The sequence below is a fragment of the Pempheris klunzingeri genome, chromosome 1 (assembly GCF_042242105.1).
Source record: "Pempheris klunzingeri isolate RE-2024b chromosome 1, fPemKlu1.hap1, whole genome shotgun sequence".
NCBI lineage: Eukaryota > Metazoa > Chordata > Actinopteri > Acropomatiformes > Pempheridae > Pempheris > Pempheris klunzingeri.
Genome location: NC_092012.1, coordinates 4,393,005 through 4,505,469, shown reverse-complemented (window position 1 = coordinate 4,505,469; position 112,465 = coordinate 4,393,005). Strand labels below are relative to the sequence as shown.

At 41.5% G+C, this 112,465-nt stretch overlaps 3 protein-coding genes and 1 long non-coding RNA gene across 5 annotated transcripts; all 4 read right to left on the bottom strand.

Moving 5' to 3' along the window:
* Positions 1-23,143: 23,143 nt before the first annotated feature.
* slc6a5 (solute carrier family 6 member 5) lies at positions 23,144-41,451 on the bottom strand. The gene is made up of 15 exons (XM_070834585.1): positions 40,963-41,451; positions 39,377-39,524; positions 38,786-38,917; positions 38,478-38,651; positions 36,991-37,141; positions 36,234-36,366; positions 34,510-34,644; positions 34,314-34,417; positions 33,446-33,570; positions 33,151-33,263; positions 29,345-29,476; positions 29,111-29,210; positions 26,872-26,972; positions 24,553-24,720; positions 23,144-23,299 (listed from the first exon to the last, which is right to left on the bottom strand). Exons 1-15 carry the CDS (start codon positions 41,449-41,451, stop codon positions 23,144-23,146), a joined length of 2,361 nt encoding a protein of 786 aa, XP_070690686.1.
* A 5,112-nt stretch (positions 41,452-46,563) lies between these two features.
* prmt3 (protein arginine methyltransferase 3) lies at positions 46,564-99,508 on the bottom strand. Of its 2 annotated transcripts, none has more exons than XM_070834748.1 (16): positions 99,473-99,508; positions 99,047-99,179; positions 98,226-98,308; positions 98,087-98,136; positions 97,725-97,830; positions 96,336-96,501; positions 95,668-95,809; positions 93,290-93,355; positions 91,784-91,905; positions 88,812-88,911; positions 75,211-75,289; positions 66,842-67,029; positions 64,616-64,702; positions 56,158-56,208; positions 55,328-55,415; positions 46,564-46,772 (listed from the first exon to the last, which is right to left on the bottom strand). In XM_070834748.1, the coding sequence occupies exons 1-16, from the start codon at positions 99,492-99,494 to the stop codon at positions 46,663-46,665; spliced, it is 1,593 nt and encodes a 530-aa protein (XP_070690849.1). In that variant the 5' UTR covers positions 99,495-99,508; the 3' UTR covers positions 46,564-46,662. The 2 variants fall into 2 exon arrangements, with proteins under 2 accessions (XP_070690849.1, XP_070690770.1); XM_070834669.1 differs by having other exon boundaries at positions 99,047-99,185; positions 99,473-99,496.
* A 2,183-nt stretch (positions 99,509-101,691) lies between these two features.
* Positions 101,692-102,254, bottom strand: LOC139216224 (uncharacterized). Its single transcript, XR_011585568.1, has 3 exons — positions 102,182-102,254; positions 102,027-102,088; positions 101,692-101,928 (listed from the first exon to the last, which is right to left on the bottom strand). It is a non-coding gene; the product is annotated as an uncharacterized lncRNA (long non-coding RNA).
* A 1,510-nt stretch (positions 102,255-103,764) lies between these two features.
* Positions 103,765-108,724, bottom strand: htatip2 (HIV-1 Tat interactive protein 2). The gene is made up of 7 exons (XM_070830940.1): positions 108,378-108,724; positions 107,568-107,757; positions 107,380-107,487; positions 106,482-106,619; positions 106,307-106,368; positions 105,128-105,367; positions 103,765-104,251 (listed from the first exon to the last, which is right to left on the bottom strand). The coding sequence occupies exons 1-6, from the start codon at positions 108,491-108,493 to the stop codon at positions 105,151-105,153; spliced, it is 831 nt and encodes a 276-aa protein (XP_070687041.1). The 5' UTR covers positions 108,494-108,724; the 3' UTR covers positions 103,765-104,251; positions 105,128-105,150.
* Positions 108,725-112,465: the final 3,741 nt, after the last annotated feature.

Genomic DNA, 112,465 nt, shown 5'->3' with positions numbered 1-112,465 from the left:
ACCACGACAGGCAGTTTGAAGCATGACAATGGCCCACATGCGCAATGGCACTGATCAACCTCCAGCACAGGAAGAGACACCAAATGGATGTCTCCATCCAAGCCTGATAATACATCAGCAGATCTCATGAATAAAATAATAGTGCTAGAATGGGACTCGGAGGATCAGCCACATGGATATCAGAAGAAAGAACGTGGTCCTGCACACGGCAAGTTCAAATACACATAATGCCTGATGGCTGTTGATCATGATGATAATTAATTATTTCATCTGACAGAATAATCTAGTAAACATGGTGGAAAGATTGGGATTTTGTGTGATAACGGAGCTCCCTGCATTCATGAGTAAATTGATTTTAGATGGCAACATGCTCTCCCTTCCTAAGATGGCAGAACACCCCTCCAGTATTTTGTGAAATATAATTGCGTACACAATGACATTGACGAAATTGCTTTCCATCTTACAACACTGTGGCTTGTATGATTAGATTAATATACAAGTGTATCAGCTGCTCTCTCTTGCCTGAAGATGCGCATCAGTCCCAGACGGAGGAGTCAGAGCATCTCTGTTCTGAGGAGCTCCTCCAGGCCTCCGCCTGTTACCATCACGCTGCGGTTGCTGGTTTGTGAGCTGAACACAGTCAAAGATTGTGCTGCTGGTGGGCTGCAGCAGCAACAACCCACTCCACAACAACTGGCACACGAATTCAAAGCAGAAGGAGCGATTGTAGTGAAGGCCAAGAAACTGGAGCCCACATTTTACTGTGAGAGCCATACCTCTAAACAGTCTAGATTGTAATGTTTATACATATGCCTAAATAAAAATCTCTTGTTAGTTTTACTTGTTATATGGCTTTGTTGAATACTCAATTGTAGTAGGTCAATTAAGGCATTGTATGGTCTTTTATTTCATTATAGAAGACAGCTGCTATGTAGGCAGTTCTTATTGTGGAAGCAATACAATTATTTCAGAAAAATCTATATTTTGTGTCAAGTTATTTGTTTCTTTAGTAAGCAGTTGTGTAGTAAGTGGGATAATATACAGCGAGTCGGTCATATTTTGCAAAACAACCCCCTCTGGGTGATTCATCCCGCCTGGGTTTCTTTCACAGTAATGGTCAGCTTGCTGCACGTTATCGATTACTTGTTATACTGGACTGGTAGAATGACAATACATTGAGTTGGAATTCAACACACAATATGCACAGTAGGCAGAAACCAAACCTAAAAGCAAAATTAATTATTTTTTTCCCCCTGTGCTGTGAAGAATAATCAATCCCAAACAAAACACCTATACAGAATGATACGGCTACATTGATACACAACTGCAAGACCAAGATGTGTGAAATTAAGAAAAAGTTGACACTTTTGATTCAGAGGATCTTTCCAACTGGTCCCCCCTCTCCTCTCCTCTCGATGCCTTCAACATTCACCTCCAACGTTTCCAGTTGTTGATGCAACTCTGCTAGAATTTACATGTTCATACAATTTGCATGTTTATCAACACAAAAAAGGTGGAAATGTTGTAAAGTGACAAATCTAGCAAGTCTCAAAAATGTTAATACTGAATCTATCAGTAAAATGTTCACCAGTGAAATATCTCCTCTCAACACCTGCAGCATTATTAAACGTTTTAATGGCGAAGTAAAAGCACTTGATTAAAGTTAGGGAAAGACTGTGGGCTTGGTTTAAAACTGAAAAAGTCCTCACTGACTTGAAGCATAAAACATGGTGTATTTATTAATATTTAACCGAGACCACACACTTTTCCAAACCTTAATCAAAGTGTGCTGGGAGCCCAAATCTAACCACATGTGGGACCCTGTCTCTGATGTCAAAGTCCTCTGCTGTGTTTGTTGTCCCACAAGCACATGAGCGTCCAAGCTTTGTGCCTCTCTCTCATCTCCTTAGTTTCTTTGCTGGACCATCAGCCACCCTGGGACCACTCTCACCCCCCGGCTGTCGGAGCCTCTCGTCCTCTCGTCCCTCCCTTGTGTGCATTTTGTCCCCGTGCCGAGCTTTCCCTTGTGTTTCTGTGTGGTCTGCACTCCTTCCAGCTCTCCGCGGTGGAAGAGGAAGTCGTGTAGCTCAGGTCCGATCAGTTTGGAGACACCTGAAGAGGCTCGACGGCCCCCAGGATGATTTACTAGTCATCTATAATTTTGTCATACTGACTGCCCATACTGTCATTCTGTTCTGTACACACGACATAAAGCCCCCTTGAGGCAAATTTGTGATTTGTGATATTGAGCTGTATGAATAAAACTGACTGTGTGTCCACCATCCACCCAAAGCACCTACCTGTGACTCTAGGGCAGTAGATAAATCTAATCTATTGCTACTGCACCAGTGAAATATGGTATTGTTTACAGAGGCTTTAGATTTAGACTATTGCAGCAGCAATGGTGAAATAAGGAAAAAGAATAAAATAGTACAGCAAAATTGAACTTGAGTACAGCACAGTACGTAGTTACATTCTACCACCACACATACACACCCCTATTTGGCTCACTTTTTTTAAACATGGTTAGTTTATTCAGTCATGCAAGAGGAGAAATCATTAGTGTCAAAGCGTACTGTACTGAACACACAACAGTAAGGTTTATGTCACATAAAGTTCTCCAAACATGGATAACAAGTTTTTATGCAAGTTGCTCTCTGATATCCTTTAATATTTCAGATTGTTGTTCTGAGTTGTGACCGTTAGGGTTATGATATTTCTTTCCACACCACATTTCCAGTAGATACTCTCATCTTTGGGCAACATCCCTCTCTCAGTATGATTCCTATTGCACATAATAACACTATTTGCTCGCAGAGGAAGTGGTTTTCACATTTGGTGCCCATCATTTTGTGGTGCACTGGTTTCCACTGACCACATTCGAGTTCGATAACAGCTTTCGCCCGCACAGAAAACTAACCACAAATATGGATACGTGGACTATGTGGAAACACCCACAGTGATGTTGAAAAATTACTTGGAATTAATGAAAATAATGAATATAAGCTGCTGTCGTGATTACAAGAAAAGGTCATCCTTAATAGCTCCTTCAACAGCTTCAGTTTTATGTTTGGAAAGTTTCTCTATTAGGTTCAGAATACCTACAGCAAATTATCTGACTTACTTTAAAATCAGCTATAAACATTTTTCTCTATAAAGAATTGTTGTTTCAAGAAATAACTAGAACCGCTCAGGATCTATAAACAGTCAGGCTGCATTTTAGCACTTTGTCGTCACTGTTCATGTTTCATGTTTTCTTTCTCCAGGTTTCATAGGACAGGAGGGAAAATCTACTGCTGCAGTGACACTGCAGCCACAGATGCCCATTCATCTGGCCTTTTGTTTGTCCTAGTGAAAGTCCCCGTCATTGGATCACAGCCTGAGTCATTTGTTACTGTAGCGTTTGCCGTGTGAAACCACGAGGCGTGACAGCCCATCTGGACGCGGGCACAAATCAAAGAGCCCATAATACAGCAGACAGATGTTGTCCGCTAACACGCCGTTCTCTGCTGATGCAGACAAATATTGGATGCCATTCACACATTCAGTCTGGGATGGCTAGAAATAATGTTCCAAGACAAGGTTACAAATTACGGTGTAATTAGCACATTTCACACAGTACGGTCACAGCCCATAGTGTTGATTTCTTCAATTTCCCTTCAGAGATACAGCGATCAAATTACATTCATCCATAAACAAACTCTATTATAAAATCCCTCCATAAACTGTGTTTGAGCAGCGGATTCTACATCAACGCTACAGCTTGGCCATTTTAACTCTTATCGGTACATTTTTTGACTGGGAGCTGGTTATTTTTCAATTTGATGGGTTTGTGTTTTGACAGCTACTTTTAGAAGTAGCGCTCAAGTTACACAGTGTGATGGCCCACACATGATGGGGTAAAGACAAGGCAGTTTGTGTCACAGCTTCCGTCTCATTTCAAGAGCTGTTGTATGTCCTTTAGCTATGAAGTCTAATGTGCCAGCCGCCGTTTTTTCTTTCTAGCAAGTGTCAAGACTGTTTAAGTATGGCTGAACTAAAACAGAGCAGGCAAACATAGAGCTGACATTTTAAACCAACTTGCTCTGACGGCTTTCTGCTTTACATTCTTGATAGTGCTTACACCAGAGCAGCGCGTCTGTTAAGGGCTTTTCTGAGCCTAACGTGATGTTTATGGGCTCTGACTGATATGGGAGACAGTGGATCCCTCTTGTTAGTTTTCGTTAAACCATGTTTTTCCAGAACCGAATCTGCATGCAGTTCCTCACCTTGGCTGATGATTTCGAAAAGCAAGTTCAGTTAGGAGCAATTATACCACATCAGACTACTTGCTGCTACTGACAACGTTGAAGCACTTAACACTCACATCGCAGCCTTAATTAGAAAAGTGCAATCAGCAATTTAAACTTGTAAACTCATCTGCCGAACTTCCTCTACAATATTTTATGTTGTGATTTATCTTTAATTGCTATTTGGACCATAATATGGTGATTATAATTTTTTTTGTTCAGTATGTTGTATACTAAGCAATCACCCTGATTGAAGTTAAGCTTTACTTTGTATTAAAGGAAAGTTCAACAACTCCCAAAGCTATCCATTTGCCCATTTCATTTCCCGGTCACTGGGTGTTTTTCGCATTATGTTCACTTGTGCTTCCTCGTGTTCACTCTCCTGCCACGACTTGGAAAATGCATGGAGGATATCCCAATCCCTTAACTGCACCTCGAGGAGATGAGGAGCAAAGACAAAAAAGAGGCTTCTGGGGGAGCTTAGAGCAAGAAAAGAAATGTACAACCTTCAGCTCCTCCATCCTCTCTCCTTCCACATCCTGGGAGGAGCTAAGACGTGAGGTAGGGAATATGAAAATCACACCAATCTTCTCATCTGACTCTCAGTAAGAAAGCAAATAAGCAACAACAAAGATTTCCTTTAACCCCGACTGTAACGACCAAGTCAGACAATTTGCGCCACCACTGCAAAACCTCTTTCAAGTCCGATTCTAATATGATGATTTTAGCACATAATTAGTAAAGAGTTATCACAAGACATCTGCAAATTAAAAAATTAAATGGATAATGGAGAGCAGTGGTCTCTGTAGTCAGCAGTTTGAAAGATACGAGTGTCTCTTTGGTGCATGTTCTCTTATCACACAGGGAAAGTCACTTGTACAATTAAACCCTTTTAGTATCCATCATTTCATGTGACCAGAGAATCCATTTATGCAAGCTGCAGGCCACTACAGCCAGCTTTCCTTAGGCTGATAGACAAAGTAAACCTCCCAAGGCACAGGCCACAGAGGGCTTCAGACTGAATCAATACATTTATGCCCACCTAAAGCCTCTATGGAATACAAGGAAGAAAGCACGAGTAACCACATAGACGGTCTCAATTTGTTTCATTTTTCCCCAGATAAAATCTTTAGAATTAACAGAAAGATGCTGTAATCTCAAAGGAGATGTCATTACAACGTTGGAATGATATGCAAATGAACAACTGACTTAACAGTAAGATTACAGCGATGATTTTTATCATTAAGTCAGTTACACTATCAAACAATAGCCACAGAGTCAGCTAACGTCCTCTGGGATGACGCAGAGCGCGAGGAGCTCTGATGCAGACAACACTGAGGAAAGTTAAAACATCCTCGTGCTGATTCAAAGCCGGTTGCAAAAAGGCATCATGCGTGTCCACGTTTGTGTCTCTGAAAGTAAAAATCCTGACGCCAGCGTTTTTGAAAAAATGTATTACAAATCATTGTGTGGTCATAATTACATTACCTGACCTTTCGCTGTAAAGCTTGTGCTGTCAGAAAAGGGCATCAGTGCAAGACCATGTAACCCCGGGTTCACGAGCGTGCCGTGCCCTAACCAGGTCTCCTAGAAAACCAGCTGGAGCCATTCAGAGCCACAGCTGTAATTCCACTTGATCCACTTCTGTGATCTGATGAATGCCCTCACTCACCCACTTCTTTCATGAGGGCAAGGTCATCGATTTCTCTTGCTCTGTTGTTGCTGCTCAGTACCGGACCATAATACACAGGTGCTAATTCTAAAGGAAGGCACACTTACACACACACACACACACTTGAGTAAAGCCCCAGGCCTGAGGGAATTGGATATTGGATGTTATCTCCCTCGGTCCTGGACCACAGTGTGACAAATGAAGGCTTTCACTCTGCTATAACCATAAAGCCAGGTGTTATATAGCTTCCATCAAGACACATGTATCTGTAACTATTTCTCCAATAATCAACAGGAGTAAAAATAGTTTCTTAGCTGCAGTAACTCTCACCAAATGGCAAACCTAATTATTTCTTAATCCACTGGAGTGTCAGTTTCACAGGTTGGACAGTGTTTTTCATACTGGCACATGTGAGGAAATGCGAGGAAGCTGATGAAGAAGTCTAACAACAAAGGAAGAAAAGCTGATACAAACAGAAAACAACTTTGTTTTCCAGTGATTTTCTACCAAGAGGTTAATGGTGTGTAGCACAAAGTGAAGTAATGACCTCGTTCTGGTTAATTAGTTTCTTACACGCTTTCCTAACAGTTTCCCAGCTCATCTGTCAGTGAATCCTCTCATTGACTGCTGTAGAGACGCGCACACATTCATGCATGCGCACACATGCGATTCTTAATTCATGTGGATGCAATTCAATGAGTGACTTTACACCAACATTAGTCTCCTGGTTGTGATTATTAGGTTTGCTGAGTGTCAGGGTTGTGTTTGTGCATGTAAATGATAATACATAATCCTGTCTGAGGCTGAGATGTGAGAAATCAAGACTAAAACTGATACTGCTGAATCATGTTAACGGGAATGTAAATAACCAGATCCTTCATGGTGCATGTTAACATATTCCGAATAAGGTCAAAACCAGGATACTAATGTGTTTGCAAACACACACGATGCTACAACCCAGTTAGACCAGAGATCCTTAGCTTACATCTGCTCGGGGGGGGAAACTGGCAAACATTTCAGGGTGATTTTACACAAAACATGCATCTTGTCCAGTTCATGCTTTGAAGTTTGTTCAAGGCCACTGTAAAAATGCACTCTCTAATCAGACATTTCACATTGCTAACTTAAGTAAAGACCAGCTCAGTTTGCTTTCAATCAATACTGCTTTTCATTAAAAAAAGAAAAACAACAAAACAGCAACACGGGTGAAACATATTTAACATACTGAACATCTGAAAGCCCAAACACTTATGTGCTTGCTTCTAGACCTGTCCAGATTCAAGATGGTGGCACCGTAATATAAAAAGGCCCTTGGACGCAGCATCAAAGAAATGTTCTGTTGAGGCCTATTTGTGAAGGGGAACAGTGGTTTGAATTTTTATACGATTCCCAGTGCTAATATTATGGTTATCTCCGTATTTCCTGCTAGGTCTAATGATATACAAAATAAAACATAGCGAATTAGATTTTTCCCTAAATAACTGAATAGATTTTGACCTGAAGTATTAAATAAATTATAATGAATTATTTGTTTGCCTCAACACTCAACCGCTCCTGCAGCATTTAAATAGTCGATCCACTGTCATCATTAAGTCATTTCCTACCAACGATTCAGACCGCTGTGTATTAATTAACTGTTGTTTACTTTCAAATACAAGCACTCACATGCACGCTGCCAAGGCTTTTCAAGTACTGACAAAATTGCCACTTCCAGAGAGGAAACATTCTTGTTTTGCCAAAGTAATTTATTTTGAAAGACCCATTAAAGGATAACATTGTTATTTTCGCTGGCATATTTTTACCAAACACCCCTGGCTCGGCTCTACAACTATAAATCATCATTTCCTTGGAACAAGCACAGGAATTTACAGGATACAACCTGTCATTTGCAATATTCATGTTTTTTTTTTTAACTCGCAGATGGAGTAAAGACTTTTGGAAACATATCAGCATCATATTTATTGTTCTGTTTACAACATGAAAATGCTCGTGTAAAGAAAGAAGTTTTATTAAACGTTAAAAATATAGTAGAAGAAAAGCTCATTTGTTGGTGATAATATGCTGTAAGTCCTTGTTTCAAGCATTAAGACTAATTCTCATTACTACAATTCCAGCAAAAGACAAAAGCCTCAGATGGCACAACTTTTATTACTCCTGTTGTTTTACTGACAATATGATCAACACAGTTGAGATTAAGTTTGGAAAGTTCAAATTCTTCCTCTCAAACAAAATGACATTACATTATTAGTGGATACATCCTTTAAATGTAATGATGTACATTTTGCCACTTTTGCAGATGCCCGTTCTTGGCCTGTACCTACACGTATAAATCAAATAAAACCTCCCTACATTTAATGTCATCTTTAAACCAGAGATATGCCGACTGATCGCGCCACAGAAAGTAATAAGTTGCTTTTCAGAAATAACTTTTACGTCGACTAATTTCTTGGAGCAATAAATAAACATGACACGAATAAACACCTGAATAACTAATATCAATTTAATGAGATATCATTTTGATCCAATTAGCACATTTGGTTGCAAGCATAACGCGTTTTCACAGTTGTGCAGTAGTTCAGATGCCGTGCTGTGAATGAGGTTATGGAAGTGAAGTGTTATTGATATTTCAAAGACTGAGGCTATGGTGACACTGAACATCATTTTAATGCCAGAAGCACATTCTAAATATCCATCATATTTTTTTCACTCTAAAATACCTGAACTACTTCAGAAGTAATCATTCTAAACTAGTAAAAGTAAAAGTGTAAACTTAAGGTTCACCATCGCTGCCACTGATTGAAGCTCTGCCAGTCAATTTCAGGTTGGAAGGATGCCTCAGCTGGTATAATTTGGTTTTACTTGTTGGAAAACACATTGTATTTGAAACACAAGGACAACAATCTGTAACCCATGTAGCAACCCCTTAAATCAGCTCTGCTAAAATACGAGCACAGTTCCTGATTTACACTTAGATTGCAGCTCTAAATCACACTTTATTCAAAACACTGCACCCAATATTGTGGCACAAGCTTCATGACGAAAATCCTGTGTTCACATGGAACGCACAAACACCTCTGCCATTCAACACGCTGAAAATAAATTTCACACTATACACCCCCTCATATGGGCAAACAGATGTTGCACAGTTGTTCAATCAACAATCAGAGCTTTAGGAATAAAAAGGCTCTTCTGTTTTGGAGCAACAGATGTCAACATACTTCAGTACTGAGAGGCAAAGCTCTTGTGCCAGCTATGGAGGATGCATGTGCCAATATACTGTAGCTGTGCAGGGAGGCCACGGCCAGGGAGAGCAAGTCCAAACAGAAACGGTATACTGCATTACAGCATTTATACAGTGTTTGTTGGGATGCATACACTATTTAGGGGGAAAAAAAAACATTTGTGTTTATATTACAGTATATTTGCATGTTTTATTTTACATAAACTTAAATATATTTTACACACTACTGGATTATAAACGCTGAACATGCAACAGATGTCCTGGTGAGGTATTCACAGTAGAGTATTACAATAAGAACATCAGTGTTTAACTGGTTTTAATCTATTAATCTTCAAACTATCATATGATGGTTTGTGTCACCGGAACACAAAATGCCATTTGTGGAGTTTTGACATTCATGTGTTTGTTTTTGGATGTGTGTGTTGAGGATTTGGATTACGGATACCTTCTTCAACAGCTGGAAAGAACCAATAGATTAGTTACCAAGAAGCCCTGTGGACTAGTCTGATACTTCTGTAGCTGCCACACACTAAGATGCAGGAGTTTATCTTTATCTCTACACACAGTTGAGAAAAACAACAGCGTGAAGATAGCAGTGACCTCCATAACAGCTCGAACACGGCATGCCGAGATGGGCACATCTGCACACTCTGTCCTTATTACTAAAGCAGACTCTATTTGAGATTTAATATCCTCTTGTTGGCAGAGCAGGTGCAGTCTGTTGAAGGGCTGTATTACACACAGAGGAAGACCTCAGATGTCTGTTTTGCTCTATAGTTGGATCAGTAGCAAACATATTTTTAGATATCGAAGCTGCTCTGCTTTCTTTAGGTCTATTTAAGCAGCTCACAGGTGTAACAAAATATGGATGATGGAAGTCAGCCCTAAGGGTATTTTGAAACGTTCAACTGCTTGCCTGCATTAGTCGTCACACTATTTTCGATCCAAAGAACACAATGTAATGCAGCTTTAATACTCATTTCCGTCTTTACGGCTCACTGTCTGCACATTTCTCCACTTATATGACTGTCATATTGAGTGGTCCTGTCAATAATGAGCGCAAAAATGAATTACCATCTCATGAATTTCATCAGACTCTGAAAATACACATTTGAGTTGAAAAAGGGAAGGTTAATCCTGCAGCAGTCAGGTCTCAGTGTCAAGTGCACTACAGAAATACCAGAGCGAACGGATAGGTACTACAAAGCTTTAGTGAGTACAACCATCTAAAATTTAACAGATCAAGAACAAATTCAACATGAATGTCAGACTGAAATAAAACATCATACCGCAGAAAATCAATTATATCTATTAAGTTTATAGTTTAGTTTATAGTTCATACATATATAAGTATACGGTGAGATATGCGTCAATAGAAAATGAATTTGAATCATTTATATTAGAATTAAGGGACTTGAATAATTGCATTTGAATCACATTATTTATATTTAGATCATTTACAAGCTGTTAACATGTCAGAGTTTATTTGAAGATCTTTAACTTAAACCACATTGTTATTCCAGCTGATATTTTTAAATTACTTATTTATCTTGTGTTTCTCTTATTCTTATCATTTTCATGAGCATTTCTATATCCAGTGTAATAAATAAATTGTGTTATCATTCTGGGCACTAAGTAAATAATGGCATATCATACAAGTTGCATCCATCTTCCAGGTATTATGGCTTTCATTGCAGCATTTCTGTGCAGTGGTTGTTTGTCATTCTGGTGATCTTAAACTTTTAGGTTTTTGTACTTTTGAGTATATTGAAAGATCAAATATGTAAAATATGTAACATTCCTTAAAGTTATCTTGGAAAATATGCAGAGAAAGATGAATGAAGAAAGATCCACACCAAGGCCAAACAACATTATTGCACTGAGAAAATCTCACTGACATTTGTAATAATGAGATGACTAAAACTCCAGATGTACAAAATATTCTTGCACTCTGTGCGTCATGTTGTTTATTCTATTGGTCTAGACAGGAGTCATAAAAACTATCTATTCGATGTTTAATAATCACTAGCACCACCAGTTTACCCGAATGAGGCAGTCGAGTGGCTCTATCAAGTTCAGACGTGGCTTTAATGACCGGGAGGACGAGTAGTGAAGACTCTTTTTAGACAGAAGACATCATTGCTACAAAGTTAGAGGGATATTAGCAGAGAACATGTGGGCAGATAATAGGGATAAGGGAGAAACCACAAAAGAAGTTTTACACATGCTGCCACTCTGATTAAAACTCATGGTAGCTTCTGATACTCACTTATCTTAGAATATGAATATTAAAACTCAAGAACATGCTTCACCTTTTAAGAAAGGCCAGCTGAAAGAAGAAAACACGACCAGTTACAGAAGCTAGTGAAACAGCAGCCAACCTGCAAGTAGCATCATGACTTTGGCTCTACATTTCAAGTTGAAAGCAACATAAATGTGATCCTGGGGGGGGGATGTGAGATGTAAAGATGCAATGAATTATAGTGAACCACCAGTACTATGGTAACACTACGCCTGGGCCACACTGTCCCTTAAACAGGTGAACAGTAAAGGGATGAAGTATGAAGAGTCACTCATGTTCACTCCTGTGTTAAGTGAGGGAGGGAAGCACAATCCACCTACCAGAGGCATTACCAAACAGAACAGAGTTTTTTTAGCCATCATAATAAAGTCTTGTTAACAAATGCAGGAATTCACTAAATACCAAGCAGCTTTTAATTTGAAACCAGTACATGAACTGTTAATGCAGTATATACATACATACATCCACTTGTGACATATTCTAATTAATGAACGGTGTAATGTTGCTGGTATGATGTCAATGTAGCTATAAACAGATGATTTTCACTGTCTAATTATTCTGTAAAAAATAAAGCAGAGCAGCTGAGCCGCGCTGCTCACACGGTCTCTGTGGATGCTTTAAGCTGTAAACATGGACACAGACATAAAAACAGGTTTATACGTTACCTCAGCATGATGGCTGATGACCACAGGTTGGGTGCACAGTGTTGGAAACACAGTTGGGACTTGGCCTCCTGCTCCTCCATCATGCAGGACTCCCTTCAGTCAACTGGCTGCTTAAGTGACAAGAAAAGCTTGGTAGAGATTTGGCAAAACTCAGAGAGACACTGGAAAAGTCTGCACTTTGTCCTACCAACACATTCCAGCACAAGACCTTTGTCAGGGTGCTTCACAGGACAGGTGAAAGGAGCCCCTATTTACACAACAAGATGGCCGCCTGTTTGTCAATTATCCAATCAGGAGTAAGCACATAGATAGGCTCCACCTCCAGCAGAAATTTCAAAATAAAAGCTTTCAATAAAGTGTTAAAATTATAATAATACAACCTGACATGTACAGACTTTAAGCTTAAAAAGAAGGAAAATACTAAATGAAGTATGAAATATTAAGTAGAACCAGATTGTGTAGCTGTATAGAGTCAAACAGTGAAGACATTTGCCATGGTTCAATAAATACTTTTCCAATAATGCTGCTTATCTATGAAAACACAAAAAAAATGCAATTTTAATTTAAGAGAATGTTCTTTCGATTTAGTCTGACCACATCAGTGTCTCAGTTTGTTTCCCGACATTGCGTGTGAAGTTGCACTTGAATGATGAATCACTTAAACAGTGTGGTCTTTTTATGGTCAAAGCCTACTTATCTTTTTGGGAAGGAAACATCATATGGGGATTTCCATTTGTATCACAGCGCGGCTCCTACACAATATCACTGCCTTTGTATTTAAACTTAGACAGCCTCTCTTTCATCTCACTGACATAAGAAGAAAAATCTCCTGTCAGATACTCTTACCATGTGCAGATTGTGATGTTCACTGGATTCCAGGTTTTATCTTGTTGTTTTGTAAGCGTTTCTATTCACTGCTCTCATGCCCACTTTTCTTCAATCTACGCTGTCCACTTATACTTCAGTGGTGATTTCTCTCATGCTGCCTGGGTATATTGCATTCAGATGGAGGACATTCAAACTTGCTCCCTTTTTAGTGCAACTTCTGTATAGTTGCATTCTTGGGCTCTATATTGGGGTTTTAGGCTAGGCTCCTTTGGTCCAATTAGAGAAAATCTTAATCCTACAGCATTTTAGAGTTTGATGTGGAACATTAACCCCATTCAACACCTTTAGGAGCTGGAGCACCGACTGCATGTGAAGTTTTACCTCCCAACTTTAGTGCCTGACCTCAGGACTTGTGTCTAAAATCCCTGCAGCCAGACTCCAAAATCTTGTTTAAAATGGTTTGGGGGTGCAACGTGTTATCCACACACTTCTGGCTCTGGAGTGGAAAATATCCGATATACCGACGGGGCAACTTGCCATTGCAAATGTCTCCTCCCTGAAATACATGAGTTCAAGGCATGTACTTATGCTTTGAAAAAGCAATGGAAATCGGTCGGCACTTTACTTTGGTTTTTCCCTTTAGCTCCCTAAAGGCGAGGGAGACTGTCAGGAAGGTGTAGCTGACCAGAAAGAGACAGTCTTTTGACCTTTTGATCTTTGATCCTGAGTTTATCTTTAGCATCCCTATTTAAGGATTATTTATTTATTGTTTCTGAGTTTTGCTGACATTGTTAAATAGGGCTTTATTTTGAAAAAAGTATTTATATCTTATTTTTTCTCTGTGGACATTTGTCTTTTGGAGGTGTGGAGTCAGACACTTCTGCTCAGCCACCACAGTGGTTATATAAGCACAGGAATAACCACTACTGCCAGTATTATGTTGAATTATATGAATACACTACATAATGAATACATATATACAATATTGTGCAATTACTATACTATACTATATTAATTTATACTAATTACCCATCCAGGTTCAGGATAGTGGTTAGATGTAGATTGAGCCTCCGCAATTTTTGATTATTTGAAGTCAAAAAAACTCCCAAAGTCAGGGGAACTAAATATCTTTTTTTGTTTCCATCCCCCCAAAAAAGTGTGAAAAGTCTGCAGTGCAAAAGTTACTGAAATGTTAATTTAAAGTTCAGGTCCAGTTTTCATTCGTAGTTAGCCCCTATTAGCTCCCTTTGGAAAAATATTACATATTCCTAGAGACTTTAATAAGTCTTCTGATGATGTAAAATGCTAAGATAGAATTAATAGAAACTGCAGTAATTCAAGGTTGTTTATTTATTTTTTTTTTTTATTTTTTAGTGGCTCAGCCTTGGGTGGTTCAAATATTGCCCGTTAGTGTGAACACATTTGTTTCAAGTCAAGGAACCAGAGATCAAAGACTTTTACATGAGTGAGAATATCAGACATATTTTGCCCAGTAAATCACCAAATCAACACTTCCTGGCTACCACAAAACATAGATAAAAACACACACCCCTGGCCTTCACATATAAGAGAGCATTTAGGAGCTACAAAGCCAGATATTTCCCCCAAGAGCTGGTGGTGACCAAAACAGAGCTTCATAATTCAAATGAATGCCAATCGTTGCTTCATGTCCGCTTGATGTGTAAATAAGTCACTGCCTGTCAACATGTCATATGAACTTTATATGTTAATATAAATAATAAATAATATGTCACTTTATACATGTTGCACTGCCAGCAAGAGGCTATAAGCAGTACATTTACACTGGTGTGGTAGTTATGCTATGGGGAATGTTTTTCGCTTGCAGATGACTGTTTAAATTGCACATTATATAATTCAATTCCCTTTCATCTGTTACTGGACACCATGTGGTGCATAATACCACTAAAGGCTTGCAACTCAAACAGCCAAACAAAAGAAAAAAAGGGAGGAAATGTTTGTGTGCCTGTTGTTGAATCTGACAGCAGTGCAAATTAGAGCAATGTTTCAAGTGTGTCTCTCATGGATGATGCCCTCGGGTCAAGGAGGAACAATTAACGCAGCGCTGGCTTTTAGATGTGGTAAGACAGGGCAGCATTTCCTAACTAATTGCTATTTAAAGAAGCACTGCACACTTAAACATGTTTTTTGCGCTGTAAACTAAATGATATGGCTCTAATGTAATGAAACACATAAATGCCGGTGTTATTATGGACATTTCTTATTAAATGTATAAAAATCTGCATTTCATGGGTTGAAAATGGTTCAGTTATCTACTGAAGATTGCAAGACCAATGGTGAACCCCTACAGAAGCTGATCACATTGAGCCTGGGTCTGTTCCAGGGTTCTTCCCATTAAAGGGGAGTTCTTCCTGCCACTGTTGATCAATATAATATCTGATGCTGCTCATGTGGGAATTCCTGAATCCTTAATTTTGAATTCCTGAATCGCTGGGTCTCTCTGTAATTAAAGAGTTTGGTCTAGACCTGCTCTTCATGTAAAGCGTCTTGAGATAACGCTGTTGTGAATTGGCGCTATATAAATAAAGATTGATTGATTGTCAATCGAGAGTCGAGAGGTTGGGACTTATGTCATGACCTTTACAAACACAGAAAGTTAAGACCCACCTCCATGAACCTGCGCTCATTTTCAAATATATGCTGATCAGGACTCATCATTCAAAGGAGTTTGTGCTGTTTAGAATTACTACTTAGAACATATGCTAGCATTAGCCTTCGAAATAACATTGTCAGGGTGTTCTGGTGCTTGAGCACCCACTGAAAAGGTTGAGTACCAACAGGGAAGGCCAATCAAGTAATAAATGAATCAATAAATAAGTACTTGCTTATCTGTTACACACATGTGTGACATATTGTTATGTTGTGGCCATCGTGTGTGTAAATACTGCCCTCTCAAGCCTGTGTGCCGGTATGGTGCAGCCTGTTATCTCTTCCACAGGAGCACGGTCGCATTTCGTTGCGGTTTATGTCTACGTCTGACAGATGAGAGGAGCCTCGGAGACATAACGGTAACTAATAAAACAAGTGCAAATAAAAGGGATTCTGTGGCAATCATCACTCAGGTGGTATTCACTTAAGTTTGGCAAAATAAAAACACAAAAATAAAACACACAAATTAAAGAGTAAGTGCATAAATGGCTACGACAGTGATAGGGGAAAGATCTCTAACAATTAAATGTCTTCTTTTTTATTGGTATCATGTTTGACAATGAGCCAAAATCAGATACTATGAATTTCCGCACTAATGAAAGCATTTTAGCAGAGTACACAATGAGAGGCAGGGAAATTAGATGCCCTTTAATCATGTCATTATGTGGGTGTCAATGGCATTTTTATTTGTAATCAGAGCCCAGATTGGGTCATTTTAAAATGTATAATCATGTTTTACTGCTGTTGTTAAGCGTTCTGCTCTTCAAGGTCAGCTCACTTCCTGCCTTATCTCATCAGCTGATGAAAGCTGATGAGATAAATCATGAAGGATTTTCTTGTCAGCTGAGTACAGGCAGGAAACTGTGGGCCGCGTCTTGAGTCTCCAGGCCGAGGGCTGGGCAACTTTTAACTGATGTGGAGTAAACAAACAGGCTGTCGGCAGGGAGCAGGCAAGACTGCCGCGGTCAGATTGATAAATGTCTGAATGTCACCACCTGCGAAAAGGAGACAAAGTGCTCTTGAACAAATTTAACTTTCTTTATCTCTCCTGCAGAGATCTTTGATATTGCATTGCAGGTTGAGAGGAGAAGGACAAAGCTGACAGTACAGATGGCAGCACTTTTCCTCAACAAAATGTTCACGTCTAAGTGCTTTCAACAGACGGTAAATGATGCTGCCTCTTAGAAAAAAATGGAATTTCCTCTTGGTTTGTAACAATTACAATTGTTTTCTGAATCTTGTGTGAAAATCCGCTGGGAAAATAAAGGAAATATTCCACCGCAAATTGTCAGCCGATAAATTTATTACCATGTTAATGTGAATTGCATTATTTAGGGTCATATTTTAGCAAAACTCTTGCATACTTAATTAATTGTTCAGCTTCTGGGTAGAACATCAAACAGACAACTCTAATTTCATCCTGAAGTGGAGAGAGAGCTCAGTGGAGAGAGAGATTCACTTCAAGTGAATACCACTTCAGAGAATCAGCTACGGTTACTACATTCAACCAAAACATCAAATGATAATCCATCCATCAATCCATCCATTGTCTACACTGCTTATCCTTAAGGGGCGCTTGAACAAATCCCTGCTGACGTTGGGAAAGAGGCAGGGTACACATTGGACTGGTCGCCAGCCAATCACAGGGCCAACACTTACAGACAGACGACCATTCACTCTATCAAGTGATAATTAGATGGATAAAACACCCGCACACGCAAAGAAATCCCATATCCGCATCGCTGATATGGAGGTTTTCTTTGCTCCTGTCGAGTGAATCTTATGAATTTCTGAAGCAAAGGATTGTCAGGCAGGAGAGCGCCAAATATAATGAGGTACATCTTAGATGTTTTCTGCTTGATGCTGGACTTCTGATGCTGCAGTCCGGCATTAAAGAAAATGTGATGGATTCTTGATGATATGCATGTGCAGTAAAATGTCGCCCTGGTGAGGAGGGTTTGGGAGGAGAGTCTTCAAGTGTTGACTGACGAGTGTGACATGTTTTTACAGGCGTGTGTGCAAAAGAGTCTGCAGAGTTTTATTTCAACCAAAGACAACACAAGGTGTCCTCACTGATCAGCTCGTCCAAAAAGCTCAGCTCTACCAAAAGGTAGAAACTTTTTTGGTAGAATTTATGTGTTTTGAAATGTCCGTTGCTGATTAAGACATTATTCGTGATTTTTCTAGCCATGTTAGACAAAAGCCTCTACGGCAATGTCTGTGTGTCCATCATTTGGTCCACAGTTTTGGTCTGTACAGACATCTTTGGCCCCCAAAGGATGACACCTACTGACTTTGATGATCATTTAGTCAGAATTTCCGTTTACTTTTGTTTATGACCACATAAAGAGACTGCAAAACAAAACTGCCGTGATCCTCAGCTCCTGTTTATGCCGAGTGCTGATCAGTAAATGCTAACATGCTAACAAGCTAAACTGAGAGGGTGAACCTAGTGAATATTACCTGCTAAACATCAGCGTGTAAGCATTCGCCTTAGTTTTGTTTTAAATGATGCAATCAAATGTGTGTGTAAAACTATCAAAAGAAATCTATTAAATAAGCAATTTAAAAGCAATTCTACATCATAAATACCAAATGTTTGTGCCAAGATTGGCAATATTGTATTGTATTATGTAGAATTAATGTATTTTACAAATCAATTGCACTTGCTTATTTTCCTGCCTTTTCATAATGAAACAACAATTGCACTGAATTCAACACATCTCTGCGGTCTTTCTGCTTCCCATCATTGTTAAGTCACTTCTTAGTGCTGTGTATGACATACTGTATTAACTGGCATACTGCGTGCAAATGGATTTAAATTGCAAAATAGTTAGACATGAAATATGCAAGCTTGTCTGCCACAGTCAGTGGTGTTCAGCAGCACATGGTATATACCAACAAACAACATGCCTGCAGGAGCATTCAAATTGTCTTTTTTTTCAATCTCCTCTTCTTTGATCACAATTTTCCAGTAAACAACAAACAGCTTGTAACATTCGCACAGCAGTGATGCCTTCAGTTATTTAGTAGCTGAATATAAAAGCTGATTGACACGTCGCAGAGAAGTACTGTCTTAACCTAATTTCACTGTCTTTATTGTTTAAAGCTCCGATTACACATTCAGGAGGACTGTATAGAGGAAGCCAGTGACAACAAAGAAAACAATAACATTTATTTATTGATTCATAGGTTATACATTTCATGATATAATAGCGATATATTATTATTGGCAAAGATAACTATAATCCAATTGCATTTCTATACATAAATACAAAATCTGAGGTAGGGCCTCAAAGATTGATGACATTGAAAATAAATAAATGCATTTCACATATATGATATATATTTTCTTTTTTTTTTTTACATCTCACACCAATTTTAAAACATATTTGTTATATATCTAGACTGTACTTTTAAATCAAAGGATGTCATGGGCTGTTGGAGGCACATATCTATATCCATAGGCAGCAGTACCTCACATTGAACACACAGAAATATATGACATTACTCAAGTAATTAGAAATTTTAGCCTATGCATTCATAGGTCAGACAATAAAGTGCCAAAAAGACACAACAGACATAACAATAGGAATACCGGTACCATATGAGACAGACGATAAGCTATTCTGTGGTGTTATTTTTGAAATACATACAATATTCTACCATTAGAGGACATCTATAAGGCCAATGGTTACCTGAAGATGTTTTGTAACGTATTGGCAAACATCAAGGAACACTACATGGGATATGGATGGCAGTATCTCAACCTCCTATACGCAGATGACACATTCCTTTTTTCTTCTAAAGTTTGTTTTCTGTTTTCACTACAACCCTAGTTAAAATACTCTCTCTTTGGTTACCTATACTGCCCAAAGTTGACTTGCAGGCAAAGCGAATTGACAGTTACTTTTTTTCTGTTTTTTTTTTTCTTTTCTTTTTTTCTTCTTCCTCCTCCTACGAAAGACAACAGCAACCCTTGGTTTCTTATACTTTTATGTAGAACAAAAAGCTCCCTAAAGTAAACATGCACAGACTTATACTGCTGAGAGAGAAAGGACAAGGATTACTATACATGGACATTGAGTTACAGCAACACAAACTGCACATGCAAGCTCTTCAGTGTTATATTTTGTGAATCAAAGTGATTTTTAATTTAACTGATTTTTGCCTCGAACCAAAAGCAGAGAAGCCCAGTAGAAATGGAAACACTTGGACACAAAATGACAAACTATAGCTAGTTATCTGTGGCCCTACAGGAAATCATTAAAATCTATCTCAGGGCATAAAAGGTTTTTGTCATTCAAGTCTTACTACAAAGAGCTTACTGTCCACTACACCCAACACATTATTTAAAATGCCAATCTGCTCCTTCAACCGTACCTGCTCTCAAGTGACTGGTTGTCATTGGATTTAATTTTTTTGCAGAGCATACCCATATTAAAAGTTTGTTTTACCCAGCTCAAGTTCACTGTTGGTGGTCTATGCTCCTCACTTCTGGCAAAAGAAGAGCGTCAGGCCGAGGCATTTTAGGGGGAAAACGTCCTGTAAATCTCCTCTCCTTCTTTCGGCGATCTACTCTGAGACTGGCCATGCAGACATCTGATTGAGAGTTAAGTGGAATTCAGTAAAACTAATACAGAGACAAACACACACACACACACACACACAAGCATAAACAGACATACATTATTATCACGATTGTTTGAACAAATAGAGCTAAATGCACTAAGTCTTAACAAAAGCAACATTGTGGAGCAAGCAAGCAAGCTATTTAACAGCAGGGCTTTTGTGCTCATTAATTGATTATGTTTTGTTTTCAAACATTACAACCTCTTAAAATCATATCTGTGCTATTTTTTTTGTCAAGATTTTATGAAAAGACATGGCTTAGAGAAATACTTAGGGAGACCCTTAAACCTCTGAGCAACTATTATTGCATCCATACCTGCAACCTCCATTTAAAACACTTAAGCCACTCAACAAGTAAGCGCCTGCAGTGCTAAAAGCATAACAAAGCCAATCAGGACTTTGTGTCAACATGAAAAAGCATATCCAACTGGTTAACATGTGGAAAGGGCTAATTGCTTCTGAGTGGATACACAGTGTTACTTGGTAGGTAATTGGCTGGCAGCCTACAAAGTAAAAGTTCCAACTGTTCAGGCTGCCTGTCGTGTCACATTTAAAGAGGCTGCAAAGCCAGTCGGACACCTGCTGAGCTGCACCATACTTACTTCAGGCTACTGTGGTGTAATATCTGGAGATGACTTTTACGCCACTACTGTTAACAGTCGCTAACGTGGGCTGATGATATCTTAACAGCTCAACTTAAAGCAAACATTTGTTAAAAATTACAGTAATTTGACAGATTCTGTTCAGACCGTAGTGTGAGCAAGGCAACAAGAAAGTCACTGACATTTCAAGTTGAGTACGAGGAATTGTTTTCTTCTAAGTGTTGTTTTCCATCTAACTTTGTTATGAACACGATGAAAAGCAGGATACTTAATTCAGCGCTGCACAAAGTTGGTCGAAACAGGTTACATCACTCGTACCTCCGTTACAATCATCACAAGGCGCATTTAAGCAACAGTTAGCAAAAAGTGAAGTGACGCTGCACCGAGGTCATCAGGAAGTAGTATTTTGATTCTGATCCTTTGCACACACACACACACTTCCAGACTGCTTCCAATATAGTGTAGCATTAGGATGGCTCTACTCTCTGTTTCCTATGCACTTAATGCTATTATTCCTACAACTACCGGGGTAGTCTGACGGAATCGAATATACCTGAGACCCTGTTTTCATGAGGACACACAGAGAAGCAAGAGGCGTAAGTCTGAAATGGCAAAGAGGTCTCCAGAGCTCTACCACAAACAACAAGAGACAAAGTACACTTCCAGGAAAGAAGGAGGCCATTTTCTAGTCTAATCTTCACCTACTCACACATAGCAGCTGCTCCTAACATTTTGAGGACGCGACAACACACACGCACACTTACGACTTGGAGAGGGTCTTTTTTTTTTTTTTTTAAGAAGTGTACACTTTGTACAAGATTATACACAAGCTAGCAAGAGAAACATGGAGTTCAGAGAGACATGAAAACACACACACAAGCACACATTCTCAATCTCTGTCCTGCTAGTTCTCTCCTCTGCTGGAGGCTATAATTGTATATATATATTTATGTATATGTATATGTATATATATATATATATTTATATATTCTATACCGTTAGTCTGATGATACCATGTACATTGTAAAGATGCTTTTCACAGATGGCGTAACAAGTTCACAACACATATAGCAATAAATGCACCATCTAAAAATTATGCACAGAGTGACTATCAGGTCCGATTTTGGAGATTTAAAAGGGTTAAATGGCCACATTAGTACCTACTAAAGGAAGGAGAGACTACTCTAGTGGATTGCTACATTAGGAATGTGCTACTTTACATTCTAGGATAATACAATAGAGGAAAATGGGAATATGATTTAATAAATAGTCAAAGAGATAGGGTATCACAAATTGTCCCTCAGATTCAGAGAGAAAAATAGACCCAAGCTTCTATCATACTGCAGAGTCATCCAGGCCGAAGTGAATCTACTGAAAGTGGTAATCAGGATGCATTCGCTACTCTCCTGGGACGTAGGAGGCACAAATTACAGATCTTGTAATCTATTTTTGACAAAGCAAGAGCGACTGAGCAATAGCTAGTGTGACTATACATATATACGAACAAAATGTGATATCAGTGCAGACTGTGTTTATTTTTCTTTTTTCTATCCGGAGGCAGTTGATATTATTTGTATTGCCGATGGAATTTTGTACACAGATGGAACAAAACACAGATCCCCGTCGAGCTCGTCGAGTCGCTGTTTCTCTGTCGCTCAATTTTCTTTTTGTTTTCCTGTGTCTGCTTGCACCATGATGATTCATTATCTCTACACACAAATATTATGGCACACGCACACACACACACACACACACACACACACACACACACAAACACACATACACACATACACACAGCTCCATAGGGAGCAGCTACGGTGAGTCTAATATTGCAAGTGCAGTCTCAGCTGTGTCACTTTATGACACAATTTTTCTCTTGGAATAAAGATCCCTGGGAAGGGTTCTGGAGTAATTAGTGGTCATGTGTGGGAGGCAATGATCGCCCATTAACCGAGTACAAAGCAGCAGCGGAGGAGTAGACTCCAGCTGGGCAGCCACTCCTCACTGAGAGAAGAGAGGAAGTGGTGAAGAAGAAGAGAGGGAAGAGCAAAGGGAGCTCGTTTCCACATCCACGGTACAGTGAGGAAGACAGGAAGCAAAGAGGGTGAAGTACGGACAGAAGAAAGAGAGAGGCGGAGGGAGAAGAAGGCATAGAGGTCGCCCCCCTCCAGGTTCCCCCCTGCAGGGTTTGGAGGTGGTGGGTGGGGTGCTGCCCGGGCGGCTGCTACTGGTAGGAGCCGAGCTGAAAGTCTTTGGGCGGCAGTTTGAGGCCCAGGGAGTTGGTTCCCAGAGGGTCGATCATGTTTTTGTAGCGTTCTCCACGATGCTTCATCAGGAAAGGACCCCAGTCGGGCTGAGGGGAGCAGACCAGCTTCAGACGCTGCAAGAGGAGATGCAACACACAGTGGGTTTATACGGGTTCATATCTGTAGTGGAGGGTGGGGCACAGAACTGGTTTCTCTAACGGTACCTTGCTTGTTACAGCTCCTGTGTGAAGAATCTTTAGCAGAGTGCATTTCTATATGCCACAGCATCTTTTTTGATACTACTACTAGTCATTAGAACTGAACTAAAGAGAGAGGAAGCAAAGGGAAGTCTAAAGAATACAAGACATTACACAATCATACATACAACGCAATCGTAAATTAAGATACAAGTGGATGACAACAGGAACGTTATAATTTGTGAGAAATACTTTGGTCAGACCAAGTTTTAGATCAGATTAGATCTTGAACACGTTGAAAAAACAGAAATATAAGTTAAGATAATATATATATTTGTTAGATGTGGGACTGCATTGATAGAGAGAGATATTGAAAGTGTGGCAACGATCAGCGGCTCAGTGTCTTTCTCAAGGACACCTGGACATGTGGACAAAAGGAGCAGGAGACTGAACTGCTAAGCCTGCGTCTCATGCAAGTATGTCTTTGTTTATGTGTATGTGTTTATGTGTAATACTGGACTGACCTCAGATATATGAGTTCAGTTTGTATGGCCGTCGCAAGAAAGGCATTCATTTATTGCAAGGTGGACCTTCAGTTAAGCATTAGCATTAAACCCATTATGATAACCCAGATGCTCTTATTGCCGAGACCATCACCTTAAATGGCAGCGTGAGAATCAATAAAAACCTTACATTGAAAAATGCAAAGAAAATCACAAGGCGATCCTTTTAGATTTTAAAAGATCATCAAAACATCTGGGGGTGTTTGAAGCTGTTGCAGCAGTATAATAGTTATATATAATAGTATCATGATTACGTATTCGTAATAGTCAAGCAAAGAAGCTGAAATATAAAGTTGGAGGAGGGTCTGTGATTGAGGCTGCTGTCAGAGCCGCTGAGGGAGCAGAGATGTGAGGAGTGAAAGCCCTGATCATCATCATCATCCATTAATCTGAGTATTTAAAAAGGACCTGCCGGACTCACTGAAAAAAGGTCCAAATTAATACTCAGCCAGCAGCCCGCCTCTTCCCGCTAATGACCAATGGATGAGACTATTGATTTCTCTGACAGCGTGTGTGGGTGTGTGAGCATGTGGGCCAGTGTGTGTGTGTGTGTGTGTGTGTGTGTGTGTGTGAAGCAGACAAAACATACGTGATAATGTCTTGTCACAGCTTTGTCTCAATAATCACCTCGATTAAAGTGCCGGGGGCTAGGTGCATCTTAATGACGAACATGATGGGGATCCAGATGACAGAGCAGGTGACCATGAGCCAGCCCATAACCATGGACCAGGTGGGGTAGGTGTAGTCCTCGTACGTCATCACCTTCCACTGGTACAGACTCAGTCCCAGGATGCCCTGCACAGACCACAGAATGCAGGAAATGCACGTTAAATCAGATCCCCCTCTGTTACCTTTGACAACTTCTGCCACAGTGTTCTTCAGCAAGTCACTTCGGCCTCACAAGCATAAAGCTACGGTCGCACTGGTTAGCTCCACGGGAATAAAAACAGCCACATGTAGCTGCGTTTGCAGCGTTTCACAGAAAAACATTTTTCAAAAGGAGTAGATCAATTATTGCTCGCAAAATGTGCTTCCTGCTGAAAGAGGACACGGTTCATCGCAGCTTAGAGTAAACACTGTTCTAATGACGAGTCGTGTGAGGCTGAACTTGACTTACAAGGCAAATGTGTGAAACAGTCTGTAAGGCAAAATACGGGCATGTTGTGTAAGTCTGCAACACAATCTGAAAATCGACGGTAGATGTTATGATTGCAGCTGTTCTTTAAGAGTTCCTATAGATTTTCCAAAGTGAAATTCGATGACTTTTCGAGCATTTTCAAGATACAATTTCAAGTTTTTCTGGCTCCTTACAGTTTTGGTAAACTACATACACTCTATACTCTGATCTATTAGGCTCTCTCTGACTTATATTACTTCAGACAGTGATTTGTTCAATCAATGCAATTAGAATTTCAAGCAATTCCAAGCACTTTCTTCAAAATCAGTGCCAAACCTTGAAAGCACCACATTAAAATACAAGTATTTTCGAGACTGTCCACCACCTGTACCAACGGTGACTTTTACACGTGCAGCTTGTCTGGTAGTTTCCTCCCACAGAAACATGTTGGAAGGTCGCTGTCAAGCTGCATAACAACCAAGATGAGGTCCAGCTGGGAAATCCAGCCTTCATGTTTTGCTTTTTAAATGTACAGCCTGGGTTTGCTAATTGGGTACACAACCGCAACCCTAAGTTGTGTTAGAACTTACATCTACATTTGGCACTTGTTTTATTCCTGCTAGTCTACTGTGAGTTAAAGACGACTCAGGTATCATCTGTGGGTATCTACAGTACAGATGGACACGGGTTCAGTTCAGTTTGTTTGTTTTTTGCTGCTTCATTTGAATGTTTCAAGGGCTGGATGAACATTTTTCCCTATACTAGTGGTACAGGTGGTGTGTGCTGTACATACTGGACACAGTACAATTTTACTAATTCACCACAAATAATGGCAGAAAAACTTAAAACCCCTCAGGGCAACAAACCACTCTACACATGATGCTAAACTATGAACATCTGAGTGATGACTTTATTACAAAACAACTGGAAATCTAAAACAACGGCCCACATTTTTAGACTGCTGTAGCCTGATGCTGCTGGAGTGTGTAATGTGTTTCTGCATTACACAGTGACTGTAAAGCAGATTTCTTCCCAATTAACTGCACTGAACCCAGGACACATAGCTAAAGCTGTTTCTACTGTTCCGTACAAAGAGGAGGGTGGAGGACAGTGAAAATGAGACCTTCCGTTTTACTACACTGTGTACAGTGAGCTGGAAAACGCTCTACCGCCTATCTATAAAGAAGAAGATGAAGAAGTGGAAAACAAACAAAAACGAGGGTAGACAGAAATAGATTAGCCGGAGCTCGTGCATCAATGAGCTCCTCCAGGAAATCTGATCTCCCTCAAGAGCAGCAGGACAACGAGCCGGCTGCTCCATTTGTCATCATCACCTCTGCTTTGCAGCTACAGCGGTTTCTGTTATAATTGCTAACATTAATGCTGGACAGTGTCCAACAATGACATGCTGGTAAACACTGTGCATTTAGAGCTCCTGTTGGACAGCATGTAATAAATAAGCGGACACTTTTACAGAGAGTGTGAAAGTGAAAGAGAGCGAGAATGAAATAAATAAATGTGTGTTTACAGCAGGTGAACTGACCTCACACTATTTGGCGGTTACTATTTTGGAAAGCACAAACAACTTAAGAGTTGACATGACTGGAGTTAGAGGGAAAAAATAATTTTCCATTTCATTGTAACAGGAGCAATTTCTCCCCAGTATCTTTTCCAATTGCAAATCAATGAACTTGAGATGTGGCAGCGAAAATGGAAACATTTTCAGTTGCACATGTCAGTGTGTGTGTGTGTGTGTGTGTCCGTGTGTGTGTGTGTGTGTGTGCGCATGTGTGTGTGAGAGAATGAGAGCGGAGCGAAAACAAACATACCGTCAGGATGGTCGGAGTCACAAAGGCCCAGCAGACTCTCCAGAATCGGTTTGGCTGGAAACCAATCATCATTTCAATGTCCTCGCAAAACCTCTGCAGACCTGCAGTGAGAGAAAAGAAGAAGAAAAAAAAAAAAAAAGAACAGACATAAAATAAAAGAAGAGAAATGGAAGAAAGTCAGAGAGAGGAGACACAGAGAGTGACCTGGGTTTAATAAGGCGCATTAAAGGAGGCCCAGCAAATTCAATACATCCTTATGAATGTGAGTGTGTGTGTGTGTGTGTGTGTGTGTGTGTGTGTGTGTGTGTGTGTGTGTGTGTGAGAGAGAGAGAGAGAGGCAGATAGCATCAGTTTCTCTCGTCCATGAGAAAAAGCCAGGGAGCAGATGGCTTCATCCCTCTGCCTCCATTGACGGATAACAGTGAGTGACATGAAGAGGCAGAGTCACACAATCATTTCAATATGTCACCTGTACTGATGCTCTGACAAACTGGTGGAAAGCTGTTTCCTTTACTTCTTGGTAACAGTGTTCTGATACACACCTGAGCCCTCTGCTTGTGTGTGTGTGTGTGTCTGTGTGTGTGTGTGTCTGTGACTTATACATTACAACAGAGACACCTAGTGGTCTTGGCTGGAACAACATTTTGAACACAGCAGACAAAGGGAGGTGAGAATTGTTGTCCTACGTGAGGAATGAAGGATGTTCGGCCCTTTTTATACATAGACGGAGTCAAGAAACCAAAACCAGCTGTTTTGACCCGTCTGTTCTACCAGTCTAAGGTGTTTCAGATGTTTCTGTATCAAAGCTGTTGCAGCTTAATATGCTGACATTCGGAAAAAAAAAAAGAAGAAAGAAAATAATTCCATGTTTTGTCCAGACTGTTTTTGTCTCAGAGGATAAAAGTCTCTGCAACAGTATTTAAATGAGACACTAAAAGTTTCCACTCAAAGCCTGACTGATTACTTTAGGTAAAGCAAATCACTGGAGGGTCACTCCACTGACTGTGCATGGTGAAGGCAGCTCACTAGTCATAAGGAGCATTATGCAGCCTTTGAAAACAGCAGCTCTGGAGGAGCTTTGTCCAGTCTGAGAAAATTACTCTAGTGACATCACTCTGGTATCTCTGTTTTGGGTTGGGGGATTAGAAAAAACAGAAAGCTGCAGCACCATGGCAGCCAAATGGTTAAAGTGCATGCAGCATGGTTGCAATTCTCACTGGCTTGATTCCAGCCAACAATCTTTGTTGCATGCTGCACCCTCCTCTCTCTCCCCACTTCCTGGCTCATTCTTTACTGTAACTATTCAATAAAACGATCTCTAAAAATCTTTAAAAAAAAAACAGAAAGCCTGCATCACAAATGTGGGTCATGGAGTTTTATCAGGCACTGAGGGTCTAAGAAAAGATGCTATCGAGCTGCAAAGGGGAAGTGTAGGATCCAGAGTTCATGACACCTGATGAAAGAGCTGCTTTTCAGTAGAATATCTGTCCTGTAAACAATGGAGTCTAAGATATGTCGACAAGAAACTAACAGGGTCACTTTCAGTTTGGTACGAACGTGCATGGTCCCCAGAGTATGAAGCGTAATGATTTTAGTGACCTCCTGAGTTTTCTTTCAGTGCCACCATCAGGCCAAAGTTTCCCTTTGAGCCAACAGGATCATGACAGAATCTTCAAAAGCAAATAACTTTCATTTTCCTTCCATGTGTTTAAGCTTGGTCGCAAACCAAATTTCTTTTGGGATCTTAATGATGATGTTGAAGTATATATTTCCTCCAATGTGTCCACATCAGAGCAAATAGTCAGGTTTACACATAAACTAAGAGGCAGACTAATGTGAAATCCAACGAGCCCATTCGTGCACCTCAGAGAAATAAAGAGTAACTTAAAACCATCTGACAAGCTTTGTTTCTACTGACTGCCAATGTTTTAACTTGACACTTGCTGCAGTGATGGACCCCTCAGCATCAGGTTAAAGTGGAAAAGCAGTGAACTTTATTGCTTTAACTTATCATCATATAGTGTTGATTGCACAGTGTAATACTAGAATAATGACACCATCTGCATTTAGATTGGTTGTTTTCATTATGCAACTCTGTCTTCCACCAGGTTTGATCTCCAAAGAAAATGAAGGCTCAGTTTATGACACAAAGGAAGTGGGTCAACCACTGTGTGACCAAACCACTACTCAGTCTTTCAGGTCAGAGGTCATGAAATGAAGCAGGATCAGCCTTACTCACCGTAGAGGTAGGAAATCCCCACCAGCTCGAAGATAGCGATGATGACCAAAGAGTAGGAGGCTGCGTATGTGTCCACCAACTGCAGCATGAACATCCCACTCTATCACAAACACACATAAAAAATATTGTCTTAATAAGATTTGACCTCTCTTGTTCCACAGGGGGAATGCTGAAGCGCCCCCGCAATGAGGCGTCAGTGTGTATGCAGATGTGTGTTTTGTGTCGGCGTCGTACCTCCGTGATCATGGGAAATCCCAGGACGAAGAAGCAGGCGCAGCAGCCCAGGGTGAAGAGTGGTTTGTGTTTCCTCAAGTATTTGGGGAACTCGTCTGACACAGAGGTTACGATGGTCTCAATGGTGGCAAACTGGGATTGAGACGAGCGGGAGGAAGAAAGGAAAAAGGAAATGAGCCAGAGAAAGAGTGAAGCATGTGAAGAGAGGGGAGAAAAGAGGGGATAAGGGAGGGAAACGTCTATTTTTATACGATGGAAGATATTTAATCAAGACAAATGTGAAAATAGAGAGAATAAATAGAATTCTGTTCAATTAAAGGTTATCAAAAAAACCTACATTTGAAAAAAACAAACTGTTTTAAAGGCAGTTTGAGGCTACATTCAGAAAACATGTCCCGATTGGGTGTCTCCACTACAGAATTAATGAAAATTGTCCAATCAGGCCAGTAAGCAGCAGCGTTTCAGCCGAAAGGCCCCAAGTCAGCAGATTTACCTCATTTGAATCCGAGCAGCTGCTGCTGTCAGCACTTCAGTATCCAGTGTTGGGAGGCGTTTGTCTTCAATTCATCCAATAAACACATTTTTACCGTAATTTCATTTATTCCCAAAACAAATAGAGAGCGCTATCCTAATCCTGAGCAGGAGAAGATTTGTAAACAAATCAGGATCAAGAATTCAGATTACAATGGAGAGACCTGACAGGTGGAGTCTGTCTGGAGATTAGCAAATGGAACATGAGGGTAAAAGGGACTCAGAACCCAGAGGGCAGCAGTGGATAAATACACAAACAGGCAAAATGAGAGAGGTTGGTCTAGTGTGCGTATGTGCCACACACACACACACACACACACACACACACACACACACATATACACATACAAACCCATTGGCACTGAACTATCTGCCACTTCTCTGCTCCTCTCCTTCCTCCTGAGCTCCCAAAACTAATTTCCCGTCAACATCCCAAGCCTATTACCGCCGAGCTGCTTTCTACAACAAAGCCACCAGCCCTCTCCTCGGAGCCGCTGCTGCCAAGCAATAGTAACATCATCATTTACTGTTACTGTTGACTTGTGTCTTAATGTGCTGCTGAGCCCTCTGCTCCTCTGCTCGGCTCAGGAGCATCACGGTGCACTTGGTATTTTAGGTGGGATTGTTTGCCCAGGTGCTCTGGACTTTGAAATCTTCCCGGAGACTCGAGTGTTTGTTGACCGAAGTTGCATGAGGAACGAATCAGCGCAGTGACTGACACATTATTATTTTTTTTTTAATTAGAAGTGTGGTAGTGCATGGGTTGTGCTGAAGATGGGTGCCTTTAAAGTATAACTCGGGTATTTTTGGGGGTGTTTTTCCAGCAGATCACCTCCACTAGCAGCCAAGAACAGGCAGCAAACAAGCTACAGTGGCTGTAATGTAATCCTTTGGTACGTCCTTTTGGTACGCCACTGACAGATTGTTGTTTGACATGTCTGACAACATTACAGAAGATCATTGCCCAATATAACGCTCGTTTCGTGTGTTATTGTGTGACTTTGGTGTTTTGAAGGAATTAGTTTGGATCTGATGGATGTAGATTCAATGTGATTCACTCTTGTTAGCTCCAAATCCGTCTCCACCAACTCCCGAGGGAAATATCTGGGCCTTTACCTGCTAAATGCTCCATGTTGTTCATTAGCTGATTGCTGACCTTGTCTGTTTGCAGGGCAGGTGGTGTACAGTTGATTTATCAGAGCTTTTCTGCTGAATACAGCCTGAATGCTGCTGAAATCAAGGTTGATGAAAGCAGCATTTGTGGTTAAACCTGATAGACACTGAAACAATCTGTGGAGCTGAAGGGAGCAGTAGAGCTGGGTAATCAATTTCTGTTGGTCTGAAGCCTTTTGTATTACGGATGAATATTGCAAATATAAAAATATTGATTAACGCAGCTTTAAAAGTGTATAAAATTGTGGTTTTCAATAGATTTTTCTGAGGCAAAATAATTCAAGGAGTAAACATGATTCAAATAGATCTCACTTTCGGCTGGATTTTGCTGTTAAAGATAATATTTAGTGTAAAAGTATGAAAATGGTATTCCAACCTGGTGAGAGGTGGTAATGTCACATCCTATATTTTATTCTGAATTTGTGGTTCGTCACTTTTAGAGTTTTATCAGGAATGAAGATCAACATGCTGAACAATCCTCCAAAAATGAGACGTCTACAGGGGATAGAATAAATTCTGGAGTGTGTCTCTGGAATAATTATAGACTTCTACAATGTTTAATTATAATGAATTGATCAATTTTAATTATTGCATCAACTGTAAATGTTAAAAGGTGAAAAGTTAAGTGCCAGATGGAAGATAACAGGCATAAATGGAACGAGAGAAGAATCGATTTCAAAATGTATTTTTCCATTTTTGATTCATTGTTTTTAAAAATACATTTGTCACTTTGAAGTTATTAGCAAATACTAATGTAATCAATGAGTTTCGATCAGCTTTAAACACTATTAAAGACCATAAATACTCTGGTGGGAGCTGGAACCACCACTGAAAAGTAATGCAATTTAATTGTACTTAATTTTACATTTGCTTCAGTGTTGTTCTTCCAAAATTTTGAGATCAACTTTATTTCACTCACTCCAATCACAGACCCCCCTCTGCTGAAGTACCTGGAGAGCTCGAGCACTGCAGCTGAAATCAGTCACAGTGGGTGTTGTGTGTGGGTAATTATGTTAATTGGGTCAATGTGTGCAGCCTGTATACGTCGCTGGGTGGCTCGACCACAGTTGAGTGTTCACTTTGGAGCAGTCAAGACTGCCGTTAGCGGCATGAAGACTGCTGATGATTCTTGGTATTGCAGCCACAGCAGAAACATTTCTCTCACAAACTGTCATCCCAAAAAATGACTGCTATTAGAAATACAAGCTGAGCACTGACAGTCATTTGTATTAATTCCCTTACTTTAATCTAAGACTGATCTAAACCATTCAACAAAAAAAATCCCACACTTTAGAGCTCCACTCTGAATATTTTTTTATACTAAACTTGAAACAAATGAGTATTTGCAGTGTCAAAGGGGTCGTTGGCGCTAAGAGACTCATAGACATCTATCACCAACCCACTTTTGTTTGTTTTTTATGAAACATTTACTGTTGGGCTCAGACTCAGTGCTCTTGTTATCCTTCAGCAGCAGGCAGCTGTTTTTAGCAAAAGATGCCCAGATAACCCCACAGTGCACCACTTGCACAGCACCACACAGCAGACTCCAGACGGGGTGGTGTGGAGCTCTTCTGCCCCCATGTGGCCAAAAAACTCACTATTCCACGACGCACGTTTGTCTTCCTGTCTTTCCTAGATTCAGATGAGAGGATTTCATCGGTGTGTCCACCCCATAAGTAAAAATACACCTCCCAAAAACTCTTCTGTTCTGTCTTAAATGTTGTTTGTTGGTGTGTTAACATGATGAGGGAAGACATTTTGGACTTAGCAAGGAATCTACTTTTCAGTTTCCCCCTGCCTCCAGTCCAAGTTTAGATGATCACATCCTGACGTTCTCATTTTCTCAACTTAATATGGCTAAAATGACAAATAGGTGTATTTGCAAAAATGTTGAATTTATGTGTAAGAGCTTAATTATCCTACATCTCAGATTGTGTCTTTGAATCGAACACTTCGAGTGCAGAAGTGAAGAATCATAAAATATTCCTACTCTAGAAGATTTTCCTCATCTTTAATATTAGGACATAATGTATGAGCCCTATATATATAGACACACAACACACACACACACACACACACACACACATTGGAGGAACAGTTACCATGGTATCCAGGCCAAGAGTCAAGAGCATGAGGAAGAAGATGAGCGCCCAGAAGGGAGACAGGGGAAGTCTGGTCAGAGCCTCTGGATACACCACGAACGCTATGCCTGGACCTGACACACACACACACACACACACACACACACACACACACACACACACACACACACACACATGTAAATGAGGATGCACACACACCATCTCCACTGCAGATAAAAAAAGCGTAAATTTGTTCAGGTGTGTTTCAGTGAGCAGTGCCGACCAACTGCTGCTGCCTGCTGGTTTGGTATCTTACCTTCATCTGCCACCTTCTCTATCGGCACTTTCAACTCATGTGCCATGAAACCAATGACTGAGAAGATGACAAAGCCAGCAAATATACTGGTGGCACTGTTTGTACAAGTCACAATGATAGTATCCCTGCAGGGGAGAGAGAGGAAAGAGAGAAACAGAGGCTAGGTATGCAGAAATCTGCTATAGTCACAGCAATACTCAAACAATACGAGATATAACGGGTGATACATGCCATGGTGACGCTCTTCTTATTTGAGCTGTGTACACTAAAGATAAGAGGTGCTGTGGCGCCCTCTAGTGGCAAGAACGACAAATAGTGGGCTCTAAAAAGCGTTGGCATTTGCAGAAGGTGTACACTGGGGGGTGTAGTGCAGCCTTCCAATGCAAACTAGTCCAACAAATGTGGATACTGTTGTATCAGGTGTATTATAGTTTGTTTTTTGTGTTGGTATTTGTAGAAAAATGTCCACACATAAACACAGAACAGTGACTGGGACTTTGTAAGGTTGTGGATTTTACAGGCGTACAAACCACAACAAGCTGCAGCTCTCTTTAAATGTATAATTATGCAGCGTATTTTCAAAATAATAAAATTTCACCACACAGGAGCCAAAAGATTTTGTGCATTCCAATAAAAAAATTAAAAAAAAACACCTTTATTTGTTTGTGATAAGTAATAATAATTTATCCGTACTTCACTGATTTTAAAGGAGGAATGCTTCTGGTGAGAGAAAGTGAAAGAAACACTGGAACTGCAAAGAATGTCATTTATTAGTCTTGACAGTTCTATCAGTCATACAGTGTCATGTGTCTGTGGTGACAGTTTGAATATGTTTGCTAGGAGAATAGTTTACCTTTTGTGTGTTTACCTGTAGCAGTTATTGTGGAACTTATTGTAGGAGGAGAGAGTGATGAGGCCTCCCCAAGCGGCCGACAGCGAGAAGAAGATCTGAGTGGCTGCGTCTTTCCACACCTGGCGGAGGGAGAGAGGAAGAGCTGCAGGTAAAAGAGCAGGAAAGGACGAAGCACAGCGCGCTGGAATCAAAGGAGCCGGCGTCAGGATACCTTTGCATCACTCAGTTTCTCCCACTTTGGTGTGATAAAGTAGAGGATGCCGTCGAAGGCACCGGGGAGGGTCACTCCTCTGATCAGCAGGATGACCAGCACCACGTAGGGAAACGTGGCCGTGAAATAAACCACCTGAGCAAAGAGGACACCGGAGAATGAGAGAGAGAAGAGGAAATAATGTGCTAACTAAGAAAGCAGAGGTTGTTCAAAAGAGACTTCTCTTCTTTAGAGTCTTTTTTTCTTTTATAATCTGTAATCGTAATTTGTATACACAATGGTTTTGTTGTACATGCAGCATCTTTTGGTGGTTTCTTCCATTTTTGTCCCAGTCAAAAGGTATTTTTGAGTTATCCGAGGGTCTAAGGACGCTGTAAACTGTACAGATTATAAAGCCTCATAAGGTAAATTGTGATTTTGGGCCAAATAAATAAACATTTTGCTTCTACTGACTTGATTTGACAAGCAATTTCTGACATATTCTTCTCTTACATTTAGTGTTTCTTTTTTTTGTCAACTCAAGCAATCTTCATTGCATCAAACCTAAACTTTATTGATCTAGCAGCCAACTGAATGTTAGCTTTCTTAGGAAGCACGTTTTGAGGGATTATTTCCTGTATGCCAGATGATTCACAGCAACTTTGTGATACAAAAAACAATAACGTTTATTTTCCCTCTCACAGAAGCAGCGTCTCACATGTATAGATGTGAGGTTCCACAGTGTCCTTAATGTGCAGACAAGGAAGAATAGTTGAAGTAAATCTAAGATAAGATAAATTAAGATGTTCCTTTATTAGTCCCACGACGGGGAAATTTACAACTACAGCTGCATTATGTATGTATGTGTATATTATAAAATATAGGAAAAGAAAAAACAAAGCATCTACTGCTGCAGTCTAAATATTCTAACTTCCAGACCTGAAGCTCTGAATGTTGTCACATGTACTTCACATTCATGTCCAGTAGAGGGCAGCATGATACAAGAATTCAGTCTGATTCCTCTCTAAATCCTCGGCACAGTCAGTACAATGTGAATTGTTTCCTTCTGCATGTTGCCTGTCCTCAATCTAAGATCTAAACAGACCTCCAGAATGTCCTCATGAAACCGTCTGCATTCAGTGCCAGGTTGTTTGCATGGCTGTACTGAGGACCAAAAGGAAAAAAAGGACTAAAACATTTGTAATTACGGAAACACCAGGGTTGGAGTCTGTTTGTAATTTATCAAACCTTCGTATTGAATCTATTATCAAACCTAATTGGGTATTTATTTTTGGGAGCGCCACAATTTCTTAGTTTAAGAGACTGTTCCCATTTAAGGAAAAAAATAAAACTTAAAAAAAGTTCATATCTAAAAGTCAACTTCTTAATTTATAAAGAATTGTTTCCATGCACTCAACAATTGAATGCCAAAAGATGTGAATAACTTTAGATGTAAGAACAAAAACTTAAAGGATATATAGAGAAATACAAATCGAGCTTCTCCTTCATATGTGAAGTAGATTGATGATGTGCGTTTTACTAACTTCGACCCAAAATGGAACCCAACTGCTGCTCAGGTGAAGAGTTGTTCCCTTGCTGAGAAACAGCAGAGCTCACTTCTTCTAAGTAACACATTTCATCAGGAGGCGGCAAATGAAAATTGAACGCACCCACAGTTTTTCTTCTGCAGCCGACCACAAGGTGCAAACAGCAGATTGGATGAAAGAGTCTGTGCCCTTTGTTACCTTTCCTGATGACTTGATTCCTTTGGCTAAAGAGGCGTAGACGATGAGCCAGGCCAGGAGCAGACAGCCTGCCAGAGGCCAGCGGATGTCTCCTGGATATTCAATTCCTTTAGAGATGTGCAACACATTGTACCTGCAGAGGAGATTCAGACGACAAAACTCAGCCGGAAAACAAACCTCACAACGCAGTTTGAACAGAATATAAATGTGCACACTGCAAATTCTTCATTTTATCAAGTCAATCAAGAAGATTATTGAGTCCTACAAGTCATAATTTTGCTGGTGAAAGGGCAGTAAGATTATTCCAGGGATTAGACCAAGACCAGAGGTTCGCTCTGGTCCCCATTTATCCAACTGAAACAAGTCGGAGTTGTATTACTTGTACTTTTTACGTGAAATTACCAGTAATAGTTTTACTGCTACTGCAGAATCCACAGTTGCTATTAGATATGTAGATTTTTTTTAAGCAAATGTAGTGGTCCAAAAAATTCAGACACAAAGGTTCTGAGAAACCTTTTCAAAGCAGATGTATGTAATGTAAAATATGAAGTTAAAACACATGATTATTATGTATCTGTATCATTATGTGGAGCCTGTCTGGCATCTGCATGAGAAGGGTAAAATACCTCATTCTAACTCTCACTAGTGTACTGTGCTGTACATGTACTGTGAAGAGGAGACCTGGAAACCAAACTGTGAAGGTGTAATCTGTGTTTCCACTAAACTGTGACTGGGATCAGCCGGAAGCTGCACTCACTTGAAGTACTCCTCGCTGGGGCTGACGTAGGTCTTGTTGCTGTCCACAGTCATGTTTATCAGTTTGGTCAGGTTTCCCACAGCGTTTGCGGACAGACAGAAACTGGAGTTCTTGATGGAGGTGATGTTTCTGTCCCGCAGGATGCACGTGTCTGTTCCAATCAGAAACCAACATACATCAACTGGGAGAGACTTGGCAGAGTGCTGCTGTGGGACGGAGCTCACTGTCTGCTCGGGGGTTTCATACTGAGAGCGAGCACATGGATCTGATCTGGAGACTGCAGTGTGAGAACTGGACATTTACACTTTTGTCCTTTGGAAAAGCACAAACTGACTGGACTGACTCTGTGCCTCCTCTCACACACTTTAGGAGAGGGAAGATAACAAAACCTGTTTCGTCTGTGACTGAACAATTTCTCGTGCACACAGAATTGCTTTTCATGCTTTTTTTGAAATCTTGCTTTTACTGCATATAACACGCAGACAAGCATTTACAGCATCGGTCAACCTGCTGACTGACACTCAGAGTCACTCTGTAACTATAAACGGGACGAGGCATTTAAAACTTAACTCCTACGTGTGCACATAAGATGTAAACATGTCACAGGTCACATAATTCATCACATATGTATTAACGCTCGCATCATATATGCACATGTAGACCATTACAATGTGAAACAGTAGCCCTGCAGAAAATAAAAAAAAAAAAGGGCTTATAATTTCCATATTTTAGGCCACAACATATTCCAGGTCACATAATTCACGTAAGGCGGATTACTAAACATGTATCAGTGTAATGATTTCACTGTGATGCCTCTGTTGTCTCCCTGCTGACTCTCCAGGAGACAGCGGTGCCTGGTGGCTCTGCAGTTCGCGCAGCCGCCGCTGGGGGTCAGTCTCGGGCTCACTGCAGCACTGCAGCAGCTCGGCTCGGTACAGTAAATTTGTCAAGCAAGCAGTTTTTGTGCTGAATTCACAGAATCGCTGAGGGCAAATATTAGAAGAAATGAACGGAATTTCGATGTTTATTCGACGCAGATCGACACCAAACAGCCCCGCGCGTTTTTCCCCACAGCTAAATCACGACGGTTTCATTAAAAAAAGAATAATAAGAAATGACAGGCTGCTTTGGCTGAATGCTGCAGCTTTAAAGCGTTAGATGACTCTAATCTGTCGTTATCACACAAAAGAAGAGTGGAACATATCTAAAAGGTTTGTTTTAAAGCAGAAACTGCCTCATGGAGGGCCTCCTTCCACACCACAGGCCTGCAGCAGTACAAATGGATCAGACAGATCAAGTGAAGTGGGGTTTTTTTTTTGGGGGGGGGGGGTGAAAACACCGCAGAGATCACAGGTCAGGATTCATTATACTGCAGGACACCTCAGCTGAGGGAGTCATGACGCATTGCGCATTGTGGAGAGAGAAGTGCTTTTGGTGTGTGTGTGTGTGTGTGTGTGTGTGTGTGTGTGTGAAGGTGTGTGTCTTACCTAACAGCAGCATGTCTTTGTCCTTACATTCCACCGTGTTCCACTCATTCCTACAGTTAGCCCATGGCAGTGAGCCCTTCAACGAAGCGAACAGGTAGTACAGTGTCCAGCACATTATAATATTATAGTATATGGCTATCAAGACAGATATTATCAACATGGCAATCCCGCAACCTAAAATAAATAAATGAGACGAAATATATAAATTACTCTTAAGAAAAGTAGAGAACTCGTGATGATAAGAAATGAGTTTTATTTTTGAATGTTTTTTTTTGTTGTTTTTTAGTTGGTTAGTTGTGGCAGTGTACCTTGCAGAGCTGGGATGCACTTCCACACTGACACGGGCCCCTGGCTGGCAAACTGGCCCAGAGACACCTCCAGCAAAAAGATTGGGATCCCGGCAATGCCCAACATTGTGAGGTAGGGGATCAAAAAAGCTCCTGCAAGGGAAATGACAGAGCAGGTGACTCTAAGACTGACAATTAATCATCAGTCATCACATTTATTAATTAGTAAAAACCATCATCTATCTGTGAAAGGCCCCAAGCATATTAATAATATTAATAATATTATTAATAATAATTAATATTAAATTAATAGCATTACTGTGAGTTTTCACAGCTTTCTTAATGTAAATACATTATTTTAGTGATTTTTATTTCCTTCTCTTATTGTTTTAATTCGTTTTTTTTTATTCAAATAATAACTGAACAAAAACTATAAGCTTTTCTTCTTTTTTATTTTATTTTTTAATTACAGTAACCTATGTCTTGCCTAGTTGAAGGCCTACAGAAATAACTGGAAGAACCGCCTCACTTGAAGCAATAAGAAATGATTCAGACTATTTCCTGAGTGCATGTTTCGTGGGTCTCTGTCTCGCAGTAACCCAGAACTCTTACCTCCACCATTTTGGAAGGCAAGATAAGGGAACCTCCACACGTTCCCCAGTCCCACCGCATAGCCAACCATGGACAGAATAAAATCCAGTTTATTGGACCAGTTTCCTCTGGCCTTATTCTCATCTCCACTCTCGTCATCATCGTCATCCTGAGAGGAAAAACAAGCATTCGTTCATTCTCGGAAAAAAAAAACCCTCCAGCTTTTACACAAGCCAAAGTTAACTATTATAATAATAATAATAATAATAATAATAATGATAATAATAATAATAACAGTAAAAGCAGCGAGTCTGGGCCTGAACAACGACAAAGTCAATAACCGCCAACAAAATGCATCACAAAGGAACCTTAATATATTTTCTTCAAGTAAAAAATAGAATCAACTCCAGAGAATAGAACATGTTTTTCTCATTAAATATTACTGGATTTCTCCCTAATGTTTCGTTTAAAGACAGAATTCAAGCCTGTGAGCAAAACGCATCTTCAAATGCACCCATAGGCCCATTCTTGTCCCCAGACTGCTTGAAATGACACCCTGAACCAAACCTTGTTAGTGGGCCACAAATAAAATGGCAGCAAATACTAAAAAAAAAAAAAAAAAGAGAGTAATTACAGCTGCACGGCAGGAACTGAGCAAATTCATAAGAGAAACTGCGTGAATGTTCACATATAAACACCACCATGCATGGGAATGTGTGTGTGTGTGTGTGTGTGTGTGTGAGAGGGGTGGGGGTTCCCTCGCGGGGATTGGAGACAATCCGCAGTCTCGTGTAATACAGTGGTGTCTATCAGCCGGATAACACCTGAGCTCCTGGGCCAAGAGTGTCTGCAGGAGACACCGACAATACCACTTTATCTGCCCTCGTGTTAAACTGTGAGATAATAATAATAAAAAATAATAATCAAACAAAACAAATCACCTGGAATCAGTTTATATCTAAAAAGACTAATAGTTCCTGCTCTGGTAGTTCTTCGTGGTGATCTGTGGATATTTAGCTGACATAAACTGGTTTGGAAGTTCTGGTGGTGCTTGAGATTTGGCGCAGAGCAGGGACGCCAAATAGCTCCGGGTGCACCCACACTGCTGCTGCTGCTCATCACAGGCAAGAATTTGGGGTTTCAGCTTTTACCCACTTTGGTCTACAGCCACATTTATTCAGCTGGTTGTGCTTAAAATCTTAAAACACTTCAGCCACTATCTTTTCTGATGTTTAAATATAATTATTTTCCATGCCGTGGCCTCGTAATGGACTTCTCCTTTTTCAGGCAAATGATCCGACTCTCAGGCCACAAGCGATTCATCTGTGCAGAGATAAACCCACAAAGCAGCGCCTGCAGACTCCCATTACAGCTGCGCCTCACGGAGCCTCTCCTCTGTCACTCCACCACACACCAGCAGCACTCATCTACTGGGGCTGTGAGAGCTCCCAGGGGTCTGCACCTTCCCTGTTTTACAGGCAAGCGGGGTTTAATCCAGGCAAGCTCTCTTATCAGCGCCACACGGAGACATCCACACACCTGCCTGCTTCCAAGCTCTCAGACCGGCCGCGCTCCAGTAAGGAAACGGATCATTTAAGCTGACTTACCCCCGCCACGGTGCCGGGCTGAACAGACGTGTTCCCATCTGTTCCCAGTATGATGGTGGTCTGGCTCATAGCCGTCCAGTTGCTCGCGGTGTTGTTCTGCTCCGTGGTGGCCCGGAGCGGGTCGCCGTACTGGGTGGACCCCCCACGGGCCGAACCGACCGAATCCTTCCTGAAGGCCGCGTTGACGGCCGCGGATCCAGGGACCGGAGGTGGGGTGTTTTTAAACGTCCCATAGGCTTTATTGCTGTCCAGATCTCCCGGTTTATTTTCCGCAGGACAAAAAGTTTTGCTCTCGTTGCACGGGGGCGGCGGCTGGGGCGCCGGGTGGTGGTGGTGGTGGGGGGCGGGCGGCGGGCACGCAGCCGCGGTGTCCGGTTTGTTTGTTGTAAGTCCCGCAGCTCCGTCGGGCTGCTGCGCCGGGATGTAGCCGGTAGGAGCGCTGGCCGGCTGTTTGGCCATGTCTCTCTGATCAGAGAAATCCTGGAACATGAGTGACAGATCAGCAAGACAAAAGGCAGCGGGGCGGCAGGAAGCATGGAGCTGTGAGGCTGCTGCAGCCCAGTCCTGCTCTGGGACTAAAACATGCTCAATTCTCTTTCTGCAACGTTTTTCTGCAGCATGTTCTGGCTCTGGCTGCTCAATAGTTTCAGCTCACAGTCTACCGAGTGGTGTGTGTGTGTGTGTGTTGATGTGTGTGTGTGTGTGTGTTGGAGGGAGGGGGGTTGCTTTGCTTCTCCAGTTCTCGCTTTTTGCAAGATTCTTTAATTTTACGCCCCATTTCCCCCTCATGTCATTCAGCCACACACATCCACTGATTTTTATGGGCAATAGACAAGCTGCTGCGGGTCTCTCGGTAGCTCGGCTCTCCCCGGCAGGCATGCAAGATCACCGGCGTTACAGCAGTGAACGGACCCGGGGCGGCGGAATTACAAATGACTCCCTAAAAATTTAGCTTTGATGGGGAGGCGGAAAAGCAAGCAGGAAAGCCTCCAGATTCTGAAAAGGGATGGGGGGGTTTATAAAAAATAATAAAAAAAAGAAAAACAGCACAAAAAAGCAGTTGATTGATTAATGCTTAGCTGTGTTGGTAATTAGTGGGAGAAATCACTACACTTGTGTGCAATCACCTTTGTTTAAATACAATAAACGAATAAATCTATAAAAATAGGGAAAAGATACGATGAACTAAAATTAAGCTTTGAGAAACACCTACACGTTTTAAAAGTTAGAGTGCATGATTCTGCAAGAGGAGGGAAAAAAAGGCTGATTAGTGACAGAATGAAGTGGGAAAAAAGTTTTTAATGCAGAGCCGCAGCTGCATTTCAGCACCACGGACAGCAGAAGTACCACAACGTGCCAAACTGCGTTTAAAAAAAGTGCCAAATTAACACAGAATCAGCTCAGAATAAGTTCACAAGACAGATGAAACTGCAGGTGCAAAAGTGCATAAAGTCTTTCTGGACACTTACCATTTTTTTGCAGAGCTCTGCTGGCAGGCTGGAAACTGTAAGCTGTAAAAAGAAGAGGAGAGGACTGGAAGCGGACTGGTTGGAGCCGCGCAAAGCACCAAGTGCAAAGCTTTTCTATAGCTCCGTGGGAAAGACCGGGGTTTGCGTCAGTGCAGAGCAAGGTGCCCTTCGCGTGACATTTTCTTGATAATAGGAGTTTGATAAATCATTGGCCTTGGATTCGGATTTTTAAAGGGACAACCGGAGCCAAGACGACGGGGGCGCATGTGTGCGTGCGTGAATTGTGTGCGTTCTGGTTACGCACGATGCATGCGTGAGCGCTGGATGGACTCCTTCAGAGCTGATTAATACACTTGTCTCTGGGGATGTGTACGCTTACACACATACACATACAGGGACGCATCCTATTAGGGCAAACACAGCTCTTTTGGGATAAAGGGTTTCCAGTTTTAGGTTGTTATTATTGGAGAAGATCTAATACATCAGAGTGCATTGGGGTCTAAATAATGTTTGTGCTGAGTTGGGTTTCTCTGGTACAGTTACAGTTACAGTAGCCACTCCTGGGAAACAGACATTTTCAGCCCACAAGCTTCGTGGTTTTATCGATAAACTTTGTTCTTTTCCGTCACTGCAAAAAGCAGAAACTCGTCTTTAAAAGCAAAGGGAGCGTATTTATGTATGTGTATACATCAAAGACAAGGTTGGCACTCTTAATAAATATCATCACACATTACCACACATAAGGCCACATGCATACATTTGATTTTGGAAAGTTGTAGAAGTAAGTAGACTTTTAAAGACTATGTGCTAAAAATGGTCTGAACTATAAATAGTTTTTCCACTTGGCGGGTTTTACGCACGGCGCGCTGCAGACTCCATACATTCCTTTGTGCGTCACCGATACGAGCATTGATCAATTCATTAAAAAAAAAAAAGAAAAGAAAAGAAAAAAAAAAAAGGTGGGCGAGGTCTTTATGAAGCTACTCATTTGTTAAAGTCTTACGCAAGCAGGAGGCCTCTTTTTCCCCCCCCCCCCTCAAATCACGTGTGTCAGGAGGAACCGGAGCCAACCACTGGAGCTTGGACTGGAAGCAGTGACAGCGGAGGAGGGAAAAAAAAAAAGGTGGTGAAGAATCTAAAACACTGCATTGCGCATAACACTGTCCAAGTCTCCCCTGAAACAGATATATATGTATATAGAGCCTGAGTCCTGCGCGTGAGGATTTGATCCAGAAGCTAGAAACACACAAGCGACCTCCTTTGTCACAGCAATTAAGGAGAACTAGTTAATAACAAACAGCTGCATCTTTAGGCCTCCATACAGCGAGTGGTGGAGACACACACACACACACACACACACACACACACACACACACACACACACACACACACACACACACACACACACACACACACACACACACACACACACAGGGTGGAAATTGATTTCTTTTTTTTGACACTTTGCAGCAACACTGAAATATCTTTTCGCACAGCCTCTCCTCTTACTGACTGAGCCACACTGGCTACACTGAGAGCTAATCTCTGACCTGACAGCCCAATTAGAAATTAGAATAACGAAAATAACCGGTAAGACAAATGCGTCGTTGCTTAGCAACCACGTTGTTTATCTAGCTATTGTTTGGAGACATGGGACAGATGTAGTAGGTCTAATATTAATAATAATAATAATAATAATAAAAATACGGTGTTAACTATTTAACTAATGTCTTCAGGTTAGTTTACTTAGGCTTGTATAAGGCAGGAGCATTTCCTATAATTTAAATAATCATCTTTCTAAAATATTTCTACCATATTGTTTTTTTTTTAACGCATTTACTCCCACAGGCCTGTGTTTTAATACACTAACAAACTCAGACAAAAAAAAATAAATGTTTCTCTACAGGCTCAACATAACGTTGCCTGTCCTGTTTCCTGTTTTTAACCTGCGCTGATTTCGCGACAGCTGAGGAGGTTTGAGGCAGCCTCCCCGCAGAGACCAGCGTGGACACGCCGGGACACGCAGACTCCCACTCGGGGCCGCTCTCTTATCATGCACCGTGCGCTCCTCCGCTTGTAAATCTCCGTCCGTTCCAGATAAGAGACTGGAGAGGGTGTATTAGCCGCCGCCTTGACTTTAATTACATTGTCAACAGAGAATAATTGTAATTGATTTCTGCTCGTCTCCCGGAGTCCACTGAACACACGGGCTGCCACTGACACACACACACACACACACACACACACATCATGCCAACACATCTAGTTTTGATTCTCGTGGGCATTTTAAATGTTTCATCCAAAGAATGGGTGGCTACTGTATCTTTGGTGTCTCCGTCTTGTGTCCTGATGGAGCAGCAGCCTCGCGGAGGGGCTTTCTTGGTGCCTCCTCGTGCTCGTTAATTACAGGAGCTGGTGTAATTAATTGATCGCTCCCACTGTGTCGCCTGAGTGATAAGACGTCGCATCCATCCGATGCGCCTGGAAAGTAGTGATTCAGCGGAGGGAGGTCACCCAGAGGCCCACGGCTCCCATCATCATCACCATCATCACCATCATCATCATCATCATCATCATCAGTCCTGGCTGACAGGGCTTCTGCTCTTCACAATTCAAGTTTGGCCGATTTGTGCATCTGCCTCAGAAAAAGCATTCAAAACATCTGGTACTTGAAGTAGTAAGGTCTGCTACTGAGTGCTGCCCGTTCAGTTCATGCTGCTGTTGTGTTCTAAACAAGAATACGAAGCAAATGTCTCACTGCTGGTGGGATTTTTCTCAATCTAGATGATAATTTGGCTCTCAAAAAGGTGCTCAGGGAGAAGCGGTCAATCCGGGCCACCCCAGAGAAACACCCTAAATAAATGTGGAGTAGATTTGGCCAATTACTGTAAAGACAAAGTGTCTGAATCTGTTGGGAAACAAGAATAAAGTTCAACAGAAGGTTGCAAATATTTTGACGTGATAAATACGTAATAATAATTTCCTTTATAATGAGTTTATAAACCTGATGGCTCATTTTAAAGTATAGTCTCTCACTATGACACTATTAACATAACTGATATCTGTACTGTAAACAGACAGCTTATTAAAAGCACGTATCAGATATCACAACGCTACAAAATCAACTGTTTCAGCTCTTTTTTTTCTTCAGGAAATGTCAAATGAGGAGTTGCTGCAGGAACTCGGCATGTCTGCAGATTCCTCTCCCTCGTCCAGGTAGTGTGACATCAGGTAGAAAGAGAAACTATTTAATGTACTGTGGCTGAAGAGTGCACAAAACACAAGTAGACTCTAAAGGACGGTTTCCTTTTCAACCCAAACTTCCAACGAGCACCTCTGTCCCTGCACAGAGGAGCCTGTAATTGTGAGTACATGCACTGTTTGCAGTCAGTGGGCAGAGCAGGCTGTATTAATATAATGGCAGAGAGGACAGAGAAGCAGTTGAAATACATCAAAAGAGGTGACTGTCAAATTACCTAAAAAGACAGCCAGGCTCATAGTCTGCTCCTCCTCCTCCTCCTCCTCCTCCTCCTCACACATGACTACACGTTCTCAGACTCCAGGATTCATCATCTGAGGCTGAGAAGGAAGGAAAAATCTTTAATTGTAAGCAGAGCTGCTCAATGAAGTATGTAAAGAGGCTTCAGTCAGCCTTTTTAAAGCTTAAATTCATTTCACATTGTCCCAGTAAACTCACAGAAGATGGATGGCGGCGCGGTGAGATCTCACGCAGCTCAAAGTAGGACAATAAGGAGGAGAATATGGAGGGAAATTAAGAGAAATGCTTGGCTCTTAAACAAAGAGCTTGCAGCCAGGTCCTCTTGTTGGTTTTTTTTTTGCTTTTGTTGGATATTTTGGTCAGACGGTGTGTAATGGTGCATGATGAGAACCTTCTGAACCATTCCTGCTATTTTCAGACATCCAGGTTACATATAATTGTTGTTCCAAAAGCATTTATGAGGCTGCATTTGGATGTGTAGCTGGGGCCTGCATTGAAATGCTCTGGAAACAAGGATTATAATAACCTAGACGCCGAAAACTGTTTATCATGTTCCCAGATTCTTAAAAAAAAAAAGAAGAAAACACTCAAAAAGAGAGAATCTTACTGTTATTTTGTTTTATTACAGGGCAAAGAAACAAGCCTGACATTTGAAACATCAAAGCTGAGAGTTTATGGTCAATAAAATAGCGGGCTGTGGTTGCTGGTTGTTGTACTATGTGATGTCTGATGCTACTGCAGGATGCAAGTCTGCGTCATGCCTCCGAGGTCAAGGGTGACCAACAGCGAGCGAGGGTCCTTCTTGTTTTTACGCACAGTGATCTTCCCCCGTAGCTCGTCCCCTAGAGATGAGGTCAAGTGGAGAGAAACACAAATATCAACTGACAGTTTGTTTCACTTTGGAGAAGCCCTTCACAGGAGAGACCCTCCCTCCTCCGTGTTTGTGGGAGTGATAATCACTGCACGCAGCTGCTGAGGGGTTAAGCTGGAATGAAAATCTGGACTTTTGGTGCACGGATGTGTCTGAATGTTTGAAGGAGAGGCAGGACATGCTGGGCTTAAAGTTAAAGATTATCTAAAAGTTCAGACTCACAACAAGGATTGTCGATCACATCCGACAATAAGACATTAACTCTTTGGACAGAAATGAAAATACAAAGAGTTGAGAGAGTAAAAAACAAGAGCGCAAATAAGATTGAGGTAGAATGCGGAGCAGAGAGAAGTTCTGGCTTTCTAACACAGGTGGGAAGCCCCAAAGCAGCAAACACCTCTTTGACAAGTAGAGGACATCCATGCATACGGTACAAATGACTAAAAATAGCAATGAAATTGAAAATACTGCATGTAGGCCACGTAAAGACATACTGTAGCTGTTTTCATGTCTCAGGATAAAACTACAACCTGACTATATGTGCTACGAACGCTTAAAAAGATGGGTAACACTAATATTAGTGTGCCTTCTTTACAGTTCAGTGGACAATGTTTAAGTAGGAGGTGAAGGGAATCTGCAGCAATACACACTAACACGTATTCATTATTTTGTCAAAGTGGAAGAGGCTCAGTTGATGCTACTTTGCAAAGGGTCATGATGTCCCAAAGATAAGGCCTACATTTTCCATATCAACAACAAACTTCATGAAAAGACCACTAACAAAAATGTCTTTGTTCATCTCTCAATACTTTGACTGTTCCAGCTTGTCTGAGGGTCACAAATGTGTAGTTTTATTTATTTATTTTATCTCAGTGTAATCAGCAACTGTGGGGGTCATTCATGTTAGTATAACTATAAACTTCATAAAACTATGTTTATTTGGTTAACTTTCTCTCCCAGCTACATTTGTTTTGTATGTATGGATGTCAGTAGAGTTACTCATGTTTGCTCCTGTGCACTATTTTTCCCAACAGGTTGTTTGAGAACAAGTGTGTGTTTTATCTTTTTGACTATATTTAAAGTTCAAGCAAATAAAAACATCCATCTGATTTCCCTGATAACCATCCCCACTATATCACGACCATTAACTCGTACGCTCGGAGAACACCAAAAGGCAGAAAACTATTTTACTCAGTCCTACATGCTGTCGATCAGTGTGTTCAGAATTAAACAGAGATGAATAACTGCTAATATGAGGAAACGTTCCTGACGCCCTGCAGCAGTACAGTGCTGCTGAGCTCAGGCCTCTGCAGGACGGATGGAGACACACTGGCGCTTATAGAAATGATGATGTGTGTAAAGGCCATGTGGTTTAATGTATGTTAATAAGTGTGTGTGTGTGTGTGTGTGTTTAAATGAATGCAGACCCGCTGAAGTCTCCAGATGGCCGTGAGAAGGAAGCGCATTTACAGTGAGACGCACAAGCGATCGTGAGGCCTGGAGAAGAGGCTGATGATTATGACGCATAATCACTCTGATTAACTTCACGTTTGACTGCTGGAGGTAAATGAATGTTTATCCACACGGCAAACAAGCATCCTCTCGCCCCCACACACACTACTACACCCCCCCCCACACCCCCCCACCCGTGCTATGTACTCTTCATTGCTGGAGGTTAGAGGAGGACAGGGAGAAAAAATGCTGACTTAGGCGCTTTCTCCAGTGAAGCGTCCGCCATCGCTACTGTCACGTCTAACTCGTTACCATGCCGACGCCGCTGTCACAGAGTCTTTGCTGCTGGCGCCGCACTCTGGGTCTGTCACTCCACTGCAGAGGGGGCCGACGGACGCGGCGTTTAGACCGTGGCTGCTGTTCTGCAAGCAGAGTGTACTAAAGGAACACGAGCTAAACTCTGTAGTTCCAAAGGAACATCAGCACATTTCAGATTAGGGTGCTGCACATAGAGTCAGATGACAGACTCCCTCTTAGTTGGAACAGCACATATATAAAAGCTTTACAGTTCATTAAACCTTTAGTAATAAAGCACCAGTAGAAGTAGTAATGGCTGTTTTTTAGATACATTTCATAAATGCTGAGAGCGACACAAAGTTAAAGGATCATTTTCTTTTTTTAAAACCTGGGCCATATTTGGGGATCAAAATGACTGGTAGCAACACAACGTTTTGGAATTGGTCCAATAGGTCTAGGCAGCATCCACAATGGCTATAATGAAAATCTTTTGGGAAGCTATTGAAACTGTCTCTTCAAAACCAGCAACCCCTGTGTTTTGTGAAGTAAAATTACTATTTTTGTCAGTGGAGTCTGGTGGCTTTGAGGCGAGCTACAGAACAGCTGCTTCTTGTTAAATCAAAAGGATCTTAAAAGTCAGCCTCTGTAAGGATCCTTTCTCCAATGTAGTCACACACTTCGAATAACAATCTAAGCCTGTCAGTGGCAAAAATCTTTTAGTGGACATGTGGTTGCCCCAAAATATTTCATTACAGTGACAGCTGAAGGGCTCTACTAGAACAATTCCAAATATAGGGCTAGGTTTAAAAATAGTGGAGTTATCCTTTATGGCCCCGATCAGACAGATTGGTTAGATTTCTGGTTTTGTTGTACAACTAGTAAAATACTGCCTGAGTCCAGCTTTTTACTGCAGGCCGACAAACTGAAATGTTGCAAGGCTGGAACGGATGTAGCCTGTAATAACAATCTAAAAGACACTGTCTGCCCCCCACTCCATCACCAACTTAATGAACTGGGTCAGTGGTTGACAATATGGCGCAAGACAACCCAACTGTAACAGACAAGGTCACTACCACACATGGCAGGTTTGTGTTTCTTCTGTGTGGCGTAACACTGGTGATATTTGTAAAAGGCTGATGTGTCATCTGTGTGTGTCTGACTTACAGGATGCTGACGGTATATTCACATCTAAGCAGCTCCTCTTTCTTCAGCTTATACCAGATTTCAAGTGGTGCTTAACCTCACCTCCTAAATACAAACAGCCATCTAAGTTGAATCAGTGTGACTGCACACACTACAGGTATTAGATTAAGGATATTCCAGCCCTGCACCATCTGGATCTATTTTCCCTTCAGCTGTCTATAAAAAAAAACAGGAACAAAACAAACAAATCATCTTTGCTTTCACTTATTTTAAAGGAAATGACACAACACAGAGCGTCAAATTCTGGTAACAGGGCCTGATGCTCATGGGAGGAAGCAGGCGGCAGCAATCAAACTCAAGTTGGAAAAAGGCCGATAAAGGTCAAAGGAATAATTGCTTGACCTTTGGTGACCTTCTGTTAAAACCCAACTGAAAGAAAGATGTGGGACCAGAGACTTTTGCCCTCAAAATAAAACTGCCCAGATGTCCAAAGTATTAAAAGATACAAAGCGAGCCACAAGCTGAATGTCTGTTCAGTCGTCGTGCGACTACAGCAGCTCTGCTGTAATCAGTCAGACCAAATTCCCATGGAAGAGGGCCTCAGTGCCTTCAGTAAACTGGCCACTCAGATGCTGGGAGAAAGAGTTAACCATGTGTGGAAATGAGTCGGGGAATGGAGCCGCGATGTCGTACATCAACATGCCAGTGTCATTAAGCACAACCGGGCCCAAAGAAACAGCCTCTCTCAGCCCAGCGCAGCCTCTCTCCATGAAATTACACTGGAAGTACATGGCTCACGTTAGTGATTCATTTAAACTGTTGTCATTTACATTTTAACAATTTAGCTCACACTCCTACAGTATCTGCAGCTTCATTCAGAGACGGCAACAGTAAACTGAGCTGAAATTCACTGTTACTGATTTGCACAGTAGAATAAAATAATGTTCTTTAATGGGACAGAGTGGTTTAAAACTGATTTTTATTCCACAGAAGGGGAATGCCAACAGTAATACATAGTAAATATTATTACTAAGAAATATTTCATTCCATGTGAAGTAAATATTACCTCAGGGTCTCCCTAAAGTCAGCAGTAGGAGTCCAACACGCAGAGCTGAATTAGCCTGATGGTGCATTTAACAAATCCTCCCAATGTCTCAAAAAGTACAGGGAAAAGAAATGCAAGCTGTCAGTAAGCAGAAAACCCAAAGGTGAACTCAGTGACAATGACTTTGCTCTTTGGGATCCTATCTGTCATCTAAATGTAAAAACATTTGGATGAGACTTGTGGATATACGGCAGACTTCAGCCCCCCTCCCTGACACTGCAGTGATGCTCATGGGTGATCTCTCTGGCACCCTCCCTCTTGCTCCAATCTACCTTCATTCAATCTGTTTCTTACTTGTCAGGCCTTCCCTGTTCAGAGCTGGTGGGCCGTACATCCCACACACCACTCTGTAGACACCAAACCAGCCCGTGTGTTGAATTACAGCCGTTAAGAACTTGAAGCTTGGCCCGGCCGCTGCTGTTCGACAGCTCAAGGACCTTCTGAGTTCAAACAAAAGGGTGGGTCGGGGGGGGACGGGTGGCTGAAGCTGAGCCTGGACAGGTGAGGGCGGGGGAAAGAGGGGATCAGGAAGAGCTACAGCACCACTCGGGAATGAGGAGGTGAGTCATGAAAGTGGGTGGGAACAAAGACCACCTGACTGTCCAATGAAAGCCCTGACAAGAACAAATGCCCACGTTCCAGCTGCTCTGAGTGGCCCTCTGTGCAGGTAACCAGGCCACCGCCTCACCTTGAGGATCATGGGACTTTCTTTTTTTTTGTAAAAAAAAAAAAAAAGAAAAAGGAAAAAAAGTGTGACCTCCTTTCTATGGTGAACATTAAGTAGGTAAAACTGTGAAGAAGGACCCTCCTCCTCAATACTCGAGCTACACAAACACACCAGAGCATGACAAATGATTCGCTGTTTAATTTATTACGCTGCCAGCCGGGAGGATTTGCAGGGATGTTTTGTTCCAGCCTGCTGCGTGCCTTTTCTCTCTTCCGCCGGCACCTCCCACAGAAGCGCAGTCTTAGAGTTAATTACTGCTGCACTCGTACAAACACATCAAATAGGATTCGGTCTCCGCTACGATAAATCACCACAGACAGAGTCGGTATTAAAACAAACCACTGGTAGTTTATGCCTGGCCCTCACTACAGCCGATCAGAGCTGAAGGTGCTTCTCAGTCAACGCCCAGGAGGAGAGGCCACTCTGTGTGTGTGTGTGTGTGTGTGTGTGTGTGTGTGTGTGTGTATAAGACAGTTTTGTCATCTTCAAGGTGACTTGAAGTTCTCTCTTATAGCCAGAGGGGAGTTTAGTGTAGAAGGATGCAAGTGCTCTTGTGAGTTTGAGTGTGTAAAGGAGCAGTGTGTGCGTATGTGTGTGTGTGTGTGTGTGTGTATGTGTGTTGTAAAGTACAACAAAAGGAGCCTACTAGCAGAAAGCTGGTGAATGCTGTTAAAAACTCAATTTCTGGTTTACGGCCCCTGTAGGAGGCTGGGGACTGTCAGGGTGCTGGGGTGGAGCGAGCACATCAATAACCTGCCGCTCACTCGCACACTCCCGACTGTATTTCGTTCTTCCTTTAAACTTTTCCTCCTAACTCGGCTCGGCTTACACATAAAAGCGCAGTCCCACATTGATGGATCTTTAGAGCTTCCCTGTCAGAGCAAGCCAGAACACAATTGTCTTGTTTCTGAGCTGAAGCTGTGTAAACATGTGTGTTTACATGTGCGTATGTTTGCTGATGCCATAACATGTCTCAACGGCAGAGTAACCAGGAGCCAAGATAGTCTGCTAGCTTTAATGTCAGGTAGGTTAAAAAAAAAAGAGAAAGAGAGAGAGAGAGAGAGAGAGAGAGAGAGATATGTGTGTGTGTGGTATTAATGATGCTTTAAGATTTGATTTGATTTGAAATCATTCATTCATTCATTCTCTATGCACACTCTGCAGGGTTACTGGGGACAGAAGCCTATGGCAGCACTCATTGGGCAAGAGGTGGGATACACCATGAGAGGTAACCACCAACCATCACTATCACCAGTCACACCAACACTCACACCTCCTGGCAATGTAGTGTTTCCAATTCATTCTAGCCTAAAGGTGGTTGGAGCGCAGGAGGAAAGTGGAGCACACGGAGGGAAGCCATAAAGACACAGTGAGAAAATGCAAACGGCACCAGCCTGTGGTTTTGAACCTTTGACATTCTGGCCTTAAGGTGGAGCTAATGGAGTGTTCAAACGGGAAAAGGGTTCATCTTCTCAGGTGTGCTAATGTGCTCGGTAAATGTCATGACAATCTGCACGTGATTCTAATATCTCTTTTGTTTAAATGGACATTTTGGCGTGATGTTGGCACAGGAGGTCAGTGGAGTGATCAAAGCATGGATGGATGGTTCATCCAGTCGGGACCATTTACTAGTACTAGTTTTGTACACGTCTTGTCATTGACCAAAGGGACCAAATTGGCCTGATGGTGTTTAAAAGGTTACGAAAAAAAAAGGTATTGTTTCATATTTACAAAAAACTGCCCTTGAAAAGTGGCACTGGTGCCTGCGAAGGATGATTAATCAATCGAAGACTCGGCATTCATCACGTTTCTTTGCTCATCTATTCTGGTTTTTCAATTAATTTCTCACTTGTCTGTATATGCATGCATGAGTGTGTGTGCATGTACGCAGACGCATACACACACATAAAAACACACACACATTCTACACCAGAAAGTCAAACAAAATCCGACTCTGTCTCGCCCTGCGGTTTCCTGCTCCTGTACTGTGTTAGCATACGGTCGTCCTCAGCTCTCAGATTCAGCTCTGTTTATCTGACCCAGCGGAGCGCGACGCCTGCGATAGCACTCGAGCAGCGTCAGAGGTTTTGACGTTCTTATCGTCTTGGCTGCCACCGGTTGGGGCTGAACGTGGCTAAGGGCCGCCTGACATCCAGCGCCTCCGTCCCTCAGCGGGTCATTTATTACAGTAGACTCCATCTAATATCTGGTCAGCAAGTGGACAGCCGGCCCTGAGACTCATCCATCCTCACATCAGCAGACACATCTGTGATTCCAATTATGATAACGCGCACAGAGGGCCAGAGCTTACCGCAGTAATAAACACAGCATCATTCACACAACATCTGTAATGACTGAGCGCGTAGGGAACAATCAAAGGTAATTATTATACATTTTAAGAATGATCACAGGCTCATGACACAAGTACCAATAACAACAGAGATTTGCCCTGTGTTTAGTTAATTAAAGCTTTAACATTTACTGTACTAAACCACACAGACTCCCTGGGACAGATGATCTGGAACACATTTATGTGCATTTATGTTTCACTTTTCTTTGTGAAATGAAAACGCAAGATAAGATGCTGATGTGACTTTTCGTGACAATGTAACTCACACTAAAGAGCAGGACAAGAGTAAATGCTGAAACAGAGTGCAGCTGTGGCACAAGCTGAGCAGACGAACCTGGAAGTGGGCAATTTCTTCTTTTACAAGTTACACAGTCTCACTTTAACATGACATCCAGTGTGTTAGATATCAAGGGAACAAGGTTTTCTGTGATATTCAAATCTTCCTACAGGTTTAGAACATACTTGTTTGTATGGGAGTTTGGCAGTCTCATGAGTGTGTGTGTAGAGTGAAAGTCTTGATGGACCTCGACATACAGTCACACACAGTCATACACTTTGGGTGGCTCCACTCTGACACTTAACAAACCTACATGTCTATGTGGTTGCAGAAAACATTGCGCAATGTTTGATTCAATTCAACACAATAGAAATCTCATCATAGCTTGCCATACGGTGATTTACCGTGGAGATTCTTCAAAAATGGAATCTGAAATACTTTTTAAATTGATATATGGTTAAATCCCTTTGTATGCTGAAAGTGTAAAAGAGCACATTTAGGTTCTCTCTACTCTGATAAATTGAGTGGATTTGTTGGGCTGCACTTTGTCCGGCTGGCACTGCTGTCTGATTTAATCACTTCAGTAGAAAACATATTTGCAGCCAAGTTACCATGTACATGGCCACACGATGGTATTTTTACTTTAGACCAAAAACATTAAGATGTCCTGTCATGTTTTCTGGAGTTCGAACCTGCAGGAAGCCATTTCCGAGAACATCCATACAGCTACGCCTCAAGGCTTCTGCACCAGTTAATAAAACTTTAATCTGCTGATACAGTGATTCTATAAATATTTCACTGGTCAGTTACAAAGGGCTCCACTTGTAACATGTCATGATTCAGATGCCTGCAACTGGCTATCAGATGAAGTTTTACATGCTGTCTCTGATGGCTGAATGTGATTTGTTTTGATCCCTTGCTGTCTCTGTGGGTGACAGATAACGGGTGTCAACCAGCCTGACTACATCTCCACCGCAGACAGATTACCTGCCGCAGCTCGCTGATGCACCACCAAAGTCCACAAGAGGAAAATAAAATCAGGAATGAAAGTAACAATGTAATGCAAACCTAAATGAAACACAAACCTGAACCTCCTGCCGTGGGAATATGTATATGAGAGTTCTGTACATGTACATACACCGCCTGGCCATGTGGTGGTCTATGTCTGTACTGACCTGTTTGGACAGAGAAAGGCTTCTCCAGTAGGAAGACCGTCTGCTTCCAATGCGTCTTTGTGACCTGAGGACCCGTGGAGAACATCACCTGGTGTGGTAATATGTGAAAAAAAAAAAGCAAAGACATTAAGCAGTGCTTTAAATTCTCTTTTTCACTTTGCAAAAACACCAATGAGCCTCAACTTGAGCCTGTGGGAAACCATGCTATTCATATTCATGATGTTTAATGTGAGTCTATTCACAATAGTAATGGAAAAAAGCAAAACAATTTAAACGTTGATAGTAATAAACCTGGAAGGACTCCAGTATGTGTGTGTTGCATTCTCAAGGAAAACTTACAGGAAGTCCTGTAAGAGTCTGGTGTAGATTAAAATAAATCAGCGCAAAAGCTTGGAATCAATCTTCTATACTATGGTTTCTGTAACTGTCTAATCGCTCCTCTGGTTCAGTCTGCCAAAATAATTTATAGTTTAGTCTGTATCATAAATGAAACCTAACTGTACTGTATTTAGGAAGCAAACAGATAATCCCATGTTACATTGTTCCAGCCTTGGCTGCCATTAGAGATGGAAATTTACTGGACCATCCGTAGTATGCAGTTTGAGTCTCAAGTACAATAGGAAGTGCAATCATAAGGCATGTCTGTGTTGCTCACAAAGCTTGGCATCGGCTGTTCCAACTGGCCGGCTCTGCTGGGTAAGTGCTTATATCAGCAGTCGGCTAGGACGCCCGTCGATTGCCAGTGAACGCCTCGGGGAGGAGGAACACGCTAAAGCGTGAACATAATTGAGTTTCCGTTAAATGGCTTGGCTGTTGCCGCTGCTGCTTACCTTGTTGCTGCAGCCTTTGTCAAAGAAAATGTCAAAGTAGCCGACAATTGCCTGCAATGAAATATGAGGGGTGTGTTAGAATGTGACAGTACAATAAACCCCTGGATTTGTTTGACTACACTGCAACCCTGACATGCAAAGCTGAGAGAGAGGCAGGAGGCAGAACAAGTCTCAGGGTTTTAATGAGCTAAATGAGCTGCTGTGTTTAGGAATAAGGCAGCAAAAACAAACTGGGAACAAACTGTATTATTCAAATATTTACAGCTATCTTAACAGTACATTCTCTCTATTGTGTTACCATAAAAGGAGACACAAGAGTTCAGATTAGTTTGTTTGCCGTGCTTACCGTGTCATTGCTTTATATACACATGTGTGTGTGTGTGTGTGTGAGAGATCAGGAGAACTGTATGGGCTGTCCTGTAGCAGATACAGTAGGTATCAAAATGTCTCCTGTGAGAACTGCATTTCCTTCCTGTAAAAACCAAGTTGGTTTTAAGGCTGAGTCAACAACAGCCCCCATGTGCTCCCTGTCACCTCATCTGGGAGACTTGTCACTGGACAAAAGAAATAAATTATATGGTGGCGGCTGTTGGGGCAATTTTGCTGACAATAAAAAAAAAAAAAACAGGTTGGTACATGAAATTAGCAAAGGTGGCTATTTTGGTGACAGTGTTGCAGCAATGTCAGAACCCACAGAATTGATCTGGAAATCGGTTAAGGAAAATAAACATAATGTGATTTTGGCTAAACTGAATATGCACATCAAAGGAAGGGAAATTAGACCACTGACAAATGTCTGTTCTCAGAGAATCAATTATTAAGTCAGCTAATTAAAAGCCTGCATGGAAATGTAGTCTCTCTTTTAAAATATGTGGCCTGCTAGTAAGGATTTACAGAGCAATAAATACAACTGGGTGAAAACCAATTCAAACACCTAAAACAAACTGAGGGAAAGTCCAATGCCAGAGTGCCTGTAGGTGACCGTTATCAGATAAGTGAGGTAAAAACCACCCCCCAGGCTTGTTTTCCTCCCATTTCTCCCCCCACCAGAGGAAGAGAGGCACTCTATCAATCTCAGGCGCACACTTGTAGTGGCAATGATGCAGAACTAATAGCTTTTAATCCTGACGCAGCTGACAACTTGGAGGCCAGCTCTCTGAGACAAAGAAGAGCCGAATCAATGCAAGAGAGGGAAAGAGGAACACAGAAGGACAGAAGAGGGGAAAGGAGGAAAGAGAGAGGGGAAGACAGAAGGAAGACGTAGAGAAAGTTGAAGGGGAGGGAAGGATCAGAAAAGGAAGAGTGGCTGTAATGTAATGTTAAAGCTGGGGGGAGGAGGTTTTTTTTTTTGTTTTGTTTTTTACAAGGGCTTTTATTGGTTTGTATCACTTGGAGAAGCAAAATACAAAACCATCTGTTCACAGCGTCTGTAAGAGTCTCCCATCTTGTATTTAAATAATTCTTTGCATGTAAAACTGGCTCGGAGATCTTTTATTCATAATGAATCTATACAGAGTACACGCATGCAGACTTAGATAATCGTGATGCCGTCAGAAGCCGTGTTCAACACACTCCCCACACAGAGGCTTCAATCAACCTTTATCGACTCAGACAGGCAGGGGCGGCACCACGAGCTCACAGTTAAACCGCTAGAAAAGAACCCAAAGTGGATAAAAGAGCATGTCAACCCAATGCAATTATGGCTTTTAATGAACGCTACAGAGACGCTCGGTGCTGAGGTAATTAGGAAATTAGCCATAATTACACGTCAGGCAGAGCGGATTCACCTCTCTCAGCCAGAGAGGCAGAGATCATCCTCATCGCGCCTCGCTGATGACAACGCCTCGTAAGCGAGATTGATTGTCACTTCTGCGTTGTGCAACTTTCACACTGCAGCGAGACGGGCAATTAAAATTTAGGCCACAGAGTGAAACTTACAAATACAAAACCAGCGGAGGAGCTCGGCGCCTCTCTGCCCCATTAAAATCACATTTGAAAGAGGAAAAAAAAAGGGAATTTTACCGCCAAATGCATAAAACACAAAATATGTGAAAGTGTTAAGACAAGCAATAAAGACCTTGGTGACTCACGCCTGATATGGACTGCAGCAAGCCTAGCTGATCAGAGGCTTTTGGTTTAAACTGGGCAGAGGGAAGAGAGTTCATCGAACTTCTTGGGGCACTTTGACGAACTTAATGATCAACCAATAAAACGGAATAGCAAGATTCAAACTCCAAATGGGGAATCTGTTATTCACTTGCAGAAGGAGCTTCTGTTTCTGTTCACCTGAAGATGGAGAAGGTGATATCGCCAAACTGTTCTATCATGGTACACATAACTTTACGCCACTGTTTTGATCAAGAAATGGTTTAAAATAACCATCCTATACTTCATCAGATTTGATTTTCTTCTTCATTAGTTCGAACTACCAAAGTCCACTATTGTGTCTCTTTTCAGCCCTGGTTCAGAGGGTCTTTCCAGCAGCTGCTACATGTTACACTTTCTTCATCAGCTATTTGCTAACTTCTGTGTAGCCCATCTTCTGTTTGGTGCCAAGCAGGTAGTGCACAGTAGGTTATCAGGGCTGAGCAAAAGGGTTCATGTGCAGTTTAGCCGAAACAATTAATTACTTAAATTAGAAATTAAACATCTCTGAGGGAATCTGTAACTGATATTCTTCTCTTTTCTGCACTGTGAGCAAACCCTTTCACATTAACACTCATTTGATTCAATGTTAATATCAAAAGTATTGATTAATGCATTCTTTATTGTCATTAAACAATAATAAGAAACCTCAAATTTAAAATTTTGTACCTTCAAAGACATATGTTCAGAATGTGTGTACCATTAATATGTGATACTTTTTAACAACCCACTGCTGTTAGTTGTATCTGAGAACTTTTGTAAGCCCTGACAAATTAAGGCCTCTGTATCCCAGTGCATGTAGGAAGAAGGGAGGGAGAGGGTTGAGATGCAAGAGAGGCAGAGACAGAGAGAAGGAAGACCGGGGAAACAAAGGGTAAAGTTAAAACACTGAGGCACATACGCACACCCACGCACCAAAAGCAGGACAAATCAGAATGAGCGTGTTTCAATTTCATCAGTGTTTAGCCTTGGGCCCCGGCTCTGTCTGTGATAAGTGATGGCAGTGGGCTCCCTGACGGCCCATGGAGGAGGCTCCGCAACACTGCAGCTCTCCGGCCCCCATTCTCTGGGAAGAGCGGGGGAAAATTAATAATTATCATCATGGATAACACCAACAGGGAGCAATTCATCATCGCTCCCCTTTCGCCTGGCTGTGTGTCAGCAAGCCGCGTGGCCCGGCCAGATACTATTATACGATGGTGGAGGGGGGGGGGGGGGGCAAGGGGAGGGAAAGGGAGGGGCGCTGAGGGGGAGGGTGAGAGGAGGCGGAGAAGAGAGGGCTAATGCGCTTTTGATGGGGTTTATCCAGGCGTGGAGGCTTCAAGCACGACCACCTCACGGGCGGGTTGGTGTGAATCCCCCATTCCCACCCACCCCCTCCACCTCCACCTCCTCCATCTCTCCTCTCAGCGTCTCCACTCGACTGCTGCCACTCCAGCGAGGTGGAGCGCCAATCAGGCTCGGCTGCAGCGCACCTCCAGTCGGTGTTCCTCACTCGTGATAGCTCTCAGGCAAACACACAGACCGCTGTACTGTAACAGTCAGGGAGGGTCCGTGCTCATGCTGGGCAAAACCTACTGTGGTTAACTGCACCACTGGCCTTTGTTCAGGTAATCTCATGGAGAAAAACACACTCAGTTAAGTACAGGGTGCAAAAAAACACAACGGTGTAGTTTTTGTTTACCTGAGTGTTTTGCACATTTTTTTCCCCACGTTATGAGTACAGGTCATCATAACGTTTTTCTCACCTTTGTGGTCGAGATTTGGGAAATGCAGACAAAGCAAAGAGCTCAAACCTCCAGCAGGTTTATCACAAAACTTCATTAGTGTGCTTATTTTTGATTGGACTGAAACTGTGAGATTTATGCGACATTAAAGTTTTTAGGAAAGTTGGGGGCCTGTGCTCCTTCCCCAGGTCTACGTCAGTCTCACAGAATCTCTACAATGAGGGAACTTCACATTCACACATTCATAATTTGATCTTGTATTCAGTTTCATTTAATTCATTTGTTTGCTTTACTAAGTATGTTTAAATCAAGGAATTTTTCTCTTTCTAATCATTATTTTTTTCAAGATCCACTTCTTGATCAGGAATGGAGCTCTGATGTATGTGTGGACTTCAACTACTGAGGAAGACAAGAGCAAGTCAACCCTCATATGTGCGTATATTGTTATACTGTATAAATGATCTGGGATGTTGACTGCATTCCCCAATACACTGGGACACTCCTCAGTGTCCCTGAAATTGATGCATGTGGCTCATGCTCGATGAGGCGGCGATAACGAAAGAATGGGAGTTTTTCTAGTTGAGAAAAATGCCAACACTTGTTCAAAAGAAACATATCTTGTGGCTGCACGGCATCTGGTCTTTTTTTGCTGCTGTGGTCTATGTCTCTTCTGTGATGGATTTCTCTGTATGACTAAAAAAAAAAAAAAACTCTTAAGCTCTTCAGCTGCAGGTCATCTAGTTGCCACTAGATGCTGACTCAAAGGATTTTTGTGACTTGGGAAGCTTCACCAATCATTTGCTGCACAATGCAACATCTTAATATAAACTTCAAGCCTAACCCACTTCTTTTATGGATCTGACCCTGTTGAAGTTGAACCAAAGCAGTCTGTTGACTTGGTGGACTTGAATGAAAAGATTATTGCACAGTTTTCTTTAACATTATTGGCCTCAGTTTAAAAAAAGGATCAGGGTCAATGCAGCAGAACCAGATAGGTCATCCTGCGTTATTGTCAAAACTTGGTGCCTACGTTACCCAGAATGCAAGTGGACAACCAACACATTGGTTAAAGATTAGGGTGTGTCATGCTTGTAGCAGCTAATGTACATGCTGGTACAGAGCTGTCTGCTTCTTTCTAACTCCAAAACCTCCACTGTTACACTTGTTGGCTTCAGCCTTAAGTTACATCATTAAATATCTTATCTTAATTCATCAGACTAGAGGCAGCTCCTTTTGAAGCCATAAAAGGCTTTAAAATTTGTTTTTCACATAATAATAAACTTTATTTGGCACCTTTTAATGTTACCAATCCTTTACAGGAAAAAAAAAAAAATCTTAAAACTTCATAAATCAGTATGTTGAACATTTGCCAATAGTCTACTGGAAATAGCATAACAATTCTTGTTGACAGTCAGCTGATACCCCACTCCGAACTTTACTGATACACAGTTGAAAGTTAGAGAGGATTTTTTCCATTAATAATTCCCTTCTTAATGTGCTAAAAATCGTCCTTGAAGTTGACGAGAGCCTGCCCTGTCAGTCCAGAAGGCCACCCCCCCCACACACACAATTTAAATTTGATGGAAAGCAAGTTAGAGATGGATTGCAGCCATTTTTTTCCTCTGTAGCGCTACAGTAGCTACGTCAGCAGCAGTGAGACAGCAGTGTTAAAATTAATTACAGACAGAAACTTATTCTCTCCTGCCACGCCATCAGCATACATCATTTTCAGCCTTTAGGAGGGGATGAGGCGTTTCTACTACCTTTTTTACAGTTCAGGTAAATGGATCATGGAGCTGCGGTGGCTAAAACAAAAAAAAAGGGGAAGGATATATATATATATATGCCCTGAGAGAATTTCTGAACCAAGTTTTAATGAAACTTTCAGGACATATACATCCTTGCTTGTGGCACTACGGTTTGCAAAGGCAGACGCGATGTATACATGGCACAGAGCATGTGAGATGTAAACGGGAGGCACAGAAAGGAGTAATAAAAAAAGCAAGAGTGAGAGGATTTGTCTTGTGCGTGAACGGCGCAGACGCAGGGGTTGTGCTGTTCATTTAATGCAAGGTTAGGCAGGCTGAGCTGATGAATGGACTGTCGACAGGAGAACAAAAGCAGGCGCTACATCACAGGATGAGAGGCGCAGCAGCTCTCCCTCACTGATCCGCGAGCACTGGTCCAGGAGCGGTTTACCCTTCACACACACTAACCTTAACTACCACTGAGGAGCTGCAGCCAATACTGACTACAGATCAGTATCTTTATGGTAACATCACCCTGCTCCTGCAGGTCAATAATCCATCTGTAAATCCTGGGACAAGCAGGCTGGATGCAGGAGGCGAGTATATACAATGTGTAAGTGATACCCTCTACACAGAACACCTGCAACATAAAAGCCAGAAACACCTACACAGAACGAGTCTGATATCATGACTACATGATGAATCCTACACATCAGATAGAAAGACGCTCGTCCATATCAGATGATCGGGGATGTGAAATAGCTGGAAAAAAGCTGGGAAAAGGTAGATGAGCAAAAATGAAAAATGGAAACATTACACCTCTGTGCGATATGATCCCATCATCTGTTTTGCTGCAGCGTACTCTTAACATGACTGGACTTACAGCCAAGAAATAGAAACAGGATGTTTTCAATTACAGTGCAGAAAAGACAGGAAAAATGAGAGGATGTTTACAAATCCCATTAAATTCGCCGACCTTACCGAGGGAGCAGAGGCCAGATAATAACCAACTATTGATTATCCATTAAACCAATACACCAGACAGTGCAGTAACACTGCAGCACAACACAAAGCTGCTCCAACACAATGGGCTTTTTTTACAGATGGATCACTTCTCACAGTGCAGAGAGTCACAGCCTGCAGTAGTGAGGCTGTTCTCTAGTCGGCGGGTTGCTGCTGGTACCACGGAGAGAAATGTGGCTCAGACACAGGAGGAAGTTCAGGGGAGGTGTGTGTGTGTGTGTAGCCGGGGGGGTTGATGGTGGCTGCCAGCACCTAACCAAATAGACTCATAAACCATTCTCCGTGGTTTGCCTGTAGCTGACCCTCACTGAGGACACACATTTCAATCTTGTATTATAGTTGTTGTTGATCCAGCTAACCAACAACTAGCAGGGTCAGCCAGGATTCAGATGAGTCACATTGTGTCTTACATAGTAGTCACTATTTCTGTGTTTCATAAACTTCATTTAACTAACTGAGTTAATTTGATATCAGTTTTGGAGACACGCTGTTTGGAGGTTGAATTATCTTTGAAAACCCTTAAACGTATGTTAAAATGCAGTTAAATATTGTTTTAACACTATGTTCTGCGCATTTGAGCGCGCACATTATTCACCTTCTGGACAGCACAGGAAAAACAAAAAAACAGTCAGATGGAAGTGCAGCACGGTCAAATAAACTAATATGTTGTTATGGTGATGTAAAAAAAAAAAAAATTAGTAAACTATAAAATTATTGTATGCATTGCATTGTTATAATGTAGCATCGGTAACATTCGTTGTATATTCTGTTGTGGAGGAAAGTAAAATATTTTAACTCTGGACAGCAGTGCTAACTACCATTACCGTTGCCGGACTCACTCAATTTTACCGTCCTGTTCACGTCCACTAAAATTACATCTGGTTTGGCATCTAATGTCTGCCTGAATCCATCTGAATGCATCATAATTAGTTTAAACTGATCCAATATATATCATTTTCAAATTTAAATGAAAATTAATTCCAGTTCACTGTTGTACCACCACCTAAACAGTGTATGGATACATTGCACATTATCAGGTCATATGATTCATTAATCAGTTTTTAATTCGCTCTGTGATGACGAAATTGGCCAACGTTACTGAAAATGTGTGATAACTGAGCCTTTTTTCAGCTTCATACATCTTGTTTTCACAATCAGCAAACACTATCAGCACCACAGTCATGTAGGATGAACACTAAGTAGGCCAAGGTGAGCGTTCACAGTTACCTTGGGGCTCCGTAAAGCTGCTGTAGGCTCAACGTGGAGTCACATTTTTTAGGTTTCCTTTTCATTTTTGGAGGGTTTTCAGTTCCCCCAACAGAACCACAGAACATCCAACAAGTTTTTCAACACACTGCAACTGTTAAAGGCTCTGAGAGTGTTTTGGCACTTGAGAGAATGACACGGCAAGCAGGCTGTGAGCATCCACTATGTTGTATGACATGTAATTCAATGTCACATTAGCCTCACTGCTCTGATTCGATTTGAAACTCTATTAAATATCCAACTGACAGACGTCCCCTTAAAAACAGAAACATAATCCATCAACATGAGCTGACTGATGTCTCTGCTGTTCGTACTGCCTCCTTTCTTTGGCACATTATGTCTGATAAATGACAGGTTGTAAGTGTGGATGTTTGTAACTTTTGATTCAGGTCAGTTTATTTGTGTAGCGCTTAGAGTTTAATGCTTGAACTACATTAGAAATGACCGAAAATCTCACCTGGGAAACTTTTTGAGAAGACAGACATTAACTAGATCTAGACATCATCTTGTTGGTGTGAGAGTTGGTAGTGTCTTTGTGTGTGTACTTACCGTGCAGTCTGTGGTGTTTGTTATCTTCAAGCAGAAATCGGATGAAAACTCCAGCTCAGACAGACACACTCTGTTACAGTCAATTGTCTGTTGAAAGTCAGAAACGCAAACATCATATGATGCACAACTTCAAAAAATGATCAATACGAATTGAGATCAAGCAACACAAAAAATGGAAACAACAACAGACATGCAGTCGGCTGTGGTCTGTCTCAAAAAACTGATTTATTACAACTTGGGTTTTGTTTTTCTGCACTCTGGCCTTTGGTCCTATTGGTTTTGATAACTTGACTAAAACTAGGTCCAACAGGGAAACACGAGTGGTCAGAGGGCCATACATGTCCACAGTGAGTGTATACATAATGACATTAACAACTCCTCAATGCTCAGGAAAACTTTAAGTGATCAAAACTACATTTAGTGAAGTGGGTCAAAGTTGAGCCTGGAGGTCAGCATGTAAACTGTGATGTATGCTTACGGTGGTAAGCCTCAGTTTCCTCTTCCAAATGAGTTTAACTAACCTGATTGTGTGCTCTCAACCGGTATGATCGTCTGACAATGTTGTTAATATCATGAGTGCAATGTTACCATAACTGATAACTACAGCATCATTTACATGGCGTTTGAGAAGTTAGGGTGAAGTCAATAGAAAAAGAACTTAAAGGCCAAATCAAATACTGTTTACCATAAAAATCTTCCCTCATTATATGTGGAGGTGCACAGTGAGCTAAGCACTACATGGGAACTGTTTTCACTAAAGCACAGACCAGCAGACTAAGTATCAAGAGAAAGATCAACATTAAGCCAGTAAACCTGCTGCTGGTAGTTTTGCTTAGATCAAACACCAGCAACACAACAAAGATGGACAGGTTTAAAATGTGACGACAGATTGTACCCTCTTAGAGCAACACACTCCATAGTAAAATCACTCTCTAAGTTGTTATAAACGTGAGTCAGAACCTAAAATGCATTATTTAAGGCAGGTTTAAAGCACATTCAAATGGTTGCAAGTTAAACATTCCTCAAGTTGAACACTCCCATCTGTTCTCACCCAGAGAAAAAGCTCATCTGTTTTGCAGGAATTTATAATTCCATGAAAGGGCTCTCAATTTTACGCAATAGCAGCCAGCCTTAATGGAATGTTATTGGATCGTATCAACGGTAGGCAATAGATGAGAGTCCATGTAATTTGGGCAGAGGGGCTGTCTATTTGTCACTGGAGGGGAGAAACTATCGATTAGAGGATTCAAATTCCATTATATCAAGTTCTCCCCTCATTCATCACATCCACAGATGGGTGGAGGACATGCTACTTAGCAAACAGACCAACCGGCGAAGAAACACATGATGGTGTGAGAGACACGAGGAAACAGAAACTCCTACACAGAAAGATTCACAACCGGTATCTGTGCTCTAAGATGTTGGACTGTGTGTGTGTGTGTGTGTGTGTGTTTTATCTCTGTGTAATGTGTGTGCTCTCCCATCAGCCCAGTAAAAACCGCTCTATCCACAGGGGGCTGAGAGTAATGAAGTTTCCTTAAGAGGAACTTAAACAAGGATTAGACAAATCAATCACCCAGCACTACAGCATCACCACACACACACACACACACACACACACACACACACATATATATATATATATATATATGTACACACACCTTTAGGGCCCTATCTCTTTCTCCACAGCTAACTCCTGCTCTCATTCTCTGTCTATAACCGGACAGCTTGTGGCCGTGCAAACTCTGTTTCTCCTATTTCCAGGTTCCTAGATCCTTGTACATTAAGATCAGACTGACATATTGGTTTGTCGATATGTTTAGTCGATACAGGTGTTACATCAGATATTTGGTACTGTCGTCTACAGATGACAAAATTGAGGATTAACTCAACTAACTAAATCACTGTTTAGAAAAAAACAGAGGAGTGGGTGTAGGTTTAGTCTTGGGGTGACCACATGTTTTATCATAATGGCTGGCATTTGTACGTCATCTTTTTTCCTTTTCTGTCACTTACATACACAAAAATACAGAAAACACATTTGAACTTCTAATTCTACTGTCTGGAAAATGTATTTCTAGTGGTTACTTCTCCAATATGTCAAATTGTAGAGACAAGTCATTTTATTACATTTTGTCACTTTAGAAATTTTGAGTATTAGTAAAACATTTTGTCTACTTGCAGTTTTGAATATCAGTATTATTATCATATATTATTATAGTTTACCTGTATGACTGTAGGTTCAGAGATGAGTGTGTCTGCGTTCACCACTTCCACCACAGCCTCAGGCACCACAAATTTCTTCATGCACTCCATGTTGAAGCCATATACATCATCCCAGAATGCAATGTGGTCTTTGTGCTTCTGTGTGTCTCCAACTGCTACCAGGCTGATGCTACAAAGGTCTGGATATACTGCGGAGAAAAGAGAGGAGCAGAGGGAGTCGAGGACTGTTAAAAAAATTCGTAAACACAAGTAAAACAACATAATTATTAAGTCCAGACATTCAAGTCCTGAGGTGAACATGCAGACAATATCTGCCATCTGTGAACACACCAGACCAAAACTGGGCGCAGCATCGACTGGGAGCAGGTCAAAGGTCAGTGGATTATCACAGAGAGATTAAGGAGGAGATTCATCTCCAACACAATAACCATCCTGGCCAGAGACAGGGGTTGTCATAGGTAGGACTACGATAGGTCACACCTTAGCTGGACCAAGACATTACAAGATGTGTGTCTTATTTGCTTTATTCAGCTGCTGTTTCCCAATTCTCCAGCTGATCCGATCCAATCAGGTCCTATATTACTGTGACAAACATGTCTACATTGCATTCGCCTGGCCGAGGTCGCGTAGCTCATGTCATGTGACCTATATTTTCTTAAGCAAACTATTTTTCAGTTTGCATTTAACCATTACACAACCTGCTCTCTGAGACCACCTGTGACATGCTGCAGTAGCTCTGGTGCTGCTCATGTAACCAGCCCACAGTCAGAGGAAGGACCCTGGCACCCAGCCATGAAAAAGTGCTTCCACAAAAACATCCACAACCAACAGAGAAGATTCAGTCAGAGCTGGTCAGGGCCGGACTCTGGGCTGGAATATTTTGCCACTAAAAGATGTAGACATATCCAACAGTCCCCATCTGTGTTGCTTTTTTTTTAAACTGTTTTTCAGGCAGTTATAAAAACTTGACTTATATTTATGTCTGCACGTTGGTTTTTAATTAAAAACTGTGATCGTCATTGTTAGTTTCTGAACCACTTGTAGTATAAACAGTCCTATTACCAATGTCTATTGACCATGTACTTAAAATGAAGCTGAATGCTGTTTAAATCTCTTTTTTGGAGGTCACTGCATCTGAAAATGCAGTTTCAGTGTGATAAACTATGGTAAGGCTGCCTGGTCAACGATGAGTGAATCCCTTCAGGGATTTATTTTGGTCTAAACAAAAGATCATTAATCATAACTAAAGGAAATGGGGAGCAAATTCTGGTCCCATAAACTTCTACTCTCAGTGCGGAGACGTGCTTAATATCAACAAATGGAATGGCTTGAAAACCATTCAACAAATTTAATCAGAGAACGCCTTAACATCTTGTGGGTGTGGAGCTTTGCATCAATTTCATGAGGCCGCTGTAATGACTGTATCCATCACATGTGCACAAACCATTTTGTCCTACTTTCACGTGTAACACTCTGTACACTTGATGGCTGAAATGTGGACAAAGCATGTAGACACATATGTGAGCACTAATATGATAATAATAAAACTACACTCTTCAGAAAAGGCTTTTCACAAGATTTTGGAACCTGGCTGCAGCCACGAGAGCATCAGTTAGGTCAGACTCTGATGTTAGGAGATGGGGCTTCGCATGCAGCTGGCTTCCTGGTCCATCCCAGAGGTGCTGGAGATCAGGTCAAGTTCTTCCACACAATAACGGGAGAACCAATTCTTAATGGACCTGACTTTGTGCACGGAGTAGAAAGGGCTTTCTAAAATTGTTGAGAGGCTTGGTATTGTCTAAAATATAGTTGTATGAAAACATCTCCAGACTAAGAGTACCCATATAATTAGAATGTGTTCTGAACAGAAAAGTAGGTCAGATCACAGAAAATGACTTGTTGCATTCACATTTGCAGAAATACGGTGATTTACAAATACTTTGAGGCTTAACAAGCAGACATTTCGAGCCGCGTCATTGGCAACTTTCTCTGCTGTGCGAATGCCACTACAACTGAAGACAAAAACTTGGATGCCTTATTTTCCTCTTTGAACAGACACGAAGACAAGAGCAACCACCTACGTCTTTTTGTTCATTATCCCCTTCACTACTTCAGGTAGGTGTGCTAATGAAAGTTGCACATCATCAATTACAATGTTGCTCTAACTACACTTGCTTGAGCTCTCTCTTTTGCTAACCAATAATACTGATAACTATGTGGTGCTTTGTGGTAAGGAAGGAGGAAAGAAATGATACTATCCCGTGAATTTGAATTGGAATCATTTTGAAGCTTGTGTCGGTAGCCAGAATAGTTCAGAACATGGTTTCACAGTTGACGGTGTCTCCATCACCTTAAAAAAATGACTGCTGCTGAAAATCGGTCAGTCACTGAGGAACTGTGTTTCTGGTTTCATTTTTCAAAGCTTTGAAGACGGAGCATGTATTACTACGCTACACTGTTGATTGAATGAACATTATCCAAGCCTTAAAATGAGCATTAAACATGAGCCTTAATGTCTTTTCATTGTGTGTTCACATCTGAATAGATTCCCTTGTATGGTTAATATGCTTGGTGATTAAGCCAGAGCGGAGATGCTTGAAGCTACTGGTATCCCTACTGTGAAGTAACATTAGCCAACACAGAGGCCTAGGGCCTAAACTAGAGCTTAGAATATACTCATCAGGGCATATTAAACTTAATATTTTAACATACAACTTACTGCAGTTGGTAGCAATGCGAGAATATGTCCCAATTAGGGATGTTCATAACAGAAGAGTTGGAGGGAAAAATCTGTATAGTTAACTGTTATGGCAAAGACACCTGATCTTGGCATTGATCATTTAACCAGTGAGAAATGTATAGAGCAAAGAAACCTCCCCAATGTGAAACTGGCTGGACATAGTCAGGCCACAGCATTATTAAGTGTTATCCATATACATGACAGGCTGAAACATAACAATAAATATTGGTATCTAACATTAAATCATTAATCTCCAACAATTGCTGCTGCTAATAAAACAAAGCTATTAGCTGTAGCGATGGCAGATAGACTTAGCAAGCAGTTAGCACTGCTTGAACTCTTGAAAGCAGGGTTGCCAGGTCTGTGGGACAAAACCAGCCCAGTGGTCAATCAAAACCAGCTCAACGGACAATAAATAAAGTAAAGCCATGATTAGTGTGCCAGCATTAAAGATCAGTTTTCCTAATCAAGTGGTTTGTCTTTTCCTGTTCTCTTCCCTTTTCCCTCTTCCTCCCCGCCTGGACAACATGAAAGTACAGTTCATGCATTTACTCAAGTTAATGAAATACCTTATTCCATCTGAAGCACCTTATCATGACACCACCGTCATACCTGTGCAGCTGACAGAGGCACTTCCTTATAACAGTGACACCACGCACCTAACTTTGGGCTGATACATACTGCGTCTCTGCTGCAGGTGAAATGAAGACAAAGATGGCAGAAGGTGAGGAAGTAGAGTGTTTCCCATAGAAAATAGGCCTAACCAACCCGTGGACAAAAAATTCAACCTGCAGCAACACTTCAAAAGTGGCCCGATTCTGCAGAAAAACTACAGACCTGGCAATCATTCTTAGAAACAGCTTTCCCTTTGTATGAAGTGATAGCAGTGAGTAAAAGCAGAATAGCAGTTTGGGATTTTAGAAGGCATGTCAGCTATCTGAATAGGTACTGGAGTGTATGAAACTCCATATTCCTGCCTGAATCAAGGCTTCATTTATTGGCTTGCAAGATGCCCTGTCTAACTACTGTCCCCAAATCATCCGTTCATCAATATGAGATTAACCCTTTAGTTGTGTAACCACTGAAATATATATTTATATATATATAGTATAGTTTTCAATACAAAACTTACAAAGTGCTTTACAGGAAGAAGGAAAGAGAAAAGTGGGGGATAGAAGAGAGCAACATCCATTACAGCTGCTGTGAAACCAACCTGGCTGAGCCTTCATTTTCCATAAAGCAGCAAATTGCAAACTTTTTTTTTTTCCAGCCACTTTTTTACGATTTAAAAAAAACAAGTCTTCCAATGAGCACATTTTATTTATTATGCCTGGCGTGTGTGTTAGTGCTCAGTCTCACATAACCTTCGACACATCGGACCATAAAATGTGTGAATGGATGGTGACAGCTCAGTGATGGGCAACTCATGGCTTCTCTCATTATTAGCTGAAGCATGCTTGTGACCCTGTGAGTGTCACCATACCTAATGACTGTGCACACACACGTGCACACGCAAACAGCAGATTTGTCACTTCGTTTTACTCCGATTACTGAACCGATTGAGTAATTATGAGGGCCAGGTGAGAGGAGGGGTGGGAGCTGCTGATTGGGCAGAATCGGGACAGGCCCAGACAGACACACTGAAAACGAAACGGAGACAGAGAGACGAATAGGTGAAGAAGGCTGGGTGCTGTGGTGTGGATGGAGAGGGAGAAAGACGGAAAGAGGAAAGGGGGGGGTACACGGGCGTCCCCAGATTCATGGCTTTGACATCTGCGTCCTTCTCGACTCACTGCTCACAGCCCGTTTGTCATGGCCCCCACCACCACCACCAGCACCACCACACCCCCACCTTCTTCTCTTGCTCTCTTCATCCTCCCCCCCATTGGTCGGCTGTGAAAGAAGGAAAGATGGTGTGGGAGGGGGCATGGGACAAAACAGATCCCTTTTCCCCGGACGCTTTGCTGTGCCAGGCATGCAGGGACACATTTAAGGATGAAGGGGAGGTTAATGTAGTGGGGAGAATGAGGGAGCCGCTGTAACTCTCTACTAATGTAGCTTAAACACACATACAGCAGCAGTGCTGCAGGGCTGGACTAATAACTCAGCACTGCCATGTGCACACACACTCAAAATGTGAAAAGAAGAATAGAAGTTGACAAATCTAATGTGACAAGTACACTAGAATCAACATCTAATAAATTAGAAAGTATGTACCTTTGTTTCAGTTATTGCATTAAGGTGCAGTCCAGCTGTGGTGAAACGCTGGAATATTTGCTTCGCAGATTTGCCCATAAATACTGCCATGGGCATGTTTACCTCTGAACAAAAACAACGTGGAGGAGCCACTCCACTCATAGAACTGGCACAGGCAGCTGACCTCCTTTCAGTGCCTGGCACCATGCATGCTGAATTAGGCATGGGAAATAAACTGAATGGATCAAAATAGAAAGATTATGAAATCCATTACTGGAACTACATTGATGATTTTTAATGAAAGAATTGACTCAGTCTCACATAATTTGACACAATCCTGCCAACTAATCAACAGTGATATGATTAAAAAGAAAAAAAGTTATGACATTAATCTTCACGCTTCGGTGATATACTGTAATTCATTATTACAAAGATTTTAAGAAAGTTCTTTCTGCTTTATCCTGAACATCCTCAGGTAGTAAAGTATTTTAGTATTGTTATATATAATAGCAATAAAATAATATATCTTTTTCTAGGTAGTGTTTATCAATATTGCTCCAGAGCTCCTTCAACAGGACCAGAGAGAAGCATCCTGCTGCCTATTTTTGTGCCATTTTTCATCTTATTTGATGTAATTGCACGACTCTTGCAGTTTCTGGGTTGTATCCATGTGGTCAAATGCACTTAATGTATGTTGCTTTGGATAAAAATGTCAGCTAAACACATGTAATCTAATGTAACGGTATGTAGGATTAGGATGTTTAGGATTATTAACTTCTTACTTTCTTCAAATAGACACTGTGTCGGATCTCTGGTCATCAAACTTCAATATTCCAATAAATTGCAGACAGTCTAGGAACAGCTGATGGTGGTTAATACAATGTCACTGCTGCCTCAGAGGTGGGTGGTTAACTGAAAGCAGTGCATATGAAAACAGGCTAAAGCTAAAGCCCAGAACACTCTACAGAAGTGGTACGACATATTATAAACAAAAAGAGGCCACTTTGGAGGGACTCATCATTTGTACTGACAATATGTAGTAAGTGTTTTAGGCTGTAAAGCTCAGTTGTCCCATTTTGGAATCACAGCAGCATCAGAGACCTTTTTTCCTGGTTTAGTGTGCTTTCACTGTGCTTGCTGCAGTGCAGTGTGGTAGTAGATCCAGACACAGCATCCCATGTTGGGAGCGTCAGGGTTAAAGGCTCATGACGACCCATTCGGTGTCCTCTGACCTGTCACTTTCTGCCTCACTCTGGGCAAACCTTTGCCTGTCCAATCTCCCTCACTAACAGATCAGTCTCTACGGATGCGGCTATTTTGGCTATCCATCACTGTGTGTGTGTCTGTGTGTGAGTGCGACCTCTCTCTCTTGTCCCAAGGAGCCACTAAAGGCAGTGCAGTGGAACCGTTCCTTAGTTGGGTCACATTTGGCACAAGCCATTAAACCTGGTCAGTGGCAGGGATGGGACGACCCAGGAGACTTACACACTCACACACATAAACCCCTACAGAAAACGGTCTTTATATACGTGTCCAGCTATCATCAATGTAGACTCTCATTATTTTGATTCCAATACTGAGAAATCATGTTTAAAACATCCATCTTATACCGTTTGTTTCTGTCTTTGTTTTAAATTCCTGTTACTGTACAGCTCAAACCGTAATTTCTTTTGTCAAACATGTTCACAAAAATGAGGTCAAACCAACATCACCACGATTAAACCGAGCTGGATTTGGGGCAAAAAGTGCAAGCACAGAACCAAAGCTCAACTACTGTGTGCAAGTGTCCCCCCTTCAGTCATACAGGAGACATGTGTTGGGTTGAGATGAGCTCCTGAGCCTCCCTACTGATTGTTAGCTGTTTGTTACCCCACCTCTGATTATTGCTCTGATTAGAAGGCTAGACCCTACTTTTCACATTCAATAAAAAGAAAAAGAAAAAACCACACCCCAAAGATATTCATGTTGAAAAGACATGTTTATCTTCAACAGTAAAACCTTCCATTCCCTCTCTTATGTTTCTGGGTTTTCATATGTACATTTGATTGTATGATCTCGTATGTATTGTATATATTCAGGCGAGTATTGTAATGTTTGCTGCTTGTATTGACATGTGTTCACTCTGACACACCCAGTGGGACATATAGGAAAACCATTCCAATAATTCCCACGTGTGTTACTTGTAATAACCACAGGAGGCTACCATGAACACTTCCTTCCTGCTGACAGCTGAAATTCAGAGTAAATTTGACCTTAGTGTCACACTGCACTGCCCCACTCAACCTGTTCAGTGGCTGAGTTTGCTGAGTAATAAAGCACAAAAAGTATTCTTTCAAGTTGTTAACACATTCATATGCTGTACACTGCATGTGGAAAATGCTATCAATAGTATAAACGTCGTTTGGGATTTAAAGCATACATTTGCTGAAAAGCAGCCCCGCCACATTTGAGCACACTTTCCAGGGCTGTGCCTCATTTGACTGTGCTAGCCTAACGCTTGTTACAAAACATCAAGGCAAGGAGGGGTAAACTGCCTTGAATGGAGTGCAGGCCATATGAAGTGGCTTTCACACAGCTGTGTGGTAATATGCTGCTTCGGGTTCGATCACAGCGGTAGGGGTATGAGGCAGTTGCCACCCACATGAACACGCACACATTTTGGCTTTGGCAATTCAAAACGAAGGAGGCGAGTATCGTGAGTCACAAAAGAGCGATGGAGGAGCTGTTAATCCATCCACGATTAGATTTCTGGTGACCGAATATCCTGTACAAGCTACACAACATAGTACTCACTAGTTGTACAGTTGTACAATAAGACAGTTGTCACGTAGTGGTGTGTAAAGGCCTTGAGGCAGCAGGTCTGACATTGAATCTCTGTCTGCCCGATAATCAAACAGCGGCAGGTAGTGATGCATGGTAAACCTTAGTTCAGTCTTCTGAAAGTCCATAAGTCTGTAAAGTACCATAAGGAGCCAAGAGACACGAGTTTATTAGTCTGCATTGAAAACGATGTTGTTGGTACACGTGGCATTTTGTTTACTTGCTGTACTCGGTCTTTGATTCAGGTTTTAGAGTGCACTCAGTGCAGTCCGACCTAAAATATTCACGCCCCCAAATGGTGAAAGCTGGGTCTGGCTCTCTCTATCACTACAGTGTTAACAAAGAAAAGCAACGCCCCCTGATACTCCCCCCACTTCTCCATGCCACTTTGAGTCCTATACAAATTTAAAAATCAATCATGGACATCCTGAAAGGCTGCGTTTCATCACTCTTATAGTCAAACATTTATTCACAAACTACATTATGAAGAAATTAAAGAGCTGATGTTTTAAAGAAGCAGAGTCTAAAGCTAATTCTGACAATTGCAAACACAGATTGTGATGTAACAATCCTTTGCACTGCCTTAAATTTGTGGTGAGGAGAGGCGACCTACCTGAGCCATTGTCAGCCAGGTAGAGGTCTCTGGCGTACAGAACAGAGTCCAACATGGACTCAAACAGCAAGAAGTAACCCTGAAAAGAGAGAGAATAAACCTTATTATTCCAGTATCTCCTGGCACAAGTTTACGGAACAAAGGATAAAAGCCGAATTCATGCGTTTGGTATTTTTGGCATCTTAAGGCAGGTAATTAACACATGCAAGGAGAGGACGACAGAATCACAGGACAATTCTTTTTTAATTCAACATTACTATGCTGGAAATCTGAATTGGCCATGGCTTTGAATCAAGTGATTTACCCATGTGGTCTACAACCCAGCATCCAATGGTGTGACCCTGGGCTGACCTTGTTTTCTGCTCCAGTAGATGGCACATTAACCGTGGCATTATTCCATTAATGCTGAAATTGAGTTTTGTCCACATCTTGTTGGCTTTGACCTGAGTGGCAGATACTGCTGACAAATGGCTTTTTCTACCTGCTACCTCTCCAACCGGCACATCAACCAATAGGACAAGCCCAAGCTGCAACGCTGGCTGCTTCAGTATGGTATTTGTGTTCACAACATTTGGGCGGGTTCAAACATATGGGAGGGAATATCTCCAGCTGGGAGAGGAGGTGGAAGCAGGAGGTGGGAAAACTCATGCACATTTTACTGTAACTGATGACCCATATCAGTCCTGTCAACGCTGTGACAACACTGACTGGCTCCTTCAGGACCCAAAACAACCGTCAGTGCTATCAGATCCGTGTTTCAGGATCAAAGCAAGAGCAAGTTTACAAGGAAAAGAATAACTAAAGCTAAACTCAATTTTTAAAGTGGATATTTGGTTCTTGTCACTTTCCAACGCAATGATGCATGTGCCAGCATGTTCACTGTGGATCTATGAAGCCGTTCTAATGGGCTAAAATCAGGTCAAAGTTGATCCAAATTGCTCTGTAAACTGTGCAAGGAGTTCCCAACAGACCGTTTGGTAATCATTTTAAAAACCCCTTCGTTTTTTTCTTGTAATCATGTTTGATTTACCTGTTTGTTTACAGTCTACCAGATCTGTGGATTGCTAGTGTTTGCAGCTATGCTCTTGTGATTCTGCAACATTTCCAGACTTCAGCAATCAAACAAAGACCAACGTGTCAGGCAATCAGTCTGATATTCTTAAAAGCTTGTATTTACTGATGTTCAGAGTGTAACAGCAGTATGAGTGAACATGTTTCATCATCAGACTGACAGATTCATGTATCTCTTCAAAAAGAGATAGATGAAGGAAGGCTGTCTTTTCACGCAATTTTCATTTACAACTTTTTGACCAAATTGTCTCATTACAGACAAAACATTCAGTTTTAGTGATACTGTGGTTTATTCTAATATTTGGGATGGCTCACTACCACTATATTGGCTAGCAAGATATAAGCAGCTCTACAGTGACACAGATGATGAAATTTGTAGTACGAACAGTATGATTGAAAAAAAAAAAAATAAGAAACCAAAATAACTACACTCTGGTTTAAGAATCTAACATCTCTACTTTATCTTCAGTGGAGGGAAAGAGGGACAAGGAGAGGTGAGGGCCAGGGCAGGCCATAAAGAGGTGTGTGTGTGTTGGGGGATGTATGATGGTGAGAAAGTAGAGAGGAGGGGAAAGGAAGAGAGAGACAGAGCGATATAGAGAGAACGCAGTGGGCAGCTGAATAGTAATTCACTGAGATAAGAGCCTTATTATTCAAATAAAGACAACCTTTTACTGGAGAGAGGAGAGGACAGCAAGCGGCTGACAAACAGGGGAAACAGCTCTGATTTATAACTCTTAACTCCAAAATCGTCACCATCTCTGTCATGGGCCTGAGCTGATAATGATGACAGCGATGAAGGTGATATAACGGACTCATCCTCTGTGAGGCGATAAAGGGAGACATTCTCTCTGTATCGATAGTGGACTGGGCTCGAACCGAAGTCAGGCCCGCTCATCGTCTGCTGCCGACTGTTGTGGTCCAGCCGATGTCCTTAGCAGCGGAGAGGGTCGTTTTTAAAACCCTCACACAGAGAACACTGGCCTCGTAATTTAAATCCCAATTTCACGGGACACTGCTTCACTTGAAGGAAAGGGGATATGAGAGGAGAGATGCCTGAAAGCAGAGTCACACCTTGCTTTTATCGTCAACAATGCTCCAGGATTACTGCCCCCCGCTGCCATTCTTGTCCTCCCGGCGATACCGCTGTACCACACCCCCCAAATTTAAACATCTGCAATGTTAATTACCAAAACACAAAGAAACAACTACAAAACTTTAACCTCTAACAATCCATCAGTAATATATTGTCACTACTGAGCGATTCAATTTTAGATTATCAGTGAGGAGACAACCAGCTGTCCTTGTGTTTAACATATAAGGAGATCGCAAAGTTGGACTTGATGATCCAAAAGTATACTTCAGGCTAGTCAAACTCAGACCAACAGTGGCTCAGGAAGGATTTTAAAATCATGTCAAGTCATGTTTTGACATTTTGTGTGACACTTTGAACTCTTCTAAAGTTCTACAATCCACATACCATTTAACGTTGCACTGAGTCCTAAAAAAACATTATGGGAGCTTAGATTATTTGCAACGTTTTTTCAAAATACTGAAGTATTCCTTTAAGAGTAAGGGCCTATCCAGTTTTATTGCCCTGTATCACAAAAGGGCCTTGACACATCTGCTGTCACCGACATGTTGGATGATCAATACCAATAACTCAAAGCAGAGTGATTTAAAAAGGTGTTCGTTGCTAGAAAAGACTTCAGCTGCTAAATTTTCTCTTTTATCTCACTTCACGTTATCTTTCTTCATTTGGATTAAGAAAAATAAGATTAAATCTCATTAGCAGACTGATTTACTAACTTTTTTGATACCATTTCCAGCAATCGATCTGTCCGTCTGTGGTCGCAGTGACACGGACGGGCCGAGATGTTAGTGGGAAGAAACGGCTGCGTTTACTGTCAGCCAGCCAGCCTGGTGCAGACGATGCTCTGCAGTATAGTCACTGTGTATTTCCATAAAAGAGACTAATGAAAACCTAATGAGAACGGGCTGGAGCAGCTTATACACATTAGCAAAATTAGCATATAAAACACATTCCCCTGAATGGGCTATCACAAACACTCACATACACATCTACATATGCACCAACTCACATACACATAAAAGAAAAATGGCAAATACACTTTTACAGCTATGTATTTTAGCTTTTTCACTAAGTTGTCACTATGTTTAACTTGGCACTAATGTTATTAAGCTTAAGTTTTCTTTATGAACTCTGGAGAGGTTACTTAACAATTATTCCTCCAAGGTTTTCATGTCTTTATTTGCTCGAGATAGAATTGGAAAAAAAAGGCTCGGTGTACTACAATTTCCAGATTTTCATGTCCATCAACCCTTGGGAGACCGAGTGGCTGCCAATTACAGGTATCAAGAGGCGTTTTGGTACAAAATCTGCATCAGCAGTTTACACTTTCCTCCGCCCTCCAGTACCTCCTCTCCCCTTCCGCATCCAACATACGTCTTCCTCAATTACTGCAGATCATCATCACTTCCAGTCCCACGAGGGCCAAGGCAAAATAAAGGAGATGGTGCGCATGCATGAATGTGTGTGTTATTGAATGTGTGTGTGTGTGTGTGTGTGTTAGAGTGCCAGGTGTGTGTGTGTGGGAGTGCTTCCATGCTTCAGTGAGTACCGAAGGTAGCGCCATGTCGTCAACAAGCTCCGTCCATACTAGCCTATGATCAGATGACACCAAATTAGCATAAACATATCGCACACAGCCATGTAATAGATTTCCGTGCGTTAACGCTTGGGGAGTGTACATTGTGCAGGTTCCAATATCAGCCTAATTTCCATTAAAAGGCATGCAAATGAGAGATAGAGGGGAAAGATAGTGTAACAGCAAAGTAATTTGCAGTATAGCTACAAGGTTATTAGAAGCAGTGGCTCTTCGGAAATCAATGTTAAGGACATTGTGCTTTTAGAAGATGTTAGATGATAATTTCCATGGCCAATAAAAAAATTTCAGCCAAGTATGCAAATGATGTGAAGACATGAAAGTTTTTAAAGAAAACAGCATCTTTTCACTTTGGGAAAAGTGTTATGTAGTGCAAGGTTTGATTTAAATGATGTGCATGTACTCATTATCTTTTGTCCAAAGATGCTCATAACATTTTTATTTCCTTATTTTGTTTTTCTTTTGAGGATGTAAAAAGCCTTCATACTACCACACACCATTTAGACCACTGGACTGTTTTACATTCTGCCAAATAAACTGTGCAAACATTAGGTCTAAGATAGCAACATATACACCTCAGCTCAGCCTCTGAACACCTGCTCTTTGTGTTATTTCTGCTGGTCTCTATTCTTTAAGTCTTGTCTCTGTGCATTCATGATTTCACTTTAATTTTTACTTGCATGATTTTCTTGTATTCGTATCGTTGGAGAAAGCCTGAGACGCAAGGATTTCATTGTCATGTGCACAACAGTTACAGTGAAGCACTGGCAAAGAAAGAAAGAACTTGTGAATTGTCTTCGCCTCAGTTTGCACCATCCATGAATTTGCATCTATTTTGTGTCCACTTCTGTCACTGTATTCGCTTTATATGCAATCACACTTCACCTAAAATTCACTTCACGTTCAGCCTGAACACGTCTTTAAAAAGCATTCAGATAAACATGGGACACTAATACTCTCCACAGAAAGACGACACTCCTTTAGAAAATAACTTTTCATCACAAGTAAATCTGGTTTTTGCTGACTTTCAGTGTTTGAACTTCTCACTTTGCTGTTTTGATGTTTAATTATTTACCTAAATACTAATAAAGCAAATAAAGTAATACAGAGAGCACAACATAATTCAATGACTTGTTAGGTTTCACAGGCTGCTGGTAGCTGTAATGAGGAAAAAGCCTCCATCACATAAGCAGTAAATGCTATGACCAAATAATCTTATGTTTAATACAGACATTTCCAAATGCACACATTTACTGTTTGGATTTTGGGAAAGGCACCTTCACAAAACAAACTCATTTAAGGTCAGATACAAGTCAGCATCATAAAAATGAAACAATGTTTGCCTTTGTGTGCCTTTGGCTTGGAGAAATAAAAGTTTATAGTTGTGAATTCACACATACACTATAAAAACCCTGATATACTTGTACTCAGCAGGGCACTTGTCTAAGCATTCACAGGCTGTTATTAAATTCATCATTTTGAGGGAACAAGGAGGCCATTTTTCTCCACAGAAACAATGTCAATTGAATGGGGCAGGATTATGGGCTTGGGTTTACAAGGATGTCTGTTTGAGGGATACATCAGGTCGGCAGGTTCATGTTCTGCATGTAGCAGTGTTATTCAAACCAGAGAACAGTTACCTTTTTCTATCTTTTGACCAGATGAGAGAAATGCAACACTGCATTTCAGATATATAGAGTATACATTATGGTATCGAGCTGTGAGTCTTTACATACCACTCCTCTCATAGTAAATGGCTGCAGAACGGCCATATGCCTATGCTTCACTTGGCACGACAGGGAAAAACAGGGTCGCATAAAAACAGAGGGTTGGTGTGTTAGCGTGAAAGACAGACGCGTCTCTTTTTGACTTGTGGATTGACACATTTCTGAAAATTGAGGCCTATGTGGGATAAATGACTGATACATGGACAGAAATAGTGCAGAAATTGCTTTCTGGCAGGAGGAAACCAGTTTCGATGTGTGAATGATCAAATTTGGGTGAAAATCACGACAATTTAATGTACTGCGTTTTTGCAGAATATGTCATTGTGTTAGTGTTTTTTCAACAGAGTTTCCCTCTACAGTCATGTAAAATGACACTACTTCAAGTTTTATATGGTCATAGTCTCTGATGCTTGACTACCAATGCTTGACTGACCAATGGCGTAACTTCATCGCTTAGTTAACTACTCAGTAAAACAGGGACGGCTTTTTGGGTTTATAGGCTGTCAACAATGAAAATTGTTAACTTTAATCTACACATATCAAATTACCTGGTCAACACAGCAACAAAAACCTGCAGAACCACATCAGGATGGGTTATATGCATCAGACATTTTGTTACACAAGCAGCTGGCTGAGAACTACTTCCTGAAGGTCTTGGGGAAGTAAGTAGGGCCAATAAATCCTCATTAGAACACGGACACACCTGTGGCACTGTCATTGTGTGTATGTGTGTGTGTGTGCGTGTGTGTGTGGACGCATGCATCTACTCTACTGCATCTCAGTCTCTAGTCTACCTGCGTGTGTGTTTGTGTATGCGCGTGTGTGACTGACAGTCAGTCAAACTGAAGGACAGGATGACTGATGACTACCGCCCTCTTCTTGGGCAGGTGAGGCTCCCAGCACTGATAATGAGGCTAAAGAGGAGGGGCTGCCATTAATATGACTTCACACCTCCACCACACACCATGATTCGGACAGAGTGTGTGTGTGTGTGTGTGTGTGTGTGTGTGAGCCAATGATACTTGTTTTGCAGTCAAACTATGTTCACCTCAAGGTAAAGTATCAGATGTGGGCACAAAGAAATCCTCGACGGCAGAAAAGTTGAACAGGGCTCTTTGACACTTTTCTTGTTCAGGGTTCCTTTCAAAGTTTAATGAAAACAGACTGAACACTCACTGTGGCTGAAGACCAGTTTGACATTCTGGGAGAGTTTCTCCAAGGTGAGTTACCACATAAAGTACCTCAATAAGCTCACTATTCAGGAACACTGGCCCTCGCCTCTGTACACAAAGCGCTATCATGAAGACGATATATGATACAGGCTCAGAATCCACAGTAAACAGTTTCTTTCAAAGCTTTCTCTATCATCAGTTTGTGGTCAATGTACCCTGTGAGTTGTTTACTAATTAAGAATTGTGAAGGCAATTTCACACTTGGACCAAATACCAAAGTCCAGATCCAGGACATTTTCTTCATTTGTTTGACAGGGAGAATTATCAGGGCTACCATAGCATTTTCTACAGTTTTTTATTTTTCATTATAATACTTGTTGAGACAAGTCTACAATGAGCAGGACAGGACAGGGCATTTGAAGTGATGGTCACAAAGAGACAAGAAGCTGGTGCAGCTTGCAGTTTTCATGGACATCAGAAGAGGAGAAGATGTGGCCATGACTGCCTCGGCTCACCGTAACATGCTGCCCGACATGCTTCACAAGAGGCAGGTTGGGAGGGCTCGTACTAGGTAAGAAGGAATTCAACATTTCTTCTTTTGCAAGGGATATTATCCTCATTTTAAGGCCTCAGTTCTGTCAATCCTAATTTCAAAGGCCTCAGTTCTGGGCCTACTCCTTTATTATGTAACGTAAGTAAAGTTTGTTAAAGCAAACTCTCCACTCACAGTCTGCTCTCATGTCCGTATTTGTACGTCTGTGCCATTTAACACTATCAAGCGAGCAGACCCATCACCTGTGATTGATCTCGGAGTGACAATCTTTATTTAGCCTTTGGGGAACTCAGCCACCCCCCCACCCCACTCAGCCCTCCACTCTCTTATCTGCTCTGGATTGTTTGTTTTTCCATGTGCCGAGAAAGAGGACCGATCAATGTTGTGAGTTATGAAATGACAGCGGTGCTGCTAAAGGCAGTCTCTCAAAACACTGCCACAGCAGACAGACGCTCATTTGCCCTCTTCTCCGCCACCACCACCAAAGATACACCACATTCATCACCCATCTCTGTCTGTTGGCCCCGTAGCCACTGTCTGTCTGCTTGCTCCAACAGCTCTGACAGCTGGACTTCAGTGATAAAATCCTTCGTTCCACTTCCATAACAGACTTCATTATCAGGTAAGCAGCGTATTACTTAACAATAAGACTTGCAAGTTTACTTCTATAAAGCTACAATTTGCTAGTGTATGAATAGTTAAAGTAATACGCATTTCTTCTGGCTACATTCAAATATGTAACCGATGGTAAATTATCCAGCTCCAATAAAAATGAGTGATATAGATGTCAATACTTGTCCATAATTACACAACACTATAAAAGATCTACTGCCATGTCAGAGTGAATAGCAGCATCTGTAATGATAAAATAGAATTAAGATGAAAATTTAATTAAAGAAATAACATGACAGGAGAAATTTGTAGTGTAATAAAGTTAGATGAGAAAATTGATCAGTTCCTTTAATTTGAAGAATTGAAGTTAAGCTTTTATTACGTCAGTAAGATCAAGATCTTGTTTGCTTGGGAATTTACATCTCTATGCATCCAATCCAGATGTAACGCTAGTTCAAAGTACACAGTAAAACAGCAATATACATTATTGTGCACTAAGCCCACAATAGAGGTTAGACAGTTAGGGAACATTAGCTTGCAGTTTACTGCATACAGCCGGTGGCTGCACTGAACCTACGATGTGGAAGTTACACTAGAATTTGTCATTTTTTAATCTGACAGGTTTCACAAAACTGGAGTGACAATTGTGATGGAAGTTTCTGGAGCTTCAGAGCTCAGACTTCTCCCCTGTAGTTTGTGATCATTGAAAAGTCACTAAAGTTCATTAATATATGAATGATATGAAAATATGCTGATTTGTTTTTCTGCATGAATAAATTTTTTTTAAAAAAGACCATTTGTTTAAGGTATTACACATGACCTGATAATCCGATCTGAGTGTCAACCCCACCGACACGCTTAAACAATGCTTGACAGTGACAGGGGACCACCTTGTGGGTGATGGACAGACACAAACCAGCTGCAGTTGCTGATCAGACTACACTTGTGCTGGTTCCAGCAGCTGCTTAGCTTAGCTTAGCTTAGCTTAGCACAAAGACTGGAAACAGGGGGAAACAGCTAGCCTGGCTCTATCTAAAAGGTACAGTGACTTCCTGTAGGCTCCACTGGTTTCTTAGAAAGTTGATGGTAATGATAGTGGGTCTGACTGACAGGCTCTTTTCATTTTGTCTGACTGCTCAGCTGTTCCTTAGATGATATCTGGCCATGAATGGCGTCAAACTACCAGCAGTACAGTAGTAAAATTCTGTATCACATTGTGCGTGGATTCAGCTGCCTGTCCTGTTTCCTTAAACAAACTAGCTGCAGTTTGTCTATTCTGGTGCTTAAAAACCAAGATGGCGAGGGCCATGAAAACAATATGGCGATGACGCCTGTACAGCGGGACTCAAGGCCTCAAAGTGGCGGTCCACAAACCAAGCCCTGAGTCCAGATAAAAATTCATACTTGAAATGTAAATACGAAGATGGAATGATGCAGGCGGCACACAAACAGAGGCAGCGCTACGGAAACGAGTCAAGCTTGGCTTCCCCTATACCCGATCTTGCACGCCGAGTGAATCTGACAGCGGGGGGAACACCCTGCAGAAACTCGGCGGCTCAACTCGAGGCCTCTGTTGGTGAGGGACACCCGCTGCATCATCCCATCTAAGGGAGCGGGTCGACTCCAACTCAGTGGGTTTGATCTTTTCAGGGTCTATATACAATCTTCCGTATGACAACTGGTGACATCATATGTGACATCATCTGTGAGGTCACCATTCCAACCAACTGTGACATCATCATCAAATTACAAATAGAATGAATAGAATAGAATTGTTTTTGTTTTAAACTGTTTATCACTCTTATAGGATTGTTTTCCTCTTCGACCTACTCCACAATTCATGAATTTACATAAATATTTACAGAATGTTCTCATACTTCTGATTACCAGTAGCAGCTAATCAAAATATATAATTTACTGCCTTTTACAATGGGAGAAAATTAATATTGAGCAGAATTAAGTTCAAGTTATCGTTGGTTCGGCCCTCCAACACAGTTCAGATTTTTCATGTGGCCCCCTGTAGAAATGAATTGCCCAGCCCTGGTGTCTATTATTGTCAGACTGACCTCTATTGTTTGTCTTGCTATTTTTCCTTGATTTCTTTTCTCATATGTTCCCATTTGTTTTGAGTATATTTGCATTTGCAGTGTTGGTTGGGTGTTTTGTCTTGTATTTAGCTTTGGCTGTGTCATACGGCCACTTAATTAGCTTTTATTTTGAACATCTGGTCTCCCTGCACCTTACACCCTAATGAAGACTCTGGGAGTCGAAACATGTTGGTTCACCCGTGATCACCATTTCCTCAGATTTCTACATCATGGACTTCCACCTACACAAAGCCGGGCATTCATACTTCATTTTCAAGTCTTCAAACAACTCCTACTTTTACACTTCACTTTTACATAGCAAACTAGTTACTGATACGTCCAAACGTCACCAAAGGTTTGTTTAGGGTTACAAAAATGTTTGCAAATGGGGACAGGAATTCTAAGATGTTGTGGCTAGTTGTTGTTTCTCACAAATGACTCCAGCATGCAGTGACCAATGTCACATGTTAGATGCACACATACACACTCTCTGTTGATTCAGAGAGCATGGATTTGGATTAACTCTAAATATTTCAGATTCATTCAGTGAAAACAGACTGACCCACTGTTATAGTATTCTTTTTAGCAAGATCAACTGCAGTGTAGCTGTGTGAAAGTTACTCTCTGTTCTGGTCTTCACGCTGACTTTTCTTCTTCATCAAGAGGCATCTTTGCATAGAGGAAATGCTGGATGTTAATCTATTCTTAGTTACAGAATTCCCTCCTGTGCATCGCTGCCATTGCTTTGACCCACTTTGGCCATTCTCTGTTGGAGCCCTTAGCAAGCCTCCAATTTGTGTCAGTGCTTGTGTGTATGTGTGTCAAACGACACCGGAGGCATGCATTAAAGCCACGTCAGCCCAAGGCATTTAACAAAACCCAACATTTTGATGTTGTTTGGCTTACATACATGCTATATTTACAGCTGGAACAGGATGCTTGAGCATAACAAGGGGAAGAACTGTACAAACCGAGTGGGACAACAATAATCCAAATGACTTCAAAGCTATAATCCTTTAAAATATCAGTTCTGGTGGATTTGGTGACACCTGTGGTTACCATGGTGCTGGCAAGAGTGGTTGAATGCAGCATGCCAAAAAAACCCAACAGGAGAATGGCGGACTCCACCACTGACAGTGAGGACTACGACAGAAAAAAGGTAATTGTAGCACCATAATTCATTGAATAGCTAATGTTTGGCATGACAATTCATGCTTTTGATTTGTTTTAAGCTATTTCATGAATGGTTTTATGGGTAGAATGACTACGTACGAAAATCCAGATGGATTTGGTGAGAATAAAATGTGATTTTTAGAGAGTTGATGGGTAATGAGGGATCAGTCTTGGATCCCCACGTGAGAATTCCCCTTCCTATACTAACTGTATTTTGAGAAAAGTTACGTTTTCTACAACATTTAGGATTTACTTTGAATAATAGTAAATTCAATGTTCACTAAAAAGATAAAATACGGGATTTTATAAAGCCCTTTAGTCATTTATGTGACATATTCTGAGAGGCAAAGAAAACAAATTACATACTAGATTCATGACATCTCCAGGATCTCTCTGAAGTAATAAGGCTCTACCTGGCTATAAGAAAAAGCCATTAAAGTTTAATACCGTCAAAACCCATTTACTCTGGCAAGAAAGTCTACTCCTGTGACAACTGTCATTTTTCCATTTTATACAGGTGTATTGGAGGGCAGCTTTTGAAGTTCTGGCCACTCTGAGAAATGTCTGCCATCGCTGCCATGATGAGAAGTGACTGGAGAATTCTTAGATTTATTAGCACTCGGTGAGCTGGTGTCATCAGAGATTACGCCCCTTATCCTTCACCGTTCCACCGGCACGTCACCCACCGAATTTCAATTTCCCCGGTGAGAGGATGGGAAGGATCTGGCTGGCGACCCCTGCTCGTGACCCTGGGGTTTCACGATAGATGGGGGAGGTGGCGGGGGGACAGATACGGGATGCTCATGAATTAAGGATGACTTCAGTGGTGCGTTCAACTTTGGCCGTCCCGCCTGTATCGCCACAGAGAATCTCCCTGATAAATGGGCATCGCGGGGAAGGAAGACTGCTCTTCATGGTTAGGTATTCAGAGGAGCTCACGGCCGAGTTTAGCCCCGTTTAAGCCATGTTTAAAACATGCATCACTGCTGCTGGCACCTTGGCCGCTCATTGGCTGGTAAAGGATTTACATTTTGGGTATATGCATGTGTACATGCGTTTGAAGAGTTTTACTGGTGGATGGAGGAAAAGCTTCAAAGATATTTCCACAACACACATGTAAGCAAATATATGTCAAGGCTTAGTCTGATCTCCAACTTCTTAACAATATCCATCAATCACCTTTTAAAGTAAGATGGAACCAATACAGTGCTCTCTCCCTCTGGCTTTTGGTTTGCTGCTGCGGATTTAGGATGCATATATATATACGTTAAGTTAACAGTGTGGTGACACACAACAGCAAATCCTTATTAAGCTGGACTGGGCTTTATTTATAGAGTCCATGACAAAGAAAGTTGTCATTGACTGTTTGACTTACTTACTGCATCAGGAAAATTCAAAAATAGTTCATCTCTATTTCAAAGCATTTCAAGACAAGCCAATGGGCTTTCGTAGAGCTGTACTGAGTTTGTTTTACTCATCATTGCTGTTTTAAATAATTACTTGTATTTGATTTGCAGTGTTAAACTTGGAGTGTATAAGTCATGTTAACTACTTTATCCAGTCTTGAATGGATATTTAGCTCCTATGCTAGTATAGATATTGACCATAAAGCTACAAAAACTCTCACATTTTGACTTGTCAAACAGAAGTGTTGCCAATAACATTGATGATGGTTGCACAACATTTGGGCGTTCACTGTCTGGGCTATAAAGCTCAATGTATGCATTTTATTATGATAATGTCCAGGCTATTTGCTTTCCACATGTACATCTTAAGTCACACACCTTTCATACACACCTCCTCATATCCATTCATCCACCTGAGCTGTTGGAGCTCATAAAAATGCAGCAATGTCATAAAAAGCCACAAATGCATTAAATCAAGGGAGCATGAGTTCTCAGAAGCTAAACTGAATTCTACAGAAGATGTTACTGCCACTGAGGCTGCAACTAAACATTTTTTTCCCCATTGTAGACTGATCTGTTGATTATTTCCTTGACTAATCAATTAGTCATTTAGTCTATTAAGATCAGAAAAAGGTGACAATGTTGATCAATGTTTTGTTTTGGCCAAACCCCAAGAATATTCACCCAACTGTTATAGAGGAGTAAAGAAACAAACTATATTCACGTTTAAGGAGCTGGAATCAGAGATTTTTTTACTTTTTTCCGTTGGATTAATCACCAACTATTTTGATATGCAGTTTTTCTAATAGTTGACAAATTACTGATTAATCACTGCAGCTCTAACGTCCATGTTTTCCTTCTTTTATTTGCATTGAATGAACATTGGAGCATTTTGATAGAGTTGGACTCCTGAAATTTAGTCACTCTGATTCACATCCTCAGTGATAAATATGAATGAACATATGTCATATGAGCTGGAATTGAAATCGCATCACTTTTTGAACTTACTGATTTTATGAGGCTTTGGAGGAGAAGCCATCAACCTTATTGGCACTACTGCATTCCTAAAGTCAGTCTGCTTTAGTATGTATATGTGCAGAAATATGTACTGACCATCCACTCTGAGATGATGATGTCCACCTTCTCTACAGGGAGGTTGATGTCTTCTATGCGGCCTTTGATCAGAGTGATCTTGTCCTCCAGCTGGTTGGACCTGTGGGAAACATGCATGAGCCAGAGGACTTAAAACAAATGGAGTTTGCAGTTTTGCTGAGGCACATGGTCACTTTTCAAAAAAGGTGGACTCTAAGCTTCCAAATCTCCATTATGACAATTAAATTCTGTCATATTAAAGAAGAACTTGTGAACTGAGCAGCAGATTCAGCTACATATTACAGGAAGATAACAGAACCCTGTTTCAGTACCATTAACATTCATTTGGAGTCATGCTACAGGTCAACTGCTGATTTTAAGTCAAGCTGCTAAATGCTCCATTATGTTCACAAGCTGGTCAGTTATTTTGTCGGTCCGTCTTTTGGTGCTGGCCAGATATCGTGCAGTAGTTTTATCAGAGCTTTTTCACTGAAAACGTCTGCATACTGCGAGTGAAAAGGAGATCGATGAGCGCACTGAGTGAGAACCACAAGAGTGAAATTGCGGTGCGTAAAAAAACCCGAAACAATGAGGTGAAAGATGCTGACAGAAACGGTCCATAGAGCTGAGGGGAACTGCAGATGATTCTCTGCAGGTCCATCACTAGAACTACGCCTTTAACATCACACCTCGTCATGAGGAGTGCAGCTTTAGGACTTACTTTAAGTCACTGAAGCCAGATGAACTGGGCAGTACAAACAAACTTTATAAGGTTGATGATACATACATCTAGATATAGAACCACATTGTGCAACAATACATTTCCATACATTTTTGGGCGATTTTTAAAAAAAATTGTCAAGATCTGTACATGTCCACCATGCTCTTTTCTATGTGCAGTATATTTCCAGTCTTTTCTAAGCCGTGTATGGAGTGTGTGAGACTGTAACTGTAGGCCTGCAGACGTGTCAGGCTCAGGTAAGGACTGTAAGATCAGCGCTGCTGTTTAAATGATCCTTCCTTTCAGAGCGGCCAGTCCGGGTATCAATCTCTGTGAATATTCCATTATCATGACAGCTAATGTTACTGAGGACAGAACAATTACTCACAGCGGCCCAGAGTGCATTTCTGTGGCAGCGATCCTTATCTTGAACTGTCTCTCCCCTCTCTGCTACCGCTGCTATCACCTCCTCCCAGAATCCAACACCCCCCCATACCCCTCACCCACAAACCCCCACCTGCTCCACCTTTCACAAGAGGGGAAACACTGTAATCTCATTATTGGGGTAATTTAGAGGACAATGTCAGGACTCTGGGGAGAGAGTCTGTATCTGTGCGGCTTTGTGTGTGTGTCTGAGAGAGAGAGAGAGAGGGAGAGAGGGGGGGGAGAGAGAGAGAGAGAGAGAGAGAGAGGAGGGGTTGTCATCAGAGAACCTGTGTTTGCAAATAACTGCTGTCTTTTTATGAATCTACTTTGTCATATAAATTACATTATTTCTCATGTAGATATTTGCATCCTTATTAAAAAGATAAGACAATATACATGCATCCATAATGTGTGTTACTGACTAGTAAACTGCTGACTGACTGATGAACAGCCACTATCTGATCATTTGTCTGTTTTTAGTTCATACCAACATTAAAAAAGTTTAAAATTTTGCTCATTTATGTAAAATATTGTTTAATTTTTTTTTTTTTTTTCCTTTTCCAATTCAAAGCATTCTGCTGGATAATCCATCAATTCCACCCATGTAAAAAACCTATTTAGACATTATCCATTAAGGAAGTGACTGTGAAGGAAGGAAGTCACATCTAGCTTTTCATTTAAACTTCGGCGACAGAGTGGAGACAGGAGATGGATGCTCCTGCTTAACCAACAGGAGCCACTTTAATTACAATCCTGATATTAACATCAAGAGGAAGTGACGGACACACAAACGGCTGCACAAACGCGTGCACACACACGCACACACAGAAATAAGAGCCTTAAAATCACAATGCAAGCAAACAGTTGATTTAAAAAAGGGACCCGTGGGCTGTGTGCGTTTCTGTATGCATGTGTGCGTTTGAGTGCGTACATGTGCAAGTGTGCAGGAGTGGGAGGGAGGGAGGGGGGGGTTACATATCTTTCTTTAGCTGAATCTTCACCACTGGCGAACCTGCGACGCAGCTTGCATGCCAACACACACTCCAACAGCGAGTCAGTGGGCTGTAAAATTAAAACGTCCTTTTCCTCCAGCAAACCCTGTTGTTTTGCTTATACGACACTCTCTTACATAACGGTAATAATAGCAGTCATAATGACCCTAACTCAAAAATGCATTTTAGAGGCATGGATGTGATGGAGGAAGTGGATGCAGGTAGATGTAAGGACGGCGGAGGCTCGGGTGGAGGTAAATGGCTCCACTGTGGAGCACTAGCTGCAGGAAACCTGGAAACACACAGGACCTGAAATTGGACTGAGGACTGTATTAAAAGGTACCAACAGGGGGTCATCTACATGTGTGTGTTGGTGTGTGTGTGTGTGTGTGTGTGTGTGTGTGTGTGTAGGGCTTGGACTGTCACTACAGCAGTGGAGAAAAGGCGAGGGGCGAATGAGTCAGACCGCAGGTGTAAATTATGTGTATTATGGCCAAGCGACTGACAGCAGCTCTATTGAAGTCAACCAGCTGCAACAAATAAAAGGTGGCTGGAGGTCAAATAGACCTCTACTCCCCCAATGATGTGCTGCACAGTAAGGAAAGAAGACCAGTGTACTCTCTGGACTCTCAAAGGACCTCTATGATGTGCAAGGCGCTGGTCACATGACTAGCTGAACTAGCCCTACCGCAAGTGAGTTGATCTGCTAACTGCGATTGAAAGACTAGTTGGTGTCAAAATGCAACTTCTCATTGCTGTGAAAACCATATGTGACATTACATTAACTGGAATGTATGTGTGTGGCTGCAAACAGACATGTATGAACAAGTGACAGACTGTACTGTGTGTCTTACCTCACTATGTCCATGGCCTGATAAATGATTTCCGATTGGTCGACTGCTATGACTTTCTTGGCCCCAGATCGGGCGGCAAACATGGACAATATGCCGGTCCCACAGCCCACATCGAGCACCACCTGCAGGATGGGAGGGAAAGCGGTTGGGATGGAGGCACACTATCAGGGTCGTGCCTGTGCAATGTCAGGCTTTAAAAACGCTCCCGTTAATCAAGTTTACATTTAATTTCTTGATAAATATTCTTGTGTCCATGGGCCTGCTGACCGCCAAGGGCCACCATAGATGGTTTGTCTCAGCCTAAAAATAACTGAACACCAGGGTGTAAAGTAGCTTATTTCATTGCCCTCTGTGGTTTTGAAATGTGCTTCACCTCTGACCCCACAGAGAATCACTAATGGGTGGGGTTAGAAGTGTGCTCTGTCGCACCTGTAAACCACATCCTACAGTAATGTCCTGGAGTCCTGGAGAACACCAGTGCATCACTGAAAGGAGGTGAGAAGCTAAACCACAAGAGGCCAGCCAAAAAAAACCAAAATTGAACTGTTGGAGAACAATGCAAGTGAAAAAGGAAAAACAGGCAGTGACCTCTAGCTGCTTTGGCTTCCACGACATCCAAATTAACGGTCAGTACGTTCGGCCTCCTTACTGATCACAACTCTTCTAAAACCCTCAAGTTCTCCAAAGTAACTTTTTTTCCTCTAGCCATCGTTGTTGTCGCCTGATAATCTATTCCCGGTTCCCATAGGTTACAGCTAATTTGTTCATCTTCGCCCCCCGACTAGTGTTAAACAGCCGAGGCGCAGCTGCAGCGACTACACGTGCATCTATATGTAACACTGTGTTTATATGCGTCTCTATTTAAGGCAACTTAAACTTCCCTTTAAGCGTCCTGCTGCTTTTATGAGTTCACAGAGGGTCGCTAACACACTGCTGACTCAACAAAACACACAACTCCTCGCTCCTTTCTCCTCTTACCGCCACTCCAGTCGCTGAACGGTGCTGAAAAAAGACGGTTCTGTTTTGTTCTCTATCTACCGCTTCCTGTAGAAGGTGACATTTCCCTCTCTGCCGAATGTTTCGCTGTGACAGGGATAATGTACGTTCCCATCAACACAGCCTGCCTCCCTCCTCTACAGCCTCATCCCAGCACTAACCAGCAGCCACCCATATAATGGATGGTCATGATCCAGGCCGCTGCTTCCTGCAACTAAAGGCAATGGAAAAGAGAGGGGTGTGGGGTAATTTGGAAGGGGTTTTGAAGTGTGGGGGGGGTGTTGTTATGGGTGTGATGGTGGATTGCATGTGTCTGTTATCAGCACTCTGCAGTCGACATTCGAGGCGCTAATAAAGTCACACTGTGTTTTAAATCAGACACCATCACCTTATTAATGTCGGCCCCACGAGGGGCACATGCCCAGTCCTGTTCACAGGCCTGGCTGTACATTAAACCAGCTGCCTGCACATTCTGTATAGGCACAGTTACACACACATCTGTTTGCTCACCTTGTCTCTAAACACTTCAGGGTTGCGGTACATGAAGTCGCGGTAACTCTCTGTGCGCACTTTATCCTGTGGAGAGAATTTTAAAAAATGAAACAATAAAAAACAATGAAACCAACTTCTGTTGAGTGAAAGAGAGAAAAGAACAAAATGTGAGGATCAAAATACACTGCAGGGTTTCTAGGGAGTTAAGGGAAGGTTCGTAAATTGAGCACTTTGCATTAGCATACTCATGTTGTGATGCAAAGCTGAATTCATCACTGGCCGCGGGGGAAAATAAAAACATCTCAACATGTCATGCTTTCTCTATACAGGTGCAGATAATTCTTGGAAATTTCAGTGCAAATCTGTGGTGTAAGTACAACTGGTATTTTTCTCCAGGTCAGGTTGGGACACGCTAATTAACCTGCCAATCAAATCTGCCCCCCCAACCCCCTGCTACTCCACTCTGGAGGAAAAGCTACAGAAACGGTTGAGATGACAGTAACATGCATTAGTACAAGATACAGTGGAACTGAGGTTCTATTCAATACTTGGTTTAAACTGAATAGGGAGCTCTTGGAAGAGATTCACACCAAAGAAAGTTTTAAATTAGAAAATCATTAGTTATGTAAGTCATTCCCTGTTCATTGCACTCAGTAGTCAGTCAAATAAGCTGTGATATTTGTGTCACTCAACTATGATGCCGCTGTAAAGACAATGTTCAGTACCCAAAGTCCATGCTGACATGGAGTATCACAACAAAACATTCTTACTGAAGTCTTTCAGCTCTAATTACTCCCAGATTTTTTTATATTGCAGAAAAATGTCAAACAATCTTTAAACTTGGGGCTGAATGGTTTCAGGAACACATTTAACCTGCTGTTTTTATGACCAGCACTGCAGCTGCAGATTGAATGGTGTTAGAAGTTTGCGTTGTTGCGTCACGCGGCTCTCAACCGGACGGTGTCGGGTCGTGATGTAAACAACAGAGGGGGAGCTTCTGATTCACCTCAGAAGACTGCCTGAAGGACAGCTTCAAATCTTTTAAAATCCAGCTTGATGCAACACTTACGTGCCCATATGTGTGTTGAAAGACTGTTTGGTCACTAATTGTTCTCCCTTTCCTTTCCTTCTTTGTGCCTCACACACGATGTGATTCCCTGCTGAGACGCAGCAAAGACGCCTCAAATTACCTTCAGCTACCACATCTGAATCTTTGCAAAGAACGAGGACTTCTGATTTTATCTCCCATCACTTATGTTAGGACTGTGTTTACAGCAACCAATAACTCTTTCATTGTACATATAACCATGTGGGTACTGTTTTTGAGATTAACTTGAAAACAATCTGAGCCGGCCTATTCTCTTTCAAATGTGAATTTTAGCATAGAAACAATTAACTGTTCAGCCTCGATTTCAGCCATAACTCTCCAGTGAAACTCAGGCTGATGCAGGTGAGTTAGCACCATGAAGCAAAGTGTGGGGGGGCTTACTTTTAAAAGATTCTCACCTCCTTCATGTCAAACTCATTAGCCATCTGTATTCTAATAATGAGGCAAAAATTCAGTCAGTGACAATTGAAAGTTGATTTACTTTAACTGAGGAAACATGACACCCTGTTTTGCACGGCCTCCATAACAAACACACACACACAGAGTGCGTCATAGGTGATGCGCTTCACGCAGTCCTGTAAAAGACTGACCACATTCCACCGCAAAGCCCCCGCGTCACGTGTTCTTAGCCCCGCCCCCCCCTCCGGGGCTCTGATGGAGTTTAGAGCCTGACGCACACACATGACGCAAAACTTAGCGGTGCTTAGCACCAATCAGGAGAGACTATAGAAATATGTCTAAGCACTGCAGTAAGTAGAAATGCAAGGCAGGAGACAGAGCTGACCCCCCCCCCCACTCCTGACACACACACACACACACACACACACACACACACACACACACACACACACACACACACACACACACACACACACACACACACACACACACACACACACACACACACAACCCCCCTGCTTGCTGACACTTCCAGGTTCCAGCACTTAACCAGTGTAAAAATTAATTTCCATGTTTCGAGCATGCTTGGTGTCTCACATGAGAGCTCAGCACATATTGCTGATTCGTCACTTTTGAGAAAATGTCTTGTCCTCAGTATGAACGTGTGCATAAAGATGATCATCTTCATTTACGTGCTCTATCGAAACCTTTCAGCCAAGACGGACACTGATGAACCCACATTTTCTCTGCAGAGACTGCTGTGCCTGGGGGGGGGAGCGACTCACAAGAAGTGAGTGGTTTGGTGTGTGTGTGTGTGTGTGTGTGTGTGTGTGTGTGTGTGTGAGTGTGTGTGTGAGTGTGTGTGTGTGTGTGTTCGCACAACTCGCACCTTCAGCATCTCCTCGTGGATGCCATAATGGCCATAGGAGCTGAAGTAGGCCTCGTCCTCGTCCTCTCGGAGCTCGGCCACAGGCCCCAGGTTACTGGATTTGCTGGTTTCTGTGTTCAGTACCAAACCCTGAGCCAGAAGCCTGAAACAACCCGGATAGATCTGCATTCAACTTCTCATATTAGGACACTGAACAAAAGCAGCGACCGGAGAGCAGAAAACACACACAACCTTCATGCAGGACATAGCAGTAAATGGAGGAGATGGGAAGCATTAATCTTTTCAACTCTCTTACAACCCCCCCCCCCCCAACCTCACTCTTTCTGTAATTTTCCCTTATTGCCCCCCTTCCTACCCCCCCTCCTCACTTTAACCTCCATGCTGCAGTGGAATTTTCCCTTCCTTTTTTTAATCTTTCGCCTTTCTCCAAACTTCTTCCACAAGGTACTCAGGTTGATTTTCCTGCAATACTGGGTTCACTGTGTCCCCCTGCTGGCCACAAGTGGGCAGTGCAAAAGAGAGACAACACACTGAGTGCCCTGTGAGTGCTTCAGAGCATAAAAAGAAAAAAGAAAAATACACCCACGACTGACAAGGAATGCACTAATAGGACAACCTTAGTGGTTAATAAAAAAAAAAACATGTGAAAACGCAGATGTGTCACTGACTTGAGTTTGTGCAGGTCATCCATGGCCCTGGCCAGCGCCTCCCCTGAGCAACGGGCTCTCTCCTCAGCAGCCAGTGCCCTCTGCAGCAGTGCATCCTGGGAATCAGCCCCGGATGACGGGCACGTCGACAGGCTTGACCCCTCATCACCACAGAGCTCCTCAGGGTCTGTCAGAAACACACAGATGGGGAGACAAACAGAAATGTAAGACGTCTGGGGCTGAACATAAAGGCTCTGCACAGTGACCAACTCCTGCCTCTGATCTTCCACTTATTTGTTTTAATGTTTGTGCTTTTTTTCGGGTTGTGTTTATTTGTAAAATTTCATTTATACAAAACTTTTACTACATACAAAACTAAATCCTTTTCTGGGGCCTTTTGAAGGGGATTCTGGAGGAACACAGAACTGCTGGTTGAGAGAAAATGGCTGCACCAGAAAAATGACGACAACAAAGTTCCAAAACAAATTATTCTGTGAAATGTACTATCTTGTTTGAAATGAACAAAATTCAGCTTGTGTCAAAAAACACTAGATACAGAATGTACAACAGATCAGACAATGAGGCAGAACAGCAACCTGAACCAGCAGTCCGGCTCACGGACAGCGACCTGAGGAACTGCTTTTCATTCGGATCTTTGAGGATAAAATCTAAATTCTCTCTCAGGAACACAAACTAACTAAACATGTCAATGTAACTGTCTTGTAGCCCTGTTAATAAAGCATCAGTACACTTAGGCCAGATGAAGTTCTGTAACAGAACGGCAGATTGGGTCGTCCCGGTTCAGTTTTCAGTAGCATCATTGTCTGGCTGTGAGACTGATCATGGATTCCCAATCGTGATCAAACAGGTTTCATGTTTTTGTTGGTGGTCTTGTAGTGTGAGCAGTCGCATGAGCAGATTTTCCACTCTAGCTGACATCAGCCGACAGTGTGGAGGTCAGACAGAAGCAAAGATTTAAACGTCTCTCTCTCTTCACACAACAAATCATCTGTAGAGTGGGCCGCAACACCATGCGTGACTTTCAGGAGAGACTGTCCGAGTGTCCTCTCACCCTCTATGACGACAGGCTTTGTGGCCATTCAGAACAAATCTAAAACATTTAAGCTGTTAAATTGCTTGATGACACCTTGTACTAACTACTTTATTTAAAGCAGTTTCAACCTTTTTGTATCTCTTGCATCAGGATCAGAGCTGAGATTTGGGACAAGCTACAAGCAAGTGACAACTTGTGGCAAACGTGATGTGAATGTGTGTGTGAGTGAGTTACAAGCCAATTCAATTAGGCTCTTCGCCAAAAAGATAGAACAAACATATATGTGGAGATTGTTACTCGCACTGGAGTTGGTGCGACCTAAATCTGTGTGGTAAACCTTAAAGGAGCTGCTGTACCTGTCTGCAGCAGGGGGTCGTCCTGCAGGACTGGTCGCAGGAAGTCTTCGCTCTCCCAGGGTAAGGGAGCGTCTGGCAGCCCCGTCAGACAGGATGCATTACATTTCTATAAATACAGATTTGTTTAGAAAGAAAATCTATTGTATTTCACTTTTTCTTTACCTGTCAAGCTTTTGGCTGATTTTTTCTGATGTTTATTTGGATGAAATATTAGCAATCCCCATGCACAAGACAAACACAAGATATGAACAATTCAACAAAACATATATTTTACACTATGTAAATTATATATATAAATGAAATTCTAAGTCTTTATAATCTATGTAGCGCAGAAATCAGATCTCATTATAGACAGTACTTACTGTTGAGCGTATGAAGTTGATCATCTTTATGTAACCATAGTCATCTAAATCTAAGAAGGAAAAGAAGTGAGAGTCATTTCAGTAAAACTGAATAATCCTCTGGCTCTTCGGTGACGCAGAGACATCAGCGTCTACTTACTGTGTCTTCTTATCACGTCTACAAGGTTGACCTGGTGCTCAGACATGCAGTGCTGCAGGGTGGCAGGCACAGAGCTCAGCAACCTGAAACACAAAGCGCAGGTTAGAAAATCTGTTTGATTACAAGGTCAAAGCACTGTAAACGTACATTTAATAATCTTTCAAAATAAGAATAAAAAACACTGATTTATTGGTTTGTTAGATCCACAGAAACTGGATGATAACAGTTATAGTTATAGTTACAGCCCTGTAAACACAAGCAGAAGTTCTCAGAGTAAATGCTGTAACTGCTTTACAACAATCAGAACCATAAACTAAAAATTAAAAATGATGTCTCTTAGACTTTCATAGGACTCCTAGTGTTCAATCAACACATCTGAAAGTCTGACAGGCTGATCCTGATGCAGTTTTCTGCAAGAAAAACTAAATTAAATACAGGAAATTAAATACACGACTGTGTTTTCAAGTTAAGAGATAGTCCAAATGAAAGGAGGCTAATTTGAAGTGTGCTGATTATCCTGAATAATCAGGATAATATATAGGGAGTTTATAGCAAACAAACTAAATAGCACTCCATAGTTGTAACAGGGACCCTGTAACCCTAACCCTTTTTTTTGATAACTTTAATAACAGCATCAGAAATGGATGAACCTGAGCCATAACCTTTAGATGGTTTCTTAAAAACTGAGTATTGATCAAGGCTGGAAACATTAAACCCCAAGAAAAGCACAACATGTGGTTGTACAGCTCGGTTTCTGCTGAGAAAAAAGTAAACCACTGCATTCAAGTAAACGGAACTCCTGAGTTCAGGTGTCATCTCACCTGTCGCAGAAGAGGCAGGTGACAGAGACAGACGGACTGTCCTCCTCCAACCACTGCCACTGCTCTTCATCATCAGCAATATCATCATCATCCCCGTCAGAAAGCTCCGGCATCTCCTCAACTCCAACTCCATCTACGTCTGTCAACACAAAACCTCGTTAAGGCTGCATGTAGGAGCCACACAGTTTCTTTGGCAGTGCTGAAGTAAGCTAACGTTAACTTACTCGTTACTTTCCTCGGATAAGTTAGCATTAGCATTACAGCCGATATAGCTAAACAAACGGCTGCCAACACGCCGTGTAACGCAACTAAAGACGCAGTTCACTCACTACACACGTAGATTAAATCCTCGCTGGTCAAAATAAGAGCTCGGAGTTTTAATAGCTTCAGATTGTTTTGTTTGAATGAACTATTTACAAAACTCACGTGTGTCTGCGTATTCAGCCATGATGTTGCCTTGGTTTCAGTGGACTTCCTGGTGACGTACGGTGACGTAAAGAAGCGCCAAAAAGGCACTTCCGGATTAAAACCACGAGATGTCGCCAAGGTGATTTTTAATCAAACATATTTAAGTGTTGCTGTTTCCATTAACAGTCATCTGCTAACCTAGAACACCACCACTCTTACTTACTGATTGACAGGAAAAGCAGTAAGTCCTCAATTTTGAGACGCTGGAACCATGAAATGTTTGACTTTTTCTTTCCATGGAAAATAGCATGAACGCTTATCAATATAGTTGCATGTTAATTGATTGTTTAAGCTATTATACTGTTTGTTAAAGTCGTAACAAAGCCTGATATTTTAATCTCTTCGTGGAGCTTTTTAAGAGAAAGAAAATAATCTTAAAGTAGTAAGTTAGCTCAAAGTTGTATTTAAGTAAGTTTACTAATATAAGTGACATTCCACCACTGATATAATGCAATTGATTGAGTTAGATTACTTCCTGCTGCCATCTTTGTTTGGCTGAAAAATGTTTTTGTTCCTGCAGTTTAGTAAAAGTCTGTAATTGAGATGGAGTGTGACAGACTATTGTTTTAAATAGTTTGCTTAAAAATCCAGTATAGTTTACATGGTTGAAGTAGCTAAAAGTTGTGTCAGCTCCTATCCTTTATCACAATATAAAGATATGACAGAAAAAAAAAAAAAAAAAAAAAAAAAAGAAATTGGCATTAAGACGTATATATATATAAAAAAAACTATATAGGCTGCTCCTGACTACAGACTTATGTTTAACCTCTAAAGTCACTTCTAATCCATTCTGTGTTACTATAGAAGAGTTCTGTAAAATGAAAAACACAAAATGTAAAAGTTTTTACTGTTCTTTATTCAATGTTAGACTCTTTCTGGACAAACAGCTCTGGTGAGGGATCTGGGGAGGAGAAAAACCCAATTAAAAGGACATCTTAAAACATGAAACTGGACTTCTATGTTAATGCAAACAGATGTATAGTAGCTACAAAAACACATCCTCATAACCACACAGACATACCTTGCCAAAGCATTATGTGGCAGCGCAGTTTAAACTCCAGACTGATCCGGTTCCAGTGGACTCAAGACAACACCGTCACCTTTTTCTGAGGTTTGCAGAGAAACTGTAGAGGTTTTGTTTTGTTCCAAGGAGACGCCAACTTCTGCTGAACTTTCAGACTGGCCCTCGGGGTTTGGAGCCTGAGATACGACCTCGTCATCTTGGCCCTCTGATTGCACGGGTGACGCAGACTTGGTGCTCAGCTCTCCGGCAACTAAAGGAACAACTGATGCAGGAACACCTGTGGAGTTCAAATTAGTGGGGAGGGTTGTTCCAGCAAATGTTTGAATGGGAGCAATTTCCCTCTCTGATGAATTGGTGTCAGCAGGGAGATCATCATTAGCAGGAAGTCTTTGGAAAGGTTTGAATTTCCCCTGGACAGGGATTATCGCTCTCTCTGGTAGTAGAGGATGCCAGCTGCTGGGTTGGTTTTCTCTGAAATTGTAGTTGAGATTTGTCGGCCCCTCGCTTGATGCTGGAGGTCCGAACCCTAGTTTTGTTGAATCATGGCCAGAAGCACCCTGATTCTGTTTCACAGAACCAGCTTGGGCCTGCGTTTTGTTAAAACCAGGCCGGAGGCGGCGGGACTGGGCGTAACCTCTTGTTTCAGACATCACATCACTGCTATAGACCCTTGGACTCCACATTAGAGACGACATCTTCGTGTCAACTTTTCCCTCTGAACTGCTGGCAGGATAGTTTGTCCTCCTGTCTGTGGGTTTTAAAGCTTTTTGCAACAAGTCTGTTCTATCTCGGTTCAAGCTGCTGGGGTAAAAATGAGCAGAGTGAGATCTGGACTTGATAGCTTGGATATGTGGTCTTGCTGCACCGTTTACTGAATACATAGGGGTCTTTCTGTCATTGGGTCCAAAGCCAAGGGGAGCTTGGTTTACCTGAACAGGTGAAAAACCTCCTGTGGACTTAACTCTGGCATGATGGACACGGACTGGGGCCTGAACTGCACCAGTGGAGAATATTGAACTAGAGGTTCCTTTATGAATCTTCTTGCCACCAGGAAAAACTAATGTTTTGCTTCCAGAGTGCAGCACAGCACTTTGTCCTTGTGGAACTGAGGCCGAGTTAGAATCAGGTTTAAAATAGTTTGCATGGCTTTTAGGAACATTGGCATTTTGTGCTCCAGGATGGTAGCTGTGAATGTGTGAGGATTTAGAGCCAGAGGTGTGCTCTTCCTGAGCAGGGTAAGTGTTGCCACTTTGCCCTCTCTCCATACTTGATGTCTCATAAACATCTGCTGGGGTTCTGAAACTAGGTGGTTCACTCCAGCGTTTACGGTCTCCATTGTCATTGTGGACTCCCAGCGAGGCCGGTCCTGCCTGGACCAGTAGGACATAACCTGTTGAAACAAAACCAGGCAAGCCGTCCTCAGTTGTGTTAAGAATACACTTAAAGCTACTGGCTGTTAAAAATGCAGATTGACAGATCGTTCTATACCTCTCTGGGTCTTCTCACAATCTACATCTCCGACCAGCAACCAGAAACAAAGCACAGACAGCCTGCAGAGGAAAGACCAACACAGGTTAAGATCACACCTTTCCAGAGTATGTTTAGACCACCACAAGTATTCAACATGTAACATGATAATTTACCTGAAACAGTCTGTCGGTCTCATTGTTCAGCGTTTTTTCAGGAGCACCATACCCAGTAAACCAGACTCCAGCTGACCTGCTGGACCAGGCAGCACCAGTCCAGGCTCATATTGACGATGGCTAAGCAACGAGAGGCTGATCAGCTCAGCTGTTCCTCATTTTGGACTAATTGCAGCACGGCCATGCTGGAAACACCCAGAGCTGCAGGAGGAAGAGGAGACTGTATGCTTTCCTCCAGACAAAGCCACTTTGAGGTAAATCATCCTGTTTAATATCACTTCCTGAAAGGTAAATGTTGTTGTGTCTGTTTTGAGGAAATGTGCACACTTTATAGAAGCAGAATACTTGTTTAGGATGATGTAGCTGAAGGATGATACTGCTGACATGCTGGGGCTATGCTTGGATCAAAAAAGAATATTTTCAATTTTCAGTTTTTATTTTATTGAAGGGAAAACAATAAGATTTCAGTTAGGATTGTCTGTCTTGCTACAGAGATTACTTTAGATAGACTTTTCAGCTTATCTGACGCTGTATCTTTAAAAATTGTTTGTACGAACAATGTCATCAGACCTCCATCAGGTACCTTCTGTCAGCTAAGACAAAAGCAACAAAGAAGGTTCTCCAGAAATGTAGCAAGGCCAGTCGTGAAGTATTTTTCAGCCTTAGATTTTGTCTGATGGTCAAACTAAACTTCAATTGTAAACTACAGGACTTTATCTCTCTGATGAACTGTGCATTTGTGTGTACCAGAGTTTCGCCATCCTTTCAGGGAGTAAATGATGTCTCTGATTAACCTCCGGCAGAACATTTAAATTATAACTCAATGTTGGACCTCGCTTGTCTTGTGAACACATTTGCTGGCTGGCCTTTTCCAAAGCAGACATTTTGACTTGTCATCAAAGGAAAAGTTCAGGTGTTACTCATATGATTGGCTCTTGTTACATTCCAGTGTCCCGGTAAGCCGGGGCAGCAGGACCATTCAATCAGAAAAGGCTAAATGGAGGTCAGCCACCTTTCATTTTATTATTTTCACCGGTACTTTTTCTACTGTAACATGTCTGCTGTCAAAAAAGGTCAGCGATGAGCATCATGTGTCAAATATAAAATGTGCTTTTTATGGCTCCACCAATGTACAAATGCCTTTTTAAAAATGTATTAAGACTTAAGTTTTAAAAAATGCATCTGCTGGTTTATCAAAACGAATGATTAGATTATCATTAAATGATTAAAACCCTTATTTCTGTAGAGGAACAGGTCCCTATCATACTGGCCAGAGGGGCACAAGTTATAGCCACATTCAGTCACAAGGGGGCGCTGCAGGAGGGAAGTTTACTTGAATCTCAGCTTTCTAATGCAAGAATAGGACAATTAGAATAAAGTAGAATAATTTTTTTAAAAGAATAAATTGAAATGGAAAAAAAATAATTTAAAAAAACAGCAATGAATAAATCTATATAAATAAATGAATAAAACAAGACAAAGATCATCATCCATCCATTGTTTAGCAGTTAAAACCACTTAGCTGTAGAAACATGTAGACAGAAGTCATCAAAGTTTATTCAAAGTTGCTGCAATATATACTTCAGTTAGATATAGATACAGGATCTGAATGCTAATATTGATAGAACTCTTTTAGGAAAACAAAATCCTGAAGCAAGTGCACACAATAAAATATTTTTAATTTAATGAAAACAAAAAAAATAATTAAAGTCGAGCGTAGATGAAACTTTTAAACAACTTTAAGGCAGTTCCTCAGTGTTGTCTCAGAGCACAAATGGTGAAGCATGACAACAGTTCCCTGATGAGAATATTCCAATATTATTCAGCAGACATGAAACAATTTCAAGATTTTGGTAGCTTCACACTGGTTGTTTTCTCCACCAACAATCTAGCAGACTCACTACAGTCAGGTACATTCATAGAGGCGTCCTTTGGTTTTCTGACAATTGTTCAAAAGTTCATGGATACATTTTTCAAGTAATGTTAAAATCCTCTGACATGATGATGATGATGATGACACGATGTACTTCGTTGTAGTGTGTAGTTGTCTCTGTTTCTGCCTCAGATTACCTGAAAAGAGAAAATGAAATTAATAGTTTGGAGTCCCAGTGAAATTTGAACATCTGAAGTTCAAAGATTTAACTTTGCACAGGTTTGGTTTTAGAAAAAGAAATATGAATGTTGTGAATTTTTTATGTTTCTGTGGGGAATTCATGCCATAAATCTTTACCACAGCCATAAGAGGGCTGTGCCAAAACACTAGCTTGGATCATGAATTATTATGCTGAGATGAAAACTGTGGAAGCTGCTTAGTTTGATCAGATTTTCTCCCAATACACAAACAAACAATCTTAAGAGTTTTTTTTATAGAAACTAAATAAATGTACTTAGTCGTGTGTGATGTAAAAGTGCAAGCTGCCATTTACAAGTGTGTTTAAAGGTGTACTGTGTGGGTAGTTAATGCAGGTGAACAATGTTTGCCTTTCCTCCATAACTGACTTAGTAATAAAACTATTACTGCCATTTTACTATTGAGTCACTTATTAAACTGAACAACAGCCTGCGAGCCAGATGAATCCATGGACAAGGAGGAGTGTGATGAGCGGGGACCTCCTGCTGCAGGCAACAAAGAGGAAACTTGTACATTTGCATTCACTACCCACACTGCGGTTATACAAAATCAGTTGAAAATCAGCAATCAAGTATCCCTGTGAGTGTTTACCGGACGAGAGCATTAACACTAAGACGGAGACAAAAAACGAAATATTACTTGCATAAAAAAAAGTTTAACAACAAGCAGACAACACACACTGCCTTGCCAGTTTCCTGCATCTAATGTAAATGCTTTGGCATCCATACAGTCATCAACATTTATTTGGTGTCAAGGAGTCCAACATGGGTCCGTGTCAGGAGACATTACATAATACTACTTAATATTTTTCTCACCTCAGTGTATTTCCTGCTCTCTCTTATTTCCCCGCACTCTTCCCCAGACTGGCGATGGCTTTGTTCTCCAGGATCTCCGTCTTCTGCTCAGGTCGAAGCAGAGTGTTTGACACCATCGCTTTTGCCACCTCTTGGATTGGGACGGACATGGACGTAGAACCCACGGCAGAACAGGCACTGAAGAATGTCCTGGCCAGCCACTCGGCAGGCCGTTTCTCCTGCCTGTCAACCAGCAAAACCCTTTTGGAGAAAAACACAAAGGTATTGATGATTTAGAGGTTGTGTTGGGTTGGATCTGATTATTAAATACAACCACTTCACAAAGCAGACTGGGCATCATCCTTTTTTTTTTTTTTCCCACTGGAGTGATTAATATTGATTCTCCACTAGAATTAGTTAGAGAAGCACAATCAACACTTTGTGACATGTAAAAGGGTGTGATCACATGTTTTCCATGGTCTCTATCAGATTATTTTAATTTCACACTACACTATTATGATCCATCCATGACTTCTAACAAAGGTCACATGGTGGCACATTGACTTTCTCGGTCACAGGCCCTGAAACATGTACTTAAAGGCTCGATGTGTGAGATAAAAGCCAGAGTTTCACAGTAAAACATTCATAAATCAATCTGCAATATTACCAGAGCATGTAGAAATATCAGTACTGACGTGATGCCAAAGACGTCCATGTTCTGTGTGGCAGAGATATCTACTGACATTAGCATGCTGCATGCATGATGTTTGTGCTCTCCTTCTCTGGTGTCTTTTTATAATGTATGAAGGCATGAATGAATATGAGCATCAGCCGAGGTTTTGTTTTGCTCTGCTCATCTTGCCTTATAAACTAGCATCAGATGTCATGACCCGTCCAAACATTCCCACAATCCCATGTGTTTTGGGGTCATTTCCTGTGGCTGGTTGAGATGATGTTCACATGCCTGACAAAACGGCAGCTCAGTCGCAGGAGGGTGCAAATCTTGAGGCATTTCTGTGCAAATATTTGGTGTTGACAGGATGTCATTCTCAACTGTTTACACTACACACAATACTTCAGTCATGCATAATCTATTCATGTGTGTATTTTCTAAGTCTGGGGATGATATGTCGCGTCTCATGTGGTGAATATGGAAGTCTGTCTCATAAATTATTGAATTAAGTAAATCCGATCACTCACCCTGGTCTGTAAATGGCATATCTGTCAAAACCCAGCGCCTCAATGTCTGCTTCCACTTGTCCCTGGAAGTACAGCAATTTCATGTTGATTTTTCACATTGTCCAATGTCGTCATTGAGATTTAGTTGAAGAAGACTTCATCATTTAACACGCAGGAGAGAAAGGGAATAAAATACTTTGACTTTGAGGTAGAGGAAGTTGCTGTTTTTATCAGCTCCTCTGGAGGACTCCAGGTGGAACTGTGTGCAGCCTCCCGTCTTGGCCAGCTCTGCTGATTTTAGAACATAGTCGTGATCAACACGGACGAATCCATCCTGAAATAAACAGAAATAACAGAAAAAATCATTTGGATGGTGACACACAACCGTACCTGTAGCTGCAAAAAATTAGAATCACATGCTCATATTAAAATGAGTAAAGCTAGTCTGAACAAAGAAACAAAATAATGGGCTGGACAATTATTCTAAATGTTGATTATCATCTTTTCATACAATAATATTATGGTGTCTAAATGAGTGACAAGTAAAAAGTTTGCTGGAATCTATCAGAGCATCAGATTTTAATTTTACCTGAAAACATCCAAACAATAATAAATTTGACTAAAACAGGAGTTCAACATTTTTGAATGCCCTCAATAACAAATCAGTGCTGAGGTAAAGGAGTGATTATTATCATTGCAGTATTTATTTCTTCCATGACTCAAGCTAGCCGGCGTCACCTGCAACTCTGCTTTCAAAATGGCAGTGGCTGGTTTTAGAACATACGGCATGTCACCTGTTTCAACAGCCAGTCAGCTTGTAGTGAAGTCGGCCGGTCAAGTTAGCAAACTGTCAGGTGGTCAAAATGGGACGAGAGGATCAACTTATTCATTTGTTTGAGGAGTTAATTCCTGATTCTATCCAACAAAGTGTCTGTTATCCAGACACCTAATTCCTGATTGTGGACACCTCAAAGGTCATTATTATTCTGCAGCAATCTATTGTATACTGGTAATATTTTGCTAACATACAACAGTGAAATCTTAATGAATTCACCAGTAAAGTACCCACTTTTGTTCTTCAAAGTTTAACTTACAGCCCCTGCTTTCGCTCTGGTTGTTCCCAGGCAGCAGTAGCCAACATCATGGCCCTGAAAGGCAGCAGCGTAATCATCAAGCTTCTCGAAGTCCACCACCTCTTGAACCTGGAGACATAGAAAACCCAGTGTCAAGCAAAATATCACACTCAAGCTGACAGAGACAACTGACTAGAAAAACCACTAACCAGGTTTTCATGTGCTTGGCCCTCTAAGGTGAGCTGTCTCCTTCCGATGAGAGTGATCTTGGAGAAGATGTTGCGCTCCAGCAGCTCTTGAAGCAGTCGCCTGCCCGTCTCCCCAGAGGCACCGAGGATGAAACAGCTTTTGTTCTGCTGCCTGAAGTTTTCCTCCAGAGTCTCCATGTCCTCGGCCATGCTGCGTGCCAAAACAGATAGACTTGCTGTGTTAGCAGCCTGTGTGAATCCAGGTAAAGCTACATTCAAACAAAACATGCATTTTATGTATGTGAAACATAATGTGCAAGCATTGTGAACTACTTGGCAAAAGGCTTTCACGTTCTTATTTGGGAAATGAATAGGAGTCATTTCCTCTCTTCCTTGGTGTTGGTGAACGGCAGTAATCGAGTGTATAAAACAAATAATGACCGATAGTTGAGGCAATTGATGACGAATTTCTGAGAGGTTGAATCCAGTCCTTGCTTTGCTTTACAAGGGGAGTACTCCTCCATAAAGAAACGCGTCTTTAAATTGACGATTTTCTTAAAGGAGTTTGGTTTGACGTTCGCTCTTTACCAACACAAGGGGGACCAGGGGAGGACAGTTTCTTGGTTAAACACAATCTTTGCCTCTCTCCCACACAAACACACCAGTGGTCATTAGGTCTGAGACAACTATAGCTAACACTGAAACATTCGGTATATTCACATGTAGCTAGCTGTTGCATAACATGTAACTGGTGGCATATATCGGCTAAATTAACACCTAAACGTGCCAAATCCAGACTCTATCAGACACCCTCGCTGCTCCTTATCCTACCTGTTGTATTTAACCGGCTCAGGGTCGTCGAAATAAGCCAAAAGCGCTGCAATGACCACAATTGCGACAGTAAAGAGCCCAGTCACTTTCCCCAGAGTGGTTTCCAGTGGATTCATAACAGATATTGCTAGGAGCTGGACCACTTCCTGGTTTCTGTATCTCTACGGACGGTGATCTCTGCCTGTTTTCGCTGACAGGCTCACTAATGGTCGTCAATACACCGCTTGGTAGACGGCAATAGTTCACTAAACGACTGTTAATTGAATATTTTATTTAATTTGGTGTGCTTATAGTGGTAAACCCGGACGAAAAGGAGACCCTTAAGCGCCGTGGTATCATCCTCATTACGCTGCATGAACTGCGCATGCGCTGTTGAAATAAAATGTTTTTTAATGCTTCACCTGCCTTTGCTCAGAATTAGTGTCCATTTGTGGCACTTAATTGCTTAGTTAGTGTTGCCACATAGTAATCTAATTCATTAGAGGTTTAAATCCATCACCATTATCCCCCCAGTATCAAATTAATAAGCATATAAGTATGACAGGACAGAAAATCTTGGTGTAGCCTAAGTGTAAATATTGTTCAGTAGTCTTTTAAAATGAAGCCAAGTAAATTATTACCAGTGTTTTAGCTTCATGTATTGTTTCTGTATTATTGTGGGAAAGTATATGATCAAAGCCCAACCCCCTTATAGAAAATATAGAATTAACTCTACACAAACTCCACTGGTTCCTCTTCCATCCGGCCCAAGTCATCAGAGTTGAGAGCATGCAGACCATCAATAAAAAGGTTAGGTTTCATCTAATAATGATGTTCTTCTAAACTTATCAAATGCATGTAGCGAAGTACGGGTTTTGCCTCTGAATTGTAGTTTAGTAGAAGTGCATAGCAGAAAATGTAAATACTAGTATGTCAGAATTTCACTTGAGTAAAGATATTTATGGTTAGAAAGCATATTTGCTCCATTGCTGTTGTGTAGGGCATCATAATCAATCTTAATTGAAATGGAAATGAGAAATATTCTAAAGCAGTGCCCAATTCCTCTTGAATACAGCACTCACTACTTCAGTCTGTCCCCTGTGATTAGAAAAGTTAATTGCAGAAGTTAAGTTGCAGTTAACCAAGAAATCAAAACCCCTCTCTCTCTGAGACCATGTCCTCATAAGTGAAGACATTTTCAGTGGTACCATCAAACCCTCTTAGTTTATGAAGCAGATGAAGCTATTGATTAGACATTTTCTTCATTTCATTCATGTGAAGTTACAGCATTTGTAATAACTTCATTAGAATAATAAACCAGAGGCTGATCTAACAACAATCCAGTTTAAATTAGTTTAGATATTTTTATATTTCTCTCAAAGCAACTGCAGATTCAAACCCAAAACAAATCAACGAGCCTCAAAGTACATTTAAAACTCATTATAATGCCTCTACCATTCCTTTGTCTCTTAAAGCTGAATGCAAGCTGCTGTTCAGCTAGAATGGTTCCTAGCAAACTGGTCACTTCATACATGAAAAACTTATTCTACATAAGAAATCCTCTTTCACAGTATGCGTTTGATAGCCTAGTTTAAGGACAACTATATGTCTGCAAATTAGTTAATAGCTTCCAGTCATGAGGAGAAAGAGAAAGGCAGTCCAGATAATTATTAGCTTTCAGCGTAAAGAAAGACATGTACATATCAGGCACTGTACGAAAATCAGAATGAAAGGCTTTTGACCTTATTTTAGGATGCAAGGGATCCTCTCTCTCCAGATGAGTTGGAAACTTTTCTGAGGCGGCCCCACTTGTGTGTAATTTCGTCAGGAAATCAGTCTGGATTCGAAGTACGAATCGGACCCTGAAAAATGTCTTTGCCTTTTGTCAGACCATCAGGGGGTTTCATTAGCCAAAACCTCCACACAAAGAAAGCAACTCCAGTCACATGCAATGAATTCATCAACACCCCATGTTTTTAACACCCCTGCCACTTCGAACACAAGGCATCGACCCAATTTAATAGAATATGATGGAGCCAGGGATGATCCTCTAAAGATGTCAGCAGTAAGAGACAGAAAGAAAAGAGGCTGAGGTTGAGAGAAGAGGCCTTAAACTGGCACTCTGCTGAAATGAAATGTCGCCTCTTTGTTCCTTAGCCGCAGGTGCTAATTGGGCCTAGCTGTGGGGAGGAAAGCTGCCGCTGGGCTCCTGTCTGTCACACCTGTTGAGTCATTGTCTCTCGCATTGATCAGACAGGAAGTGGAAGTAAGAAGGCTTAGGCCACAGTGGGTGCGTGGCAGAAACGTGGTTCAATTTCCTTTTAGAGCTCCGCTGCTGGAGGTGAAAATGCCAATGGTGGTCAGTGGTCAATTGCGTTTGACCATTGATTAGCTTGCACTAAAGGACATATGGATCATAAAGAGTAGGTTTTCATTGGCTTGTTCAGAGTCTCTCTACCTCAGTCGCAGTCACTCCTTCATTTCCTCAACATTGCATAATACGTGTGATGTCTCCGTCCCCATGGTTCTGCCACACTTCACCTGAAGTCCTGTTCAGACACGATTAGCTTTTAGAACAACGGTGTGAGCAAATGTAAAATGAATCAGTGATGCATTGGTGTAGTTCTTCCACCTGTACACACAAATACTGATATGTTTTTGTGTGTGTTTGATTTTCAAAGTTGATTCTGGCTAATGCTAGCAGTGTACAAATGTAGCTGATAAAGAAATTTGCTAACAATAGTGGACAATGTTGTTGTCCTGATTGGAGAGCTGGTCGCAGATATCCATTTATTGTAATACATTTCAATGGTAATTAATCTCCAATGTGTTTTTATCGTCCAAATGATAACCGTTCCATGAATATTTCACTGCGGTTAAAGTCCAGTTGGCTGCCTGCTTTATCAGTAAAGAAGCACTTGATTTAAAATGTATATGTACCATGTCTCACATGAAAAAAATGAAACCCTGACTTGGATGCTAGTTTAAACAAAAAAAAAAGTTTAGTTTAATCTCAGCAACATGGCGTCTTCACAGAAAAATTACTAGATGTTTTACTGTGACAAGTATAGGTACTAAAAAAACCTCAGGTATGTAATGATTCAGATGATATTGTACACACTACAGGGTTTACCAATTGACATGTTTGATATTTGTGTCTAAATTGGTATTAAAACAAACTGACTGTACAAAATTACTATTTATTTCTCCCATTCAGCTGTTTCCAATTTTCAGCATTAGTTTTTTTTTCTCAAAGCATAAAACTAAACCGAAGGATGAAAATCTCATCTACATATTTTTGTAGCATTAAAGATAAAGAGCTAACCTTGATTGGAGCCTCCAAACTTTTCAGTTGGCCACAAACATGTTAAACTTTACACAGATTGGTATTAGATTTTTTTTGCTGTAGGACGCTGGTTTAAAACTGTAAGCTTGTTAGTATTTTCAGGTAGCAGCTGACGCCTATGAAAGTTCAAGGTGTTAATTGATGACATACGATTGCACCCTCTGGAATTGAACTAAAATCATTACATTTTAGGAGTCACAATTAAGTAGATTTAATTAGTGCTCCTGTCGGTTCTTTTAGGTCCAGTTTTTTTTTTATTTCCTTGAAGCAGACGCTGAAATTCTGTACAAATGACCGAGATGAGGACAGTGAAAAGAATCTTAAGACACTCATGGTTGAAATTTTAAGCATATTTGCAAATGAAACATATGTATACATGCATGCCTACATATACACACACACACACACACACACACACACTCAGTGACACACAAGCTGTACAGAAACATCGCTTAAAGCTTAAAGGGCCCCAATTCCACAGACTCTGGAGTGTGATGCTAATGATGGAAATTAATGGAGCCTGACAGCACAATCTGCTGCCCATTGTCTCCCAATAAACAGCTTTACAGTCCACATGAGCCACAGAGGGGACGGGAGGTTTAAGCTGAGACGGTGAGAGCAGGAGACGGGCAGGGTGGAGGGCCAGACCTCAGGGGAACAGCGCTGATCCTGAAGTGGGGATTAGCTCAATTAGAGAGGCACTGTCTGATCAAGATGCAGGGTTCGGTGGTACCTATGATGTATTTGTGAGCGGGGCCTCCAT

Excerpts from the sequence above, each read along its gene's own strand:
- slc6a5 (XM_070834585.1), bottom strand. The coding sequence starts at position 41,451 with ATGTTCCAGGATTTCTCTGATCAGAGAGACATGGCCAAACAGCCGGCC. Across the intron at positions 37,142-38,477 it reads CAAAGACATGCTGCTGTTAG|ACACGTGCATCCTGCGGGAC; the intron begins GTAAGACACACA and ends TGATTGGAACAG. Across the intron at positions 26,973-29,110 it reads GGGGATTTCCTACCTCTACG|GTCTGCAGAGGTTTTGCGAG; the intron begins GTGAGTAAGGCT and ends CTCTCACTGCAG.
- htatip2 (XM_070830940.1), bottom strand. The coding sequence starts at position 108,493 with ATGAATCCACTGGAAACCACTCTGGGGAAAGTGACTGGGCTCTTTACT. Across the intron at positions 107,758-108,377 it reads GAGCCGGTTAAATACAACAG|CATGGCCGAGGACATGGAGA; the intron begins GTAGGATAAGGA and ends TTTGGCACGCAG. Across the intron at positions 105,368-106,306 it reads TATGCCATTTACAGACCAGG|GGTTTTGCTGGTTGACAGGC; the intron begins GTGAGTGATCGG and ends TTTCTCCAAAAG.
- prmt3 (XM_070834669.1), bottom strand. The coding sequence starts at position 99,494 with ATGGCTGAATACGCAGACACAC. Across the intron at positions 98,137-98,225 it reads AGACGTGATAAGAAGACACA|ATTTAGATGACTATGGTTAC; the intron begins GTAAGTAGACGC and ends TTTCCTTCTTAG. Across the intron at positions 97,831-98,086 it reads TCAACTTCATACGCTCAACA|AAATGTAATGCATCCTGTCT; the intron begins GTAAGTACTGTC and ends CTGTATTTATAG.